General features: G+C 45.5%; 1 protein-coding gene across 1 annotated transcript; it reads left to right on the forward strand.

Annotated features, from left to right (window-relative positions):
* Positions 1 to 236: 236 nt before the first annotated feature.
* On the forward strand, positions 237 to 76,751 carry RTN4R (reticulon 4 receptor). Its single transcript, XM_060785345.2, has 2 exons — positions 237 to 910; positions 74,572 to 76,751. The coding sequence occupies exons 1-2, from the start codon at positions 724 to 726 to the stop codon at positions 76,023 to 76,025; spliced, it is 1,641 nt and encodes a 546-aa protein (XP_060641328.2). The 5' UTR covers positions 237 to 723; the 3' UTR covers positions 76,026 to 76,751.
* Positions 76,752 to 144,179: the final 67,428 nt, after the last annotated feature.

Consider the following 144,179-nt stretch of genomic DNA (forward strand, 5'->3'; position numbering starts at 1 on the left):
GGGCTGCCTTGCTCCTCCCCCCGAGGGACCCCCGGGCTGGGGCAGAGGGGCTCCTGGGCCACAGAGCCCTCTCCAAAGAAGGTCCCCCGCTCCCTCTCCAAAGGCGCACAGCGAGAGGGCTGGGTGCGCTCTGCTGGCGAAGGCGCACAGGCGACCACTCCTCCCTCCCTCCTTCCTTCCCTCCCCTCCCTCGCTCTTCTTCCTTGCCTCCTCTCTCTCTCTCTCTCTCTCTCTCTCACCCATCCTCCCTCCCTCCTTCCCTCCCTCCTTCTCTCTCTCTCTCTCTCTCTCTCCTCCAGCCGGTAAATCCGATCTAGGCCGATTCCTCTCACGTCAAACCACATGATCCCATAAAACATTCATCAACCTTTCCAGCTCCCAGCCGCCGAAAGCCGCTCGGTCCGCCGGAGCCTCTCCTCTTGGCGATTTGGGATTTGCCTTCCCCTCTTCCTCCTTCTCTCGCTCTCCTTCCCCTTAGCCTTACAACTCTGAGGATCGGGGCCTCTTTGGCCGGAAAGGAAGCAAGGATTCGGCAAAGGAAGGAAAGAAGGAAGGAAAGAAGGGAGGAGAAAGAGCTCTCGCCTCCGGAGCTGAGCCGAGGCGGCGGCCAGGATCGGGGCCTGCCGAGAGCTGCAAAGGAAGGGGGAAAACGGGTCCGCCGTGGGGTGCCCCTCGCCTGGATGCGGGCTGGTCGCCCCATGAGCCAGGCGGGAAGTTTTGTGCATGAAGCGGCTGCCTCTTCCTCTTCTTCCTCCTCCTCCTCTTCCTCCTCCTCCTTCTCCTCCTCCTCCTCCGCCGGCGCCCTTTTGGGAACGGATTGCCCGCCGCCGCCGCCTCGCCGCCTCCCTGTTGCCCCCCAAGAGGTGCCTTCCCCGAGCCCCTAAAATGAAGAGGGTGATCCTGGAAGAAGGTAAGGATTCGGGAAGGGAGGGAGGGAGTGGGAGAAGGCGAGGCGGACCCCAAGGAGAGAGGAGAAGTTCGGGGCCCGGTTCCTCCTGTCCGGAGGGAGAGAGACCCACGTCCGCCCCGTTGGGCAGTGCGGAGCCCCTCTTCTCATCCAAGAGGTGGCTGTGGCACCCTTTGGGTTGGGCAGCTTGGCAGAGGTGGCTCTTCTCCTTGGAAAAGGGGAGCGAGAGGAAAGGGAGAAGTTCCGGGAGGGCTTGGCTGCCTCGGTGCCTCACCCGGGCCCAGCCCTGCCCCACTGAACTCTCGGGAACCCTCCTGCCTTCGGAGAGGCCGATTGTGGCCACCCTTGATGCCGGGGAGGTTGGGAGAGCGTTGCCCTCTCTTCTTCCAAGGAGAGAAAAGAGTGGAGAGACGACCCCTCCCCATACACACCACCAGCAGCTCTTTCCCCCAAAGACCCCCCTCTGGATAGCGCAGGATCCCGCCCTGCTGGCTCGGGAAGGGAGGTTGCAGCTGCCCCTTGGAGAAGCTGTGGAACAGACGGAGACTTGAACCTGGCTTTCTTTGCCTTGCCACCTTGTGTTGTTGGTTTTTTTTATTTTTTTGACGCAGGTGGGGATGGGCCAGCCTCAAGGTGGACGAGGGGCTTCATGTCGGAGAGCAGAGCCCCGAGGTAGAGGTTTCCTGAGGGGAGAGAGGTTCTCTCTCTTTCTCCAGGTGTGATTTTTTTGTGTGTGCAAAGGAATGCCTTTGCCGCACTGTCTTTTGGGAGACTTTGCCAGCTTTCCTTCCCTTTCGATGCCTAGGTTTGGCTGAGGCGAGGGAAGAGGGGGCCAAGGCGGGCCCCTCTTTCGTTCTCTAGCTGGGATGGGCTTTGCACGTGGAGGGAAGCGGACCCCCTTTACACTGGGGTCCCTCAAGAGCGCCCCCTGGAGCCTGCATCTGTGCTGCTCACCTGGACAGCAGTGAGCTAGGGGGTGCCTTCCCATTTTCGATGCACCCCTCTTTTGGAAGCACATCTTTCCCTTTCCCCACTCCATTTCCTTCCACTGAGGGTCCCCTATGATCGGGGGGGAGGGGAGGGGAGGGGGAAAGTGGGGCTCAGCCCTGGCCCCATCTCTTCTTTTGGTTCTCCAGGTGAGAGGGAAAGGGGAGCAACGGGACCAGGGCTGTCCTGCTCCTAGCCCCCTTTCCCCTTCTCAAATTTGGCTCTCAATGTTGGCAGGTGATTGGACCTTCCTTTCTTTTGAGGTGTCCTTTCCATGGCTAAAAGGGAGGAAGAAAGTGAGGTGCAGTCTTCCCCCCAACCTTTTTATTCTGTTATCCAGATGGGAGGGAAGCTTAGCAAGGAGGTCAGGTTTGTCCTGACCACTAGCCCCCTTTCCCAAATCCTCTCAGCTCTCAACCCTTGGAGTTGAGCCATGATATCACTTCCTAAGGAAACCGAGACAGCCATCAAGAGTTGATGGCACTAAGATGTCAGACAGGAGAGCTCAGGAAGGGAGTGCATGGTGCAGTTGGGTATTTGTGTCTGGAAAGAACCAGGGCACATGCATTCAGTCTTTTAGCAATATCACCCCTATCCAAACCCCAAATGGTGCCCCACAGACTTGGCCAAAAGTTTCCTGGGGTGTGGAAGCTGACTCTGCAAAGGTCTTGTTTGACAGTTGGCTACCCGACCAATTGGGTTCCAGGGAGCCATGGCAAAGAAAAGGGGAGCAAAGGAAATGCTTCACGGCTAGGATGTTTGATGCCCCCTCTGCCCGCCAGAGGAACTCTGCTGCTGATGGTGATTTGTTGGGTAGCGGTGATAAGGTTGGACCCGCTGCCTGCTTCTTCTGGGGAGTATGGAGTCCATGGTACTCTTTGGAGGCTCCAGGTATGAAGGCTCTCGGGTGGGATTCAAAAGGGAAGGGCAGGGGAGAGAAGAGATTGACCCCAACCATGCCAACCTGCTTTCAGTGGGAGTTGCAAGGAGAAGGAACTAAGCTGGAGTTGGATGGGACAGCATGAGAAGGGACTCTGGAAGGCTCCTTGAAGGTGTAGGGCTGGTCCAAAGCATGGTCATTTCTCCCAGCATCTCAGGGAGACTTGGGATCTGTTCAAGGCACCAAACTGAGTTGAAGCTAGGGGCGAGTGGGGATTGCCTGCCAAGGGAGCAGACTGTTGTGTAAGTTTGTCTTCACTTTCATTTTGATGAGTTAGAAGGTAGTTGGCTTTGCGATGCGAACTTGGTGGGGTTGTGTTGTTCTCCAGGTGCATTAGTTGAAGACAGAATTGTGCTTTGGTCGGGGAGTGGAGCCAGGTAGTGCCAAGGACGTGAGTGGAGCTGGCCAGCTCCAGTGGTGGGTTTCGGGTATTGCTTCAAGTGATAGAGTGAGATGCTCGACGGCTCCACAATCTGCTCAGCTCTAGTTCTGAGATCGGAAGGATAGGATAGTCTCCCTGGATGTCGGCTTCACTTTTAAGGATGCAATCTCTGATGCCAAACCTATTTTATGAGCCCTTTCAAGAGTGCCTGGGATGGACTGGCTGTTCCCTTGGCATTGTGGTCACCAATCTGCATAGGACCTGGGTGTAGGGTTTTCAATGAGAGATCATCAAATGGCATCCCAGATTGGGTCTGCAGAGGACCATAGGATCTACTTTAGACATTTCCACCTGAATCTCCTTGGATGGTGATGATTGAGATGGTCTTTGTGCCGTTTCCCGGTTTATGAAATCAGCACAGAAGAGAGATGGCAGATCTAGACTAATCTAAGGAAGGGGTTCACATTCACTAGCCAGAAACCTTTATGGGTTATTCCTTTCAAGTTGGAGTACGGACCCTATTTGTGGATTGGGAAGGCAGGAGACACATTCTGGCTTTAAGGCAGAAACCATAGACTCTCCAACTTCATTGTTCCTACTGGTGGCAGCAGTTTGCATAGACCTCAGTTTGCATAGACCTCAGTTTGCATCAACCAATGGACACTATACATTGCCCTTGGACCGCAGACCTGTGGAAAGGTGTACTTTGGATGTCTCACATAGATAAGCAGCTTTCTTGTGTGTGCATTTGTGTGGTAGGATGGGGGGCGGTTTAGTGTTTTTGTAGGGGGTTTTTTTGTCATCCTGGATTCCTTAACCCAAACATGAGAGAGAGATAAGAGCAGCGATCATCAAAGCTGCTGATAACCGATGTACCGATTATTGCAGGTGTTGCTTGCTCTTCCACGGCAATCGAACGCCTGGCTCCGCCTTAGAGATGGGAAACAACGATTAAAGCAGCACTAGCAGTTCAAAAAAAAAGTGTGTGTGTGTGGGGAGGGGGGGGGGAGAGGAATATTTGCAAACCCCAAAGAGTCGAGGATAATCAAACCATCAAACGAGTTTTCAGACTGTGAGGAGAAGTCACGAGGGAGGCAGGCAGATCATTATTTCGCGGAGGTGGAGGGCAAGGGAGTCCCCCAGCCCTCAATGAAGAGTTTGCTCACGCAATTGGGATTCATTCTGCCGTCTGCATTTTGGATTTTATCTTCCTCTCTTGGTTAGGTTTGCAAAGATGGAAAGGGGATCTGATCACTGTTTTGGGTGGGTTTGAGAAGATAACCAAAACCAGGCAGGATAAATAACTCAGTTGCGCAGAGAGCAGAACCGGGAATGTGCCTCTGAGGGCGGAATGCCTCAATAGAATGAAATCAAGTAGGTGATAGACCACACTCTCAAGTTTCTAGCCCACATGGGAGTAAAGGCACACCTCCTGATCCATAGTGAAAGCTCATTGAGTTGTGGAAACGACATAACTTGCACAAAAGAGCACTGCAGAAAAGAGTATAAGGCCAAAAACCGAGGAGATAAACCAGGCATATGTGCTTACATGCGCTCCCTTGAAAGGGCCACAGAAGTGAGCCGGCGTTGGTGCAGAATTAATACACACAGAGTCCACCCCACCCCCCTGATGCATTTATCTCATGCAGAATTCATCAGGTGTCGCTGCCATTCAGTGCAACCAAGTATTTGAAGAAAATGCTCTCTCTCCCTTTCTCTCTCTTTCGCTGCTCCCATTGCAATGAGAACGTGGTCCCCCTTAAACATTTCAGCCGGCCCTCGGCTGCAGTTTCAATGGACAAGACACGCACAGAGTCAATGGGGGAAAGAAAGGGAATCGACCACAATTCTGTTGTCATTGGCAGCGAGGCTGAGACCTATCTAATCAATGGGAATGCAACATTGTTGCAATGCCCTTTGATTTGGTAGGTTTGTTCTAACCGAAACCAACAAATAAGGGCTGCAAATATGGTACTGTGCAACTGTTATGTACCTCCATAAAGTTATGTTGCCTCTTCTTGCTGTAGGCTGTTGGCCAATGCTTCAAAATCCCTTTTTTCAAAAATTGAAAAGCATTTTGAAAGAGAGTCTTAAGCATTTTGAAAGAGAGTCTTAAAAAGCCGTGGCCAAAATCCAATGGATGCTCCCAACTTGAGTCATTGCATCGATTGCTGAATGGCATGTTGATGCTTTGATAAATCCCATTGAGTCCAGGGGTCTACTCGTGTTGGGAGCGCCATTGGATCTGGGCCAGTGGTAACTGGGGACTCCTGTATTAGTGGGATAGTCAATCCAGTCAAGGTCTTAGCTTGACTATTAAGGAAGTGCTGAATTGAGCTGACTTCAAGTGTTCAGCACCACAGAGAGCGCCTTCAAATTGGACCTACTCCCCATTGCAATCTCTGCTCCATTAATGTGGGTGAGGATGGTTTCCATCCCATCTCATTGATTTTCTCCTTCTTGAAGAACTCCAATTCCCAGGATCCTTTGCAAAGTAAATAAGTTCTAAGCCCACGATGCCCTACAGTAGATCTCTCCACTGAGATTTCCAGGGTGTTTTTGTTTTTTCCTGGAGTCGAATCCTCCTAGTTTTCTGCAAAATGCGCTTTGGAATCCAATGGGGTAGAACTTTGCTGTCAACCCATGCCTGTCATTTCATGCATACCTCCCATAAACCATTGACATTGCGTGCTCTGCAATCAACCAGCCCCAGTAGCTGTAGTGGATAAATATCATAAATCAAACCATGGATGAATACCTAGGAACTTTTAATTGTCTCAGTGGCAATGCTGAGGCTTCAAGAACTGTCTCTCCGGAGAGAGCTGTCTGCCTCGTGTCTGCTTTGAGAGCTTTCTGCTGTGAGGTTAAAGCTTTTTCTTTCTCAAAAGCTTTCAGTGGGTCAGAGTTATTGCAATTGGCCTTCCTTTGGCTCCGCCTGGTGTCGCACCAAGGTTTCTATGCTCAGGATAGAGCTTCATAGTGATGCCAACTGAGGGTGTTCTTCCGAATCACATGTGTAAATTTGCTTTTGTATGAACATTAAAGTCCTTGCTACCTTAGTTTGCTTTTATTTTTTTAAAAAACATGCTTGTATCTTTGATTACCCTTTCACTAGCAGCTTCCAGATATGTGCAAACCCCATCATTTCCAACCATCGCCCATGATGCAGGTAGCTACTCTTGAGCAAATATATGGGTCTGGATTCTAGGGGTAACTCTAACTAGAGCAGATCCATGGAATCACATACGTGTCGACACATCTTTTGACTGTTCATTCAATGGATCTACTCTAGTTGAGACCAAATGATAAGATTCAGGACATGACAACTCTTTAGGCCAGCTCCTCAAACCAGAGGCAACTGATTCTTCTAGGACAGTGGTTCCCAACCCTTTTTTGACCAGGGACCACTTTGACCAGGGATCACTTTAACCAGGGATCACTCTCCAACATTAGTACCAAAAGGGTTACGAATCCGTTTTTGTTAAACTTTGGATTTGCTTTGGTCATTTGGGGTGCTGATTCAGAAAACTGAAATGCATAGACCACATCAGCTCTAGTTTCTGATATAGACTATATCCCATCCAGTAGTCACCATCTGCTCACCCACAGAAAACCATATTTAATAAGCCCTGGCACTATAAGAGAGTTTCACGAGACCGGTTGCTCTTGTTGCAACGTTGTAGTAATGGTGAGGCCACAGACCATATTTTAATTCTTGCGGACCATGGTTCTAGGATGTGAAACTAAAACCTTATGGACTTCTAGGACTTTGTATCCACCAGCAAGCCTGGTTGGGTATGATTGGCATTATGGTCATAAATATATATAGTAGTCAGAATATGCATAGAAAGTTCTGTTTTCTGTGAACTGCTAAACGAATTTTGCATAGAATAACCATAGCACTGTGAAAAGGACTTGCTTTGCATATGAAAGCTCCCAACTTCAATGCCCAGCAATAGGGTCGGGAAAGAATCTCTGTCCAAACTCCCAGGCCATTGCTATTGGTGGCTTTACATCCTGTGTTGGCTTCCTGGGAAACTATTCTCTCCAAAGCCGTATCTGGTTTGGATTCTGTTGCAGGTGTTTCATGCAACGCCTCCGCTAATGCATTGAGCGTTGACGTGCGTATCGCGGCATGTTTTCTGTAATTTGATCTGCCTTATAATAGAGTCGAGTCAATAGAACGACAGCATGTTACAGGTGTCTTGCCGACTGTGTTACTATCTATTGTTATAAATGTTACTCTGGTTCAACATTTCTCATTTCTCCGTTCCAAGAGAACAAGGGTAGGATGAAGTGGTTCAGCTACCAGGTGGGGAGTAGGGTTAGGGTGATGGGAAGGTAAGGGAAATATTTGGGTAAGGCTTAAGGTTAGAGTAAGAATAACGGTAAGGGTTATGGTTATGATAGGCGCAATGATTAAGGTTACAGTTTGGGCTCAACTATTGGGCTGTGGTGTTAGGATTAGGGCTGGAGCAAGGTAAGGTTAATGGCAAAGCCTTGGGTTAGGGTTAAGGTGAGATTTAGGGTTAGGGTAAGGATAAGAACATGGTTAGGGTAAGGGTAACAGCATGGGAAAGTTTAAAAGTAAGGGTAAGAGTTAAAGTTACCCTTTGAGTCACGTTTAAGAGAGGAAAGCAAGATATAAATATTATTAATATCATCACCATCATCATCATAGTTAGTGTTAGAGTAAGGATAAGGGTAAAGGATAAGGTTAGGATCAGGATAAGGGTTAGGGTTAGGGTAAGGGTTAAGATTCAAGATAGGGATAGGATAAGGGTTCGAATAAGAGTAAGGGTTAGACTATTTCTCCTGCCAAAAAAAGCTTACTCCCTAATAAAATTTCCCTCTAGTCCCCACATTTCTTCTACCATAGTCACTGAAAGCTGTAGCTGAGTCTTTAGAAAGAAAGTTGAGGCACTCCAAGGAAAGGGACAGGCAAAGTGACTCAGAGAGGTTAAACACCACAGATCAGAGAACCCTAGACATGCAGAGTTTCTTGGTGCCTCACTCTCTGGCCTTAATGTGCATCGTTGGGGGTCCTTTGTAGGTTCGGATTGTGATACAGCCATTGTGTTGTGCTTATTTCTGCCTTTGTCTCCCTGGAAGGGCTGCCGAGGGGGTGTTGCACGCTCCCTGCCTAAGCTCCTGTTGTCGGAGCACGATCTAATGCTGGTTTATCTTACAGGGCTGTCGGGTGGATTAGGGAAAGAATATGCGCCACGTGCTTGGAACACTTGAAATGCACTTTGTCGCTGCTAAGTCGAGCTGAAAGCATCCGCCCCACCCACTAAAATTCTGCCTTGCGCACGTTGAAGCCAAATATTGTCTGGATTTCAGATATTTGACATTCAGCAACTGTTTGACATTCTGATCTCAGCGTCCCATATATGACAGTTTTGCAATTCCTGTACAACAGTGTCAGATGTTGGGTGTATTGGATGGATGATATGCAATGGTATATAGTAGGACAGGCAAACTAACATTCATCTTGAAATGAAATTGCCAATGTGTGTATTTCCTTGTGTTCTTGTACACCGAGGAAGTTGTCTCACAGTGCTTGAATTGCCCTGGCTCAAAGTTAAAGAATCCCAGGAGTTGTCAACATTTTATAAAGTCTTCCGTCTTCTCTGCCAAAGACCGCTGGTGCCTCACCAAACGACAACTCCTAGGATTCCATAGTATTCAGCCATGGCAGTGAAACTGTCGATGTCAAACTGCATTCATTCAACAGTGCAGATGTGCCCGGAATTATCTTAGAGAATCCCCACTTATTCCAACTGGAAGCAATTTGTGTATTTTGCGGTAGTTTTCCATACACTTTGGGTCAAATCATGTGAAATTTCACATGCAGAGTATGAAGCATAAAGTTGGAGAATTTGGGCCATAATTACACACACATTTATGTCTTTGAAAGATACACTCTAAGGACCAATCCATGTCACAGACCAGTTAAGCTGTATCAGGCATGAGCAAACTTGGGCCTTCCAGGTGTTTTTGACTTCAACTCCCACAATCCCTAACAACCTCAGGCCCTTTCCTTTCCCCCATCAGCCACTTAGGAAAGGAAAAAAAGGAAGAGTGCTGAGTTTGTTAGGAATTGTGGGAGTTAAAATCAAAAAAACACCTGGAGGGCCCAAGCTTGCCCATGCCTGAGCTATACTGACTAGTAGCCCCTGATAGCTCTTCTGTTGGGAATTTATCCCAGCTCTGTTCAAGTTCAGACTAAATCCCAGAATGGATGCACTGCATTGGGGAAGAAAATGATTGAAATCCATTATCGTTTTGTGTAAGAATGATGTTGGCCAAGATTTACATTCCCTTGTGACCTTTTCAATAGCCACGGCTGTTTTATAACCATTCACTTTGAATCACAGTGCTGAAAAGTCATGGTGTGATCTATGTTGCCCCAAATCAGCGGCCAACGTGGAATCAGGATGTAATTCTTCACTAATTCTTGAAAGAAGCCATAAGTAATTGTAGCCATTTTCATCCTGAAGTTTTTGAAAAAAAACCAAGCCTCTTCAGAACTGATCACATACAAAAGTAACACATGGTTGTTTCTCATTGAAAAGTGCAGCCAAAACAGTATTTTTGGTCAAAAATATGATTTTTGCTGGGACAGAAAAGCTTTTTCAGTGGCAAAACAACCAGGTGCAAAATAGTGCACAGAATCTGAATTATGACCATTTTCAAGTGTTGGGCAAGTGTTGGGCCTGTGCAACTCACCTTCCAAAGTAAGGTCATGCCTCAGAATAGGGACAAATTGGGACAAATTAATGTGTGGCTGTCAAGCTCTGCCATAGACAACAACACATGTATGGCCCACCTTCCTGACTAACTTGGCTTCACCTCCGCATTACCGAGAGCAGAAGGCAGGAGAGGAGGGTCATTCCAGCTGGTGGTAAGCAGCTATATCCTCTCCCTGCATCTGCCACTAATCTCCCTGACAATAGTGTGAGAATAAATAATTGTAATTACATCGCCTGGGCACACAGCGCATGATGGATTGTGGGAAACCGCAGAGAGGAACTGCTTGCAAATGAGGAAACAAATATGGAGAGGGCCTATTAGGGGCCGATCCCATCCATCATTGCTGACAAGGCCCAGCTGAGGCCTGGCGAAGAGAGGGCCTCTCTTGCCCTGCTGAACTGTTGTGCACCATCTGGAGGTGCCTCACAGATAGGCTGAGTCTTAACTTAGTCCAGATTTTTGGGGACAACTTGTTGAAGTCTTGTGGTGCTGGTCCAGGGGGAGCAGGGCATAGGAAGACCAAGGGGTAAGCAACATTGTCAAGACTGAGTAGAACTTTATCGCACGGTGCAACACTTCTGCAACATCGCCCCATTGGTGAATTGTGGCATGGCACAATGGAATGCTCAACCCCAATTCATACAAGGTCCATGCACATCCCTGCATGCAGCAAACAATGCCCATGTGTAATGGTGGACAATGGCGCCCTCTGTGGAATGCCACTGATGACAATCCCAGAGTTTGTCAAGCAAGGCTGTGCATGGAGATGTTCCTCATTGGACGAAAAGGTCCCATCTCTTCCATGCACATCTACACCTGCGTAAACCATGGCATGTATGAGTGGTTTTGCTTCTGCTAATGTGAACCAAATGCCAATCTTCTGCCACAGTTAAAAACACCAGACATTTCTGTAGTGCATCGTCTGCATGTGTAATACACCAACTGGGTGCCAGATGTGATGTTGCAGGTCTCAAGACATTTGGTTAAGGTTCTGGGCAAAGAACCATAGCATAACTCTACACCCTCAGTTATGCTATGCTGGAGTTATTACACTGTTATGAGTGGATTTAAAAAACATATTTAAGGCTCAAAAGGTATTCCTGACAACTCGATGCTGTGAGAGTGCTGTTATTCCACTTTGGCTGCTATGGCTCTCTCCTGTGGCATCCCAGGAGTGGAGTTTAGGGAGTGGGGGCCCTTCCACACAGTCCTATATCCCATAATATCAAGGCAGAAAATCCCACATTATCTGAGTGTGGATTCAGGTAACCCAGGGCCCTTCCACACAGCCGTATATCCCAGAATATCAAGGCAGAAAATCCCACATTATCTGAGTGTGGACTCAGATAACCCAGTTCAAAGCAGATATTGTGGGATTTTCTGCCTTGATATTCTGGGATATAGGGCTATGTGGAAAGGTCCTGGGCTTCACAATTCTCAGCCAGAGAAGTCCTGGATCTTACCACAAGATTTTGGCACTGCAGTTAAAGTGGAATAGCAGCACTTTAGCTGTGTCTTCACCTTCTCATTGCAGAATTATGACCCCACACGCCGAAATGTTAATTGGATGTCGAGGTGCAGTGCATAACCATGTGCAGCCATGCATTTGATGCAAAATAATGCACTAGTTGCCTCATCCCTCATATTTTTCGCTTTAGCCCAGCTCCTCTGGCAGAACAGTCTGGATGTGTTCTGATCCAAATGACATCCTCTCCCCACCCCATAATTGAAAGCTCAGTGGAGGACATAGCCTGCTGCAACTTAATAATTCATTGCTCCCTGATTTTTGTGTCCTTGTAAAATCTCCATTAGGCCCGTGTTTGTGGCAAGGCCCATAATATTTGTTGGAAGAGTTGTTCTTCTTTTTCTCTTTTGCAAAGGGCAGGAGGGGATCCATCAGCAAGGCTGTGGGATCTGGTGCCCCCATCCCTGCACAGCCTATCTTGGTGAGAGGGACCTTTGCATTGGTACAGAGATGGGACTTTATGCCCCACCAATGATTCAGAAACCTTGACAGGTGTCTTAATGAATGTCTTACTATGCCAAGTCTTGTTTTGTCCCTTTCTTTGACCTTTGGGGGGCTGGTGAAATAGAGAGGCAGGCAAATGGCAAACGTCAACAATGCGTCCTGATTTCATTGCGCAGATTTAATACTTTCCCTCTTGCCGGCAGCTGTAGCTCAGCTCAGTTGGGTCCCTCCTGTTTACACAGTCCGAGCGGCTCTCCTTGGCAGTGTGTGATTTCCTCCTTGCTGTTGGGCAAATGCGAACCCTGAAGTGATCGTCTTACTCAGAAACTCTGGAGAAGCTGAAATACCCATATCATTACCACAGCTTACTAATGGTGATTCGCCATGCTGAAAAGCTGGTGTCCTCTTTGGTCTCTCTTCTCCCCTGCATTTGGCTCAGCTGCTTCTCTGTTTTCCACGTAGTTGCTGAAATGTCCCATTGCTGAAACATACATGTCTTGAATCCCACTGGTGACTTATGCATGTGTCAATCCGCCTAAGGAAGCAGGTGGGCATATTCTTGTCCAATGTGGCACAACTAGACTCATGTCCAGGTTTCCAAAGTTGAGTTGCATATTTGGCACTATTGCGCATGGGGTTCCCGGTCCACATTTCACATGGAGGACATTATGTACTATGTATGTTTAACACTGCATCTGTTAACAAGATGCCACTGTAGAATGGCATACTGCATCTCCTAAATGGAGGATTCCAGTCTCTGCATTTATAATAATAATAATAATAATAATAATAATAATAATAATTATTATTATTATTATATTTGTTTATACCCCACTTTTTCTCTTCACAAACGAGACTCAAAGATGACACCACTTGAACTGCCCTGGCTCAATGGAATGGGATTTTGAGAGTTGTAGTTTTACAAAGTTTTGAGCCTTCTCCACCAAAGAGGGCTGGTGCCTCACCAAACAACAAATGCTAGCATTCCATAACACTGAACCATGGAGGTTAAACTGCATTATATTAATGGTGTAGACGCACACTTTGTGAGTGCATTTCAGATGGCAGCCTATCCCTCCTTAGAGTTGCTTGATGTGGATATACACACATCTCTATAATACCCACAGCACCATAAAATCATGATGCCCATAGAGAGTAGGACATAGAGGAATAGATTAGGAAGAACTAAACCTTAGGAAAGGAGCCCCCGGTGGCGCAGTGGATTAAAGCGCTGAGCTACTAAACTTGTTGACCGAAAGGTCGCAGGTTCGAATTTGGAGAGTGGTGTGAGCTTCCGCTGTTAGCCCCAGTTTCTGCCAACCTAGCAGTTCAAAAACATGCAAATGTGAGTAGAGCAATAGGTACCGCTTGAGTGGGAAGGTAACTGCTCTCCATGCAGTCATGCTGGCCACATGACCTTGGAGATGTCTACGAACAATGCTGGCTCTTCGGCTTAGAAATGGAGATGAGCACCAACCCCCAGAGTTAGACACGATTGGACTTAATGTCAGGGCTTTACCTTAAACCTTAGGAAGGAGGTTTAATAATGGAACCCACTGTCACTAGGGAGTCAAATGGAGTCTCCTCCTGAATTGTAAACAGAGGCTGGATTGCCATCTGTTGGGAGAGCTTGGATGGTGTCTTGCTGCCTAGTAGAAAGCTTTCTACGATGCAAAGAAATCCCCCAGCGCTTGCTCTTAACCAACAGGTGCGCTCTCGCCGACGCCTGACCTCTCCGCCTGCCCTCCGTGAAAAATCATGTACCTGTCACCGGGAAAGGAGCCGCCAGACTCGCGCGATTGCCTTACTTATCAAAATGCCCTGGGAATTATGCAGAAAGTAACCTTTTAGTTTATTGCTCCTGTTTCCATCTCAGAAATGTCCTTCAAAATGCCACGCCGGAGTGCGTCTCTCCAGCCCCCTCTTCCCCACCTTGGTTTTCCTCTGTGATGGATTTTTTTTATATTTTATGTAGATATAGATGGCAATCTTAAGCATACTTACCTTGAAGTAATTCTCCCTAAGCATTCTTTCATTGGATTCCACATTAGAAGATGCCAACATCATTTACTGGATGTAAGGTTCCAATTTTCCCCCTTTCTGGGTCACCCAATAACCAAGTTCTCAGGATGGCTTAAGCGAGGAATAAGAACTATATTAATATTCAGCAGCACGGCTACATAACCAGGAAAATGTTAATATCGACGGGCGAAATCCAATTTGAGTCCTAATTCAAATCTGCCCATTGAAATGAATTGGGCTCCCACCAATCGTGACTAACTAGTCCCATTCATCTCCCTGGGTCTTCCGTAGCTGGGAGTCACATTGGATTTAGCTCTATGCTCTTTGGCTTTCGTTTCAATAAAAAAAGGCTTCCCATTGTGGGAACACCTTGCCATAGTGTGCCTTCCGTCTCTTGGTTTTGAAATTGCATTATGTTCGATAGGCAATGTTTTAGAATCAGTTTGTTTCTTGATGGATGCAATGATTCTTAGCCATCCGAATTAGGCTGGTGTGAAGAAATGCAGTTTTATGTCATCCATCTTTTCCCGTGTAGCCAATGTAAAACAGTTATATCATCCATGGAGGCTTCCAAAGGACCCTAGAGGACCTCAGCTGAAGATACCATCATTTTTTACCTGGATATAGGGACATAGCCAGGGACGTTTCCAAATTCCAATATCTACCAGCCATGGAATGGCTAGAAAGGATGCAGACATGCAATGGTAAGCCCAAGGAGTTGTTCAATGCAGGATTCTGGTTTTGTCACCTTGTAAAGGGCAAAGTTGAAGGTGAGATGGACAGTAGACTTGAGCCCAAATCAGTTTTGTAATATTTGGTGGTCTGTCTAATATAATCTCTGGAAACAGACCGGGTAGGAGGGAAAAGCTCGGCAAAATGGATGGAAAGAGCCAGATTTTATCGTCTACTGCAGAGGATAGAGTTTTTTTTCATGTCAGGAGTGACTTGAGAAACTGCAAGTCGCTTCTGGTGTGAGAGAATTTGCCGTCTGCAAGGACGTTGCCCAGGGGGTGGCCGGATGATTGGATGTTTTACCATCCTTGTGGGAGGCTTCTCTCATGTCCCCGCATGGGGAGCTGGAGCTGACAGAGGGAGCTCATCCATGCTCTCACCGGATTTGAACCTATGGCCTGTCAGTCTTCAGTCTTGCCAGCACAAGTGTTTAACCCATTGCACCACCGGGGACTCCAGGATAGAGTTAAGTGCAATATACCTGAGGCAGGGGTCTGGCGGGGCTCCTGGAGAAGATGGGATTATTGCAGACCATCATCTTTTTCTCCCTCCCCAGCAACAGCAGCATCACTCCTTCAGAGAGGGTCCTGGTGGGAACTCACTTTCCCAGCAGAACTTGCATGGGGAGGGCATTGAAAAGTCTCATGAGTTCCTCTCGGAGCATGATGGGAGTTGAAGTTTCTCTCTCTTTCTCAGCCAGTAAAAAGCCTGGTTGTGTCCATGCTCTGATTGGCTGAGAATGGACTCAACAGGTGGCAACAATTCCCAGAACCCTCTCTTGCAGTTTGTCTTATTTTTTAAAAAATGTTATGATTAAAACTTAAAATAATTCTAAAAAATCAGTAGATTGGTGAATTGTTTTGAAACTTGGCAGACCCGCAGTTGTAAATGGGGTCTAAAACTGAGGTAGGTTTCATGCAGATAGGCCTGAGGATTGAGCCTTTTAATTTTTCCATTGTAGCCAATGGGCTGAATCTTTGCCAAATGAAAACAGCAACACCTCTCCCCTTTTGAGTAACTTCCCAGTAAATAGAATGAAGGGTCAGCTGACAATGGGCCCCAAAATGGGATGCCTTTTGGCCAAATTGCAATCCTAATGAACAGCATCCCATGGTCACATCCTCCGAAGGTTGTAACTACAATATTGTAAAGTTTCAACTCTTTGGATGAGTCTACACTGATTGGCCAATCCATGGTCACATGCACCCTGACAGCCCACTGTGATGACAGGTTGGTGTCCACAAGTCCATCTAAGACAAGAACACATCAGCCCAACTGGACTATGTTGAAATGAGATCATAGCCTGGACAGACCATCATGTCACCTTCCATGCCAATATTCCCAGCTAACCAGAGAGCTACATATGAGCTTCTGGCCATTGTGGACACCCCATTCTGAAATCAGCCAAAGCACCCACATGACCAGAAGAAGGAAGGGATGGAAGAGGTGCCCATGATAGAAGCTCTCGTGAAGCTCTGTGCCTGGCTGGTGGGCACATAGGCACGGTGGGCGCACAGGCACTGTTGAATCCAGGGGAAAGGAGATGGTGATGGTGTCCTGTGTTGACAGTGAACCGGTCCGAACTGGACCCGATCCAGCTGTCCACAGTACCCCAAAACTGCAGGATCCTCCAGAGTTTGCCTGAAACTCTGGAGCCTCCCCTGACTTTGCCTGATGTGAGGCAGAGCTGGTTTAATCAAGGATAACCCTCAAAACGGAACATTGTGAGGACAACCAGGTGTAAAATCTGTCTAGTCTCTGATGCAGGATCTCAGCCTGGGTTCCTTTTAATGTCGGTTTCTATAGGCGATGATACCGTGAGCCACTTCGCAATGCTCCTCATGTCCCGGGGGGGGGGGGGGGGTGTCAAAGAAGGGCAGCCCAAGAGCTCTTTGCCAGATGGAGTGCTTCCCATTGGAGGCCAATTAAGGCTCTGTTTAAGGCAGCTGTAATCTCTTGCCACTCCTCCTTGATGGCGGATGAGGTCTATTAGAAAGCTATCCAAAACCGCAGTCACAATCACCTTAATTAATAAGCACTTGGGGCAGCAAGAGGCCTCTTTCTGATTGCTGGGTGGCAAACCAGATGATGCAGCAGACAGCATGTGACGTCTGTCATTGGGAACCCCTGAGCCAGGACGACAGATCTCTTCAAGGTAATGGAAGAGATCATTCAATATATTTTTTTTTGGGGGGGGGGGGGGGGAGGGGTGGCTCTTTGCCTGAAAGTGTGCTTAGTTTACCCATGTTCAACTCTGCCCCGTTCCCTGCACTGACCTCCATGGTACCAGCACCTTTGCCCAAGATGCCATCAAGTGTCTCTGCTGCAAGCTTCCAGGAAAGCAGTCTTAAAATGCAGCTTTACTACTCATGTTAACTGACTGTGAGGAGCACTCACAAATAGGCAGCGTTGCTGTTTACTTGTGTGTTTCTGGGCACAGTTCAAAGCATTGGTGTTGACCTATAAAGCCCTATGCAGTTAAGGTCCAGCAACTGAAAACCTTTCTTTCCCTAGCATGCTGTTGAGAATGGATTTTTAAAAAGTGGAAATGGACCTTGGACAATGTATTCAGATGTATATACATGGGAGAAAAATGAGGCACAAAATAATTAATTAAATAACTAGGGTTGTGACGTATTGGCCGTCTTAGCTCAAATTCATTTGGATTTGGGGAAATGAGGGAGCTTTAGTGGAAGCAATTCTGCAAGGCCTGAAGTTCTTTTTTCCATCCCTCCATCCCAGATCCTTTTCAACCAGAGAGGACAAAACCGGGTGCCTTCTCCATGCTGTACTGTGGAGTGGTGGTCTCACACCGGATTTTGAGAGAGCTCATTATTTTCAAATCGAGGGAGGGGGCCGTTTTCAAATCCTCAGCCTCTTCTCCAACAGTAAAGGTATCGCATCATGGTGAGGCATCTGCCTTTGTGAAGCCATTGTGCTCCTTGCCTGGCGGGATGAGGAACGTCAATGCGAGTGTCTGCCACTCTGGAGACTTCTCGTTTGTTCGGCTCCCTCCACCCCAGAAAAAAAGTGACACCTTGGACAGTTGTCGGAACATGTCTTGTCGATGCTCCCTTTCATTTGCTCCAGTCTGGCTCCAATTTGTGTCAGTTAAAGGGTGAGGTGAATGACAAGTGCTGGTCCCTGCCTCTCGCAAATTGGCCGAGTTTGGGGAGGGGAGCGCTGAGGAGATGGAGAGGAGGATGGGACCAATTTATTATTTGGATCTTTTCTCAAAGGCCCAGAAGATAGAGAAGTCATAACCTTCCTGTCTGCCTTTCCAAAACCAGTGCACTAGACCGGTCTGTTCACCATTTGCGAAAACAGACACCTCACCAAGCGATCACCCACTAATAACTGATTTCCTCTTGTTGAGCTGATGACAGGGCTTGTCTCCCTCTCAGTTGCCTTATGCTCGAGTGCCGTCGCCTTCAAATGGGTCTCCGGGGGGCCTTGGGGAGAACTCTGCTTTTTTTGTTATTCGCAAAGCTCTCTTCTTTTGGAGTACCTGGTGAAAAGCCAAGGTTCAATTACCCGTTGAATGCCCCATTTGTAAGTGGCACTGAGGCATCTCCTATTGCCCAAGAGATGGGCCGCAAAGCTATTCAGGCCCAAGCAATCAAATAGACATGGTGCCGGGTTTCTGGTCCAATCCTGTTGGCCTCTGATATGGATAACATGGCAAACCTCCTCTTTCCCATGCTGAGTCTTTCAGCTCCCTAGGTTCCTTTTATCTCGCATTTTATGATCATCCATAAGACCCAGGATAAGGTTCATTTGGTGTCCAAAGTCACCTTCTTTTCTCTTCAAAGGGATGAAATCTGGGTAGAGAACAATGGGGTTGATGGAACTGTCCAACACATAACCTCTCTTCCTCAAGAGATTGGCAAGAATTGAAATGCCCTATTCATCTTCTGCTTTCAACCTTTCAACCTGGAAACTTCCTTGCATGTCATGACTCAGGGTGAGCCCCTGGTGGCGCAGTGGGTTAAACCCCTGTGCCGGCAGGACTGAAGACCGACAGGTCGCAGGTTCGAATCCGGGGAGAGGTGGATGAGCTCCCTCTATCAGCTCCAGCTCCTCATGCAGGGACATGAGAGAAACCTCCCACAAGGATGATAAAACATCAAATCATCCGGGCGTCCCCTGGGCAACGTCCTTGCAGACAGCCAATTCTCTCACACCCGAAGCGACTTGCAGTTTCTCAGGTCGCTCCTGACCCGACAAAAAAAATGATTCAAGGTGCATTTACACTGAATGAATGCAGTTTGATGCCACTTGAATTGCCATGGTTCAAAGCAATGAGATCCTGGTAGTTGCAGTTTGGTGAGGCCCCAGCCCTCTTGGGCAAAGAAGCCAAAAGGATTGCAAAACTACGTGCTATTTCCATTGGTGTCCTGGAGCCCCAACATTTCCCAGTGCATCTCACTCCCTTACTTGTGATGGGGCAGAAAAACTTGACCTCTTTCTTTCTTTCTTGGAACGATGGCCTTCCTTGTTTGGAAACCAAGAGGAAAAAATAATATTTGAAAAGCAACTGCAGGCCGCTGTGGGAATAGCCAATCAAAATTCCACACACACACATGTATAATTTTTTGGGGGAAAAAAGAAAGAAATTCCTCCGAGATCTCATTTCTGAGGTGAGCGAGAGAATGGGGGCGTTTTAATGAATGCCCGACTTCACACTTAATGAACAGAGCTCGCCCTTTGCGGTGCTTCGTGCGGGAATCAAAGGCGGTCCAAATTCCTTTGGCACAAACGTTTCTGTTGCAAGGTGAGGCCTGCCACAAAAGAGGACTTTTGCTTGAGAGAGAAAAGGGTTCCTTGGAGATTTCCCCCCTCCCTAATCTTGTAGTGGATCCAGTCTGGTGTGCCATTTCCTCATTCGCTTTGCCAATTTCTCCAAACAAGAAAAGGTCTTATTCCATTCATGAATTGTAGGGTTGTCAGTCTTTTGGCTCATTTCACCAATGGGCTGAACCCCGCTATATTCTTTGTCTTGCTCCAAATGAAGCCAATGGATCCCATTTCTCCTTCTAAGCATCCCTGGGAGCCTCATCTCATCCTGAACCTTCCTTCTGATAGTATCTATCCAGTTCCAGGCTATTCTTCTATCCCCATCCTTGGTGATCTATCACTCTTTCCATCTGTTATCCATGTCCTTTTAGAGCCTCCATTTTTCAGAGAACTCCCAATGCAGTTCACAATTGCTTTTTCAACGCTGGCTAATTCTCCCTCCTTGCTTGCCGAAATGGGTTGTGATTGTGCCTTTGGTATTTCTGTTTGGAGAGCATTGTTTCCAAGTCGGCTGCAAATGCTACAATGCAATATTTATACAAAGAAAATGGCTTACTGCAAACTCTCTTGGTACATGGCTCTGAACAACAGAGGCTGTCTGATGTGGCAGTTACGATTCGGTTTTGTTCCTAATTATTCATTGGCAGGATTGTTTAGACTTGGGGCCTGTTTTTTTTTTATCTGAGTTGAAAAATGGTGGGTGTCTTTGTAGCCAGAAGCAGAAGATATGCTGGATAAAAGGAGGGGCGGAGGGGTGTGTGTGTGTGAAGTGAATATATGTATTTGCGGGTTCTCAAGACTTCTGGGGGTGCGATTCATTCATTCAGACTGAACATGGTGAATGAATCACATGGAACCACCTTTAGCCTGCTAACAATATAGCAATATATGGACTTGTTGGTCCATCTGCTCCAAACATTGGTTTGAAGGTACTCAGTTATGCTCAGGTATAAGTCTAAAATTTTTAGCCAAAAAAAATCAACCTCAAAAACCTGGCTCAACTTATCCATGGCTCAATGTGAGTACTATACCATAATGCTTGAAAAACAGGGAATCATTTCTGAGTAATGGTGAAAGGCAAGAGCTTAGTTCATCCAGGGAGAACCTAAATGAAGCATCAAACTCCTGTATTCTCTCCACCATGGTGTTGCTTTGGGCCCTTTTGAGTGCCTGGGCAGGAAATAGCAGCCAAGGGTGGTATGTCCCCTGGTGTTTCTCCCTCCCCATAGGATAACTCATACTCTGGCATGTCTTGATAGCCTGACTTGCGCCATTGAGCTATAGTCTCTCCGTGATAAATAAGGATCTGGAAAAAGGTGTCCATGAGCAGAATGCGATCAGGCAAAATACTACCACGTTTTGGGAACGTTATGGATTTATCCATAGGTCATGGAAAAATCCATAACGTTCCCAAAATCTGCTCTTGACTTGTACATGAAGTTGACTTATATATTAAATCGACTTATACATCAGACATACTTATACATGCGGTCAACTTATATGTCATATAGACTTATACATGAGATCAACTTATACTGCATATAGACTTATACATGAGGTTGACTTATACATGAGACCGACTTATATGTCATAAAGACTTATACGCGAGACCGACTTATATAGCATATAGACTTATACATGAAGTTGACTTATACCTGAGTTTGACCTATACATGAGTAAATATGATTTGTTTGGAAGTTGTAAACAGGAATCATGGGATCTGCATGGCTCTTTCTTGATCCAAGGAGCTTCTAAAGTTATGTACACTCTGATCTTTGACGTGAATAGAGAATGGGAAACTCTTGGGATAGGGTTCTGCTAGCAGAATTACTTTTTTGTCCACAGAAGGACACAATACCTCCTTATGCAACAATTTGGTCAGGTTGAGCAGGACAGCCAAGCTTGACCTTTCCAGTGTCTGTAGCCGTTTACCGGAGAGGGTCATAGGCCCCGAAACATGAAAATCAGAAATCTCAGCAGGGGCTACAGCGGGCTAGCCTTGATGCCGGAGGAGTTGAAAGTTCCACGGTTCTAAAATATTTATTAACGCCAAGCTGTAGTTAGCACTTAAGCTGAGGGCAATCCAGTCGGAAAGGCTCTTGGTCGAAATGGAAGTTAGCGAGGCTGAAAAGCCATTACGCTGTAAATATAAACTATATTAAGTGCTGGGTCGAAGCCTTAAATGTCCCAGCGTCCGTCGGCGAGGCCCGGCGTCTGCATGAAGGATTACTCGACTCGATCAATCGGCTTCCAACGTCACTTTTGGGGAAGCGACAATGCAAGGCAGGGAGAGGTGAGAGCTGCAGAGGGGAAGCAAAGTTCAGGGACTGAATTCCCAGGTTGTGAGTAGGTGACATGCAAATGAGGGAGAGCAGAGCATGCTGTGGGAATCTTTCCCTATCTGTTCTGACATTAAGAGCGGGTTCAATGAGTAGGGAAAGAAAACATGGTGTATGATCCACCGAGACCCCCATTTTTGTGATCCCTGAAACCTATGAAAATTATGTCATCATAGTTTGTGGGCAATTTTTCTTCAAAATCATCTGGAAATCCCTGGAAACATGTGAAAACAAGTCAACTCCCCCACCCTCCCAAAGTACTCTCAACCCTCATACTTCTTATGAGCAGAGAAAACTCCAAGATTCCATAGCATTGCACCATGACAATTCAAGTGATGTCAAACTGCTTTCAATCTACAGTATAGATATCCCCTTGGGCTGGATGATGGACTCAAAAAGGATTTCCCTTCAGCGGGGAATCACTGCAAAGGTTTTGGTTCGCATTCTTCTCTTTGTCTTTTTCAAGCCGGCTCTGGACAGATCTCCAAACGGCTCCGAAAGAGGAGACCTGATCCCTTTGGCTCCCTTTCCACTCCCCGGCCCCTGGCCACTTTAAACAAAAATCATTCTCCCACCCAATATTGCCATATAACTGTGAGGACTTCAGACAGACTTCCAAATGCGCTTGCTGTTGAATAAATTATGAACAGACTTCCTCTAATAGAAGGAGCCTTTCAGGCAGCAGATCAAAAAGCAAATTAAGTCCTCTTTGGTGTAATTTCCAGGAGAGTGGTCTGGTTCAGTTTGAAGATCATGGCTTCGTTCTCTTCTCCCCCACCCCCTTCTTTTTTCCTGGTATGTCTGCTTTATGTCTTTCTTTACGGTGTTTAGTGTAAAAGCTTTGGTTAAAGCCTTTGACTTCAGAAGGAGGCACTCTGTTTCTAGGCCTTCTTGGAAAGCTATCAATGACAAAACAATTGATGTCTCAAGCAGACTAGATCCACACAATCAATGGGTTATATGGAAGAGTTGACATCTCATTCAATAGTCAATTTCATGGGGCTACGTAAGTTGGGACTGGCCAATAAGATTCAAGGTATTAACTCCCATAACTTCAGGGTTATATCTATCCACATCTGAAAAAAATGTCCTCTCTAGGAATTTGCTAGGTCTTCCAGCAGATTCTATGGTATGTTTTGGAAGTGACGATAGAGTTGCATTGTAAGACCAAGAGTATTTCTAGAGAGGACATCTTTCTAGAATTTTGATCGGTCCTCCAACACAACTCTGTGATAACTTCCAGCAGAAGTCATTCATTTCAGTAGGGTTTGCTACTATCCACATTTTCCTATTTCCATGGTAAGTTCAGGTATGTAGCTTCTGCAGATATGGGGATCATACCATATTCAACAGTTTCCCCCAAATCAAACATAGCAGTATTGATATGCTATTTTTTGCCTCTGGAATTGATTTCACTATGAACATGGTATTCATATGGAATAGAAAGAATATTTGAAAAATTGTCGGAAAAATATGTTGAGAAAGCCTAATCCGAAGAACCTTGGATTGAGGAGAATATTCGCAATTTGGGCCTACTTCTGCACAAAATTTGCACAGGATTGTTTTGTGGAGAAGGTAGCATTTTCTAGACATTATCTGTGCAGGTAATACTATTCCTTGACATTATTTGTACAGAAAATAATATTTCTAAGCAAGAATATTGTTCGCAGTGATTGTTGGTAGGATGCCGTTGCTCTATCGTTTCTCCAAATGATCCCATCACCGCGTTCTGTCCTATATGGCAACTTGGCTGGGCACAGGGAAATGCAGTCCTGGGGAAGTTAGGCTGCTAATCTGATTTGCGCCACAAAATGGGATCAGGGAGGGCAAATGAAGTCAATTGAAAGGGCGGGCAGCAGAGGACAATTTAAACAAAGAACCTCCGAAGAAGTGATGTTGAATAATAGTCCCCAAGGGGAGGCCATTTTCAGCACAGGAGCAGCTGTTCGCTAAAGCAAAAGAGTGTTTTTTGGCTAACGGCTTATCTGTATTTATACCACCTGGGCTACGGAGGTGGCTGAACAGGTGGTTGGTAGACATTCCTCATGACATTTCATGGGTTGAATGCCAAGGTTAGTCAAGTTTCAGACGTGTCATCAGCTGAAGTTGTGGAGAGGTAAGTGAAAGCATTGGCCTAACAGGCCAAGAAGTTGGCCATCCCAATACACCATCTTAATCCTCCTTGTACAAAGTTCTTCCATTCCCCCCACTACAATTGGTGTAATGCCCCTAGAATGCATGTCAGGGAGTTGGGCTTGACAACTCCTTTGATCTCTTCCAACTATGCTTCTAAGAAGGTTCTCCATCTCTGCAATGGTTGGGAAGGGAAGGGGCCTCCTTCTGTCTGGGATGGGGTGCCCTTTGGCTTTGGACTCCTGCGGTTGCCCCTTCAAGCCCGTCTGTCTCTTGCGATCAATGGCCTAAGTGGATTAAGGCTCCTGTTAAGCATAGAGAGCGGAGCATCCGCTTATCTTTGCATTCCAGCAAACCAACGTCTTAGTGGTTCAACCACACCGCTAATGCAGCTGAGGGATGCTAATGCTCTTAGCGTGTCTTACTGCAGCGTTTGCTTAACTTGCGGTGATGGTGGTGGGGAGCTGGACGCCAGGCCCCTCTACCAAGCAGGCCACTGGGTTGGAGTGAGAGCTTTTTGTGGGGCTAGTTGATAAGACTAGAGAAAAGCTGAAGTCTTGCATCTACCGTGTTTAAAACTGATTTTTTAAACAGCATATCTCAACTGGAGGTTATGTGAACCTCTCATTTAATCTCAGATAATTTTACCATACATTTCTCTGTATCCTTTCCAACATCTCAAGGAGCATCCCAAAGATTGCTTTGGGTTTGACTTTGTGGCAGCTCTTGTTTAGATATAGACCAGTGGTGTCCAACCATTGGTCCTCCAGTGGAATCCCTCTCCCAGAAGTCCTGGCCATCTTGTTCAATGGTCAGGCATTCTGGGAGCTAAAGTCCAAAACAATTGGACAACCAAAGGTTGGCTATACCACTGCTGTTGACAGTCCCTGACCAAACACATGCCCAAATGGATAAGCTAATGCTGGTTCTTCATGCCCATCTTCAGTTCTCTCTCCTAGCTGGCCCATTCCGTAAACATCACAATCACTTCATATGTTTTGCACACACAATGAGTTTTGTGCAGAAAAACCAGGACTGATCCTGTATCAAGGAGATGGAGAGGAATTTATGAAGGTACACAATGGTTGCCTAATGTTATCTAGTGAATTGGGACATTGACTAAGGAGAGATGTCTCCTGCCTTCTCCATTCAGTCATCACGACAACTCTGTGGAGGGATGATGAAGGACCCAAAGGCTTTTCCTGAATTTCCAAGGACTTGATCTCATTCTTCTTGACCCTTATCCAACATTTTGAAATAATAATAATAATAATAATAATAATAATAATAATAATAATAATAGATTACTTGCCTCTCCTTGCAGATTGTAATAACCTGAAATATATATTTTACGTGTGGCTGAGATCCTAGTGTTGATTCCACCAATTGTAGCATACCATACCAAGCATACCAAGTCTACAAATCCCAAGATTGCATCACATTGAGCCATGGCAGTTCAAGTGGTATCAGACAGCATCCGTTCAACAGTGTTGATACCTCCTGACTCTGTAGGCTCATCTTACCACATCAGAGGCTGTTCCTCACCAAATGTTAGGGAGGATAGACAGTGGAGAGCAAATCCATTTTGAATTGACTAGCGACTTCTCTGCCCAGTCGAGCCTGTAGGAAAAAGAGTCTCGACGCCACTCTCTTCCGCCACAGCCGATGCCGCCGCCAATACTGGGTACTGTCATGCTGAAATTTCTCCATCAGGTTGCATAAAGCACTGGGCACAATTGATGGCGCTGAACACTCCGAACGCCACTGTCTCTCCACTTCCTTTGGCTCCCTGCCCATCAGCAAGGTTCACTTTCCTTCGGCTCGGTCTGCCGGAGCATTTTGTCTCTCTCTTATCACCAGCTTGGTGCCACATGGGGTGGGAAACGGTGGGGAAAGGAAGCACTCGAGGAAATTTGGTAAGCCTTTAAATGACTGTGGGATGCTGGATCCGACCATGTGAACCATACGAGGAATTGATTGGGGTTGAATCTGCAATGGTGATAATGACGAGTGTTTCCCAATGGGATCGGTTGACCTTTATGTGCCGTGTTTCTCTCCAAGGTGGGCCTAGGAGATAACCAAAGGGGTTGAAAGGAGGGGCGAAAAGCTCATGGTGTGCAAGAATTCATCTATAAAGCTGCAGGCCTTCTGCTCTCCTGAATGCTGTTTGCTGGCTCTCCTGGAACATTTCTTTTTTACAGCGGGATAAATTCCTTTTTGCGGCTTATGCAGACCTAGGGAACCATGGCTCACGTTTTACAAGGGAATGACAGGCCAGATTGGGAAAGAGTGATGGCATGGCAGCCCGACTTCACCTCAATGACTTTATTAGATTCCCGCCCCGAGGACTAATATTGGAGTCAATCTCGGGGCTTTCAAAAATTTGGCAGTTGAAGGGAGGAAAATAAGGACTCGGAATTGTAGGTGACCCACTTGGATTTGCAGTCGGGCTGAGTTTCAAAACTAGCTAAAATGTGCGGTTTTCAAAGAACGGTCCCATTCTCAGGGTTATTCTGTGTGATATTGGCATATACTTTCTTCTGGGTCTTTTGTCCTTGAGTCCCCTGAAGGTGAGGGGGAGAAAGGTGGGGTATAAATAAATAAGTAAATAAATAATCCCCCCTCTCCCGATACAAGAAACTGTCATTTCCAGAGCAATTTCAGGAAGTCTTGTTGTGTGCCTTCAAATTGATGCTAGTTGTGCTAAACCTATCACAGTGTTCTATGAAGCTGAGAGTGTGTGACTCACCTTGAATTACCTAGTATATTAACATGGCCGAGTGGGGATTTGAACCCAGGTCTCCAGAGTTGTAGTTCAACCATTATATAATGCCATGCTAGGAATGTATCATTTTAAGCTACCCAATTCAGTAGCCAATTTATGGCAGTGAATGCCGTAGTAGATACATTTCATATATGTGCATGTGCATGTGTGTGTGTGTGATGGGCATGGGCATAGCATACCCTCCAACTGTCCCAGTTTGGTGGGGACAGTCATGGTTCATTCTCTGCCATCCCATTTTTTCAGCCACTTCTAAAATGTCCTGGTTTCTCTCTCCTCCCACTTTTTCATTTTGCACTCAGTGTATTTCAATTGCTCCAAGACACATTCCAAAAGGATTTTACACCCAGTGAACTTAGCAGAAAGTGGGAGATGTTCCTCCTGGCCCTTCCCAAAAGCTAACAGGGATCGCCTCCCTAAGCTCCTACCTTGGGCCATCTTCACCACATTGCTTGTCCGCTTCTCTCTCGAGTTTCATTTGCGAAATGTTGGCAGGTATGGCATATATGGTTTCTGTCCTGTTCGACAATCCCCCAGCGGATGCGTTTCCAAGAGTAAACTCGCCCTGTAAACAACATTAGATACCGGCTGTGAAATACCATCAGATGTCGCAAACAAATACAGCCGGATATCAAATACATATATCGAGCCTCCGGGGAGTATGTGGGTTGTATCAGAGTGCTTGGAATGCCTCCAGGGAATATTCAAGATCTGCAGAGCAAAACATGGGATTTTTTTCCTTCCCTTCGGTATTCAAGGAATTCATCTCAGCTGCTGCATACGGTCTGTAATTTAGGAAATGAAAGAACCAGCCCAATAATATTACGGGATCAAGGAAGGCCTCTCTTGGAGATCATTCTTCAAATAGTATAGGCCTGAAGCTTTAAAATTTGGACTAAACCCAGGAGCAGATGTACTGATCTGGGATCCACCAGCCACTACTATGCAAATACTAAAAAGTTTGAAATAGAGCTGGATGGATAGTCTCCCTCTGCACCTCTTGCCTCCCCCCCCCCCTTGCTTTTGTGTCAGCAGTACTGAAAGAAGATTCAGACCCCAACCTGGCTTTTGGAAATAGGATCCAGGAATGAGGGCAAGAAAGGGACTGTCTTGGCCTTTGCCTCTGGCAACAGAACCCTTAGAAAGGCCTCTTCAAAGATGGACCATAAAAAACTGCTGATCAAACCAAAAGGGGAAATATTCATTTGCATTGCCAGCCTCCAACGTGGACTCTGCGAAGAAGCTGTGAAATGCAAATCCCCCTGGTGAATATTCATGACAGCTCTGGAAGGAACTCGTAAATAATTTCCCAAGAGAGTGGAGGGGAGGGGGAGTGCAATCCTTGACTCAGATGCCTTCCATTGAGAGAGAATACAAGGGCCATCTAGTCCAACCTCTTGCCATTCAGGAAGGCACCACTCAAGCTCTTCCTAAAGATCACCATCCTATTTGGGGTTTCAAACCTCCAAAGAAGAAGAGTCTTCCAGCTTGTGAAGAAGTTCATCTCACTGTTAGACATCTCTTGCTGTTAGGAAGTTCTACCCAAGAATGAGGCTGAGCTTCTTTTCTTGCCATTCAAAGCCATTGCTTTGAGTTCTAGATCCTGGAGCAGTGAGAAATTGTACAATGAAAACATACTTTAAGATTTTGAAAGATGGCTCTATCATATCAGGTCTTACCCTACTCTTCTCCAAGAGAAACATCTCCATCTCCCTAAGCCGCTCCTCATAGGTTTCTGGACCTTGGGACATTTTGGTTGCTTTCCTCTGGACATAGTCCAGTTTCTCCTGACCTTTCTTGAAATCTGGTGCCCAGAAATGAACACTGGATTCCAAAGTAAGGTCTAGAGATCTTGAAATCCACAGCTCTCAAAATCCACCATAGTGGCATAGTGACAAACAGAGCCCAGTGGGCGCCTTCCTTTAGTTGATATTGGGACGATGACTTCACTCCAGAAACAATAATATTTTACCATTCTGTAGTGCTCTCTCTCTCTACACACACACACACACACACACACACATATTTACATATATTTATGTATATACATATGTGTATGTGTGTATACACACACACACACATGCATATATGCATATATATACATATATCTAGCGAAAACTCTTTCTTTAGATGATTATAAACAGAGGCTGGGTGACCATCTGTCAGGGGTGGTTTGATTGTGCTTTTTCTGCATGGCAAGTGGTGGGGCTAGATGGCCCAGTATGAACAACAACCTTCATGAACCTTTTACATATACTGAATTGGAAATAGCTCTCAATAAATGTAAAAATGGCAAATTGCTGGCCTGGATGATCTAAGGATGGAACAAATTAAGAACATTGGCCCCAAAACAAGGTGCTGGCTGCTGAAGCTGATGAACAACTGCATTGCATCCTGTCCGATCCCCGAAATCTGGAGGAAAACAAGAGTCATAGCCATTTTGAAACCAGGCAAAGACCATAATGATCCAAAAAGCTATAGACCAATCTCCTTGTTGCGCCATCTTTACAAAGTTCTGCAGAGACTTATTTTGAATAGAATTATGGAACAAATAGACCCATGTATGAGTCCACAGCAAGCTGGTTTCAGGAAAGGCAAAAGCTGCACATCACAAGTGCTGAACCTGATTCAGCACATAGAAAATGGTTTTGAAAGGCAGTAGATTACATGAACTGTCTTCATAGACCTGTCAGTAGCCCATGACACTGTAAATCATCACTTTCTCCTGAGAAAAATTTATAATATCACAAAGGACTAGCACCTCACCCGCTTCATAGGAAATCTGCTACAAAACAAAACAGGGTCAGAGAAGCAGATATTGAAGACAGAAGAACGGCATGCCTCAGGGGAGCGTGCTCTCTCCATCACAAATGACCAGCCACACAAATGACCAGCCACTGCCAGAAGGGACAGAGAGTTTCATCTGTGCTGACAATCATGCCATCACTGCTCAAGCAGGGAGCTTTGAAATGGTTGAACAGAAGCTCCCTGAAGCTGTAGGTGCTCTTACTGCCTATTACAGGGAAAACTGATTCCTAATCCATCTAAAATACAGACATGTGCTTTTCATCTTAAGGATCCTCGAGCTCTGAGGATCACCTGGGAAGGAATCCCACTGGAGCATTGCAGCACACCAAAATACCTGGGAGTCACTCTGGATCATGCTCTGACTTATAAGAAGCACTGCTTGAATATCAAGCAAAAAGTGGATGCTAGAAATATATCGATGAAAGCTGACTGGCACAATCTGGGGATCACAACCAGACACAATGAAGACATCTGCCCTTGCGCTTTGCTACTCTGCTGCTGAGTACGCATTCCCAATGTGGAAACATCTCACCACGTTAAAACAGTGGATGTGGCTCTTAAGGAGACATGCTGCATTATCACAGGATGTCTACACCCCACACCACTGGAGAAATTACACTGCTTAGCCGGTATTGCACCACCTGACATCTGCCGGGAAGTAGCAGCCAGAAATGAAAGGGCCAAGGCATTGACATCTTTGGCCCATCCTCTGTTCGGATATCAGCCAGCATACCAACACCTTAAATCAAGAAACAGCTTCCAAAGATCTACATAGATACTCGCAGGAATACATCAGCAAGCAAGAGTCCAAAAGTGGCAGGCTAAAAATCCAACATCTCAATCAGTGTCTGAGACCAGATGAGAAACTCCCTCCTGGGCACACAGAAGAGTGGGCGACCTGGAAGGCGCTGAACAGGTTCCGCTCTGGAACCACAAGATGAAGAGCTAGCCTTAAGAAATGGGGTTACAAAATGGAGTCCATGACATGCAAGTGCAAAGAAGAGCAAACCACAGATCACCTATTACAATGCAGCCTGAGTCCTGCCAAATGCACAAAGAAGGACCTTCTTATAGCGACACCAGAGGCACTCCAAGTGGCCAGCTTCTGGTCAAAGGACATTTAGCATAAGACCAAGTTTTTCTAACAACATTGTGTTTTTAAATGCCTTTTAACTGTACCCTCAACTTGCTTCTGACATGATATAAATATAGTGCTTCCAAGTCATTTCTTACCTATGGCAATCCTATGATAGGGATTCACTTGACCAGATTTGTCCTGTTTCCTGAGGCTGAGAGAGTGTGACTTGGCCAAGGTTATCCAGTGGGTTTCCATGACCCAGCAGGGTTCCAAACCTTGTTCTCCAGTCATAATCCAAAGCTTAAACCACCTTGGCTCATATATATAGACAAATATATTCCTGGAAAGAATAAAATGAGCTATTGTTTCTCTTTTCCCATCTTTTCCAACTTGCAGCCCTCCTTACTTTGCATACTAACTGTTCAATAATTAACAGCCCTGTATTTATTGTGACAAGCAGATGTGAGGCATCAGCTCACTTTGGCAGACACCAGGGAGAGGGGAAGAAAGATGCCTGGATAAGAATATGGTTCTGTTTTATTCTCCCTTTTTTCTCCCCCCGAACAAGAAGTTCTCCGAACACACACATAAAGGGAGTGGAAAGAATGGGAGATTACAGAAGCATCCAAATGTCATGGAAAGCAAGGCGAAACTGACAGATCTTTCTGCTGAGCCTTTGAGTCGTTTGCTCTTTAGAAATCCCACATTTCAATCCTTACATCTCCCGGCTGGGATCTTGACTGTACCATGCGGTGTGTTGGGATGAATATTTGTATAAAGCAGCAAGGTTGTACTATGAAACCAAGACATTGGTGCAGCTGGATGAGCATAGGCAGCACTCCAATGCACAAGGTACATGTAATGCAACATGTCATAGCTGTTTCGGCACAGAGATGCTTTTCTCTGCAAAACCATCCTATTTCTTCATAAGAATACTTCTGCACAGAAAATGCTGTTCCTTGTCTAGAACAAGCTATTTCCTGGGCAAAACAACTGCGTTCAATTTTGGCACAAACCAAATCCCAGATTGCAAATAACGTTAAAAAAGTGCTGGGTTTCCAAAGACTTCCAAAAAGGAAAAACACTGAAGTTCTGAAGTTCATTGCAGAGTTTCAAGAAACTGTCCAAAGTGCTGAAGCTTTTCAGTACCTTGGATAGCTCCTTGAATGATGGAACCGAAACCCTCCATGGATTCCCTTCACCTTTGATACCGATTTCTCTGATACTGTTGGGTTACTGGATTCATGGATCCAGTTGTTGAATAATGAGTAGTGCTGATAAATTCCAATGATTCAATGGGATAGGATTTAGACTGATGTGTTTTTCTGGCTCTTAAAAATCCAGTGTATACTTCTATACAATTCCCTCATTTGTGGCTTACCCTGCAAAATCTTGAGGTGGTAACATGCCTCTAATTCCAGCCAGAATCGATTTTAGAGGTTAGAGGTTGAAAATAGGCTTTCTTCTCCTTGGAAGAGAAGAAAGTCCGATTACTTCACCTCTTAGCCATGGCAAGGAGGGTATTACTGCAGGTCACATGGAGGCGGACCACAGGCACTGGCATGGAACGGCTTTCCGGCATCTCATGTCACAGCGTGCGCTCAGGAGGACTGGTTTCCCAGCCCTGCTGAGCCATGCCGCTGCGACTCAGCTGCGATGCTTGGCCGGACGTCGGCTTTTCTAATAAGCAATTACTGGTGTGAAACTTCCACCGGTGGCAAAGGGAGGGATGCCAGAGGAATGGGATCAGGGGGCTGATGAAATGGAAAATGGATTTTTCCCTCCCGTTAAAACTGATTGACCTCGTGCCAGTGGAGCGGTTGTCAGCCTTGTCCTCGGCCTTGTTGCAGCATGGTGACCTTGACCCCTTCCTAGGCTTGTTTTTACTAGGATCACTCAAGTGTGTGACTCTGTTGGCTCATTTCAACCCTGCTATGCTTATCGTAGCTTTGCTCATACCCCCACCAATGTCGGTTTTTGGCTTTCCATTGCAAGCTTGCCCTCTGAACGGGTTGTGTTAGCAGATGTGCATGGTTCCACACTGATTGTAGCAATGGAAAGAATATTGAAAAAAAATCCCTCCCCTCCCAAAGGGGTTGAAACACGTGTTTTCTGCATGTTGAGACACTATAACAAGAAGAATCCTGAACTGATGAGAATTGTCACAAAATTGGCACATGGTTGTTTTGCCAAGGAAACGACACTGGAAACTGAATTTTCTGTGGGGAGCTTTTCTGCATGAAATGTATTTGCTGTTGTTTAGAAAGCATCATATTCTCTCTAGGAACCAGCTTTTTCTGCACTCAAAATATTGCTGTATGGAATATTTGTTTCTTCACAGAAAATGCCATCCACTGCATAGTAAATTCCATTTTCTGGGTGTAACACCTTCCTGGATTTTTTTTGCAAATGTGATTCAAAAAGACATGATATCCCATAAATCGTACTCTGACATTATTTCTTTTGACAGGCAAGCAGTGAACATAGTCTTGTTCTATGTGTTTAGGCCCATCTTCCTTCTCTTCCTCTTTCCTTCTCTTCCTTCCTTCCTTCCTTCCTTCCTTCCTTCTTTCCTTCTTCTCTCCCTCTCCCTTTACCATCTACAGAGAGCTTCAACCAGTCCTGGCTCTTGGATAAATTTACAGTTCAGGTATTTCCAAACATGGAGATTACAACTAAATATTAGAAAGTACTTCTGCACAGTAAGATATTCCTCCCAGTAAGCTGTTTGGAATAATATATTACCTTCTTCATTGGTGGTTTTAAAGCACAAACCTATTTGAGAAGCTTTAGCTGTGCATAGGGATGTAATTCTTTGCTATTTTCCCTCTCTTGAAGGAGGATTTTAACACGTTTCTTCCTTCTGGGATAAAGTCTTCGGAAGCCACACTTAATGAAAACGAGTTGCAATTTGGGATGCACACAAATCAAATGTGGTTGTTTTGCACAGAAAATAGCACTTTTGTCTTCTGGAAGTAATTATTTTATGCATAAAAATACTATTTCTGGGCAGAAATTGTGGCTTTCTGTGCAAGGCAACCATGTGAGAATTTTGTGCAAAGAAGTCCCAAATTGTGAAAGTTCTCATGAGTCAACATTGCAGAATGATAGCAGTTTGATGCCACTTTAACTCAAGAAACACTGAGATTTGTAGTTTGTTGTGACACCACAGCTCCCTGACAGAGAAAGGTTAACATCTGACCAAACCACAACTCCCAGAATTCCATAGTGTCAAAGTGCTACTATCCTGCTGTGTGGATACAACCCAGAATTAATCTCATCCGAGTTTCTTTCTTACCCATTTTCAGAATATTTTCAGATATTCTTTCCATCCCAACTGTGGATGGAAAGAAAATTTGAACCGTGAAAATGTTCAACTACAATTGTAAGGTACCTTAAGATGAACTCTTAGGTGCCTTCCAATTGTATACAGTGCCCTCATTTGCGGCTTACCCTGCAAAATTCAAGGTGTGAAATGTCCCCCTTTCCACCCTTACGATTTCAAGAAGGGGAGAAAGAACAATGCTTTGAAAATCCACAGCTCTCCATCCCAGCGCTCCTAGTTCTTTCATCTCCAGGATGACTGGCACCAGCAAGATCAATTTCAATCGTCGGGTCATTTCGGCAGCCGATTTCCTTGCCCTGTTTGCTTATTTGAGCGTCAGTGCCAGCCACACAAGAAGCAAAGCTTGTCAGAAATGGGGACAGAGACCCAGTTTATCAATGCCGAGCCCTTGATCCATCCAGGCCATCCCTGGGTTGGCTGAATGATTGCCACGTAGATCGATTTGTACCAAGAAATTACTGGTTGTCTCTTTCAAGGGATTGTCAAGGGACTGCAGAATTGACAGGCTCAAGAAATGAGGTGTAATGACAATCGTTGGAATCCTATGGTGGTCTTGTCATGGTGGGAAGTCCCTTATGGAAGCAGTTGGGCATTTGTCCCTGATACCAAATGGCCCCATTCAGTTCAAGGTTGGAGAAGTGGAGTGTTGCACACAAATTCGGTGGTACTTCTGGTTGGATCCTTGCTGTCTTGGTTCAGTTGCCATGAAAACACATCGGCCACATGGCACATTTTATGCATAGGGTTATATATGTTAAAAATAGGGTTGAAGAAAAGCAAAAGCCTTGACATGTATTTCCATAGTAGCCAAGAGGTATTCCGGACACAAAAAACCTTGTTGATGTCTAAAGCACACCGGAGTACTCTAATGGAAGTAGGTGGACAGTTTGGCTTGATGTGGAACCGCTGTATTCAGTTCCAGGACACAGAAGTGGAGTTGTTTGTTGCTGCGCAACCCTAAAAATATCTAAGCATCTTTTTATTGGATGAAATGTAAGGTCCATTGGGTCTACCATTCTGGCCCCAAATGTGGTCTCTAGGAGGCGTTGGAAGCTCTCAAGTAGGGCATGAAAATGATGGCCAGCTGCCATCTGGTTCAGTACATCTGATGTATATCCCCGGGAACATGGATGTTCCATTTAGCTCACATGAATGATTCATAGAGGCTGGTAGACATATCCATGAATGGACCTCATTCATCTTTAAAGCCAAAAAAGTACTCACTTCGGTTCCTTTATCTCCGGCAAATGGTATCTCATGGGAAGGGGCAATCTACAAGGATCTTGAGTCCCCCAACCCTCTCCCTCCCAAATTTTCCACTCTGGGCTATTTTAGGTCAGGGTGAGAACCTGTTTCAAAGCAGGGAAGTCCACTTCATGTAAGATATTGATGGTTTGTCCTAAGCTATAGTGAGATTGATGGACAAAGGTAAACACCTAGGGATGGGCTCACCCTCCATTTTCCTTGATCAGCTCCTGGAGTAGCATTAGGCCTGGAGAATCTCCGTTTGGGCAACGCATCCACCGGCTGCCATTCTCCTTCCCCATTCTCTACAGCAGTGTTTCTCAAACTCTGCTCCTTCGGGTCTTTTGAATTTCAGCTCCCACAATTCTTAATAGCTGGTAAGCTGGCTAGAATTTCTTGGAACCGAAGTCCAAAACACCTGGAGGAGCAGAGTTTGAGAAACACTATAGGATTTCTCCGGCCCATCTAAATGCCAACAGCACTAATCTTCTGGTACTGGTAACCTATGCAGATCCCTTTCTCTCCATTATCTTAGTTCAGGTGCTGAGCAGAACTGTAAGTTGCATTTTCGTATGATAATACTGTATTCGAATTTTGTAGCACTCATGGCTGGTGGCGTCCATGATTTTAGACCGGCGAACCGACTGTAAGTTGGAAGCTGTTTTTCTTCTCATCTGTGTATTTTTCAAACTGATACTTAGAAACCTCTAGTGCTGTAGCTTGAGGGAACCCACTGGAACTCTTTAAAAGACAATTCTAATCCCCTCCCTAAAGCTACAAATCCCACGATCCTATATGACGAATCCATGGAGGCCTCCCAGCATTGTAACCATGCAATGTGTATATCCTGAGCTACCAGGTGTCCTAAATATCAAAAGAGCAAGTTTCCGCAACTCGTAGAACAGGAAAGAAAGCCTGGCAGCACTCCCAGCTGGAGGTGGAAGGAACAAAAGGTGGAAACTGAGACTCATTTGCATGTGTTAATTCAGTGAAATATATGCGGCAAGGGAAGCCACGATGGACGACCAACTAAGTGTGTAGGTGAATTGCCCCTCTCTCTGTTTCTCTGGATTCTTTAGGCTGTGCAGCATGATTTCTCCTTCCGCTGACTCAGAGATGTGTGTGTGTCTGTATTTTTTACAAAGTGCCTGGGTGTGTTTCTTCTTAATGGGTAAATTTGCAGAAATATACCAAAAGGAGAGGAGTCCAAATGAAAGATCAGCATTTTCATGGGGCTCTGGAGAGCTGGGGATGACAGACTATGGACCGGCATTATTAATAGAGGTCTTGCTCCCCTCTTTCCCGGGGTGAGAAGGCAGGCTGTCTCCTCTCCGAGGCAAATTTCTGCTGACTAGCCTCACCTCAAGTGTCTGCTTGGATTGTTCCCGGGTTGCCATGTCATCGGAAGGCAAAGCCTGTCAGCTGGAAACAGCATAGAGAAGGGATGCATCTGAACTGGGAGTCGTTCGAGCTTGGGATGCTAAATGAGCTGTCAGGCCCAGGGGCAGCTGGTGGCTTCCATGACCATCTCTCTCTCTCTCTCTCTGTGACTCCACTTGGCAGCTATCCCCTGATAGCTGGATAATACGGCTACATGCATTTTGGACTTCAGCTCCCAGCATCCCTAACTGCTGGCCAAGCTAAGGCTTGACAAAATAACAAATATATATCAGCACAGTGGGTTAAACTGCTAAACTGCAGAACTTCCTGACAGGAAGATCGAAGGTTCGAATCCGCGGGATGGGATGAGCTCCCATTTTTCGACCCAGTTTCTACCAACCTAGCAGTTTGACAACATGTAAATGTGAGTAGATCAATAGGTACTGCTTCAGTGGGAAGTTAAACAGTCCATGCAGTCATGCTGGCCACATGACCTAGGAGGCATCTACGAACAGTGCCGGCTCTTCAGCTTAGAAATGGAGATGAGCACCACCTCCCAGAGTCGGACTCAACTAGACTTAATCTCAAGACAAAACCTTTGCCATATGTGTGTGTGTGTGTGCGCGCGCGCATGCGCATGCACACACGCACATATATATGCACGCACACCTTGGCAGCAACAAAAATAGAGGTGCTTGCTTGTAGCGCAGGCAGACAACACCATATATGTTAGAAGACTCAAAAAGTAAATGAGCATAGAGTTTAGCTTTCTAGGCCATATACACTAATCTTGTGTGTGTGTGTGTATGTATGTGTATATATATATATATATATATATATATATATATATATATATATATATATCTGTTGATACACCGCACAAAAATTCTATTGGCAGTTCTTTCGGCATCACCCCTTCTGGTGGTGAGGTTTGCACTCTTGCACCCTCCTCTGGATAATACATTTTGCCAAGAAAATCCTAGGAGAAAGAAATAGAAACAACAAAACAATACACTACGTAGGTCTCTCTGCTAGTTAGGACATTTGCATGCAGATATACATCATAGCGAAAGTCTTTGATGCAGTTGGAGGCCAATCTCACCCATGGAAAGGCAACCCACTAGAGGTGGTTTGGTGGTGGTCTTCATGGAGGATTTGCTGACCATGACTGGTGGATGATTCCTAGAGCTGTTGCCCGAAAAGTCACTTTTCCAAACCACACATAACTCATGGGCAGCCTGAAGGGGGTTTTTTTTGGGGGGGGGGGGGAATACCAAGGTGTAATTCCTTCCATTTTTGGCTTGCATTGTAGGATCTGGCCAGATTTGACAAGATTGCAAGAGCACCTTGGGCACAAAAAATGTTACCATGGTAAGAAAATTATACTTATTGATGTTAAGTATGATTCATCTTATCCAGGATGAACATTGTAAAGTGGATTTATCCTTTTCCTTGTGCAAACTGGGTAAGCCTTGACCTGTTTTGTGTCCTGGCTTTCGGTGGAGACCCTGATCCATTTTTGGGAGCCTCCCGAAATTGGGAGGACATATATCTATTTTTGCTCTGGGGTGCCAAAAGATCCGTTTTCTATCAGCCCATGATGCGAGGGGGGGGGGGTGTCCCCAGACTCCCCTTCCTGTCATTTTAGGCATTGAAGCTGTTTCTACTCTAGAGGAGAGGTGCTCAGCAGGCAAGCACATTTTCTGGGCCTGCATGCCATACATGCACTCTTTCCAAGGCAAGGAGGCAAATTCTGTTTTAGAGGAGGTGCTCGGCTGCAGACAGGTGTGCACTTTCTGTGCCTGCACGCCACAAACACTCTTTCCAAGGCAAGGAGGCTGCTCATGAAAAGCAGGCAAGCAGCTGGGATCGGCTTCCACTTGCTTTCGTGTCGAGCTGATTTTCGTACCGGGGGGGGGGGGGGGCTTCCCGTTACATGCTCCCGAAGGTAATGAAAGTAACGAATGAATGGATTTAATGAAGGAAAATGGAGCCAAGCACAACTCTAATATATGTTCCATGGAGGATAGTGCAGTGATTATTTAGGGCTTGTGCAGTGATGAACACAGAACCACCATAGTTATATAGGTGTGATGGCTATGGCATTCTGGGAGTTGTTGTTCCCCCAAGAGGGACTTTGCCATGCTCCCAGACTCTCCCTGAATTGGATCCTGAGCATTCACCAACTGGACAAAAATCATTTTGTAACAGAAGGAGAGCTTTCTGACTGGGTCAAGCCATCAATACGACAATGAGGGCAGCGACGCCAGAGATTTTCCGATATGACATTCAGAACAAGGCCAAAGCTCTGGGAGGAACATGGTTGTTCTGAAAGTACCCTCCCAACACAGCAGCCAGCCTTGCTCTCCAGAGGAACGAAAAGGAAGCCTTCTCCAAGCTATTTAAAGGTTCAGTGAAATAGCCGAGGATTATTTGGTGTACGTTTTTGGATGTTATATTATGTGTCTCCAAACGACTGAGTAAGAAACACAGATGCCTTCTACACATTGTATTTTGTCACACGATGTTGTGTGATTCCTTCTTTTTGGTAACAAGTTCTGGAGGGTGTGAGGATACAGATATCTTGGAGGGTGTGAAGATACAAATACCAGGTACACTCGCAAAATAGTATCCCAAAGCACTGAGACATCCCACGGATACAAATGGCCAAGCTGAGGTTGTTGTCGATGCTGGTGAGGCATTCGGGATCCTTTTCTGGAGAAAATATGGATGAAGGCCAACATTTCCAACAAAAAGCAGTCTGCTTCATCCAGAAATCTAGTGCGTTGTCCATAAAATACATTGCATTTCAGTCACATCTTTTGCAAATACAAATTTTGTAACACGGTTTGAGCATTGGCTCTGGTAGCCAGAGTTCAAATCCCTCTTTCCTTGGCCATGGAATCCCAATGGGCAACTTTAGGTAAGTCTCACTCTCTCAGCCTCAGAGGGAAGGCAAAGCCAAACCCCCTCTGAAGAAATCTTGCCAAGAAAACCACAAAATAGTTTCAGCTTGCAGTGGCCATTATTGGAAATGAATTGAAGCCCCCCAAAGGAACAAATCCCTTTATTGTTATTCCCCTAAATGACAATATGTGTAAATGACAAGCTGTGAGCCACTGCAAATTTAATGCCATTGCTAGTGGACATCCTGGAATTCCATGTTTTAACCCTGGAATCTCAGGATCAGGAATGATTTTGAAGTGGAGACTCCACACGATTGCAATGGGTCTCACAGTTTTGACCCTAAAATCTCAGTTCTTGAGGGAGCCTTGGCAAGGCAACCCCAAACAGTGGAGTAGGAAAAGCAAGAATGAGAATCTCTGGCATTTGTCGGATGAGCTGCTGCTTCTTGATATGAAGTGTAAACCACAGAGCTTGGCCCCAGATACTTCATATATTCTTTCTCCTTCTGTATGAATTTAATCAGCCATCCTTTGCTTTGGGGAACAGAGGCGTTCAGTGTTAGCGAGCCCCTCCGACGCTCTTGACGGACCACTCCATGCTCTCCTTTCCCTGTAATTGAAAGCCGCAGCCGTAGATCAGGTTAAGTCATCTTTCGTATCCGACACCAGCCGGCTGGGCGATGCGGCTTTGTAAATGAGTTAGCCTGACAAACTATTCTCTCCCCTCCCCTCCTTTGGCAGACTCTGGGGAAATGAGCACAAAAGAAACAGAGAATATTAATAGCAACCGGGAGGTGGGAAGCGTTGTTTACTCGGGCTTTAGTTAATAAAACCCGTTTCTTTTCCTGATCCCAACCTGAAATTAAAAAGCCTCTGTTTGTATTGAGAATTGCGCCGCGGTTCCTCCAGATAAAACATGTTGGGCGTCGGACTAATTGAATCAGTGGGAGAGGGTGAAGGAAGGCCAGTTTTTGCCATCGAGAAAGAGGCACATTTTCCACCGGAGGAGGGTTTTCTTGCGCTGCCACGAGCTGGAAGCGCAGGCCTTTGTGTTTAAATAAAACATCATCCTGCCAAAGTTTAAAGCGTCCGCCCCCACACGCTACTGGAACATTGTGGTCTTTGAAGGCCTCCACGTTCCTCCTCGGTGGTAGCTGCTCGCAAAGGGAAGAGAGAGCTGTCACCGGTGCCATCCGCCCCCATGAAATACAACATTGGGTGAGGTTGGTTGGTACAGGTGGGATCTCCCGTCTCCGAAATGCTTCAGATGTTTGGGATGTCGGGTTTTGGAAAACCCATCTCTTCATCAACACGCATCAATAGAGATGGGACCCAAGTCTTCAAAAGTCATTGACGTTCCCTAGATTCTATAATGTTTTATAGACACCTGTGATGATTCATAGGTGTCTAGCAGACATCAATGACATAAAAGTAATTGATGTTTAATAAACACCTTATTCTTGTCATAATTTTGTTCATGTTGGTGCCCCTTGACCCGCCAGAAAGTTAAGGTGTCCCTATCTTAGTCAATTTTGGAGTAGTTTGGATTTGGGGATTCTGGGTAAGGGATGGTCAACTGTACCTCAATCAGGCTTACTTACAAGCCAATGTTCTGATAGCAGAATTCCCTCATCCAGTGCCCTCCAGAAATTGAAGAACTGGATGGTGTTGTCCATAAAAGGGTGGACTGCTTCGCCTGGAGGGCTCTGCACTTCTTATAGGCCTTCAAGTTGACTCTTGTTTACGACAACCCTTCTTGAGGTGTTCTTGGCCAGATTTCTTCAGAGGAGGTTCAACCCCTGATCTTCCACAGTTCTAATCCAACATTGTCTCCTAGTGTTTTCTTGGTGAGATTTCTTCTGAGGAGGTTTGCCTGGGTATCCTCTGATGGTGAGAAAATGGGACCCATTGGGTTGACCTGATCCATTGGGTTGACCCATTGGGTTGGCAGGGCTTTTAGGCTAACACACCTCTCCTAGAGTTTTCTTGGCAAGGTTCACCCCAAGGTTTTCCATTGAGACCGAGGGAATGTGATTTATCCAAGATCACCCAGTGACTTTTCATGGCTGAGCAGGGATCTGAATCTGCTTTCATGGGGTCCAATACTCAAACCATCACACCATGTTGACATTTCAGATTCATTCTAAAGTGGTTTGCTTTCCAGAGCCTTCCTCTGAGGCTCTGAGAGGTTAAGTCACCCAAAGTCACCCAACAGGTTTCCAGGGCTGTGCCAGGATTTGAACTCAGAGTCCCACTCTGGCACTTTATGAACTGCATTGATGCGATTGCTGAGAAACTGCATTCATTTGCACCAGCGTTTTATGCTTACATGACATTGTATCAAACTTCCATCCCAAATGCCTCTTTATTTCTGTGCAAGGCCAACGTTCTGGAGCAGCGTTCCTTCCTTGGGGGCTCGCAAAATGAAGTTCTCCACCAGTTCATTGTCGGCTCTATAAATTACCAGATTTCAAATGTGAGAGATTCATAAATAACACCCGATTGCTTACTTTCCTTGAGCACCTGTGTATACAACCATGATATCTCATCACCGTATTTTATTGGAATTAGTCAAATGGCCATGTCAAAGCCATTTAACAGAAATCCAAAAATCCATTAAAACGTATCTTTAAATGTGACTGAAGACAGATAGTTACCCCTTGAAAAATGGTGTTTCAACTTTTGAACTTTGCCCACCAGGCTCAATAAAAAAACTAATCACACGGATCAAAGGGGAATCCTGACTTAGGGAATTTGTCCATGTCACTGCATCAGCTACAATAGTAATAATAATATATAATAAGACTTTATTTATATTCCGTCCTATCTTCCCAAGGGGACTCAGGGCAGATTCCAACAGATAAAAAGGCAAACATACACTAACTTAATCTATATAAATAAAAATGTAATGTCCGTTTGTGGGATTAACAGAACTCAAAAACCACTGGGGGAATTGACACCAAATTTGGACACAATACACCTAACAATCCAATGTATGTCCTTCACTCAAAATTGATTTTGTCATTTGGGAGTTGTAGTTGATGGGATTTATAGTTCACCTACAATCAAAGAGCATTCTGAACCCCACCAACTATGGAATTGAACCAAACTTGGCACACAGTTCTCCCATGACCAACAGAAAATACTGGAAGGGTTTGGTGGGCAGTGTCCTTTGGTTTTGGCGTTGTAGTTCACCTACATTCAGAGAGCACTGTGGATTCAAACAATGATGTATCTGGACCAAACTCTACACGAATACTCAATATGTCCAAATGTGAACACTGGTGGAGTTTGGGGGAAATAGAATCTTGACATTTGGGAGTTGTAGTTGCTGGGATTTATAGTTCACCTACAATCACAGAGCATTCTGAACCCCACCAATGATAGAATTTGGCCAAACCTCCCACACAGAACCCCCAGGTGGGCCACAGCAGCGCATGGCAGGGGACAGCTAGTAGAACAATAAATTCAGATATGATGACGCAAAATAACCCAATATGTAAAAGCAAATTATAACATGACAACTGGAATTAAATAACATAACCTATGAAGTAAAATTATATCCAACATAAAACATAACATATGAAACATCAATATCAGTATCAGCATCAATTTACAGGAGCGACCTAAGTAAAGACGACCATCCAGCAAGCCGAACTTCCTTTTTTAAAAATGGAGTCTGTTCTGATCTCAAAACAACTCTTCAACTAATATATGAAAGAATGGCCTGGTCTTATAGAATGGAGTTCTGTAAGACCACGCCATGGATGGACCTCATGGTCTTTTCCAACTCTATGCTCCTATGGAGCAAAGGTCCATTCTTTTTCAACAAGGAGGATCCTGAAAACAATGGTGCCCACTGCCATCACTCCTTGGCATTTGATATTCGACTTCCCCACATGCTTATTCCATCCATGGCCAGAGCATGGATAGTTCATTTCTTGAAGATCAGCTCCCCAAACAACCAGACACAGTGAAGACATCTGCCCTTGTGCTTCGCTACTCTGCTGCTGAATACGCATGCCCAGTGTGGAATACATCTCACCATGTTAAAGCAGTGGATGTGGCTCTTAATGAGATATGCTGCATTATCACAGAATTTCTACGCCCAACACCACTGGAGAAATGATACAGTTTAGCCAGTATTGCACCACCTGACATCTGCTGGGAAGCAGTGGCCAGCAGTGAAAGGACCAAGGCATTGACATCTCCGCCCATCCTCTGTTTGGAAATCAGCCAGAATGCCAATGCCTTAAATCAAGAAACAGCTTCTTAATATCTACAGATGTACTTGCAGGAACACCTCAACAAGTGAGAGTCCAAAAGTGGCAGGCAAAAACCTAGAACCTCAGTCAGTAGCTGAGACCAAATGAGAAATTCCCGCCTGAGCATACAGAAGACTGGGCAACTTGAGAGGCACAGAACAGACTGCGCTCTGGCACCACAAGGTGCAGAGCTAACCTTAAGAAATGGGGCCACAAAGTGGACTCCATGACAAGTGAGTGTGGAGAAGAGCAAACCACAGACCACTTCCTACAATGCGGTCTGAGCCCTGCCACATGCACAATGGAGGACCTTCTTACAGCCACACCAGAGGCACTCCAAGTGGCCAGCTTCTGGTCAAAGGAAATTTAATATAATGCAAGGGAGTCAAACTCCAGGAGAAGAGGTTCTGACGAAACATTAGGAAGAACTTCCTGATGGTAAGAACTGTTTGACCATGGAATAGGTTGCCTTGGAGTCCAGTGGAGTCTCCTTCTCTGGAGCCTTTTAAGCAGAGAATGGATGCCCAACTGTTAAGAGTGCTTGGATTATGTGTTCCTGCATGGCCGGGGGTTGGATTGTATGATCCTTGTAGTCTCTTCCTATTGTAGAATTCTATGTCCTTGTGGACAAACTGGCATCCAACGTGGGCTCTTGAAGAAACAACCATGGCATCCAATGGAGGGGGAGAAAGGGCCCTGAACCTAGGATGCTACCAAACAATAAGAGTCCGAGATCATCTGGGTACACCTGAAATCCCAAATGTGGGGTTTGCAAGAGAGACTAAATTCTTCCACCTTAGCCTCAGGTTGGGTCTACCACCTGTACCCCCAAAAGGATATCCCCTCTGTCAGCAATCAATCTGTCCACAGTTTACTGTCAAGAAGAAAGAAGCGGATTCGAGCCATTCTCAACTCCTCTGAGTCTCATTTCCAGCCTTATAAATAATACAACAGTTGCTGCCACAGCCGTGATAACCAGCACTTCAAAGCGGAGGGGGATTTGGGTCTCCATCGCTTTGTGGAGAACCCCTTGCTGCCCCCCCACTCCCCCCCCCATTGGCACCGAACCGTTTCTCACATCATCTGATTAAATTGGCATGTTCTAAGGATAGGTGTTGAAGATGAATGCTTTGCCACGGCAGGTGAGATGGCACTTTTTGATGAGAGAGAGAGAGCCCAGGGCCTCCTAGGGAATGAAAGTGCCAGATCCTTCCCTCAAATAAACAATCTCTTCTGCTCAAAAACGTCACTCTCAAACCAGGGGCTTGGGATTGAAAATTGAGTGTCCCCAAAATAGATACCGCTGTCAAGGGATTTGTTGTTCTTGCTTCCCATCTTTCTATTGTCTTAAAAAAGCCTCCTGTGGATGATGATTATTTGTTGAAACAATTTCAGGCCAAGATCCTACATCAGGTGATGGGTAAATATATTCACATGTGAACGATATGAGCCTTGGGTTGAATGGTGACATGGAGCGAATGAACTGAGCCATCCAAAGGGGCATCTGTGGGCAGTGTTGAATGGGCACCCATGCACAACAGCAATTGTGCGCAACTCTGCTTCAGCAATGGTTCAGTTGAATGTGGTTGCTCTGCTGCTTCCATAAGGGAACTGACATATATGCAAGACACCCACTGGGTTATGGTTTTGCTGTCCTCTGTCAATGAAAAATATATTTCAAGTGGCAGGCATTCTTGGCATCACGTTGGCTGGGATTCAGGATAAGACATATTCCTATGCTGCTGAGAAATGTAATTGTGTTGTTGCAATAATGTCCACATTCAGGAAGAAATTGTTATAATGTTATTATGTAATGGAGCCAGCCAAGGGACTGTTGTATATTGGGACGGATGCCCATTGAGGTGCCAGCTAGGGAGTGCCAAAGTATGATGGTAGAACCCAAGGGACACTTGCTGATGTTGTGTTAGATATCTTGACAATTTACTTGAAAGGCTGTATAGCACCTCTGCTACTCATTCTCAATGTGATGCAATGTTGACCACAATGTGGCATCAGAGGGCATGTCAGAGGGCATTCAGCCCACCAAATTAGTCAACTTTCGGCCAGTTTCCAATCTGGGAAAAGTCATGGAATATGTGGTGGCCTTGCAACTCCAGGGGTTCTTGGAAGACACTGATTATCTAGATCCAGCACAGTCTGGCTTTAGGCTGGAACATGGAACTGAAACAGCCTTGGTTGTCTTAGTAGTTGATCTGCGCTGGGGAACTGGACAGGGGGAGTGTGTCCCTGTTGGTTCTCCTGGACCTCTAAGCGGCCTTCGATACTATAGTCCATGGTATCCTTCTGGGATGCCTTGGGGGTATGGGTCTCGGAGGTACTGTTCTGCAGTAGCTCCGATTCTTCCTGAAGGGTTGTTCCCAGAAGGTTGGGAGACACCTGCTCAGCCCCGCAACCATTGTCTTGTGAGGTCCCACAGGGTTCTGTACTGTCCCCCATGTTGTTTAACATCTACATGAAGCCGCTGGGAGAGATCATCCGGAGTTTCGGAATACAATGTCACCTGTACGCAGATGATGTTCATATCTGTCACTCCTTCCCACCTGTCACCAAGGAGGCTGTTCAGGTCCTGAACCAGTGCTTAGCTATTATATCGGACTGTATAAGGGCTAACAAATTGATATTGAATCCAGACAAGACAGAGGTCCTCCTGGTCAGTTGAAAGGCTTAACAGGGCATAGGGTTACAACCTGTGCTGCCCCTGAAGATGCAGGTTTGCAGCTTGGGAGGTATCCTAGATTCATCACTGACCCTGGAACCTCAGGTTTCAGCGGTGGCCAGGGGAGCTTTTGCACAATTAAAACTTGTGCACCAGCTGTGCCTGTACCTTGGGAAGTCTGACTTAGCCATGGTGGTCCATGCTCTTGTTACATCCCATTTAGATTACTGCAATGTGCTCTATGTGGGGCTGCCTTTGAGGACTGTTTGGAAGCTTCAACTAGTCCAATGGTCGTCAGCCAGATTGCTCACTGGAGCTGGGTACAGGGATCATACCATCCCCCCGTTACGTCAGCTCCATTGGCTGCCAATTTGCTACCAAGCGCAATTCAAAGTGCTGGTCTTGGCCTATAAAGCCCTAAACCAGTGGTTCTCAAACTTGTCACGGCCCCTTAATACAGTTCCTCATGTTGTGGGGACCCCCAAACATAATGTTATTCTTATTGATACTTCATAGCTACTGTTATGAATTGTAATATAAATATCTGATATGCAGGATGTATTTTCATACACTGGACCAAGTTTGGCACAAATTCCCAAAACGCCCAAATGTGAATACTGGTGGGGTTGAGGAATTCACCTACAATCAAAGAACATTCTGAACTCCACCAATGATGGAACTGAACCAAACTTGTCACACAGAACTCCCATGACAAACAGAAAATACTGGAAGGGTTTGGTGGGCAGTGACCTTGAGTTTTGGAGTTGTAGTTCACCTACATCCAGAGAGCACTGTGGACTCAAATAATGATGGATCTGGACAAAACATGGCACAAATACTAAATATGCCCAAATGTGAACTGGTGGAGTTTGGGGAAAATAGACATTTGACATTTGGGAGTTGTAGTTGCTGAGCTTTATAGTTCACCTACAACCCAAGAGAATTCTGAACCCCACCAACAACAGAATTGGGCCAAACTTCCCACACAGAACCCCCATGACCAACAGCAAATACTGTGCTTTCTGGTGGTCTTTGCCAAACCCTTTGACACCCCCTCGTGACCCTCCCCCTAGGGTCCTCACCCCCGGGCTGAGAAACACTCCCCTAAGCGGTTCCGTCCCAGCTTACTTGTCCATACATATCTCCCTATATGTCCCACCTCAGAGATTAAGATCATCGGGAGAGGCCCTGCTCTTGATCCCACCACCTTCAGAAGCATGGCTGGTGGAGATGAGAGACAGGGCCTTTTCGGTGGTGCCCCCCCAGCTGTGGAACTCCCTTCCTAATGAAATCAGATCAGGCCCCCTCCCTCCTATCCTTTAGGAAAAAAACTTAAAACTTGGTTGTGGGACCAAGCATTCAAGCAGCAGAAGGAGCGTTAACAATGAGAACGACTTATTGGACTGACAATGGACTAACCTGGATTACGACTTGAATTTGCGTAATTTTAATTGTATGTTTTATATGTGATATTTTAATGATTGTTTTAAATGTAAGCTGCTTTTATAATTGTCTTGTTCGGGCATCTAATGGTTGCCGATTGTGAAACCGCCCTGAGGACACCCCCCCCCCCCCGGCCTTGAGAAGGATAGGATATAAATGTACTAAATAAATAAATAAATAAATGTGTTCCTGATTTTGTTTGGTGATGCATCTCATGATCCTGGTTAGGACATATGGCCATACAGTGTTGACCAGTGTATTTCAACCTGGGGATTGGAACACCAAAAACCATCAGAAAACATATATTTCCGATGGTCTTAGGAACCCCTTTGGGAGAGAAGGCTGAAGATCTCGCTGCCTGTCCTTCCTTTATGGAAACAGGCTGTGAATCCTCCCACCAAAAGCCCTCCTCCTGCTGTGATTGGCTGGCCTCTCAGCCAAGAGGAGGGCTGTTTCTGAGACTCCAAGCAGGGAGGGGAGAGCAGGTGTGCTTGGTGCATGGCAGTGTGGTTCAGATGTGTGAGCAAGGGAGAACATGTGAAGCTGGAGGGAGGCTCCCGCCAGTGAGACCCTTCAAAGCAGGGGGGTTTTGTGTGGGAAGTTTGGCCCAATTCTATCATTGGTGGGGTTGAGAATGCCCTTTGTTTGTAGGTGAACTATAAATCCCAGCAACTACAGTTCCCAAATATCAAGATCTATTTTCCCCAAACTCCACCAGTGTTCACATTTGGGCATATCAAGGATTCGTGCCAAGTTTGGTCCAGTTCCAACATTGTTTGAGTCCACCATGTTCTCTGGATTTATTTATTATTTATTTACAGTATTTATATTCCGCCCTTATCACCCCGCAGGGGACTCAGGGCAGATTACAATGTACATATTCATGGCAAACATTCAATGCCATAGGCATACAACATATATAGACAGACACTCAGAGGCTGTTTAACAATCCAGCTTTGTCATTAGGGTATTCTGGCCACCAGGGGAGCTGTCGCTTTACTGTCCATTTTTGACACTGATGAAGTACTTCCTCATTCTTTGCATGCTTGCTGGAGAGTTTTATGGCCTTGTAAATTAGTTAAATTAGCCTCCCCACATAAGTGGTACCTAAATTTCCTACTTCACAGATGCAACTGTCTTTCGGGCTGCAAAGGATGACAACAAGCTACACAAATTGGTCAGAAGCTCACTCCGACCAGGGCTGGCTTCAAACTCATGACCTTTCGGTCAGTAGTGAACTTAATGCAGCTGACTCCCAGCCAGCTGTGCCACAGTCCCGGTGGATGTAGGTGAATTACAACTCCAAAACTCCAGGTCAATGCCCACCAAACCCTTCCAGTATTTTCTGTTGGTCATTGGAGTTCTGTGTGCCAAGTTGGTTCAATTCCATCATTGGTAGAGTAAAGAATGCTCTTTGATTGTAGGTGAACTATAAATCCCAGCAACTACAACTCCCAAATGTCACGGTCTATTTTCCCCAAACTCCACCAGTGTTCACATTTGAGCATATTGAGTATTCATGCCAAGTTTGGTCCAGTGAATGGAAATACATCCTGCATATCTGATGTCTACATTACGATTCATAACAGTAGCAAAATTACAGTTATGAAGTAGCAACGGAAATAATGTTATGGTTGGGGGTCACCACAACATGAAGAACTGTATTAAGGGGTCACCACATTAGGAAGGTTGAGAAACACTGGTGTAGACCATGATATGGAAGCAGAAGGTATTCTTCCATTAAAGCTGTTCCTTTCTAGAGAAGGTTGCTGGTTTAGTTTGGTGATGTTCCTCGTGATCCTGTTTAGGATGTGGGCCCATGCTAAATGCTCTGCTTCTGGGAAATAGCTTGGCACAACATGCCAATACTTGGTTGGTTGGAGGGGCAACCTGGCCTTTTTACTTTCCCTGTGGCAGCCCTTTGCTTTTATTTTTTGGCAGACGCTGAGGAATGAAAGATGATTAAAGGTGAGCTTCCCAAGTTGTTTGCTGAATGCATCGGGAGAAAGTGCATTCAAATGAGCTTTGCTCATTTGTCTGTGTCCTCATTGGTATGCATTTACCCAGAATGACCTTCAGGAAGCTCCGAGGGGGGAAGGCAGAGGCTGGATGCTGAGTGACAGGGTGAAGGGAGGACCCATTATTCTCTGTCTCGTTGTGGGAGACAAACATTAGCAGGCACCTTTAAAAAGAAGAAATCCCTCATCAATCATTGATTAGATTTCAGCAGCCTCGCTGAAAGCTTGTGCTACGTTTCCTCTCCGTTTACCGCATCTCGACTGTTGGTAAATGCTAGGCACCAAGAAAAAAAAGGGGGAGGAACGGGGCCTGATTTGGGTCTTATTTTTGGTAGGTTCTAGATCATCTGCATGGAGCGTCATTGCTTTCCCGCCGGAGCATTACATATTGATCTACTCACATTTGCATGTTTTCAAACTGCTAGGTTGGCAGAAGCTGGGGCTAACAGCGGGAGCTCATGCTGCTCCCCGGATTCGAACCTGCAACCTTTTGGTTAGCAAGTTCAACAGCTCAATGCTTTAACCCACTGCGTCACTGGGGGCTCCATGCAGTCATGCCAGCCACATGACCTTGGAGGTGTCTACGGACACTTGGTGCCTGCTCTTCGGCTTAGGAATGGAGATGAGCATCAACCCCCAGAGTCAGACACAACTAGACTTAATGCCAGGGGAAAACCTTTACCTTTACATAGATCATCTACGTAGTTAAGCACCGTGAACCAAGGAGTATCACCTGGCCTGACCTCTAAGGTAGCAGCAGCACTGAGCAACAGGGATCTGTTCTCCTCCTGAGCAGACAGATATTTCCAATCCTTCTCAACTGTGATCACTGGTGTGACAACTGGAAACATCTTCCCTCTCTCAGTTCCTCCTTGCATTAGAGATTGCTGGTGGAAACATTAGTCTACTATATTCCAAACAGCAGGAGAACAGACCTCCATCGCTTGCAGTGGCTGATGCCTAGTAAGGCCAGATTGAGGGACTTTTACAATCCTTATGGATTTCCTAGGCAATTGCTATGATTGTGATCCTGAATATGGATGTGTAACTCCAAATTATATATTTGTAGGTGTGATCATTAATTCCATTAATTAATGTTTGACTCTGAAAGTGAGCTTCTTCCATTCCATCTTTTCCTTCTTTTCCCTTCCTTCCTTTTAGAATTTATTTCAATCATCGGCTGTCTTGGATACGCTGCTTCTCTTATCCCAGGCCAATGCCAGTTCCAGTCCTAGTGCTAGGACTAAGAACCAAATAATGTCCTTGAAAACTGTTGCAAAAAGCCCTTCCTTCTCCTGGTTTCTTCTGAGACTGGTCTCAAGCCAGGGATCAGACAACACTGTGTCAGACTTCATCTGGGGAAAAGATGATTGCCATTCCCCCATGCGGCTACCAATTTCCAGCTGGTGTGTGCCTCTACCTTCCATTGTTAGGTTTCGCAATAAAGCTGGGATGCATTTCATTATTATTAGCAAATGGCTCCCCAAGCCTGGAGACCATTGTTATGAGTTAGGGGTCGTTTACTCCCTAATTAAGGTTGTAATTCTTCCCATGTTCCCAGTGTAGCTCTTGAACAAATGAGTTGGAAAGTAATTAATTTCAGAAGCACCCTCCTCTGCTTGCCTGCATTCCTTGAATAATTGCAATGTGTGCACAAACAGAGAGGGGAAATGATAGAAATGGGGCGTGAAATCGTTCCTCTCCCCAAGATTGGAAGATGAAGTACACTCCAAATCATACGGTGGGTGCTCTTCTGGACCCCCCAAATGAGGAGTGCCTCCAAAGTGCTAGAATGAAGGGTGACTTCTAAACCACAAAGTTCTCCTGAAGGGGAGTTCGAGAACTACCATGGACTACCAACAAGTACATTCATGGGTCCAAGGGCAAATCAAACCCGAATGATCCATGGAAACTAAAATGCTGTTATGGAGTCTCTCATACTTTGGACATATCATGAGACTCAATAGAAATAGTTCATGGTAACGTGGAAGGCAGTAGGAAAAGAGGAAAACCACATCACCAGTAGATTGACTCAACCAAGCAAGCCATGACCTTGAGTTTTGACAATCTGAACAGGACAGTTGCAGGTGAAAGCTCTTAGTGTCATATGGGGAAATACGGATCTATTTCATTCATAGGGTCAGCATGCATTGAAGTCAATCTGACAGCCATTGACAACAACAACAACAACAACAACAATAATAATAATAATAATAATACTTTATTTATACCCCGCTGCCATCTCCTAAGGGACTCGGTGCGGCTTACATGAGGCTGAGCCCACAATACATCAGCAAAAAACCAAAAACAACAGTAATACAAACAATAAAATAAAACTCATAACAAAAAATAATCAATAAACATTAACAGTAACACAACGACGTTTAAAAAACCTATGGCTGGGCCAAATGTAATAATTAAAATATTAAATATAATGCTGAGCATGAACAGGTGGAAGAAGAAGAAGAAGAAGAAGAAGAGAATCATAGAATCATAGAGTTGGAAGAGACCTCATGGGCCATCCAGTCCAACCCTTTGCCAAGAAGCAGGAAAATCACATTCAAAGCACCCCCAACAGATGGCCATCCAGCCTCTGTTTCAAAGCTTCCAAAGAAGGAGCCTCCACCACACTCTTGGGCAGAGAGTTCCACTGCTGAACAGCTCTCACAGTCAGGAAGTTCTTCCTAATGTTCAGATGGAGTCTCCTTTCTTGTAGAAGAAGAAGAAGCCATTAGAACAAATGCCATCCAATGCCAAAATTGAAAAGTTAATGAGAGATCCCAAGCGTAGACTCTGCAAGGAAGCAGATGAAACAATAGATCACATCCTCAGCTGCTGCAAGAAGATTGCGTAGACAGACTACAAGCAGAGGTATAACCCCAGAGCTCAGGTGATTCATTGGAACTTGTGCCACAAATACCATCTGCTTTCAACAAAGAACTGGTGGGATCACAAGCCTTTAAAAGTTACAGAAAATGAACGTGTCAAACTACTCTGGGTCTTCTGAATTCCGACTGGCAAGAGCTTTGGAGCACAATACTCCTGATCTCACGATCGTGTTAAAAAACCAAGTATGGATCATCAATGTTGCAATCCCAGGCAACAGTAGGGTGCAGTACCTAAAGACCTTGGCCTGCACTTGAACACAATTGGCACTGACAAAATTACCATCTGCCAGCTGCTAAAGGCCACCTTACTGGGATCTGCATACATTATTCACCGATACATCACATAGTCCCAGACACTTGGGAAGTATCCGATGTGTGATCCAGTACAACAACCAGCATAGTGATCTTGTCTGCTGTGGACTCATCTTGTTGTGTTTCTAATAATAATAATAATAATAATAATAATAATAATAATAATAATCTTTTTGAAATGATTGGAACGCTTCTTCTACTTCAGACCTCAATTTCCTTAATCTTTCATTTTCTCTTTTATTTATTCCCTTCTCGATTGTTATACACTTTCCTCTAATTACTGCCTTGAAAGCATCCCAAACTATGTTTTCTTTCATTCCAGGGGTTCTGTTTAAGTTAAAATACTGAATAATTTGTTCATTTATCTCTTTCCTGTCTGACTCTTTATAAGCAACTTTTGGGTTAAATCTCCATTTTTTCACTTTTTTTATGGTATAATTTCCTAATTTTAAGTAGAGAGGTGCATGGTCTCCTGGCCAATAATTGCCCACCAAAAGTTCTTTTATTGGCATTGTGTTGTTGATACCCACCAGGAAATAGTCTATGGTAGAGAATGTTGAGTGCCTATGTGAGTAGTGTGTTGGGGTATCTGCTCTTTCCCCTATTCTATTGTTGGCCTCTATTAAGTTCCACTTACTGAAATTTATCTTACAATTTGTACCTGAATTTCCAGTTCTATTACTCTTCGTTTTTTTGTACAATTGTGAATTTAGGTCCCCACCGACTATTATATCTCCTATTGCATGCTTTTCTATTTTTGAGCAAGTTTTGTTTATAAATTTTACTTGTTTCTGATTTGGGGCATAGACACTTGCTATTGATACCTGAGTATTGTTAATTTTACCTATTATCATTATGAATCTACCTTCAGTATCTTTAATGACCTTTTCCAACACAAAGTTTAGATTATCCTTTATTAGTATGGCAACTCCTCTGGCTTTGTTTGAGCCCCTCGATTCATACTGTGTATCCCAATTTTTATTGTTGAGCAATTTGGTTTTGTCCCCCATTTTTTTGTGTGATTCCTGAATTAATGCAATATGTACTTGTTTTTCCTTTAACAGTTTAGATAATTTGTGCCTCTTAACCAGTGTCGAAAGCCCGTTCGTGTTTACCGACATAATATTGATACCATCATCCATCATGATTGGTTTGTTCTTTTGTCACTTTCCACAAACTTTTAAAGGTCCGTGTTGCTATTCTGTTTTTAACTGTTCCTTTTGTTCCCTTCCCTATAGCCCTACCCGCCCTTACCCCCTTTACCCCCCTCCCCCATCTGACCTCTGATTCCCACCCCTGAAGTAAGGGAGGAATGGCTGAGAATAATATCCTCGCCATCAGCCAGAGTTTCATGAGGGCAGAGTCCCCTGCTGCAACTTCCCCTCTTCCGTGCATTGACCTTTAACCTATGAACCACCCACTAATTCTATATAATATAGATTCTGCTGTTCCTTCCAATAAATAACAATATAATTTCTGAATTCATTTTGTAATCATTATTGTGAGAGCCACTTAACATTAATCCCTTAAGGTAAATCCACTATTGCTTTACCTGAAATCTAATCTAAACTCTTTTGGGGGATATTCCAGAGCTGGGGGCCACCACAAAGAAGGCCCTCTCTCTCGTGCCCACCAAATAACAACCAATAGCATTCCTCTAAGACCAAGTACCCATTCTCAATAGTTCTAAGAACTTAGGAAGACCCTTCCTAGGTCAGACCAATTTTTATCTAGACTACCTTTACACTTCCATTGTGGCCAACTAGATATCTATGTTCTTCTTATGGTAGGAAATTCCATAGTCTGCTGTGGGTTGCAACACGAGAAATAAACTGACCTGAATTTCTTGGGTAACTACCTGGGCACAGGTCCTTTCCTTTTTAAAATTACACAGAACTGGCTTAGCCTTGGACCATCAGAGTCCTCCCCTTTCCCCGCTCTTATTTTTAGCCTTCATGTTCTAGGACAAATCTTGAAAAAATGAACAGCTGGGAAGAAAGTTTCAGCCTCCTTTATCAGACTTTCAGTTGAGGTTGAGTGCCCTTGTGAGCAGGCGAAAAAGTTATTTATTCCTCCATTCATCCATTTATTAATTCATTCATTTGTTCAGTTAATATCCCACTATTCTCCTGCCATGGAACACAGAGCTGTTGACTACTGTCATGATCACTCACTCATGCCATGCAACTATCAGCCCTGACATAGAGCACTGTGGCCCTTGGCCAAAAAGGAGGACACAATGCTGCCAGGACATATGAACCAGCCATAAAAGTCAGTTGCCCTGAGGTGGGAAGGGTGAGCTCTGGTATGTGGGAAAGGGCAGGCACCAGGTGCCAGGGCTTTTGGGTGATTTATGACATTGTAGCTAAGACCCTATATACGGGCAGTAGTGCTAGACGCTTGTGTTCCAAACAATAAAGTTGTATGGTATCTTTAATCCCTGTGAGTCTTGCTATATTCTTTCTCAGAGAAGACTAAACCCATAGCAACACAGTTGGAGCAAAGAACCCTTACTATATACTGTAAATGATAATAAGATCCAGCGTTAAGTTCATGATACATAATGCATTGTGTAATTTGATTCAATGTGTCCAAACAACTCTATGGCAGTGGTTCTCAACCTTCCTGATGTTGTGACCCCTTAATACAGTTAATCATGTTGTGGTGGCCCCAACCATAACATTATTTTCGTTGCTACTACATAACTGTAATTTTGCTACTGTTATGAATCAGAGCTAGTGATCCAGTTGAATCCCTGGTGGATCTCTATAACATCGAGATAGCCAGGGCATTAGACGCAATCGCCCCTGAACATCCCCTCTTGCTGCGCAGAGTCAATCCAACTCCTTGGTTCTCCAAGGAGCTGGCATTGATGAAGCACTTGAGACAGAGTCTAGAGTGCATTTGGCTGAAATCTCGAAGTGTCCCTGACAAAACATGGGCTAGAGCCTCTATTAAGGCCTACTCCGCGGTGTTGGAGGCAGCCAAGAAATCCTTCTTGACTGCCCACATCGCATCTGCAAAAAATAAACCGGCTGAGTTGTTTCGGGTTGTTGGGGAGCTCCTTCACCCTCTTAGGATGGAGGAGCCGCTCAACAATCCAATCACTCGAGGCAGCAAGTTTGCACATCATTTTGCAGATAAAGTTGCTTGGATACGCTCCGATTTGGATGCCAACTTTCTTACAGTGTCAGATGAGGTAACCAAGGCATCTGTCAGTTCGATCTTGCTGGATTAATTTCAACTGGTGCAGCCTGATGACATGGACAGGATCCTTGGAGCGGTGAGGGTGACCACATGCGTGCTAGACCCTTGCCCATCGTGGCTTATAAAACTTTCTGGAGAAGGGCTGGCTGATTGGTTGTCAAAGATAATAAATGCTTCATTGGAACAAGGACAAATTCCATCATGTCTAAAACAGCCAGTTGTGAGACCACTCTTAAAAAAGGCTTCTCTTGATTTGTCAATACTGAACAACTATCGGCCAATCTCAAATCTCCCTTTTTTGGGCAAGGTTCTGGAGCGAGTGGTTGCCTCTTAGATCTAGGGATTCCTGGACGAAACTGATTTTCTGGACCCATCACAGTCTGGTTTCAGGCCTGGTCATGGTACCGAGACGGCTTTGGTCGCCTTGGTGGATGACCTCCACAGAGAACTTGACAAGGGGAGTGTGACCTTGTTGGTTCTCTTGGACGTCTCAGCGGCTTTCGATACCATCGATCATGGTATCCTTCTGGGAAGGCTCTCCGGAATGGGATTTGGGGGTACTGCATTACAGTGGCTCCATTCCTTTCTGGAGGGCCGCACCCAGTTGGTGAAGCTGCGGGATACCTGCTTGGACCCCTGGCCTTTGACCTGTGGGGTCCCGCAAGGTTCTATTCTTTCCCCCATGCTTTTTAATATCTACATGAAACCACTGGGTGAGGTCATCTGGAGTTTTGGAGTTCGTTGTCATCTCTATGCAGATGACATGCAACTCTCCTACTCCTTTCCACCAAAATCCAAGGAAGCCCCTCAGGCCTGGACCAGTGCCTGGCCACTGTGATGGGCTGGATGAGGGCCAACAGGTTGAAACTGAATCCTGATAAGACAGAGGTCCTTCAGGTCAGTTGCTCGGCCGAACGGGGTATAGGGTGGCAACCTGTGTTTCACGGGGTTACACTCCTCTTGAAGACACAGGTCCACAGTCTGGGGGTCCTCCTGGACTCAGCGCTGATGCTTGATGCTCAGGTGTCGGCGGTGGCCAGGAGGGCCTTTGCAAAGTTAAAACTTATGCACCAACTGTGACCATACCTCGAGAAGTTTTACTTGACCATGGTGGTCCATGGCTTAGTTACCTCAAAACTGGACTACTGTAATGAACTCTACATAGGGCTGCCCTTGAAGACGGTTCGGAAACTAAAGCTGGTGCAAAGGTTGGCAGCCAGATTGTTAACTGGAGCAAGTTACAGGGAGCGGTAACCCCCCTGTTTAAACAGCTCTACTGGCTGCCGACAAGTTTCCGGTCCCAATTCAAGGTGCGGGTTATTACCTATAAATCTCTTAACGAGTCAGTACCTGCCTATCTGTGTGACCGCCTCCTCCCCCACGAATCCACACGATCCTTAAGATCTTCCGAGGAGGCTCTTCTCTCGCTCCCGCCCCCGTCTCAGGCATGGTTGGTGGGGACAAGGGAAAGGGCATTCTCGGTGGTGGCCCCCCGTCTCTGGAACTCCCTTCCTAGGGAGATTAGGCTGGCACCCTCCCTATCCACATTCCATAAGGAATTAAAGACCTGGATGTTTCGTTATGCTTTTTCTGACCGATGACTCCTATGACAAATGATCTGTATCATGACCAGAATCATGATCTGAATCTGAACTCCTATATTACATCATTATATATTCTTAAGTTTAAGTTGATCTAATCCTGTTAAACTGCTCTGTTTGCCATGCCATTTCCTATGCTATCATATGTTTTTATCCACCTTATTGAACCCCCATTCTTTAATCAGTTCGCATAGTGGTCCCTTTCCCTCCCTCCATAATTAGCTTGTTGTTGCTTGATGCTTGCTTATGATTGTTATGTTGTTTTATGCTATTTTAATTTGCTATTGTTTTAGCTCTTAATTATATTTTGCTTGGGCTTGGCCCCATGTAAGCTGCCCTGAGTCCCTTCGGGAAGATGGAGGTGGGGTAGAAAAATAAAGTTCCTCTTCTTCTTCTTCTTCTTCTTCTTCTTCTTCTTCTTCTTCTTCTTCTTCTTCCTCCTCCTCCTCCTCCTCCTCCTCTTCTTCTTCTAATGTAAATATCTAATATGCAGAATGTACTTTCATTCACTGGACGAAATCTGGCACAAATATCCAATACGTCCAAATGTGAATACTGGTGGGATGGGGGTGGGGAGATTGTTTTTGTCATTTGGGAGTTGTAGTTGCAGGGATTTATAGTTCACCTATAATCAAAGAGCATTCTGAACTCCACCAATGATGAAATTGAACCAAATGAACCAAATGAACCAAACTTGACACAAAGAACTTCCATGACCAACAGAAATTACTGGAAAGGTTTGGTGGGCATTGACCTTGAGTTTTGGAGTTGTAGTTCACCTACATCCAGAGTGGACCGTGGACTCGAACAATGATGGATTTGAATCAAAGTTGGCACGAATACACAATATGCCCAAATGTGAACATTGGTGGAGTTTGGGGAAAATAGATCTTGACATTTGGGAGTTGTATTTGCTGGGATTTATAGCTCACCTACAATCAAAGAGAATTCCCCACAAATGATAGAATTGGGTTAAACTTCCCAATGACCAACAGAAAATATTGTTGGTCATTGGGAACACCCCCTTGCAACCCCCCCAGGGATCCCGACCCCCAGGCTGAGAAACCCTGATTTATGGTGTAACTACTGCATATCTTCATTGCCTCCTAACTGCAAAACAGTCGATTTTCAGTATATTTTTGATGAGGGAGGTTGGGACAAGATGTGCCAAGCTCCTTTGCCCAAGCAGTCCCTGCGTTATCATTTCACTTCAAGGCAAGATTCTATTTTTTTAAAAAAAGAAAGTAATGAGGATTTGGGCCCATGTAGATTTGATATTTGTATGTCAAGCCGATTGAAGCTCCGGCTGCTTTGAGGAAGTCTCATGTGTGAACAAACGCCTTGGTTTTTATGCGGAACTGCATCTGCACAAAGCCAAAATCTCTCTTTCTCTTGAGTTCTTAAGCAGCAGAGAACAAATGGTTTGGACAGCGGAGGCAAAGCAGAGCTTCTGTTCTTCCCAGAGCCTTCATCGATTGTTGCAGGATTCCAGCGGGTCCTGGAAGAAACCTGAATCCAAAGCCTTGGTTCTGTTTCTCTTGTTCTCAATTGTTGCCTTTTCCTGCCAGAGAGGGGCTCAAGACAGTTTGCAGAAGCAACAAAATACAAGTTAAACCACCTATCAATAAGAAAACAAATGAAATGTTAATTGAAAAGCATAGGCTAGCATCCTGTTGGGAAGCCATGTCATGGCAAAGTGACTTATGATTGCATAGAGCAGAATTTCAGAATTGCACACTTTTTTGCATTGCATGGAAGGGAGCAGAAACATAGCTGTGCCATTGGGAGCATGGGATAATAATCTCAATGTGCGGAGTATCCCATTGTGTGAAATGCTGCTGATGCAGAAGACCTTGTGAAACTACAACTCTCATGATTCCATAACATTGAGCCATAGCAGTTAAAGTAGTGTCAAACTGCATTCATTCTGCAGTGGAGATAAACCCAGTGTTGCCGTTGGACAGAAGCATTGCATAACCTAATCAATGTGCAATTCCACACAAAGCGATTTATGCGATGCAACTCCAGTGTATGATCTTTGCCAATGTATCGTGCCAGGTTAGAGAATAACCCTTCTGCTTTTCATTAGAATGGGCAGGATGTTGCCCTTGCTAGAACTGCCTTCTTGAATTGTATTTGTTACCAGCGCAAAGGAATTGTTGTACGCTCATTGTTTGCCTGGAAAATGGCTGCATCGGGTTGAGGATTCTCTTGAAATCCCCCTGTGAGGGTTTTCATTTCCAATCATCTCCTCATCTCCTGCAAACATGTTGATATTGGAAGGCGGCATTGAATGGTGTTTTAGCGTCGATGAATAATAGTGTTCTAATATTTGACAGTGTTTGAGAGCAGATAACGCAGCGGCATTTTGCCTTGGCAGCTGACGGGATCGCGGCGTTGATGCCTGCCAAGAGCGAGGAGGGCCGGGATGCCAACGAGCCTAAAAGCCGTCCAATTATGAAGGTTTTCACTTCCCGTTCAATTTGGAAATTAGGATTCTGAATCCATGGCGAGGCGGTCGGATCTGAGTGGCAGACGTGGACATTTGGCTGGCATCCTGTTAGTGACATGCAGAGGTGGATGCCATGCTATGCATGCAAAGGGAATATTGTTGAGTTGTTTTGGATAACGCACAATGGTCATTTCCAGTTGACTGTAATGGAAGCAGTGTTCCGTCTGTGGAAGCATCACACATGGAGAGGAGCATCAAATGTCACTGAGGATGTGTATTGCTTAATGCTGTTGTGCTCCATTGCTCTTTAGTCTATGGACTGGATAGTGAAAGTGTAACATAAGTTTGACCCAACGTTGGGGGTTGAGTGAAGATGGTCCAGCCTTTTCCAATCCATAGTTATGTGTCCCAGTGCTGGATCCAAGCTGGTGGTTTCTGCTCTTGGATCCAACACAGAGTTATGCTAGTGTAATGCTACGTACAAAAGGATTCGGGTTTTCTTTTCAAGAATGGAGGGTGGCCATTGGGTGGAAATGGCCCCTAAGTAATAACAATGGTTTGGAATTCTGGGGATTCTGGGGGCTGATGTTCAAAACACCTCGAGAACCTGAGTTTGAAAACTAGGCCTATTATTAAATTGACAAGATGCACCAATTGGTTGGCACAACAATGAATTCAGTGGGTCAACTGTAGTCAGGATTGGCAAACAAGATTCAGATCCATAGGTTTTGAGGCTTTCTGTAGGTTTTTGGAAGCAACCCATTCTTCCCCACTGCTTTGATGGTACCATTGCATTCACGATCAATTAACTCATCCATTGTGCGTCATCCCACTCCCTCAATCTGCCAAGCCTTGTGGGATGGGCATTGCCATTAAATGGGAAGGGTGGCGAGGAGATGGGTGGAAGGCAACCTAAGAGCATGAAATGCCTCTGGTGCCATTTGTAGTTCTCCAAGGAGAGAGGGCGAGTTGTCCTGTAGCAGACCTGAGCCATCCCCAAACAGTGACTCTTCTCTGCTGATCTTCTGTAAACCCTGCTAGAGAAGGTAAAAACGCTCAGACTCCCTTCATAATACACCTGTATAAATGTCAAGAAAGCTCTGCCACTTGTTGAAGCTCAAATGTAGTATTAGTACTCGTTGGCCTTTCTTAAGGCTCATCCCTTCTTGTGAGCTCCGCAAACAGAGGAGGAAAACGAGAGCACGGGCAGCGGGTCTAAACATAGGATGAATCCAAGACGTTCCTCTAGTTGAGTTCCAGGATGCTTTTAGTGCCTCTGAATGACAGCTTTGTCTTCTTACTCGTGTTCTGTCAAGGGGAGGATGGTGACTGTGTGCAAAGATGCCCTGACTCTCTGCTGCCGTGATTTAAAAGCATTTCCAGGTTCTCTTTGCGCTCGGCGTGTTGTGTTAACATCACAGGGGGAAAAGACCCAGCACAACTGGAATGGAGTGCCAGGTTCTTCCTCAGGGACATTTTGGCTTTCTTGGACACCATCAGGAATAACCCTGTAGTGTTGTCACTCGTGTCCTAAGTCCATGGATTTATGAACGTGACCCATGGTGACTTGGATTGCTCACTGTTAGTAGAAAACCAGCTAGATCCTCCTCCTCTCCCTTGTTGTCCTTTTCTTCCCCCTGAGGTCACAACATAAAAGGAAGGAGGTCTGTCAAACACTACTCAGAACATGGTCCAGGAGGTCAGCAATATGTTACTTTCCCAGAGTACGATTAAATGAATCTGGCAGTGTCCATTCTGCTCAGATTTCTTTCTTGTTTAAGAATTCCCCACTCAGCTTCATTTTGTTCCTTTTTCTTATCAGTGTGCATTTTGGCATGCATTGCTCTGATCCAATGTGTATGTGTACACCATTTTTGGAGGACAATGTCTCATGTGTGGCTTTCCCCCAAAGGTAGGCCTTAGGGTTTCCCCTTGGATGCATCCATTGTCCACTTCATGTCATTGTGAGCTGTGCCATGGAATTGGGTGAAATAGAAATTGAGGTGGTTTCCATCCAAAGGCAAACTCCTCAATTCCAAGTCTAATTGCGTTCAGGTGGACAACCTCAGAAGGTTCAGGCTGAGCTCTTACTTGGGCATTGCAGGGCATCATGCAGTCTTTTGCTCTGAAAGGTAACATTGAACACTGAAACATGGACTCAAATCTGCTACTAAATACACATGCCCATGTGCAAGTGTCACCACATCCACAAGAGCTCCAGTTTGGCATCTGCAACCTCAAACTGAATGCAGATGTTCTCCCATAGTTCTGCCAACAATTTCTGGAGAGGACCTCAAGCATGGGTAAGACATCTTAAATATCTTACAGGTACCAGGTCCCCTCTGATCTCAGATGCTGAGCAGTTTCAGATCTGGTTACTGTTAGAATGGGAGACCACTAAGAGATATCAGGCCAATGCTACTCAAAGAGGTGGACTCTTGAGCAATGCCAGTCTATGAGTTATTGGCTGTCAGTCATGTGGCTTCTAGGAAAGTAAGAAATGATTGTAGTCAAAGGGTACAAATGTAGTGCCACATGGAGAAGGAAACCATGGTAGTCCCCATATTTCATCTCTTCAAGATTCAGAGGGTCAGGGAAGTCACTAATGGAATGCCAGCTCTACCTTTCAGCCAGTGGTTTCATGACCGTGCCTTTCCTTTTCCTTGTACTATTTCTCCAAACGTCAGTTGCCGATCCATTCTGTTGGGTTCAATTGTTTTACAATCGCAGTGTTTGAGGATGATGAATCTGGCTATTACCGTAATCCCATTTGGGTAGTTTGTTCAGGATTTAAACAATCAGGCTCAGTCAACTCCTCCTTCAACCTCATTAAAAGCAATAATCCACTCAAACAATTTCCTTCTGTGTTAGGGGGGAAACCGCCAGGAATGGGGTATGTATATGGGGAGCATGTTCTGACTAAAACAAGGCTTCAAATTAAACAACGCTCCTCCCCCCCCCCCCTTGCCTGGTGCTTTATGGAGAACAAGAGGACTGTTCTCTGCCCCAAGAGGTTTACAAGCAAAAACACACAATATGCATAAAAATATATTATATGTTGGATATGGAGCTTATCAGGTTGCTCTCTAAAGCCATCCCAGCTCTCTTTAGAAACAAGTCCTCCATCAAAGGATGTTCAACTTCTTTCAACCAAAGGGCCAGTTCTGGGCAACCTGTTGCCATGTTAAATCTCCAGCGAATGCCACCTTGGCGTGCTATATTAAAGTTTGTGTGATCAAGCAACTTAGGTTATTATGGTGGATCATTTTGGGAGGATGCCAAGCTGGTGGGAAGTTTACCGCCTTCATTGCCAGGTGGGCAGGCATTTGATGCCTTGGAGTTCCAGTTTGCTCCGTTTGCCCAACCCCATCAGGTGAGGATGAATGCAAGTGGTAAGTGAGAGTCAAAGGAGAGAAAAAACAGTGGAGACTGTTTGAGATCCCAAAAAGCAGTATTGTGCTGGATTTTGGCTGGATTTTTTGGGGGATGGAAAGTGGGTTCAAAATTACGGTAGGCACGTTGGCACTTGGAGGCTTCTGCTATGCTTATGGGTGTCCTTTTTGGGACTCTGTAGGGAGGAATCATATCCAAACCCCACTTAGACCTATGGTTAAGCCACTGTGTACAACTCTTCCATGTTTATGGGCTTTGAGAAACTCCTGGCTACAGCCCTATACAGATAGTCCTCGAGTTACAAACATCTGACTTGCAAACGACTCATAGTTAAGAATGGGGCTGAGACAACAGGAAGTGAGAGAAATCTCCCCATTGGAAGGAAAATTTGCTCCTGGAGGAGCTATTATCATGGGGGAAAGGGGTTTCCACTGCAGCGTTATCACCAATCCTTGTTTCCACAACAAGCATTTTTTTTTTCAAAATCCAATTATCCCTGGGACAGAACGTGAGGTGACATCTTCCAAACAGAGACACAGACAGCTAAACAAATACCACAGGGGTGTTAACTCTTCCCTAGGCTATCCCTATGTTTATATTTGGCTAGAGTTACACTTTAAAATGTACCTGTTCCAACTTCCATACAAATTCAGCTTAAGAACCTGTCCTGTTTGCAGCTTAGAGATTGCCTGTATCCAGGAATGAAATGGCCAACAATGGGCACATGTCTGGAAACGCTGAGTCCCTACAAGGGGTGGCTGAAGGAACTGGATATATTTGGCCTGGGGAAGAAAAGATGAACAGAGGACACGAGAGCCATGTTGAAATATTTGGAAGGAATTGGTATTGAAAAGGAAGTCGGCTTGTTTTCCGGAGGGCATCTCTCAAGTGGCTGTGCCAGGGCTGGGGGGCAGAGTGGGAGGAGATGAGAGACAAGAGAGCAAGATGAAGAAGAGAGCACGGGATAAAGAGGGTCAACTTTCTAGGTTTTCCCTAGTAAATGGGCACCACATTTAAGTGGGGGACTGTCCATGATTGCAGAATGGTGGCACTGCCATTTCCAAACCAGCACTGTCTTGATATAAGATTCATCCTCCAGGGCAGTGGTTCTCAATCTTCCTAATGTCGCAACCCCTTAATACAGTTCCTCATGTTGTGGTGACCCCCAACCATAAAATTATTTTCATTGCTAGTTCATTACTGTAATTTTGCTAATGTTATGACTTTTAATGTAAATATCTGATATGCAGGATGTGTTTTCATTTACTGGACTAAATTTGGCACAAATACTCCATACGCCCAAATTTGAATACTGGTGGGGTTGGTGGGGATTGATTGTGTCATTTGGGAGTTGTAGTTGCTGGGATTTATAGTTAACCTAAAATCATAGAGCATTCTGAACTTAACCAATGATGGAATTGAACCAAACGTGGCACACAGAACTTCCATGACCAACAGAAAATACCCTTGAGTTTTGGAGTTGTAGTTCACCTACATCCAGAGTGCACTGTGGACTCAAACAATGATGGATCTGGACCAAACTTGGCACTAATACTCAATATGCACAAATGTGAACACTGGTGGAGTTTGGGGGAAAATAGACCTTGATATCTGGGAGTTGTCGTTGTTGGGATTTATAGTTCATGTGCAATCAAAGAGCATTTTGAACCCCACCAATGATAGAATTGGGCCAAACTTCCCACATAGAACCCCCATGCCTTAAAGGTTTTTAATATTTATTTATTTATTTATTTACTGTATTTGTATACCGCCTTTCTCAGCCTATCGGCGACTCAAGGCGGTTTCCAACAAAACAGTATACATAGTATCATAATACAATTTAAAACATTAAAATTACATAAATTACACAACAATAAAAACAACATCATTGGCGTCTCCTTATTGTCAAGCATTGTCCAGTTCCATCGTCAGTCATCAGTTCCTATATCAGTTATCTGTATCCGTTACTCTGTGTTTGTGAACGCTTGCTCAAACAGCCACGTTTTGAGTTGCTTCCGAAATGTTAAGAGGGAGGGAGCAGATCTAATCTCTCTGGGGAGGGCGTTCCATAGCCGGGGGGCCACCGCTGAGAAGGCCCTGTCTCTCGTCCCCGCCAAATGTACCTGGGACGAAGGCGGGACCGAGAGCAGAGCCTCTCCGGATGATCTCACGGTCCTAGATGGTTCATAATACTGTGTTTTCTCATGGCCTTTTCTGACCCCTCTGACACCCCCTTGTGATCCCCCCGCTCCGAGGTCCTGAACCCCAGGTTAAGTAACTCTGCTTCAGGGGAATTTGGTTGAGCATTTTATTTTTGGCTGTGGCACCACTGCTGCCACCGAGAGGGCATCCTAAGAGATGCCCACCTTGCATGGAGAACGGAGACAGGTTTCTCCTCCGCCCCTCCCTGCCACCCTCCCTCCTTTCTTTCATCAGCTGCTCCTGCAAGTAGCCCAGTTTATTAAATGTCGGTAGGCGTATAATGGCCCTGAGCATTGGAGGCAGGGCTGTAAATCCTCAACTATTTCATCCTCCCGAGGATGAGTAATTAAGGTAGTTTTCTCCCTACTGCTGGAGAAAATGAATCCATCCCTCTGCAATATCCTCTCCGTTTTTGAATGTCCCAAAGTGTTGTGGCGGGAACCCAACTGTGCAGGGGGGAAGGAATCTATATGAACTCTTTTGCACAAGATGCAGGTTTGCTGTCCAGAAAACAGGTTTGCTACTTAAGAAACAGCAGCTGAGATCCCAGATCAGTGACTTAGCTAAGTATTCTCACTAAGCATACTTAACTAATAGAATTAATGCAGTTTGACACCACTTGAACTGCCATGACTCAATGCAATAGAATCCTGGGAGTTGTAGTCTGGTGGACCCTGAACACACTTTGGCAGATAAGGCTGAAGAAGATCTTGCCCACAATGGAAAAGGTTATAATAATTAAGAGGATGTGGGAACCAGTTAAGAATCACTTAGAGAATGTGTTAGATGTGGAGTGGAAAAATTAAGGTTGAGATTGATGTTTCAAATGTAACTTCTGTAGTTTGCAGTATACATTGTATGTACAAGGAGGGGAAGGTGGGAGTGGGATAAAACAATAAAACAACTCTTAATTTTTTTTAAATAAAGAAAATCTTGCCAAACTACAACTCACAGGATTCCGTAGCATGCAGCCAATCATGCAATGTCGAACTGCATTCATTCTACAGTGTAGATGCAGGCCAAGTATACAGTCGTGCTAGGGCAGTGTTTCTCAACCTTCCTAATGCTGTGATCCCTTAACACAGTTCCTCATGTTGTGGTGACCCCCACCCATAACATTATTTTCGTTGCTACTTCAAAACTGGAATTTTGCTACTGTTATGAATTGTAATATAAATATCTTATATGCAGGATGGATTTTCATTCACTGGACCAAATTGTGCACAAATACTCCATACGCTCAAATTTGAATACTCGTGGGGTTGGGGGGATTGATTTTGTCATTTGGAAGTTGTAGTTACAGGGATTTATAGTTCACCTACAATCAAAGAGCATTCTGAACTCCACCAACGATGGAATTGATGCAAACTTGGCACACATAACTACCATGACTAACAGAAAAGATTTGAAGGGTTTGGTGGGTATTGACCTTGAGCTTTGGAGTTGTAGTTCACCTGCATCCAGAGAACACTGTGGACTCAAACAATGATGGATCTTGACCAAACTTGGCACAGATACTCAATATGCCCAAATGTGAACACTGGTGGAGTTTGTGGAAAATAGACCTTGACATTTGGGAGTTATAGTTGCTGGGATTTATACTTTACCTACAATCAAAGAGCATTCTGAATTCCACCAACGACAGAATTGGGCCAAATTAACCACACAGAACCCCCATGACCAATAGAAAATACTGTTTTCTGATGATCTTTGGTGACCCTCTGACACCCCCTTGCAATCCCCCCAAGGGTCCCGACCCCCAGGTTGAGAAACACTGCTCTAAGGCTATCCCTCCAAATAGGTTCAGCACCTTGGATAGCATCTTTACATTTTAGACTGAACCCCACAATGGATTTACTGCCCCACTGCTATGCGACTGGGGAGCCACAACTGAATTGTTCCAAAACATCTCAATGCGACGGGACAATCTGTTTAGCCTGCCACTGACCCTTGGAAAAAAATCATGTCAAGTTTGATGTGGAAGTTAATCAATAAGGAATTAAATACGGGGCTGACACTTATTACTCGACAAGAGAGATCCATGCAAAGCGAGGCTGTCAGCTCTGCTTGCAAATGAAGCTCACCAAAGTTGGGGCTGAGTCCAGCAGGGCAAATTGATCACTTTCGGCGTGTTTTTTTTTTTAAATTATAGTGTAAAGATGGGGGAGAGCTTAGCATGGTACATTTGTGATCCCAAAGTTCGTGGATCTGCACATTCTTTGAGATCTTATCATCTCCCCCCCCCCCCCCCCAAATACCCCGGAGTGCTTGAAAAAGAGACTGAGGATGTAAAATCGGTAGTCTCATGCACCGACTTACAGCACCAAAGGCAAAATTTGGCACCCAATTTAGTTAGGTTGGTAGATGTTGGTGATGCTCACTTCTGGAGGGCCAGGAGGCTGGGTCCAAACTTTAACAAAGCTCTCTTCCTAGGGACTAAGGACCCATCTACACAATCAACAAATGGCAATGCTGATCTGGAGTGGGGTACTCTAGACTCCATGGTCTGCATGGCCAACTGCTAAACTGGCTCTGGGGCTGGCAGCTGTTCATACTGCATGCCCTCAAGCTGTCCTGCCATCTTGATGTCTCATTGGGGCAGATAGGACTCAATGTCTTGAGGTTTCACTGGGGCATATGAGATTCAACATCTTGAGGTTTCACTGGGACAGATGAGACTCAACATCTTGAGATCTCATTGGGGCAGATGGGACTCAAAGTCTTGAGGTTTCACTGGGGCAGATGAGACTCAACAGTTTGTGGTCCCTTTGGGGCAGATGGGACTCAACATCTTATGGTCTCTTTGGGGCAGATGGGACACGACGTCTTGAGGTTTCACTGGGGCAGATGAGACTCAACATCTTGAGAACTCATTGAGGCAGATGAGCCCCAACTTCCTGAGGTTTCATTGGGGCAGATGGGACTCAACATCTTGAGGTCTCATTGGGACAGATGAGAATCAACATCTTGAGGTCTAATTGGGGCAGATGGGACTCAACGTCTTGAGGTCTGTTTGGGGCGGGTTGGACTCGACATCCCAAGGTCTTTTGGGGGCAAATGGGGCTCTGTGCCCCGGAAAGTTTCTTTCATGTGCCTCTTTGGGGACCATAGCGTTTTGCTTCTTGCATCCTTCCTCTGCCCCATAGCTTCAGAGCAAGCAACACGCCAAAAACTGCAGGCTGCCAGCCTTTCAAAGAGCAACGGCCTGGCTTTTTATTCCTCCCCACAGAGACAAAGGCACGCCAATGCTGTTTGACTCAGCAAAAGGCTTTGAGCTGCGTCTCCGCTCCTTTATGTCCAGGCAGGGGAGAATTCTAATGATTATTGACCCTTCTCTAAAGGAAAGCTGCATTATCATATCTCCAAATCAATAGAACCAAGAGGCAAGCTTCAGGGGGAGGAAAGGCCAGGCCTTGGCAAACAGCAGAAAATTGCATTTTGCTTGGGCCTCTGGATTTCAGGAGAAGGGGAAGGAAAGTGTGCGGAGGGCCTATTAGTGGTCCCTGGAGCCTTTTCCTTCTAATTGCTATGTCTGACAATGCCATCGTGCTGGGACCAGCGGAAAGGTTGATAACGGAGCTGCTCTAATTGCTTCCCAGTTCTCTGAGTCATCCGACACTTTGGAGATGGCAAAGGGGAAGCCGGGCTGGTGGACGGGAGGAGGAAATGGGCTTTTAAGAAAAGCTGGGGAAGAACAAACGAACCATTCAAAGCCAAGCTCTGGGAGGGAATTGACAGCTCCAAGAAGTGGAGCATTCATGTTGACTTCGCCCAATGGAAGAGGTGCTTATTGACCTCAGAGAGAGCTTGTCAAGTTTTGAGAGTTGGGGGAAAAAAACTTGGGAAGAAAGGATGCCTTTCAAGAAAGATACAAACAAGGAGGACAATAATAAGTCAAGTTCTAGCTTGGTCCAGAACCCATTGTTTTTAGTGCCTCCAATATTTCAACTGTAGCATCATAGCTCCCATTATCATGCCTGGAAGCGATTCACGGTCATCAATTGGGGTGTTGGGAGGTGGCCTTAACATTTTGGAGGTAGCCCTCTTCCTATAACAGTGTGTTATAGGAGTTTTAAATGCTTTTTTCTTTCACTGATTTGTATTTGCCAGGAGAAAAAAAGTGTAGTATTGAGTTCTCAGTGCTTCTGCTGTGGTCCACATACAATCCTTACAAGTCCCATCTCTGTTCTAGAGTCAAAAGTCTAGATCCAAGAGGTCAGAGAGCCATGTTTGGCTCTTTTGGACCTTGGATTGAAACCCAGGTGGGGTATTGTGTGGGAAAGATTGTCTTGCCAGTGTTGTTGTTGTCATTAATGGTGATCCTAAGTCAAACATCTCACGGTGTTTTCTGGATTGGAGATTGTATAACTCACCCAATGGGTTTCCATGGTGGAATGACGAATCGGATCATGGTCTCCAGTCTTTGTTTTCCCCCCATCATCCTTCAGTTATCATCATCATCATCATCATCATCATCATCATCATCACAAGTAACCCACATGTCATATTTTCCCAACTCTTGGAAAGAGCAGAAGTCAAGCCCAGACTGTGGTGTCCTCATTCCTTATACTGGAGGGGGAAGAGGCAAGCAATGGCCCATTCAACATCATCTCTTTGCGTCCGCAAAGAACCGTCCAGCGGAGCTGTTTCGAGTGGTCAAAGGTCTGTTAAATCCCACTGTTCCAGATGGGAACCCTGACAACTCGATGGCTCACTGTGAAGCATTTGCTCAGTTCTTTGTGGACAAAGTCGCTTTGATCCATTCTGACCTGGACACCATGTTAACGGCAGTCTCTGCGATGTAACACGAGCACCTGCTTGTCCGATTTTAATGGATTCATTTCAATTGGTGAAACCCGAGGATGTGGACAAGATACTTGGAGGAATGAGGCTGACCACATGCACCCTAGATCCCTGCCCATCCTGGCTTCTAAAGGAGGCCAGAGGGGGATTGGCCAAGTGGGTGAAGGTGGTGGTTAATGCCTCCCTTCGGGAAGGCAGTATTCCAGCGAGCTTAAAACAAGCTATAATAAAACCGCTGTTGAAGAAACCATCACTGGATCCCACTCAATTCATCAACTATCAGCCTTTTTCCAATCTTCCCTTTTTGGGCAAAGTCCTGGAACATGTGGTGGCCTCACAACTCCAGGTATTCTTGGAGGACACTGATTATCTGGATCCGGCACAGTCTGGCTTTAAACTGGGACATGGAACCGAGACAGCCTTGGTCGCCTTAGTTGATGATCTACGCCGGGAGCTAGACAGGGGGAGTGTGTCCCTGTTGGTTTTGCTGGACCTCTCAGTGGCCTTTGATACCGTTGACCATGGTATCCTTCTGGGACGACTTGCTGGAATGGGCCTGGAGGCACTGTTCTACAGTGGCTCCAGTCCTTTCTGGAAGGTCGCACCCAGATGGTGTCACTGGGGGACACCCGTTCAACCCCACAACCATTGTCTTGTGGGGTTCCTCAGGGCTCAATACTGTCCCCCATGCTGTTTAACATATAAATGAAGCTGCTGGGGGAGATCATCCGGAGTTTCGGGTTGCGGTGTCATCTGTACACAGATGACGTCCAACTCTGTCACTCCTTCCCACCTGCTACTAATGAGGCTGTTCAGGTCCTGAACCGGTGCTTGGCTGCTGTGTCGGACTGGATGAGGGCTAACAAATTGAGACTGAATCCAGACAAGACAGAAGCACTCCTGGTCAGTCATATGGCCAAACAGGGCATAGGGTTACAGCCTGTGTTGGACGGGGTTACACTCCCCCTGAAGACGCAGGTTCGCAGATGGGTGTAATCCTGGATTCATCGCTGAGCCTGGAACCCCAGGTTTCAGCGGTGACCAGGGGAGCACTTGCACAGTTAAAAGTTGTGTGCCAGCTGCGCCCGTATCTTGGGAAGCCTGACTTGGCCATGGTAGTCCACGCTCTGGTTACATCCCGCATAGACTACTGCAACGCACTCTATGTGGGGTTGCTTTTGAAGACGGTCCGGAAGCTTCAACTAGTCCAACGAACGGCAGCCAGGTTGCTAACAGGAGCGGCCCTCAGGGAGCATAGAACCCCCTTGTTGCACCAGCTCCACTGGCTGCCGGTTTGCTACCGGGCCCAATTCAAAATGTTGGCTTTGGCCTTTAAAGCCCTAAACAGTTCCGGCCTAACTTACTTGTCCGAACGCATCTCCTCCTACGAACCACCGAGGACCCTGAGATCATCTGGGGAGGCCCTGCTCTTGGTCTCGCCCTCGACACAAGTACGTCTGGCGGGAACATGGTTGTTTGAGCAAGCGTTCACAAATACAGAGTAAACGACATAGGAAACTGAATGACTTGACGATGGAACTGGACAATGCTTGATAATAAGGAGATGCTAATGTTGTTGTTCTTATTACTGTTGTTTTAATGTTTTAACTTGTTTTATGAAATTATGTACTGTTTTGTTGGAAACCGCCTTGAGTCGCCGATTGGCTGAGAAAGGCGGTATCCAAATACAGTAAATAAATAATAAATAATAAATCTCTATCCCCTCAATATTGCAGTCATCACCAAGCCACCTTTCCCCCTCTTGTCTGCATTGTCCTCCAGTGTTTTTTGGGTATGGATCAGGTCCATGATGGAGGCGGGTGCCATCACTCCCCCCTCCCGAGAGCTCCTCCTGAAGCCAGATCAGAAACATGTGTCGGTCTTGGATTTGCAGTGTTATTAACTGCCCTGCCTGAGTTATGATGACAAGATTGCAGCTCTGGTTGAGATTTCCAGCTTTTGATTACTCCAAAGAGAGATCTTCTTCTGTCTTATTGTTCCCTTGGTACCATTCTCATTGCCCCAGCAAAACATTCAAGCCATATCTATATTATTGACAGAGCAAATGATAATAATTTATGGATGGGGAGATTTATCGCTTGGGCTTTGCCTCTTCTCCTCTGTGTTCAGTTGAAACACTTCTGCGGAAACACAATTCTCCTTCTCACAGCTATGCGCAATTGGTGAAGAGATGAGGTGGAATAGCGTCTGATGTGAGAGTAAGAAGGATCCAGGTTCAAATCCTTGGTGAGCCGTAATGTACCCAAGGTGACCTTGAGCTATCTATGAAAAATAGAAGGACACCATAGATTTTTCTCCTTTATTCCTTTTGGGGGTAAAATAGTACTCAGAACCACATAGGCCTAAATTCTCTTGTTTTCTAGATTAGCATAGACCTATTTACTAACATTTTGGCTTGCCATTTCACAATTGATTGAATAGGCTTTTGTTAGTTGGGAATAACCAACAGGATGTGAGCCATTTCTTGAAGGCTGAGATGCTCAGATGGGAAGAATCTAGGACTAATACGAATATTCGGAATGGAGAACTTACTTTGCACAAAATTTGCACATGGTGGTTTTGCACCAAAAGCAGAATTCTCTGCACAAACAAAATCCTTGTTTCTAAGAATGATTCCATCCCTGATATATTGGCTCTTTCTCTCCCAAGTTAGCGGGGAGAGGGGAGAGAGAGATTCCAGTCTCTGTTTTCCATGCACTTTTGCCATGGACATGTATACCTGTGCAAGCATGCACCGTGCATGATGGAAAGGTGATCTTCTTTGCGAGGCCAGTAATGTTGTTCATGCATTTTAATGCCTCATTATGCTTTAATGCGCAGCGGCAGTGGGATGGCCAAGTTTGGAGCGTCAGGTCGGGTAAGGTGATAACAGGGAGCCAGACAAATTGGACAAGTGCTCAGAGACATGGGTCACCCCTGGCCAAGGTGAAAGGCCTGCCTCCTGGAGAAGGCTAGGATCCTGGGGTGCTTTCTGCACGCTCAAATGCTCCTATTGAAATGTTTGGGCTGTCTTGTTCAGTGCAGAACAGCTGTATTCGGTTTGAGGTTGCGCACAAAATGGTACATGGTTTCAACGTCCAAGAAACAGTATGGGCTCTGAGCAATATTCACAATCACTGTATGAGGGTGCAAGAAATTGATGCTTTAGACCACAGCCAAGTATAAATTCCGGTGCATACATTGGAGGCATATTCGGTGGTGCAATGTCCACAACCATAGAAACTTGGGCCCCGAAGGAACATATCAATGGGGGGATTTTTATTGGGGGGGGGGGAACATCGATGCCATGGACTGCTAAAAGGCAAATGAAATGAGCCTTAGAACAAATCGAGCCCGATCTGTCACTAGAAGCAGAGATGACTAAACTGAGACTATTGTACTTTGGGCATATCATGGAATGATCCAATTTCTTATGTCTTTCCAATAGAGTCAGTGTGGAAAAAGTGGCCCATGGGCCAGAGTTTGAAAGAATACTTTTACAACTCCCAGAATTCCCATGACTTTGCCAGCTGGAGGATTCTGGGAATGATACTCCTCTTTCCACTCCCTGGATGTCCCAAGATTTGGCCATTTCTACAACATGGCTATGGATCCATCAAGTTACATGACATAGTTTGTGATGTAGGAACTCAGCCTTTGCTTGATGTCCATGTTTTCCTCTATTTGTGAAAGTATGGAGATTAATGATTTTGCTATGCTGCCTCTCTGAAGAGCCTAATATGTGTATTCTTTTTCTCTCTTCCTCCCCACCCCCCCCCCCCACTTTTGCCTGCCTTTTAGGAACCAAACTGCTGATTGTGGCACTTTGTCTGAACTTCCTGGCGGAAGTGAGACCTTGCCCTGGGGCTTGTGTCTGTTACAGCGAGCCCAAGATCACCATAAGCTGCCAGCTGCAAGGACTCGCAGCCATCCCCACTGAGATTCCCGTTCAGACTCAGCGAGTCTTTCTCCACAGCAACAAAATAGCCACAATCGGGTCCACCAGCTTCACCTCCTGCCGCAACATGTCCATCCTGTGGATCCATTCCAACAACATTAGTGTAATTGAAGCTGGGGCATTCTATGGACTGGATAAGCTGGAGGAGCTAGACCTGAGCGACAACATGAACCTGAAGTCCATTGCCCCATCCACCTTCCGAGGCCTTGTCCGGCTCCATACATTACACCTCGCTCGCTGCGGACTCTTGGAGCTCTCTACGCAGCTCTTCCGAGGGCTTTTCTCCTTGCAGTATCTCTACCTGCAGGACAACAACTTGCAGAACCTCCAGGATGACACCTTTGTGGATCTGGCCAACCTCACCTATCTGTTTTTGCATGGGAACAAAATTAAGACCTTGTCTGAGAATGTCTTTCGAGGGCTGACCAATCTGGACCGGCTGCTCTTGCATCAGAACCGGGTGAGCGTGGTCCACCGTCGGGCTTTCCATGATCTGGGGAAAGTGTTGACCTTGTACCTATTTAACAATAACCTGACAGTGCTCACGGGAGAGACGATGACACCATTGGTGTCCCTACAGTATCTGCGTTTGAATGGGAACCAGTGGTTGTGTGACTGCCAAGCCCGGTCCCTCTGGGATTGGTTTCAACAGTTTAAGGGATCCTCTTCAGAGCTGGAGTGCCATCTGCCTGCCCACCTGGCAGGACGGGATCTCAAACGATTGGAGAGCTCTGACCTGGAAGGCTGCCTCGACTCCTTCAACCAGGTCCGAACCAGCGTCTTCAGCACCAAGACCCGATCTGGCAAGTTGCCGACAGCTGGCCCTCCTCTCCTCCCACCTGAAAGCTCCCGCAAATGCTGCCAGTCAGAAATGGATAAATCTTTTATTTACGAAGCCAAAGCCAAGGCGGGCCCCTCTTCGCACAGTAGCCGGGCCTCCCCGAACAACCCGCTCAAGGATAAGGAGAATATGGCCAAAACCAAGTACCCAGGGGAGATGGACCCCATCAAAAATGGGAGCAACAAGCAGATCAATGACTCCCCCTTTGGGACTTTCCCCAGCGTGGTGGACCCCCCCTTGACCAATTTGAAACCTGAGTTCCTAGGCCCCATCCAGCCCTCCACAGTCCCGACCAAAAAGAGGCAAGGGTGTTCCAAAAAGAACAAGTCGAGGTCGCAGTGCCGCATGTCCCAGCCCGCACCAAACTCCACCTCTCCGCTCATCCCGAGCATATTGATCCCGCCTTTGGTGTGGACCCTGATTTTGTTTGTGCTCAAAAACGAGTCGTTCCCTTGAGCTGCGATGCTCTCGAACCCCAGACTTTTGCTTTAAAAAAAGAAAATCAACCAAGAAATGGGAAACTGACCATAATTTGTGCCACCGCCACCACACCCTGGACGCCGTGATCGATCGGAGAAAACTTTGCGACGCAAACCGTTAACTGGATGCCTTTCTTGACCTAAAACAAAGGAAAAAGACTCTCCCCCTACCGCCCACCGACACACACACACAAACCAACAAAAAAATTGTACATAATTTATTTGTCCCTCCTCCTGAACTCTATGTGTTTGATTTGTTGTTTTTGGTCCTTGGAACAACAGCGCTTCTCTTCTGGTCGTTCTCCCCAAAGCAGAGGGTTCAAACCGGAAAAGGGGAGGAAAAGTGAAATAAAACAGGAAACAAACGATGAGGTGCGAAAAGTTCACTATCACAATGTGTTGTTTTTTTTAAAAAGATATTGAAATGAAAAAAAAAAGCAGAGAAGCGTGGCGTGTAATTAGAAACTGTTCTTAAATGATGTTTGCCAGTTTTGCCGCCATTGTTTTTCCCTCCCACAATGCCATGTTTACGGAAGGGGGGCATTTGTTCAAGAATGCTTCCTCATCATTCACTCAAGGCTGCGGTGTGTATGTGTATATATATACACACACACATAGATAGATATGTATTTTATTTTACATGTGTACAAGTGCAACAGAAAGAGAAAGAGATGCAAAATAAAGATTTCCTCATTTTTTTCCCCGTTACGGTGTCATCGCCTACACACAAGCTTGCACCAATTGAGGCCATGAGAGTGGAAAATCCCCAAAGTGAATAACTCAAACAATATAATGGTTGGAATCCTCCATCTGGGGATGTATCTCTGGGAAGTAGCTATATTTCCATAGTTTCCTGTCTTTTGGTTCTACCCCCCCCCCCCAATCAAAAAACCCCTTAACTTTAACATGCTTCAGGCCCCCAACATGGCCAGTTCTGTGGCATTGGAGTGTGTGGATTTTGGGTCACTCATTTTCCCTTTTCTCAGGAATGGCCTCATGTAACCCCTGGACCCCCATCAACAATCTGCCCAACCTACACATTTTAAATCTCTCCCCAGATCTCTATATTATCCTCACACACCTCTGTTTTCCTCTGTAGTCTTTCTCAAAATGGTGACAGGAAGGGATGCATTGTCACTTCCTGTAGACATTTTGTGAGGAACTGTAAAAGAAAATGGAGGTACTGGGGCTTGTTTTGGGGTGGTTGCAGACTAGAAGGTCTATGGCCTAACCTGGGTGCTATTGCCCGACCTTACAGTGCCAGATATCCTGCAACCGACCTTCACAATGACCTTCAGGGTTTCTACAAAAGTTCCTGCAGACTTGGGGAGTCTACCACGATAATTCACCACCATGATTCTAACCATAGGATACAGGTTGAGCCTCCCTTCTCTGGAAATATGGGTATTCTAAAATCCGAAATACTTCGGGTCCCAAGCATTTTGAATAAGTAAAACTCAACCTGTCACATACGAACCAGATGTGGAACATCATACCCAATGGGATACCTTTAAGGGCAACTACAAAAAGCCAATGATGCTATTATGATAGTCCAATACAAGCAAACAAAGGTCAACCATCACAGAATGTTAGACCTGTGTTGAATGCAATTGAACCATAGCACTGATGGTAAGTGCCGGCGAACAAGAACTTGATCTGCTCATGATATCTGGAGAATCGGCATAAACTCAGGTCCACATAGAGGGTTAAGCTGGCAAAATGTCCAATGGGAACCTGACAACCATTCATTAGGAACTCCTGAAGCTGTTTCCAAGGTCTTGTGATGGTGTCCCCCAAGCTTGCAACAAACATGGTCTGATAGTATGTTCCTTTCATAGACACACGCAAGACACACTCATGTTGGGAAATATCCATCTCAGGTAATTTGGATCCTGTTTGGAGCTCTTACAAAGTCCACCTGGATTGGGCAAAAGGTAATGAATAAGTCATGTACAGAGCATCAGCATCAACAAAGATTTCCTTTGCACATTCACAGAATCTTAGAGTTAGAAGGGCAATCTAGTTCACCCCCTCCTATGTAGGTAAGGTAAAGGTTTTTCCCTGACATTAAGTCCAGTCATGTCCGACTCTGGGGATTTTGTGCTCATCTCCATTTCTAAGCCAAAGAGCCAGCATTGTCCATTGACACCTCCAAGGTCATGTGGCTGGCATGACTTATGGAGCGCCGTTGCCTTCCCATCAGAGCGGTACCTATTGATCTCACATTTGCATGTTTTCGAACTTCTAGATTGGCAGAAGCTAGGGCTAACAGCGGGAGCTTGCCCCACTCACCAGATTTGAACCTGTGACCTTTTGGTCAGCAGGTTCAGCAGCTCAGCACTTTAACCCACTGCGCCACTGGGGGCATGTACAAATACACAACCAAAGTACACATAAAAGTTGACCATCCAACCTGTTTGAAGTCCTACAAAGAAGGATAGTCCGCCACCTTTCAGAATTCAAACATAAAAGAGTGGATGCAAAGAGAATCCCTAATGCCTTAGCATTACCTAGAAAAGTAGGTCGTGTAATCAGAACCATAGATGTTTGGGAGATATTTGGTTGAGGCCAACATGAGAAGTTCCTCCGATATCTATTAGCAGAAAGAACGCAGCTACTAAATCATATATTATGATGTGTCCCAGATTATTCTCTTGTCCATTTGATATCTATTCCCATAAAAGGAGGTTTGTGTCCATTATAAACCAGCAAGCCCAAAGGTGACTACTCCCAGCATATGTTCATCACACTGGTGACATGAACTCCTGGTGTTTGGGCCACCTGGTCCCCATCTGGATGAGCCATCCGGTTGATTCACTGCAATCAGGCAGTAGTTAGGTCACCATCAAAAGAGGGATTGAGCTACAATTAAGGGATTGGAACTCAAACTCTAGGTGACATAATGGAGATGGGTGATGTTTCATCCACGATTTCTTCACTCCAGGTCATACCTCTGGTCAGGATTCTTAAAACCTCATGCTCACATCTTTTAGTGTAGTCCTAACCTTGATCTTGTGGGTGCAAATGAGAGTAATTTAACTAAAAGTTTTGGCTAGATGGCTGCACAAATGCAATAAAGACCTTTGTCTGGGCTCGTTGTGGCAGAGTCACCTTATCCAGGAGGAAGATAACATAGGTCAGGTGATGCCAGCTGGCAAAATGCAGAGCAGCTTCCAAACTCTGCAACGCTTTAAGAGAAGCATAAGTGTCAGGTGTCAGCTTGGATCAACAATGCCCATGCCACTTGGTGAGGAGCCCAAAGGAGGTGCCACAGCTGTTCCCTGAAATGGATCTTGGCCACATCATGCTAACCACTGTGATGCCAGGGAATTAGTCATAGCTTGGCATCAATCACTGAGCAGAAGGACCCGCTCATTTGGCAACCAGGCCAGAAGAAGTCTCTCATCACTGATGCAGCATATCAATCTATGAATGACCTAATCCTCCAACCACTACTGTCATGTTGGACAATAAAGCCCATCACTGTTCATTGGATGGGGCAAACAGTTCCAGATTGAGGAAAAGCTGCTTCAGAGAGAAATGATAAAGTTGGCCTCTATACTTTCAGAAGAGCTCATGGATCAATGTACAACATGGTGAAATATTTGGGAGAATGGGGAAAAATGCTTCTTCATTAAACACATGGTGAATTTGCACTTCCAACTCACTGATTTTCAGCCAATGGATTCGTCTCTCCTTAACTTCTCTTCTCTCTTCTCTCCGTCTCTGGTGTCTTCCATCCAATGGATTTATTCATCCTCAACTCAGTGTCTTCTATCTCTGGTGGCTTCCATCCAATGTATTCATCCATCCTCAATCCAGTGTCTTCTCTCCATCTCTAGTGGCTTCCATCCAATGTATTCATCCATTAATGACTTAGATGAGAGTTAGAAGGCATGATCATCAAGTTTGCAGATGACACCAAATTGGGAGGGGTAGCTAATACTCCAGAAAACAGTAGCAGAATTCAAAACGATCTTAACAGATTAGAGCAGTGTTTCTCAACCTTCCTAATGCCATGACCCCTTAATACAGTTCCTCATGTTGTGGTGACCCCCAACCATAAATTATTTTGGTTGCAACTTCATAACTGCAAATTTGTTACTGTTCTGAATCGTAATGTAAATATCTGATATGCAGAATGTATTTTCATTCACTGGATCAAATTTAGCACAAATTTACACCCAAATTTGAATACTGGTGAGGTTGGGGAAGATTGATTTTGTCATTTGGGAGTTGTAGTTGCTGGGAGTTATAGTTTACCTACAATCAAAGAGCATTCTGAACTCCACCAATGATAGACCAACAGAAAATACTGGAGGGCATTGACCTTGAGTTTTGGAGTTGTAGTTCACTTATGTCCAGAGATCACTGTGGACTCAAACAACGATGGATCTGGACCAAAGTTGGCATGAATCCTCAAATTCATGCACACTGTGCTTAAATTCATGCATACACATATGCCCAAATGTGAACACTGATGGAGTTTGGGGGAAATAGACCTTGACATTTGGGAGTTGTAGTTGCTGGGATTTATATTTCACCTACAATCATAGAGCACTCTAAACACTACCAGCGATAGAATTGGGCCAAACTTCCCACACAGAACCCCATGCGTTGAAGGGCTGGTGCAAGGTTCTCTCCAGCCTCGCACGCTCTCCCTTGCCCGCACGTGTGCACCACGCTGCCATGTGCCAAGCACACCTGATCTCCTCACTTGGAGTCTCAGAAACAGTCCTCCTCTTGGCTGAGAGGCCAGCCAATCACAGTGGAGGAGGGCTTTTGGTGGGAGGATTCGCTGTCTGTTTCCATAAAGGAAGAGAAGGACAGGCAGAGTGATATTTAGCCTTTTCTGCCAAAGGGTTTCCTAAGACCATCAGAAATATATGTTTTCTGATGGTCTTTGGTGACCCCTCTGAAACCTCCTCGTGCCCCCCCCCCCCAGGGGTCCTGACCCCCAGGTTGAGAAATGCTAGATTAGATAGATGGGCCAAAATGAACAAAATGAAGTTCAACAGAGCCAAATGCAAGATACTCCACTTAGGCAGAAAAAATGAAATGCAAAGATACAGAATGGGAGACGCCTGGCATGACAGCAGAACACGTGAAAAGGACCTTGGAGTCCCCATAGACAACAAGTTAAACATGAGCCAACAATGCCATGCGGCAGCTAAAAAAGCCAATGGGATTTTGGCCTACATCAATAGGAGTCTAGTGCCGAGATCCAGGGAAGTCATGTTATCCCTCTATTCTGCCTGGGTCAGACCACATCTGGAATCACACTGTGCCCACATCTGGGCATCGCAATTGAAGAGAGATGTCTCTAAGCTGGAATGTGTCCTGAGGAGGGTGACTAAAAGAATCAAGGGTCTGGAGAATAAGCTCTATGAGGAATGGCTGAAAGAGCTGGGCATGTGATGAGGGCCATAAAGATGTGAGGGGAAGTCATAAGGAAGTGGAAGCAAGCTTGCTTTCTGCTGCTCTGAAGACTAGGATGCGGAAAAATAACTTCAAACTACAAGAAAGGAGATTCCACTTGAACATTAGGAAAAACTTCCTAACAGTGAGACAGAGGTGTTCAGCAGTGGAACCCTGCCCCAGAGTGTAGTGGAGGCTCCTTCTTTGGAGGCTTTTAAGCAGAGGAGAGATGGCCATCTGTCAGGGGTGCTTTGAATGTAATTTTTCTGCTTCTTGCAGGGGATTGGACTGGATGGTCCACAAGGTCTCTTCCAACTCTATGATTCTATGATTCATCCATCCTCAACCTAGTGTCTTCTCTCCATCTCTGGTGTTTTCCATCAATCGTATTCATCCATCCTTAACCCAGTGTCTTCTGTCCATCTCTGGTGACTTCCATCCAATGGATTCATCCAACCTCAACCCAGTGTCTTCTCTCAATTTCTGGTGTCTTCCATCCATTGTATTCATCCATCCTCAACCCAGTGTTTTCTGTCCATCTATGGTGGCTTCCATTCAATGGATTCATCCATCTTCAACCCAGTGTCTTCTCTCAATTTCTGGTGTCTTCCATCCATTGTATTCATCCATCCTCAACCCAGTGTTTTCTGTCCATCTATGGTGGCTTCCATTCAATGGATTCATCCATCTTCAACTCAGTGTCTTCTCTCCATTTCTGGTGGCTTCCATCCAATGTATTCAACCATCCTCAACCCAGTGTCTTCTGGCCATCTTTGGTGGCTTCCATCCAATGGATTCATCCATCTTCAACTCAGTGTCTTCTCTCCATTTCTGGTGGCTTCCATCCAATGTATTCAACCATCCTCAACCCAGTGTCTTCTGTCCATCTCCGGTGGCTTCCATCCAATGGATTCATCCATCTTCAACTCAGTGTCTTCTCTCCATCTCTGGTGGCTTCCATCCAATATATTTAACCATACTTAACCCAGTATCTTCTCCCCATCTCTGGTGTCTTCCATTCAATGGATTCATCCATCTTCAACTCAGTGTCTTCTCTCTATCACAGGTGGTTTTTGCCTAATGGATTCCTCATCTTAGCGGAAGCATGTGGCTTCATCCATCCCCAGCGTATGCACTTCGGAATGGAAACAGGTCAGGATGGTGCATCCTCATATTCTTTGTCTCCCTGTGAGTTGCTGTGTGCACCACAGACCTGCGGGTGATCTGCAGTGGGTACCATTTTGCCCGAATGAGGGGATGTAGCTCCTGATCCTATGCGACTCCCTTAGCAGCGGAGGCAGTTGCTCTCCTTTTCCTCCCCAGTTCCTGATGTCCCTGCCTCTTCCCTCCAAAGGCAACAGCACCCCCACCCTCCTGCTCTCCCATGGAATATTTATAAGTTGTTTGCAGAAATGTCAGGAGGAGCCAGTGCTTATATTAACACACTTGAAACAGCAAACCTGGGAAGCAATCTGATGTGATTTTTAGTCAAAGTGCTTTTATGTAATGGTTACAATTGCTTACAAATCCCCGTGACATTTTTGTTGTTTCTTGACAAACAGCCGCTCAGCTGGCTGACAAGGAAAACGGCATCCATCATTTTTACTAGTTCATTAGAGCCTCTCTCCGTCTCACCCCTCCTTTCTGTTCTTTCCCCCATCATTACGTCTTGGAATTAACACCAGATTACCTGGAAGGCAAGCTCTTGCTATGCATAACAATGAGGACATACTTTTGAAGTTAGGTTTCAAGGAGGGGGCAGGTGAGAGAAGATGACAAATAGCTCTCCACTCCATTTTTCCAAACGTTTACATGAATTTTAAGAGGCTGGAACAAAACATTTGCCATGACATTGGGCTGGGATTTATTGATGTATATTTTGCATTGCAACAAGGTCCATATTAGATGGGATGGCCCAAGGCAAAGTCACACATTTACCCATCCCTCCTGGTCAAGGTACATAAGCACCCAAGTCCGATGATGTGGCACCAAACGTAGGAGAGTGTGTATGGTCTTGGTCCTCCAACTAGATTGGACTTATGTGAGTTGTCAACCATAGTCCATTATATGGATGGTCTTGTTCTTCCAACTAGACTGGATTAATGTGGGTTGTCAACCACAGTCTGTTGTGTGGACCGTCTTGATCCTACAACTAGATTGGCAGCTAGAGTCAATGCAACATTGCATCATAGTCCACCACCTTGATTGGACTCACATGGGTTTCTCACCAAAGTCAACTGCGTATTTCACCTTGGTCTTCCAACGAGACTGGACTTCAGGAATCCCAGTAGCCAAAGTTGATGACTGCTCAGCAAAAGATGCCAAGGAAGGGGCTAATTGGGCAATATGATGTTAGCTGGGACAGATGAACTTAACCACATTCAACGTACATGCATTGGGCTACATTTGAGTGTTGTTGTTCATTCGTTCAGTCGTTTCCAACTCTTCGTGACCTCATGGACCAGCCCACACCAGAGTTCCCTGTCGGTCATCACCACCCTCCTTCAAGGTCAATCCAGTCACTTCAAGGATCCCATCCGTCCATCTTGCGTAGTCATATATTTGAGTCATATATAAACTGGATATTCTGGCAGATAAATCCTGGAAGCAAAGGTAACAAGCACTTGCATTTTCTGCCTGGCATGTAAATCTTGACATCAGGGAGAGAATTGTGGACTTTATGGGTAACATGACCTGTCAAAAATTGCCCTCTAATGCAGATCCTTTTGGAAAATATTCAAGAGGGTTGAGGAGCTTTGGGGAGCTGGTAGAGAATTTCTGGGACCACAAAAATAGGTTCCAGAGGTGGCAGGAATCTCACCTATGCCTTAGAGTTTGCCCATCCCCTCTCTGAACCATTGGCATTAAAATGCACATCAGATACAAGGGTAAAACATTATAAAACCATTTAAAAATGATAAATACCACGGTGCAGAAAAAACCAATATAGAGCCAGAGCTCTCTTAAGTGCTCCTTGGGAGACAGAAATCGAGCAAGGGTAGTGATGCGGAGGAAGACATTAGGGCTGACATGGTAGTTGTTAATGGCATCCCCGGAAGCCCGACCGACGGGAAAGTGGCCAAGCTCTCCCCCTCAGATGGAATCCATGTGGGTTGGCATATGGCTGAAAAACCTTCCCTCTGGATTCCCTTTTTGCACTAGGCCTTCTCTACCGGGCACTGTCACAGCGCAATCTTCATTAAAAATATATTGTGCGGTTTCTCTAGCTTGGAAGGGAGGCCAAATCAGGTCACCATAGCCCAGTCCCTCTGCCTCTTCAGATATTGCAAATGGCAAGCGAAGCAGATCCCATTCAGGGATTGGTTTCATTCCTCTGAAATATCCCACTGTGAAATCAGAGGAACTAGGGCTCCTTGGCATTTTTGCTCTCCTTGAAAAATGGACCAAGGGAAGGGTCAGCCCAAGGCACATTGCTGCCTGAGACTGAGTAGCATATGACAAATACCAAAGCATGTGTGTGTGTGAATATATATATATTCTGCTCAGTATTTATGAGATCGTAAGCCAGACTTGGTTGCGTTGTTGATGCCACCTTTGATTGATGGTGACTCCATAAATAAGATACTTACATGAATGAAAGGCCTTCAACTCATCCTATTCTCAGCCCTGCTCTGTAGGTCTTGCAATCCCAGTGGCTTTCTTGAGGGCATCTCTCCATCTGGAATGAGTAAATCCGCTCCACATTTTAGTACAAATATGAAAGCCACCATCAAAAGTGCTTGACGTGATCTGGGTTCCAGCAGTTTGGACAGCACCTTCGAAGTCTGTACTCAAACCCATCATGTATCAACTTCCCTTTAACATATCGACTTATTTCAACATAAATTACATTCCCAACAATGATAATGCCTCAACCTTCGCTTTGCTGTCTTTTGTGATTCAATTCCTAATTGCAAGTAGAAGAGAAAGTACACATCTCCTAATACATATATTAGAGAAAATGTCAATGGTAGTGAAAAGAGCATGGAGGGGGGGGGATACATTATATCATGGGAAACAGCTTGCTAAAAAGCTTCACGTTCAAGGAAATCGATAACCAAAAGGCACAAACGAAAAGCAAAGTTTGAATGTTTTAACAGGGACTGTGGGCCACGGAATCCGCTCTTGGTTTTTGTTTGGGGGTTAAAAGAGCTTTCCAAAGGGTGGAACCTATTTTGGGGAAAGAATTCAGGACCTTGGAGAGCTCTTTCCAAAAGGGAGGATATCTTCACCAGCTCACTGACATGGGCCACGTCTACACTGTAAAACGAATTCTATATGAAGCCACTTGAACTGCTCCATGCTATGGGATCCTGGGAGTTGTAGTTTGGGGAAGTCCTAGCCCTCTTGGGCACATGAGGCTTTATTAAACTAAAACTCCCAAGATCCTGTAACATTGAGCTATGGCTGTTCAAGGGTTGTCAAACGGCATCCATTCAAGGGTGTCAATTCACCCTTGGACATTTATTTATTTTATTTAGATCCCACTTTCCTCCCAATATGAGCCCTGAAGTGGGTATTCAAAAATGCATATCATAAAACATATTGAAAAGATATGTTCTCTGTTACTTGTTTTCATTATGTTCTCCTTTCACAAACAATTGTCTTCATTGTCTCACATTTGCTGGACAGCATTCTTTCATTTGCTTTTTGGCTGTCCAGCTGCACCCTTGTTAAACCATGACAGCTGCAACGCTTCCTAGCATTCCCTTCCCCTCCTTCTTGGGTGCTCTGCCATTGATTTCCGCTCTGAGAAATTAGCCTTTTAAAAGCCCGGAGTATATATGTTCCTCGCTTGGAGGACTGTCCTGAGCTTGCACAAAATGAATGTGTTCGCGTCAAGATTACTGGCAACCCGGCAATCACTAATGATTCACAGATCAATTCATCTTTGTCTGTCAGGTCGAAAATAGAATTACACTTCACAGGAAAGAAAGGATGTGGATGAAGGGAAGGGGGGAGCCGCTTACAAGTCTTTGAAATTCCAGAGCCGCTGACCATGCTTTGCTTGCAGTGGCACTTCAAGTGGCATCAATGCCACAAAGGCGAGATCCCTAAGGAATATAATAAGCCTGCTTAGATCAAGATGAATCAGTGGTCAGTTGTGCTTAAGCCAAGATTGAGGAGCCATGCAACACTTTAGACATTGCTGCATTTTCACTGACCTCAGTCCAAGCCAGTGTCCCTGAAGGTGGGAATGATAGGCGTTGCAGTCCATAACATGGGATATGTTGTCTAAAACAAATGTTTCTGCTCTCCAACCAGTGCAATGGATGGTTTCTATGTCAAGAGCTATCTGTGGTGCTGAAAGCTGCTTCCAAATCAGATTGGAAGAGGTCCATAAAGCACCACGGAATTTCATGTAATCTGGAAAGAGCTGTTGGACCCATCAAAACTCAGACTCAAATCCAGAACAGATCCTATCCCCCATGGATACAAACATCTACAACTTTTTTCCAAGTTTTAGACCGGCTTCTTAAATGAAGATTCTGGGACTCGAAACCACAATCTTCAACTTCAGAGATAGTGTCCAACTTACAGCAACCCTAAGGTAGATCCATCATGAAGTTTTCTCAACAAGTTTTCTTCTGACGATGTCCAGACCATTGCCTTCCTTAGAAACTGGGAGTTGCCCAGGGTCACCATGAGTTCCTAGGGCTGAGTGTAAATTTGAACCCTGGTCTCCATAGTCCAATGTTTAAAGCACTATACATTATAACAGTTCATTGCTGACAGGCTGTGGTGTGCCTTGATGTTGTTTCTGACTGAAGGCAACCGTAAGAGGATTTTCTTGGGAAGACTGTGGGAAGCTGAGACAGTATGGTTCATCCAAGGCCAGGCTTACAGTCTAAGTAAGGCAAGACATGCAAGGGAAGGGAAAGGTAGTCAGGGAAAGACTACGGCCCAGGCAGTCAGAAATGCATTGAAGTCCTTGAAGTGCAGTAGATGCTGGCTGTTCTTCCATCTCAAAGTCCAAAGAAATGGCAGTTCAAATCCAGAGCCTGTTGTTGTTCATTCGTTCAATCACTTCCAACTCTTCGTGACCTCATGAACCATCCCACGCCAGAGTGCCCTGTTGGCCGTCACCTCTTCCAGCTCCTTCAGAGTCAAGCCAGTCACTTCAAGGATACCATCCAGAGCCTAGCCACCAGATAAAGGTCCAATGGAGTAGCATCTCCCATGATCATCTTTCTTCCAGAAGCCAGGGCAATGGGAGTTGGGCTACAGAGGAAGAGCTTTCCTCTATCACTGGTCCTGCCATGATGGAGCACTGTCCGGCTGCTCTTCTCTCCCTCAGGAGGAACACAAGTACAAAGCAATGGAGGTGGCTTAGTGGTCATCCCAATCAAGAGATGAAAGTGGGATATAAATAAATGTCAAAATGATACTATAATAAGGAGTGTAGATGCAGGGAATTCTGTGGATGTAGAGTGCTTGGATTTCAGTAAGACCTTTGACAAAGTCCCCCATGACCTTCTGGTAACCAAACTAGTCAAATGTGGGCTAGGCAAAACTATGGTTAGGTGGATCTATAACTGGTTAAGTGAACGAACCCAGAGGGTGATTCTCACCTCTTCATCCTGGAAAGAAGTGACAAGTGGAGTGCCATCAGCAGGGCTCCATCCTGGTCCTGGTCCTGTTCAACATCTTTATTAATGAGTTAGATGAGAGGTTAGAAAGCACGACCATCAAGTTTTCAGACAACACCACATTGGGAGGGATAGCCAATACGCCAGAAGACAGAAGCAGAATTTAAAACTATCTTAACAGATTGCAGAGATGATGGGCCAAAACGAACAAAATGAAGTTCAATGGGGACAAACACAAGATACTCCACGTAGGCAGAAAAAATGAAATGCAAAGATACAGAATGGGGGACTCCTGGCGAGACAGCAGTACATGTGAAAAAGATTTTGGAGTCCTTGTGGACAACAAGTTAAACATGAGCCAACAATGTGATGCTGCAGCTAAAAAAGCCAATGGGATTTTTGCCTGCATCAATAGGAGTCTAATGCCTAGATCCAGGGAAGTCATGCTACCCCTCTATTCTGCCTTGGTTAGACCACACCTGGAATACTGTGTCCAGTTCTGGGCACCACAACTGAAGAGAGATATTGACTCTAAGCTAGAGGAGGGTGACTAAAATGATCAAGGGTCTGGAGAACAAGCCCTATGAGGAGCAGCTTAAAGAGCTGGGCATGTTTAGCCAGCAGAAGAGAAGACTGAGAGGAGACATGATAGCCATGTATAAATAGAGGAAGTCATGGGGAGGAGGGAGCAAGCTTGCTTTCTTGTCCCCTGGAGACTAGGATGCAGAGCAATGGTTTCAAACTACAGCAAAGGAGATTCCACCTGAACATTGGGAAGAACTTTCTGACCGTTAGAGCTGTTCAGCAGTAGAACTCTCTGCCCCGGAGTGTGGTGGAGGCTCCTTCTTTGGAGGCTTTTAAACAGAGGCTGGATGGCCATCTGTTGGGGGTGCTTTGAACGCAATTGCCCTGCTTCTTGGCAAGGGGTTGGACTGGATGGCCCATGAGGTCTCTTCCAACTCCATGATTCTATGATACTGCAAGCATAAGAGTCCTCCATGCCCAGAGTCACTGATGCCACGCTCACCTGGACCTTAACCATGGAAATATTTCCATGTCCGTAGTAATGCATGCGCCAGGATATGTCACTACCAGGATGTGAATCTTTGCTTCTGAGAAACAGGAAAGTCAAGAGTTATGACACAAGAACCCTTTTCAGTCTAGGAATATCTGGCTCTAACTCAGGACTTTGTAATAAGTGATTGTTGCAGCTTTGCACCTGCCTTTCTCCACTTCCCAAAGTGTTCCCAGCCTTCTCTTTCAAGGTGTTTGTGTTCCCCCCCCCCCTTTCCTGTTCGACACCACTTCTCGAAGCCTCTCACACAGCACTACTCGATTTCTTCCACCCAGGCTGCCACAATGGAATTTACATTGAAACCGAGACGGTTATAAACGAGAGCTTGTCACAACATCGGCAGGAGGAGATCTGTACCGATGCTGCGCGGCTTGTTTCTAAAAGTCATCCCGTGTTTCCCGAGAAACAAGAAAAGCCTCCAACCGAGTTTGTCTGCCAATGAGCAGTGATTAATCTAATACCTGCTGAAATCACTTCCTCGCTAATGCGGGGCCGCGGCGGATGGATTGCACACGGCGCAGAAATCTATCACCGCGCAGATAAAACCATACAGGAGGCGGAGAGGGTTATGGATAGATAGTACCCCTCTCCTGGCTCGATGGTAACGGTTTTATCTCTGCCTCCAAAATGAATCCTAGCTGTTAATGGGGTCTTTGGGAGGCTCCTTGATTTGCTTTATTGGGATCAAGGACTTACTGTGCAACATCAATTACTCTGAGAATTAGAGACTCTTGTGTTTGGGGGGCAGAGGTGGAGCAACGGTTGGATTAAATTACCCTAATGTCTTTTCTGTCCAAAACGTGGCGGAGATAGATGTGCAATGCTACACTTTGGAAGATTAGTGAACTTTGCACATTTCCTCCCTGAATATAGAGAACCGAGGCTTGGTGGAGGGACTTGGTGGGCAGTGGCACTTCCGGAGAAGTGCTGAGTGCCACACACATTAAAAAATAAAAATAAAGCCATGCTATTTTGCTGTAGCATCATTTCCCAAATCACACCCATAATCCACAATAACATGACTTGGAATGCAGGAGGAGTTAGCATGCTGTTAAGACAGGGAATACTAATATATAAAGCATTGAGAAGACTATCTCTGCACTCAAGTGATGGGTTCATCTCACCAGAGCAGTGGCCATATGTGATGAAGATCTGCCCAAATGAGGGGGACATTTGCTGTGAAGTGGTTGCTGGGAATGACATTGGACAGAGTCCTGTGGCACAAAATTAAGGAAGGAAGGAGGAAACAAATGTGACTGCATCTTCAAGTCACCCATTGGTTTATGGTGACACCAAGCATTTCCAAGGGTCTTCTTTGGCAAGGAATCCTCAGAGATGGTTTTGCCTTTGAAATACCATCAACAGCACTTGGGATTTGTTGCTGGTATTCCATCCAAGTACTAACTAGAGCTTACCCTGCTTAGCTTCCAAGATCAGACAGGAACTGGTGCCTTTAGAACACTGAGTTGGTGACAAGCACGTGTGCATTGGGTTGTTGTAGGTTTTTCAGGCTGTATGGACATGTTCTAGATGCATTCTCTCCTGACGTTTCACCTGCATCAGTGGCAGGCATCCTCAGAGATTGTGAGGTCTGTTGGAAACTAGGAAAATTGGGTTTATATATCTGTGGAAATCCAGACTGGGAGAAAGAACTCTTGTCTGTTGGAGCTAGGTGTGAATGCTTCAATTGGCCACCTTGATTAGCATTTGACGGCCTGACAGCTTTTAGGTGTGACTTGTTACTGCCTGGGAGAATCTTTTGTTGGGAGGTGATTAGGTGTTCCTGGTTGTTTCTTGTCTGGAGTTCCCCTGTGTTTGAGTTTAGTTCTTTATTTACTGTTATAATTTTAGTTTTTTTTTTAATATTGTTACCCAGATATTGTTCATTTTCATGGTTTCTTCCTTTCTGTTGAAACTGTCCACATGCTTGTGGATTTCAATGTCTTCTCTGTGTAGCCTGACATGGTAGTTGTTAGAGTGGTCCAGCATTTCTGTGTTCTCAGATAATATGCTATGTCCAGGTTGGTTCATCAGGTGCTCTGCTATGGCTGACTTCAACAATACACATGTGCATTATCTGTCTTCTTTTATGTTCATTATCCACCCCATCATGGACCTTGTTCACAGCTACTTGAGGACCCCATATGGACATGTAATGGTCAGGGAAAGAACTAAGCCTAGTTCTTTGGTTCTTCGGGCAGCAGACCATTTCCTGGTCCTCCTAGGGGGTCCTCCAGCTCCATTCTCTCCTGATGTTTTGCCTGCATCTATGGCAAGCATCCTCAGAGGTAGTGAGGTAATGACCATGCTTGCAATAGATATAGGCGAAACGTCAGGAGAGAATGGCTGTAGAACATGGCCATATAGCCTGAAAAAACCTACAACAACCCAGTGATTCCAGCCATGAAAGCCTTCGACAATACATCTACGAAAATGTCATCTTTGTGCATCCATAGCTCGAGAAGGCATGACCACTACCTGTTTTCTGGCCACTAAATGGTCACGGAATTGCTGAAGTGTGACAGAGGAAGATGGCACATGTAGAGAGGGAGCTTTGCTACACCCAGTGAGCATTACACAATTCCAGTTTGATCAAGAATCTTGGTTGTTGTTTTCTCTTCCCACTGCTCCCTCTGCTTTGCTTAGCAAGCTGCCCCCCTCTCCCGCCCTACCAACAGACACACACACACACACACACACTTTGGTTCAAGAGCTCCATGTCATCCGCTGCAGGGCCTCTAAGCAGGTAACCTCCGAGGCCCCGACTTGCTGACTCGCTTTTCTCAGAGGGTCTTCAAAACCCTTTGCCCATGGCTTCTCCACCTCGGAGAGCCATTATCCCTGCCATGCTGACTTGGCAGCGCATGGGCTTTTTATGCTTTGTCAACGGCTTTAATTACGGTGTGCTAATTTAGTAGCAAGAGCCGCCGCGATTGCAAATGCGCCGTTGGCCCCCAGCGCCACTGTTCAGAGATAATTAAGTTACACTTGCCCAGAGGTCTCAGGGAAATCATAAACATCAAATGATCAACAGCTTCTGGTCAGGTTCGGATCTGATTAGACCAGCCTTATAATCAGCCTAATTGAGAATTGGCCCCAATAAGCAATGGGGTTTTTCCACTAGTGCCTACTTGGTCACACTGCCTGCAATTTGTGAAAATGTGAAGTGGCCTTGGACACCACTCCTCAGTCTCCTCTGAAGCAAACAGATGCTTTTGTGAATCTTCTAAAACAGCAGTCTCCTCTTAGGGCCTTGTTGTTAGGTCATGGGAACAATGGAGGGGCTCCATCCTATTGCATTTCAAACTAGGCTGCCCCCCAAAAATGTTCCACCTGAATCAAAAAATTTTCTCACCTTTGTTCCATCTACAGTCTGGTTGTTGAACATCTGTTAGTGTTGGGACCTAGTTCTGGTTGGTTTTAAGGACAGGTTAATACACAGAATCATAGAGTTGGAAGGGATCCTAAGAGCATCTAGTCCAACCCCAGACCATGCAGGAATTGGTTCTCCAACTGTAGTTATGAAGCAACAGTTGCCATAATTTTTGCCTTCCATCTGCCTTATTCATAGGTTCACCAAGTGATGGATTTGGATCGCCTCCTCATGCCATGCAATGAAAAGAGGACGCAATCACAGCAACATTGAAGACTTTCAAGGAGATTTCCAAGTTGCCAAACCTATACCTGGGCTGGAATTCAGCACCTTGAAAAGCTCCTTGAATGTCCAGGCTGAAACCAGGTGCCAGTTCACAACCTTGATATCATAGAGGTTCCCAAGCGCTTTTGCACCCAACTCTTGCCAGGGTGTCAGTCAAACTGAGAACTCCAATGGTCTTAGTCCAGCAGGTGAAAAAAAAACACGAAGAGAGTCAGAAATGGCGCAGAGCTTCCCCAAGAGTCAGCAAAGGCCGGCGTCCTCATGCTTCGGTGGAGTGCTGATAAAATATTAAATGACAGCGCGGGTTAGCTGGCGTGGTGGCGAGAGCTTTTAGCATGACTAAGTAGACAAGCAGGAACGAACAGCTCCATTTAGCGCCTTCTCCAGTGCAACTTTCCCGGCCCGTAGCGAACCAATTTGTTTAAGTAGGATTAGCTTAATTAAAGGCAGGGCGGGCAATGGGAGAGATTACTTCCGAAATGCAGGCCAGCTGTTTAGTAAATACGAGTCCTGAGCTCCAGCATCAGGTTAACCCAACCAGAGCTGAGGGGAGGGCCATGCAAGACAAATCAAAGCGTGCCCAAGCCCAACATCATTCCTGCTTCACCAAGTCTTCTCTTGGCGGCTTGGAGAGGATATTTTTTATTGCTAGTTGAATGATTAAATGTAGACTTAAATTTATAGTGCGTGTGTAATGGGGAGTGAAGTTAATCCTGCCCTGAGAACCTTTGCTTTGGCAAGCCTGGGGCTGCTACGGAGAACCAATCCATCACTTGAGGATCTCTTGCTGAAGAAGTACTTGCTGTGCTTTCCAATGCTGCTCATGCAAAGATATTGGCAGATCCAATTGTGAACCCCAACCAGAGTAGATCCGTTGCACCATTGGTATTTACTGATGCCTTAACTTGATTTGACATAACCTTCACATTGACTCATTGCCTTCCCCACTGAAAGTCACCCTGAAGGTTAAACCCGGTTCTTCTGAGGTTCTAGTCCAACACTCAAAACATAACACCATGCTGGTGAATTTTGCACAGAACAAGTCTCTAACAGCGAGTAATCTCTGACAACACTTCCCTTTCTTAAAAAAAAAAAAGTGAGGGGCCATCTTGGCCATGACAAGCCTTCACCTCCTAGCATGGGCTAGCTGAGGCTGAGATTGGCTTTCTAATATTACCTTAACTCTACCTCTGTTCATCATTCTGGCTTTGTGTCTGGTCTCTCTCGATTGCCCATCTTAGCAACAGCAAGCGCTTTTGCCTCTCCCCTCGCACGGGCCAGCAGGCAGAAATTGTCTCTGTGCAATGTGCTGCAGATTGATTTTTGTGCTCATAAAGAGATGGAGACGCCTGCCCTAATACGCTTTATTAATGGGCCCAGGCGTGATGTGCTGGGCAACAGTGTGATACTGCCATATGACATGGGCAGCTGTCACCCTGGGAGATGGAGCACCGTGGAGCAAATTGTTCTCTCCATGCCACTGAAAAAAAAAATCAACCTGTACATGGTGTACATCTTGTACATTTGTTGTACATTCGTTAGGTTTGGATGATGGAGATGGCCAATGGAGCCAAGACCTCTGAATGTGCAACTGAATGTGTAACTGAATGTGCGACCAAATGCACAAACAAATCCAAAGTCTGTGCACAAGACATAATGCATTTCATGCATCTGCAATTAGTCGTGCAAACGTTGTGTTGAATGGCAGCATTGGGCAACCAAGACTCCGAACATGTTGCCAAATGCACACCAAAATGTCCTGGCAACAGTAATGTATCTATAATGCCATTGACATAGCCCTCAGCTGATATCCTGCACCTCAACATTTCTATATAAATATGTGTGAGAAACCAACCCAATTCCAGACATTGTGACTTTGTCATCCAGAGTCTCCAAAACTCATTTCACATCTTCTATGGTGGAGCATGCATGCTTTCAGTAAGCTGGTCTTCTGATTAATTTTCCAGATGTTAAGGAATGTTTTGGTATCAAAACTAGAATGGATAGGGGGCCAGTTGGGCCTCTCATGGGTGGGAGCCCCATACCATTCTCCTTTTGGCCTTCTATTTTTAAAAATTAAAACCTCAAATATTTATTATCAGAAACTGGTACCTCTTCTGCATGAGCTTGGGCCCTGAAAAGTTGCTTTTCCAGAATCCCAGAATCCTCTTCTGCAGTGGACAATTGTCGGAGCAGTGGTCCCAAGCTATCCATGTCTTCATGACTAGCTGGCTTTCAGTGGGACCTTTTGCACCGTTATTGGACTACACTAGCAGTGGCGTCGCCAGGACAGAAGGCAAGGAGGCTCCGCCAGTTGACTCAATTAGCACTCAGCATGTGCACAGGAGCCATGCCGAGAAAACCCAACGAGAGTTTTCACACCATAGCTGCAACCCCTCAAAAGATGCACACACCACTCCAGCTCCCTTTTCCAAGTGTGTCAAGACCGAATTCCCTTTGCCGCAGTTTCCAAAGAAGCTGGCAAGGCAGAAAACGGGGGCGGACAGCCCAATCCTGGAGGCGTCCGATTGCCTCCTTTCCCCAGGCCTTTCGGGGCTTTGATTGTGAGGGTTGCAGGAACGGGGTGGTCCTTCTCTTTCTCTTGCCTCTCCCCCCACCCCTTCAATCCTGCTTTCCTTTTTTTGCCTGCTTTTCTGTGAGTGGGAAGAGAATTCCCCAAGGGCAGAGAGCAGCTGAATTACAATTTCTGATGCACTGCCTGCAGTCAACGCAGCAGCATCCTGCTGCTTGTTAGGGAGAGAAAACTCCTGCCTAGGTCTGTTCTCTCGGGAGTGGCGGGCCCTGCAGTTTTGGGGTAAAAAAAAGCATGCCAAAAACACACAGGAACACATTTGGGGGGGGGGGGGGTAAGTCCATATAATCAAGGGGGTGTGCTGAGCTGGAAACTGGAGCAGGGTCAATGCCTTGTCAATGTGACAGGTCCTTGATAGGGTGACTCCATCGAGCTATGAGTCAGAACCTCAATAGCCCACAGGCACCAGCTCCTGCTTGATGTTAGATGCTAAGCAGGATCAGGCCTGGTTAAGACTCGGATGGAAAGCCACCCTATGGAATATCATGCGGCGTAGGCTCCTTTGGCAAAAACATCTGATGATTCGTTGCTTGAAAAAGCCCTTAAGTTGGTCATAATTCAGTGGCTAACTTAAAGGCACACATCCATACCAAACAACTGAAACACCTGGTTGCTGTGAGTCTTTTGGGCTGTATGGCCATGTTACAGAAGCATTCTCTCCTGATGTTTTGCCTGCATCTATGGCAGGCATCCTCAGAGGCTGTGAGGTCTAGACATTCGCAAACCAGATCAACAATTGGGTCATACAGCTTACAGAAAACATACACACACTGATAGATACCTTCATAAAAACTCCAACCATCACCCAAGTAAAAAAAGAAGCATGATTAAAGCCCTAGAAGGCCGTGCAAAAAGAATTTGCAAAGCCCAGCTGCTCTAAGACAAACTGAACCACCTAAACTTGGCTTTACAGGCCAATGGATACTCCACCACAGACATCAGAAGAGCCGCAAGGCCGAGAACAAGCCACAAGAGTAAAGACAAAGATACACCCAGAGGAAACGTGTTCTTGCCATACATCAAGGGAACCACTGATCATAGAGGGAAGCTGATGAAGAAACAGAACCTACACACCCACTAAGAAAATCCAACGAATACCATGTTCAGCAAAGGACAAGAGGGATCCTCTCACCTCTGCAGGAGTCTACCGGATGCCATGTAGATGTGGACAAGGGACCACCAAACACAGCATTGTTCAGGCACGAATCAGGGAACATGAAAGACACTGCAGACTAATTCAACCAGAGTAGTCAGTCATAGCAAAGCACTTGATGAACCAACCTGGACACAGCATATGATTGGGGAACACAGAAATGCTGGACAACTCTAACAGCCACCATATCAGACTACACAGAGAAGCCATTGAAATCCACAAGCATGCGGACAATTTCAACAGAAAGGAAGAAACCATGAAAATGAACAAAATCTGGCTACCAGTATTTAAAAAAAACCTCTAAAATCAGGACAGTAAATAAAGAACAACACTCAAAAACAGGGGAACTCCAGACAAGAAACAATCAGGGACAGCTAATCACCTCTCAACAAAGGATTTCCCCCAGGCAGTAAGAAGCCAGACCTTGAAACTACTGGGCCATTAAATATTAATCAAGGTGGCCGATTGAAACATTCACACCTACCTCAAACAGACAAGACTTCTTACTCCCACCTTGGACATTCCACAGATATATAAATCCCATTTTCCTAGTTTCCAACAGACCTCACAACCTCTGAGGATGCCTGCCATACATGCAGGCGAAATGTCAGGAGAGAATGCCTCTGGAACATGGCCACACAGCATGAAAAAACTCACAACAACCCATGAAAGCCTTCAACAATAAACTGAAACACCCTAAAGGCACTGGATCCCATCTAATCTTGGAAGCTGAGAAGGGTCGGGCCTGGTTAGAGTGTGGATGGGAAACTACCCCGGAAAAACAGGTGATAATCTAAGAAAACCTCATTCAATCCATAAGGTCACTCACCATAAGTTGACAAGTCATTTGACGGCACACAGACATACATGCAATGCCCCAAAGCAGTGCACTTTTCAAAGACTTAATCACAATGGAACAAACATTGCTGTCATAACTTGCCGCTTCCTTTGAGGATGAAGCTCGCAAAGAATGGCATTCCAGATCTAGATCCACCATGGTTTGCCCCTGATTTTAAGGCCGTAGCATTTCCCAGCAGCTCTTCTGCTATAGAACATGACTCTATCTATGCTCCATAGATCCCCCTGAACCGGTGTCATTTGCAACCCTGATATCAGCATAATTTTACCTCTGTAACTTTGAAAGAAGGGATGATGAGGCCACTTGATGAGATCTCCGTTCTCCCAGGTATTTAATTGACTCGTGATGGCAAAGAGCATCCATCACCTGCTCACTATCGCGGAATCCACTATAAACTAATTTGGAACTTGAAAGCCTCCATATCTTTTCTGCCTGGTTAATTTACTGTTAACCATAATGCTTCTGTCTGTATGCTCAAATGTATCTCCCCCGTCACCTCCTGGTAGGAGGAGATGGAAGGCGAGGAGGAGAGAGCCCGGGGATTGCAAAAATATTTCACCTCTTTTTGGCACACTGACTGTCGATGCCTTCAACTCCCACACATGTGGTTGTCCTCTTTCCGGCTTGTCAAAGCATCGGTTTTGCTAAGTCACTGACAGCACGCGTTCCCATTTTGGGGAGTTATACTGACCTGTTTTCGTCACATTTCTCCCCTCTGTTCCAGATTTTAGATCCCTGATTTGCGACATATACCGTATGCCTCCCATATTCAAGTGGATACATCGCAGGGCTTTGCATGGAGATGCAAAACCGTGGGTACTGGTGAGCCCCTATTAAAGGAACAACTTCCATAGAAAGCATACCATAAAGCACATGTGCCAAACTCAGGGCTCACGGGCTGAATCCAGCCTGCTATGTCATTTTCTATGGCCCTCCAGATGCTGAACTCCAACTTCGTAGTAGTTGTTTACTCATTACACATCATGACTAGAACTGATGGGAGTTGTGTTACATTCACCTCTGCAGTTTGTTCTTGAGATGGACTTTGAATTGAGATGTGCTCGCCAATGCTTCCTCTTCATCCTGGAAAGAAGTGACGAGTGGAGTGCCCCAGGGTTCCATCCTGGGCCCGATTCTGTTCAACATCTTTATTAATTACTAGCTGCCCCCCTGCCACGCGTTGCTGTGGCCCAGTCCGGTGATCTGGAAAATAAAGTAACAACAAAGTGTTGGTTTCTAAAATATGTAATTTCTTTATGCTTATGGGTAAACAGTATTCCTTGTTGTCTCTTTGTCAATGTTGATGTGAAGATTGTCTGGTTTTCCTGCTCTGGAACATGCAACATAGAATTGTCCTACTTTAGGGGTCCCTTTCAAATCTATGATACTATAACTCTCTGTGTGTGAATCATATCGATCTATATATCTGGCTGGATGGTTCTTTGTCAGGAGGGCTTTGATTACATTTTCTTGCCCTGGTGAAGGGAGTTGGACTGGATGGCCTTAAGTACTTTCTGTTGGACATGGGGGTTGTGTGTGGGAAGTTTGCCCCAATTGTGTTGTTGGTGGGGTTCAGAATGCTCTTTGATTGTAGGTGAACTATAAATCCCAGTCACTACAACTCTCAAATGTCAAGGTCTCTCCCCCCCACCCCCAACTCCATCTGTTTTCACATTTGAGCATATGGAATATTCACAGAATCATAGAATCATAGAGTTGGAAGAGACCTCATGGGCCATCCAGTCCAACCCCCTGCCAAGAAGCAGGAATATTGCATTCAAAGCACCTCTGACAGATGTCCATCCAGCCTCTGTTTAAAAACCTCCAAATAAGGAGCCTCCACCACACTCCGGGGCAGAGAGTTCCACTGCTGAACAGCTCTCAGTCAGGAAGTTCTTCCTCATGTTCAGATGGAATCTCCTTTCTTGTAGTTTGAAGCCATTGTTTCACGTCCTAGTCTCCAGGGAAGCAGAAAACAAGCTTGCTCCCTCTTCCCTGTGGCTTCCTCTCACATATTTATACATGGCTATCATGTCTCCTCTCAGCCTTCTCTTCTTCAGGCTAAGCATGCCCAGCTCTTTAAGCCGCTCTTCATAGGGCTTGTTCTCCAGACCCTTGATCATTTTAGTCGCCCTCCTCTGGACACATTCCAGTTTGTCAATATCTCTCTTCAATTGTGGTGCCCAGAATTGGACACAATATTCCAGTTGTGGTCTAACCAAACTTGGCACAAATACTCCATATGCTCTCTGGATGTAGGTGAACTACAATTCCCAAATATAAGGTCAATGCCCATCAATGCCCATGTTGGTCATGGGAGTCCTGTGCGCCAAGTTTTGTTCAATTTCATTGTTGGTGGAGTACAGAATGCTCTTTGATTGTAGGTGAACTATAAATCCCAGCAACTACAACTCCCAAATGACAAAATCATTTTTTGAGTGATGGTCACTCCTTGGGTTAGTAGGTGTATTGTGTCCAAATGTGGTGGCAATTCCTCCAGTGGTTTTTGAGTTATGTTAAGCCCACAAACGAACATTACATTTTTATTTATATAGACTTCGATGAAGGGTTAGAAGGCATGATCATCAAGTTTGCAGATGACACCAAATTGGGAGGGATTGCCAGTACCCCAGAAGACAGGAGCAAAATTCAAAATGATCTGAATACATTAGAGAGATGATTGGCCAAAACTAACAAAATGAAGCTCAACAGGGACAAATTCAAAATACTCCATTTAGGGAGAAAAAATGAAATACAAAGATAGTGAATGGAGGACGCCTGGCTTGAGAGCAGTACGTGGGGAAAAGATCTTGGAATTGTCATGGACAACATGTTAAACCTGAGCCAACAATGTCATGTACCAGCAAAAGAAGCCAATGGGATTTTAGCCTGCATAAATAGGAGTCTAGTGTCCAGATCCAGGGACGACATGCTACCCCTCTGTTCTGCCTTGGTCAGACCACAACTGGAGTACTGTGTCCAATTTTGAGCACCACAATTGAAGAGAGATATTGACTCTAAGCTGGAATGTGTCCAGAGGAGGGCAACCAAAATCATCAAGGGTCTGGAGAACAAGCCCTGTGAGGAGCGGCTTAAAGAGCTGGGCATGTTTAGCCTTCAGAAGAGAAGGCTGAGACATGATGAGAGACATGTATAAATATTTGAGGGGAAGGCATAGGGAGGAAGGAGCAAGCTTGTGTTCTGCTGCCCTGGAGACTAGGACGTGAAACAATGGCTTCAAACTACAGCAAAGGAGATTCTATCTGAACATGAGGAAGAACTTCCTGACTGTGAGAGCTGTTCAGCAGTGGAACTCTCTGCACTGGAGTGTGGTGGAAGTTCTTTCCTTGGAGGCTTTTAAACCAAGGCTGGATGGCCATCTGTCGGGGTTGCTTTGAATACGATTGTCCTGCTTCTTGGCAGGGGGTTGGACTGGATGGCCCATGAGGTCTCTTCCAACTCAATGATTCTATAATTCTAGGAGATGCAAGGCTTATTATTCAAACAGGCTTTTAAAGAAGAAAGTTATCTATTGATTTATTAATATCACACTTTTCCCCCATGAGTGGGACACAAAGTGGCGAACAATGATTAAAACAACAGAAATTACATGACACAAAGGCAAGATAAAACTGATGAACAAATGACACAGTTACATACACCATAGACAACAAAGTTAATAAATACAACATATTCCACTAAAATTCCCTGGACCATTGAGGTCGTCCATTAGAAATTATATTAAGAATCCTAAAGCTCTGTATGTTTACATCGTGTATCTGTTGCCAGGCCTGAGACACCTTTCGTTGATATGCCTTACCCGTCACAGCCGGATCATTTCCTATTGTGGGTTATCGGGAAAGGCCTGCTTCCATAGGAAGGTTTTAACCTGTGCACAGAAGGCCAGTTGAGAGGGGGTCGATTGCATCTCTTTGGGAAAAGGGTTCCAGAGCTGCGGAGCCACCACTGAGAAGGCCCTCTGTCTTGTTCCCACCAAACATGCTTGTGACGGCAATGGGACTGAGAGAAGGGCCACTCCTCATGATTTCAGGGCTCATGCGGGCTGGTAGGAGGAGATGCAGTCCCTTAAGTAGGCTGGGCCCAAACCGTTTAAGACTTTGAAGATCCAGTCAGGGGGTGCCACAGTTTTTAGCTTTGAATACGTTTTAATGGAGTTTAACTGTGAATTTTTAATACTGTTATGTTTCTTTCTGTTTTAATGTTTAATTAATTAATGTTTTAATGTTAGCATATTTGTATATTTTAAATTGTGTTGTCATACTTTAAATGCGGTTGGCGCAATGGGTTAAACCCTTGTGCTGCTGACCTGCTGACCTGAAGGCTGGCAGTTCAAAGCAGCAGGTTGGGGTGAGCTCCTGCTGTTAGCCCTAGCTCCTGCCAACCTAGCAGTTCAAAAAACATGCAAATTGGTATCGCGGTAGATCAATTGGTATCGCTTTGGCGGGAAGGTAATAAAGGTGCCCATGCTGCCATGCTGACAAAATATGACCAAGAGGGTCTATGGATGACAGGTTCCTTGGCATGGAAAGTGGAACAAGAGCAGCTCCCCATGGCCAGAGTTGAGCATCACATCCAGATAGCTGTGTACCTGTATGTCATTGTTCTGTGTACCTGTATGTCATTGTTATTTCACTGTACTAAAGGCATGTTTGCCTATCTGTGTATGTTGTAATCTACTTTGAGTCCCCTCAGGGAGATAGAGTGGAATATAAATAGTGTGTTGTTGTTGTTGTTATTGTAAGCTGCTTTGAGTCTCCTTCAGGAGAGATAAAGCAGGGTACAAATAAACCTAATAATAATAATAATAATAATAATAATAATAATAATAGATTTCCAAGTGCTAATATTTTGCATTCCTATGTATAGCAAACCTATACAATGGGTTAACTGGGTCCTAAAGGTGGCTCAGTCTAAATGTCAACTGCCTACTTTAGAAGTGGTCAGCAATATCCTTTATTTCAATAAAATAAATTTAAAGTAGAATAATAATAATAATAATAATAATAATAATAATAATCCAGCATATATATCTCGTTTACTGTGACACAGTGTGTAATAATAATAATAATAATAATAATAATAATAATAATGTGGATATAATGTCTGACTTTAAATTGTCCTTTAAACTTTCCCCAACCTCAGAGCCACAAGTGCAATTGGGATGCAATTCCCACTATCTCCAGTCTGCATGTGAATCATCAAAAGCGATAGGTATTCACAATGGCTTTCCTCTTTGCCTTCTTCATCCTAGCAGCCCTTCTCATGAAGTAGCATCCCAGAATATCACAGGCTCTTCATTTAAACCAAACAGATTGCCAACATAAAAGAGGACTCCTCCATTGGCCAAAACTTGGACTAGACAGCCTTTGGGTGCCTTTCAAGCTCAATGACTCTGTGGCAGCCAATCTGGATTTCAAGTTCAGACTTGCATCCAGAGAAAATCCACAACTGCTGCTTTGTCCCATCCCTTTGAAATGTTGCACGCAGGTGCCCTGGGAGACCGATAGAACAAGTGGAAGCATCACACTGTCGAGATGGAGTCGAAACACAAAATCCCAGACAGAGAAGCCGGTTCGCTTTGCCTTCCAGGGCACTCACTGGAAGAATGAAAATGACGCGGAAATGAAGCCAAAGGCAATGAGACTGAAGCGAGTGCAAGAGGAAGTCAATTAAAATGAAGGTCAAACGACATGAAGGTGGCTTCAGAAATGGAAATGAAAAATGAAACTTTCCCACCCAATCCATAACTTTAACAAGAAGTCAAGATGGAGAGCAGCTTTGGAACTTCCGCCATGAAATAAAGGGACCAGACACAAGAAAATGGATCTAAAGGGCCAGTCCCTGACCTGTTTATTGAAAGAACTCATAACAACCTGTAGAGGGAAAATCTGTAAAATGCAAATGTAACTCATGGGTGAATGGCCACCTAGTGAGCATCCTCCCTCTGACCACCTCCAAGGACATGCGTGCACCAAGGATCCCGAAGGACAACCAAAATTCTTTGGCTCCACCTCTTGGCTGATCATAGTTGGAAGGTGCTCTCTCCCAAATCACAGAGTTTTTCAAGAGTGAGAACCCTCAATCTAGCCCCAGGGGTAGATCCCATTTTATGAAAATTTATGGGAATTTTTGTTAGAGTCCACCCTTCACCCCCTAAGACAGAGGTGCTATGGTGTCTACCATAATTATTTAACCTTTAATATGCCACTAAAAGGGACAGGCATTGGCCTAGTCTCTTTTTCCCACCAGACTGGCCAACATGTTCTTTATTCCCTCTTCCAATTCGCTCACAAACAAAACATTCCTCTTGTCCGAGATGTGAACTCCACTGGCCCTGAACAAATGCTGGCCGTTTGAACACAATTTCTCTGTGCGGCACCAACCAGCCCTCATTCTGCCTCATGGCATTTCTCATTTCCTAACTGACTTTCCTTCTGGCCAAATCGAATTTCTTGGGATCACAATTCCTTAGCCACTATAACTGTGGCAACAGTCCCGACCAGGCAATCAGAACTCTAGGCCAACATTGCCTGATGAGATTGAAATAGTTTTGGGCTTGAAGAATTAGTGAATTTCCCTTTGAAAGTCCCAAATCATTGCCCCAAATATGCAATTAACATGTCAGGAAGAGGCTCCCACCTTTCCGTGAATAACATTGGTAGAAGGCCCCTCCCCCACTGAGTCCCTTCTAACCACCATTCAACTCTAACCTGTCACTCAAACCCAACTGGGTCCCAAGGTGACTTTGATGGGCATGTCTCTCTGCCCAGAACACCAAACTGAGGCAACAGATGAGAACAAGCCTGCGAAGTGATCTGCATCTGTAAATTAAATCATAGAAGAGGGGGTCAATTACTGAGTTGTTGTCAGGAATGATCACACATAACACTAATACATGTTTGAGCACCATCGCCCAATGTGCTGAACATCTTGGTCTTTAAATCTCATGGCCACCGCCATAGAGGCTGCCCTGATCCAAAAGGAATGAGTTCAGAAATTGACCCTACCCAAGGCCAAAACCTGTGGGGCCTTTGAGGTAACCCTCCAAAGCTAATATTTTGTAAGTGGGAGGGAGTCTACATGCCTAAAAAGGAGGCCAGGATCTCTTCCCCTTACCTCCATGTATCAATGCAGGGCTCTCACTGGGCACAAGGTCTCTTCCGCACAGGTAAGTAACTGCACTTTAGTTCCCTTACCTTTTTCGTCTATTTTGGAATAGCAAATATGCAAGATCACCTGTTCTGGCCATAACTCCAAGTCCTGCATTGTCAGTGCCCGGCCAGAGCCACCTCTGCTTTGCTTACTTGCAGGGCCCCAAAGAAAGCAGTCAGGGTTGTAGCATGGAAAAGCAGGACCTCAAAGTGAGAATGACAAATCCCAGACCAAACGTTTGCCAAACCCTTCAAGGTGGCTGGCCCCAGTGGGACACAAGTATCTTTTGCTGTGCTACACTCCCGGGACCACCCAACAAACATCTTATGAACCCTGAAAGCCTTGGTTGGGTTTGGGTACCCCTGTGCTTGGGAGGCAAATGCTAATGCAGACAATTTATTCCTAATTGCTGCTGGGGCCAAACTGTTGCTGTGCAAGAAAACACAGAAATGGAGTGTGATCTACCAGAATAGGCCAAGGATTGCCAAGGCTATGTGTAGACCTGAAGGACTCATATTCCTCTACAGACTTACAGTAACCTGCTCTAATGCTGTTAGCTAGAGTGATTCCAATGGCCCAATTAAACTCACCCTGCCAAGACTCCATAGGCTGCGAGGCATCTCTGTGGGGGAGACTGATGCTTGTGGAGCAAGCTCCCTGAAGCAATCCATCTGTTGGCGGGAGAGAGCATCAGCTATACCATTATCTACTACCACAACATGATGGGCAAAACACACAATATTGTATCAGAGGCACTGCAAAACAAATGCCCGAACCAAATACATTGTCCTTGCTCACCATGATGTCATTGAATTAATGACCTGAACTGTGGTTGCGTTGTCACACCAGAAGTGATGTTGGCGAAGTCAGCGGCCCATAGACAAACAGCCACCAATATAGAGAAGAACTCCAAAAAGGTTAAATCAGATAACACTCCTGCAGAGGACCAACACTCTGTACACCACTGGCCATTAAAGTAAACTCCAAAACCAACAGACCCAGAAGCATTCTGATGTGTGTACATTTAAGCAGAACTGTCTTTCCCAGTGGCTGCCATGACATTGGCACATGAAGGCATCCTCTGTGCAGAGACAGAACCTAATCCCTCCTGGATAACAGCTGTGGATCAAAGAAAGAGGAGGCAGAAGAACTTCAACCTGTTGATTTATAGAAATTGAAGTGTTGGAAGCAAATGGCCAGGAAAGGCTCAGGTATACTTGAATATGGGATGCTGAGCTAATGAGGCCAGTGGGGCTGATGAAATGCTGGCTATAAATTAGTATGGATGCACATTCATGTTGATCATTCATATGAAATTTTACATATCTTTGCAATTCCCTAAGATCAACTCATTGCATTTCTGCAAAGCAGTCACAGATTTGTAAAGCTACCAAACGTGGACTATGAGGCTGGATCTTGACCTCAGTTTCCAGAAACCTTCCTAAATGCTCAGACCTCAGCTATAGAGAAGAAGAGGCACAGCATACCGTTGGTGGCTCTTGAAATATCTGTCCTCCTGCACCACTCCCCCCCCCCCCCCCACACATGTTCTCCTTTTCCTACCAGTTTCCCTTCTTTCCCTATATTTACCTCTCTGGTTTCCTCTTTTAATCTGTGTGGGTGACAAATCTTAGCTTTCCCCCTGGCTTTTCGTGATGCTCTATATCCCCTCTGTTTTCCCTTTCGGCGCCGCTGCCTTGCTTTTTCTTTCCCTTCCTCGCCGGGGGGGTTTGCTGTAAATTGGCATTTTTGACTGAGCTGTGCTTTCAACAACCTACTTACGCAAAGCAAATGACACATTATTAGACAGCGGGATTTAAAGCACAAGCAACGAAAGCGGTCAGTGTCACCGTAGTTCCAAATGCAACTTTCCTTTATGTTTCACTTTGTGAGCTGATATATTTTGGAATATGGATGGACAGATACAGTTTTATGTATGTATGTGCATGCGTGTGTACACATGCGCACACACATACACACACTAGTGTGTGGGGACTTCTGCTCACCTAGTTTCTCCCCTTTCCCCTCTCCTTTCTCTCCTTCCCTTCTGTCCTTCTCTTCTTTTTTTTTCTTCCCCCCTCCCTCTCTTCCTTCCATTTTCTTCCTTTCCTTCCCTTCTTTTTTCTCTGGATTGCTTTCCCTCCTTACTTCCTCTTTCCCCCTCATACACATCTCACCTTTTCCCCCCAGTGACATCAACAGAGGGCCACTTCACCTAGCAACAGCCAATTCCATGACATCACAGAGGGCCACTTCACCTAACAACAGCCTTTGTGGTACAAACAGACACCCCTACACACTTTTACATATACATACTGTTGGGTGTCTCAGTATTCTTCTAAAGGCATTATTTAAACAGGAGCATGAGAACAAGGGGTGCATTAGAGTTAATGCATTTCAACACAGCTTTAACTGTCATGTCTCAATGCTATGGGATCCTGGGATTTGTAGTTTGGTGCCTGGATTTGCAAGAAGCATTGGTCCCATTTCCATTTTAATCCCAGCTTTGCAAGCCTTTGATCGATTGCCCCATTTAATGCCTCCTTCCTAAACCAATATGTGAACCGAAACAGGGTTATCCTTCAGTACTTACATTTCCAGCATTGCAAAGCAGTCCTTTAATCAAACAAGATGTTCCCCCAAATGCCTATATTAAGGGGAAATGTGCCCCTGAATGCATGCATTCATGAAAATAATTCACCAAAATGAATTATACGGGAGGAAATTGCTGGCGGCGATGGAGTGTATTAAGGAAAACGGTGTACAAAAATCAGTACATTAAGAGGAATGTCCATGAAAAGGCACATGAATTTCCATGGTTCCTTTTTTAAAAATGTGTTATTAAAAAAAACCAAAATCACCATCTGATGAGGAAACAAGGTGAAGCAAGCTTAACACTGGAAAAATGAGCAAGGCTGAGAAGAAAGCTCCTGCATTTACAGCTGGATCAATTGCTTAAAAAATAGAGCGTTGAACCTCATCTGTCTGCCTTTGAAAGTGAAAAATCCCATTCAACTCGAAATATGATATGCCCCCGAAATAACTTCAGACCTCAGAAGTCTTGCAAGCGACCGATGAATTATACAGACAATTGTCAATTGAGGTGTTTATATCGCTCCTTCTCCGGAATGCAGAGGAGAAAAAGAGATTTTCATTCCTGGTTCCTTCAAAGCAGTCAAAAGAGAATAAACCGAGGGGAGAATAAAAAAATATAAAGGGGATGGCCCTGGATTCAGAACTCAACATTTCAGGTTTTTATAAATGGAAAGCTTCGGGAAACTCTCTAAATCGGAATTCCTCAAGTGGCACAGGAGCAGAATAGGCACGAGCCAATAGTGTGATGCGGCAGCTCAAAAAGTCAATATGATTCCAAGTTGCGCCAATAGAAGAGTATAGTATATAGATCAAGGGACCACTTTAACCAGGGACCACTCTCCAACATTAGTACCAAAAGGGTTTCGAATCAGTTTTTGGTCAGCTTTAAATTTGGTTTGGTTATTTGAGGTGCTGATTCCGAAATTTGCATTGTATAGACCACATCAGCTCAAGTTTCTGATACAGAACATATGCCATCCAGTAGTCACCATCTGTTCACCCACAGAAAACCAAATTTATTAAGCCTTGGCACTATAAGAGGGTTTTGTGAGACCAGTCACTTTCGTTGCAACAGTGTAGTGACAGTGAGGCCATGGACCATATGTTAGTTCTTGCAGATCACTGATGGTCCATGGACCACAGGTTGGGAACCACTGATATAGATCAAGGGAAGTCATAGTTTAACTCTGTTAAAAGGTAGAGTTGTGTGCGGAATTTGTTTCTCCTGTTTCCTTCATTTCTTTTCGTACTTCAGGAGCATGAAACAGGAAGCCCCCTCCCAGCACGAAAATCAGCTCAACGTGAAAGCAAGCTGGAGCCAATTCCAGCTCCAAGCCTGCTTTTTGGCATCTCAGTTTAATCTTTTTTATTAATCCCCCAGCAAACAAAAAGTAAACCCTCACTCCCTGAAAGCTACTCTCTTCTTCCAGGAGGTCATCGCTCTTCCTTACCTGGAAGGGGAAGCCTCCTTAAAATGCCTTGGAGAGTGTGCAGCTGGCTAGCGTGGTATAGCCCAGGAGAGAAAGCGCTTGCGCCTGCAGGCAAACACCTCCCGAAACTTGCCTCCTTGCCCTGGAAAGAATGTGTGCATGTGCAGAAAGTGCACTCTCCTGCACAGGCCCGTAGCCAGGATTTTGTTTCGGGGGGGGGGGGGGGGGCTAATTTTTTTCAGGGTTTTTTTTGGGGGGGGGCTGAGTTTCAGGGGGGGCTGAGTCTGAGTGAAAGAGGGTCTAGCCTAGCAAACCTTTTGTATCATTACCCCAATACCCCCATGCATATGGGATATATTAACTATGGTGATCAGATAATGATGTGAATAAACATAACAGTTTAAATAATGCACCAGTAAGGCCTTTTCGCGAACCACCATGAGAATTTCGGGGGGGGGGGGCTGAAGCCCCTCAAGCCCCCCCCCCCCCCCGGCTACATGCCTGCTCCTGCAGCTGAGCACCTCTTAGTCTAGAGCACCGTTTCTCAACCTAGGAGTCAGGACCGCTGGGGGTTGTGACGGGGTTTCAAAGGGGTTACATATTTCTGATGGTCTTAGGAACCCCTTTGGCAGAGAAGGCTGAAGATCTCGCCGCCTGTCCTTCTCTTCCTTTTTGGAAATAGACAACAAATCTTCCCACCAAACGCCCTCCTTTACTCTGATTGGCTGGCTCTTCAGCCAGCCTCTCAGCCAAGGGGAGGGCTGTTTCTGAGACTCAAGAAACAGGAGAGCAGTCATTCTTGGCGCATGGCAGCATGGTGCGCATGTGTCGGCAAGGGAGAGTGTGCGAAGCAGGAGGAAGGCTCACGCCAGTGAGTCCTTTCAAGGCATGGGGGTTCTGTGTGGGAAGTTTGGCCCAATTCTATCGTTGGTGGGGTTCAGAATGCTCTTTGACTGTAAGTGAACTATACATCCCAGAAGCAACAACTCTCAAATGTCAATGTCTATTTCCCCCAAACTCCACCAGTGTTCACATTTGGGTATATTGAGTATTCATGCCAAGTTTGGTCCAGATCTATTATTGTTTGAGTTCACAATGCTGTCTGGATTCAAGTGAACTACAACTCCAAAACTCAAGGTCAATGACCACCAAACCTTTCCAGTATTTTCTACTGGTCATGGAAGTTCTGTGTGCCAAGTTTAGTTTAATTCCATCGTTGATGGAGTTCATAATGCTTTGTGGTTGTAGGTCAACTATAAATCCCAGCAACTACAACTCCCAAATGACAAAATCAATCCCCCCCCCCCAAACCCACCAGTATTCAAATTTGAGTGTATGGGGTATTTGTGCCAAATTTGGTCCAGTAAATGAAAATATCAGATATTTACATTATGATTCATAACAGCAACAAAATTGCAGTTATGAAGTAGCAACCAAAATAATGTTAGCCTGGGTGGGAAGCGCCCCTCCCCCTTAATGGTCTGATAGAAAATGGATCTTTTGGGGCCCCAGAGAGAAAACAGATACCTGCCCTCCCAATTTCGGGAGGCTCCCAAAAATGGATTGGGGCCCCCACCAAAAGCTAGGACGTGAAATAGGTCAAGGTTTACCCCAAATGCATAACCCTATCAAAAGGGACGTGAGAGACATGTTTAAATATTTGAAATGTTGCCATATAAATAATGGAGCCAGTTGTTCCCGACAGTCTAGAATCATGTTGGCTTTTTAAACTGCTGTATCACACTGTTGGCTCATGGCAATACCATCCCCATCCCATTTCAGGAGCTACTGCTCTGGAGACTAGGACACAATGGAACAATAGCTTCAAACTATAGGAGAAGGTTTGCCACCTAATGAATAGGAAGAACCTCCTGATGGTAAAGTGAAAGAGAATTCTTTCCGTCAGGTTTTCTCTGCCAATCATTTTCCAGCTATGCCTTTCCGTCCTTAGCAAAAGGATGAATCATTGGAGAGGTTTTCTTTCCAAAATGGGCTGGAAAAAAAGTTCAGCTGGCATGACTATACATGAGGTTACTCACTTTCCCAAACCCGGCCCTGTCTATATTTAGTAATAATTACCGAGCATCAAGACAGCCGCCGCAATGTTCCTAAAACACAGACCGCTGGTGCTGGCAGTTTTTGTATGTGATCTAAAAGCAGAGTCCCTTGGATTTGCATAATATGCAGATTTGGAAAGGTAGAAAAGGTTGGCTCAAAAGAGCAACAAAGACGATGCTGGCAGGGCTCTTTCTGGCTGAGGAGAGGAGCAAGGGTGGGAAGAGGTTTTGCAATGCCTTGGAGACAGGGATCAAACTGCAAGGAAGGCATCACTCCTTGCGGTCACAGCAATATGGAAGCCGGGGGGGACGGGGGGGGGGGGGGGACGGGGACGGACGACTTTTCCAATTTCCTTCCACACTAGGGGGTTTCTTACCCCTGAGATATGCTTCTTCCTCTCCTTTCCAGTGACCAACTTATGCAAATGGAAGTTTTCTTCCATTACATTTCCAAAGTGGATCCCAGAGTTGGACATTTCATGGACTGCAGGGCACTTTGATGGCATTTGTTTCAGTGGCTTGTTCTTGGGCTGCCAGAATCAGGCCCTCCATCTTCTTTTTCAAAGTTACATTTGTGAGCCACATCCATGTTTTTTCTTTGTCAATTTGGCTCTCAATTTTTCCTTGAAACAGTTCTTTTGCCAGTTTTCTCTTCTGCTCTGTATTGTGTTTTTATGGTATTCACTCTTTGTCTTTTGCACTTTAAGCAGTTTCCTACTATTGACTTCCCTCAATGTTGGTTCTTGACTGCCTTTCACATAATCTGCCAGGGCATGTTTCTCTTCTTCTTCCATTTGTTTCCCTTGCAGAAGCCCTCTCTCTGCCTCCTGATTTTCTGGGCAGGTCAAGTCTGTCGACATCACTATGCGGGTATAATGAGTACTGGATTGTCATCGGTTTTCTTGTTTGTCTGTCCAGATCATCCAGCTCTGCTTGTGTCCAGTTCACAAATCCAGCAGTGTATCTAATGACGGGGATGGCCCAGGTGTTGATAGCCTTGATTGTACTTCCGCCATTTAATTACTCTTCAAAACCTTTCTGACTCTTTGGATATATTCTTTGCTGACCACATTTTTACATGCCCATGCTTGATATTGTCCAACTGTAGTATGCCCAGATATTTATAGGCTTCAGGCTGATTGCATTTCATGGTTTGTCCATTTGACATCTCTATTATTATTATTATTATTATTATTATTATTATTATTATTATTACAAATGCCATGATTCCACAGCACTGAGCCATGGTGGATGCTAAAGTGGTGCCCAGTGGCATTCATTCTAGTGTTGATGTACTTCTTCTGCCCACAGGAACCCACTTTCACCATGAGGTTCAGAACTTGGATAGCTCCACTCAGACAGCAATCACCCAGAGCTATTGCCAGCATCCCTCAAATCTCTAATACAGTGGTTCTCAACCTGTGGGTCCCCAGATGTTTTGGCCTTCAACTCCCAGAGATCCTAACAGCTAGTAAACTGGCTGGGATTTCTGGGAATTGAAGGCCAAAACACCTGGGGATGCACAGGTTGAGAATCACCGCTCTAAGAGAAAGCAGAGAGAGTCGCTACCTGGCAACACTCAATTTGCACAACTCTAAAGTCTTTTAGCCAGAAGCACCAGGGCCAACTGATTCATCTGTCTGAAAAAATGTCTTTCCAACGGTGCATTTCCTTGCCTTGCCTTAAACAGTGTAACATACTGTTCCATGACTGCTGAGCCTTCTCTATGTGAAGCATTTTTGTTCCAACCAAAAAAGCCTCCCAGAGATATTTACCAATGCTTAACTGATCAGCCCGTGCCCTCAGGCTGACAATCTAAATGAGACAAGGAACCAGGAGGAAAGAGAGGAGAAAACTAAGTTCAGCACTGCCTAAGTGCTTGCACAATGAACCCTAGAGTTGGAGGAGATCACAAGGATCATCCTGTCTAATCCTATTTTGCCCTGGAAGGGCAAGCAATCCCATTCCTCCCAACCAATGGCCGTCCTCTGTTGAAAAACCTCCAGAGAAGGGAGACTTCACTGGACTCCGAGGCAGCAACATATTCCACCATTGAACCATCAAGAAGTTCTTCCTCATGTTTAGGTGGTGATTGAATCCATGGTTCCATTGGTCTCTGGTCTCTGGAGTGGCAGAAACCAAGCCAGCTCTGTCTTAAAGATAGCATCCTTTCCAATGTTTCAAAATGACAAGTACATCCCATCTTCACCTTCTCTTCTCCAAGTTGAACAGCTCCAGCTCCTAAAACTGATTCTCAGGGAGATTCATGGTTCCAGACCTTGGGTCATTTTGGCTGCCCTTCCCTGGAGACCTGGTCCATGTCCTTCTTGAGGTGCATTGCCCAGAACCAGACACAGTTCTGGAAGTGCCTGCAACAGAAAATGGCCTATCACCTTGAAGGACCCTTGCGGTGGCAGCTTGGGTTTGCCTTGTCTCCAGCAAACTCCAGCCTTTGGGGGTCAGCCTATGCGGAAATGGCTCCTGTTTAATTAGAAGACAGCTTAGCGCTACCTTGTGATGCATATTTAATCATGCTCGCTCCCATCTGCTGTGGCTGCTGAGCTCAGGGTTTTCAAAGAGCGGGAGGCTGGGAAGTCCCCCTTTGATGTGGGTTGGTGCATGCACGTGGGTGCATGCGTGTGTGCATGCGCGTGCAGTTTCTTTTTTTTTTTTTAGGAGCTTCAAGGGGCAGCAAGGTATGCAGGAGAGACTCTACAAACAGTATCAATTGAGAAGACATTTGCACAGTGCCCACACACTGCCCAGTGTATAATTAGAGACTGGCATTATTGGATATGCAAGGTCCAAGAATGGTTATTAGGCTTCTTCCCCCCATTTCTATTATTTTTTATGCGAGCTGCGCCAAATGGTCTCCAATGCCCACACTAGTGATTTCAGTGGTGTATAAGAACATCTCCAGCACTATCTTGGCTGTATAAATATATTCCCCATTTCTCCATAGTCTTGTTTAGTGCCCCTGGCTTCTTGTCTTTCCTGGATAGGTCACCTAAGCGGCGCCAGCCAATTATGGGGCACATAAAGAAACGAGAGAAGACAATGAGGCTATGTAGCCAATTAGGCCAGGCTAAACGGTGCCAAGCAAATGCCAGTGGACGATGCAGTCTAAATGAATGTGTTACTATTTGCCAGCTTCATCTTATGAACGAGAGAACTCCGCGAGTCACAGCCTTCAACAGTCCTTCTCAGGTTTCCAAAGGGAAACAGCCGTGGTTTTCTTTAATACATACATCTATAATACATACACAGCCTTTCTGTTTCTTGACTGCACTCCACTTTATCTTGTTGAATGAGCCTATGTGTTGTCGACCCCCCACCTCACCCCAGGTCAAAATATTACATTAGTGAACTCAGTGCCGCAGTGGAGAGTTCACAGGTACTGGGAGCCTGGAGTTTCATACATTGGCTTGCGGATGTCCAGAGGTATGGCAAAGCCCCAGCAGCAGCTACCAGTACCTGGGATACTTTTTGAAATATGTTTTCCTTTTTTTAGTTATATTGATGCCTAAATGTGCACTTCGGTGCATTATCCACTATATCTGCTTCTTTGTATCCTCTCTCATCTCTCTGGATCCTTTTCCTTTTCTCTCACCTGCCACGGCTGCCCTTGGTGGCCACTAGGCCACATGGCCCTCATGGCCCCATGGCCCTCAGAACGGGCCTTATTCTCTCCCCCACAATAACCATCCCTTTGTCTCCTTGAACCCCTTCACCATCCCCCATTCCCCATGGGTACCTCAGTTCTCTTGGTGAGAGCCCCCAGTATCCACGGATCCTTATTTTTCCCATTCAATGCGTATATTTTATTTTTCTATGTATGAAAACATCTTTGGAGAAGTATGCCACTGACCAAGACCTTTTGGTGACCTTTTGTCAGTGCCTCTTGACCTGGGAAATTCCTGCAAGTGTTTTCCTGGGTTTCATCTTAAGAAACAAAGGACTCAATCACCCATCATCTTTGGGCCAATTCCTCTCTACTGGCCCCATACTCAGCTGCACCTAGGACAACAGGATCCGGAGTTGGGCCGCACATCATTTGTGCAGCCACTTCGACATATCAATGAACTTTTATCACCTGGCATTCTCTTCCCTGATGTTGGGATGCCTTGTCCCACTTTCAACAATGCTATTTCCCCTTTTTCTTGAACAGACTCTTAATCCTATCTTCATGGACAATATGCTGTCTTTGAAACACAATGGACACTGGTGAAGAGTCACCAGACCTGCGTGGTCAAGGCTCAATAAAGACAATTATCACAACAATAAAACACATGAGACCTGCTGGTCCTTCATTGTTCATCCCAGAGTTGGGACAATGTAATCCAATCATAAAACTATCTCTTCCTTGTCTAAAGTTTCCATCCTGCCCCCTGTCAGTCATTGGAGAGTGGAAATCTGCATTGAAAGTGGGGAATGCTCTCTTGTTGGCTGGCGGGTGCCAGAGTCCTGCCTCGCCAGGGAATCCTGCCCAGATGACGTTAATGGGGCTTAGTCAATCATGGCAAAGCTGGCTCCAGCTGGGGTAGGAGATGGAATTACAAAGAACTGTACTCTATAAGAATGTCTGTTTTTCACTATTATTGATATCGGGGGTGGCCCCCCACCCCCAGGACTCTGTAAAAGATGGTTCAAAACCAAGGAATTCATAGCTTTACCAAGGACACCAAGCTGGATCCCATAATCCCCTATCTCTCCCCCATATGGGAACCTAAGGCTCTTTCCATGGCCCCACATGGCAATGCCCCTGTAACCCACACTTTATGGCCTTTCTATGAACTTTTAGAAACCTTTAATCAACTTCTCATGGACCATCTAAGAGATATGGCCCACAAACAATTCAGTTACCTCTCACAAAAGGTAACATCTTGCCTGCGAAGGATTTAGGTATCACAGCCTCTTTCTTTGTCTCCATGCCCCCGGCCGATACCAGTTTCAGATACCAACAACCGGTCCCATATCCAGAACCCAAGGACAACAAAGGGACTGATGTCCTAATCAGTCAAGGAAATATTTCCAGGAACCAGAGACAATAGCAAAGCCAGCTCGAAAGCTTAGGAAAAGCTAGCGCCAGCAATTATACAAACATTAGTCATTTAATCCATTCACCTTTTTCTCCCGGTTCATTGTTTCCCGCCCGGACTGCCTCCTTCCTTCCCATTGGCCGAGAGGCCGAAGCGCCGCTGGCTCCCTGATTGGCTGAGGTGCTACTAAGCTGGCTGCACCTCCCAGCCAGTTGATGACTCCAACCAATCAGCGCAAAGCTGGAAAGGGGGGTGGGAGTGGGACATTTGAATTTGACAGTTCTGTATTTCCTATAAAAACTGTAATGTTTCCCTTTGCAAAACATGTCGGCTTGGGCAAATGGTTGCAGTTTGACATCTGCTCCAGCTGGAACGAAATAAACATCTCAGTGGCTTCTGCTTCAACTTGGTGAGATTTATTCTGGAATAATGGTTTCTCTTTTCTCACCAGGCAACCCACAATGGCTTGGGCCTAATCCACATCCATTCTAAATTGCTTGACAACATTATGGCATCTCAGTTCCCTTTGGCGGATTACCGCAAGCTGGCATCACTTCATCTAATTTGAATAAATACCTTGGTGGCTCCTTCTTCAACTTGGTGAGATTTATTTGGGAACATTGGAATAGCTTCTTCGTCTTGCCAGGCACCTGGATCCATAAGTGGCCTGGGGCCGGTACCGGTATCCACTTACTGGGACTCAGTATCCTCGCTTCAGATTTTGCTGTCCACTGCCCGGATCTCACTATCTGTGGTTGCTTCAAATTGCTCTGTTTCATATGCTAGAACATTCTGGAATCTGCTGGATTCCTTTTGCCAAAAGAGCCAGGAAATCCCATTTGTTTCTTTGTGCCTACAAGGGAAACTTGGACTGGCTCTACGTTCTAGGATGAATGCAGTTTGATGCCAGATTAGGTGCCATGGCTCAATGCTATGGAAGCCTGGGAGTTGTAGCCTTCACTCTTTGACAGAGAAGGCTAAAAACCTTGTCAAACTACAACTTCCAGGATTCTAGAAGACAGAGCTAAGGCTTTTAAGCTGGTGTCCAACTGCATTCATTCTACATGGGGTACAATGACACAAGGTGGTTTTTCTTTAATTTTAAGAAATGAATTGTTGCATTTCAAACCTAATTTGAAAATGCTGTTCTCTTGTTCTGGGTGGAAAATGCTTCTCAACATTTGAACACTGAATTTCCTAAACTGGGGGTCTCCCTGGGGCCTGCCATCGATTGGGGATGTTTTCAAGAGTGTCGCCATCTCTCCCCTTCAAAGCCTTTGCTGGACTGCAGAAGCTGCGGCTCATTGACATTCCAACGGAAACACTGGAGGCTTTGAAAAAGTGCCAGAGTTTATGAAGAGCTATTCCTTTTTAAAAAGAAAGGCAGGAAGAACTCAAGTCGGTGAGCCAGAGCTGGGGGTTATGAGTCAATAACATCTCCTCCAAATAAGCAATGCTAACCAGTTGGGAAACAAGGGATGTTTCCATTACAACCTCCACCAAGATTCTCAAGAACTTTCTAAGGACTCTTCCAATTGTCTCCCTAGACTTTACATCACAAAGTACCTGTTTGTGAAGAGACTGGATGGTCATCTTCCAGGAGTTGTTTAGTTGTGTCTTCCTGCTTAGAGGAGGGTTGGACTAGTTGGACCTTGGGTTGTCTTCCAGTTCTAAGATGCAATGATTCTATCTCATGACAATAAGATATCTTTGAAGAGATGTGTCAAGCAAGGATGAACCAAGTTTCTACTGCTGTAGAAAGCCACTGCTTTCAATGGGATGCTTTCAGGTCCAGTTTTTTGCTCTATAACACACGGACAGCCATGGCTTCCAAAGGACTCTTTTCAACCCCCTGGAAAATCATCTTGGGAAAGGACCAACAACTGCAAAGTTGCGATTGCAGCATTGTGTGGCCCATTGACCTCATCTATCCAAGTTGGACACCTTTGGAAAGGATTGCCTGAAGCTCATAAGAAAAAAAAAGGAACAACACAGAGATGGATTAATGCAACATCTGGCAAAGCTTTCAGTGGAGGTGTGCTGAGGGGAGATAAGGAGCCAATCTGCCATAATCGAGCATCAAACACAACAGGAGCCCCGTCACAAAGCCTCACCTAAGACTGTTGTAAGCTTAAGTCTCCATTTTGATCCTTTTGGCAGGTCAGCGGAGATGCTTTTTCAAGACCCCGTTCATTTGTCGCCAGAAGCTTGCATTGGTTGTTGGCTTGTGTTAATTGGACAAATGCCTCCAAGAGGTGAACATTTCTCCGTTTCTTCCCCGTATCTCAAAGACTGCAGAAATGAGACCTTTTGGGTATGATTGGTCAAATGGCCAAGCACTCACTCGTTCTGTTCTCGACGGAGTGAGGAGCAGCCATGCCTTATGGTGAAGATATTAACAGAGTCTACGGTTCCACATCGCAGTGGTCTATTCTGCTGCTAAAAGTTTTGTGTGTGTGTGTGTGTGTGTTTGTTAAATAGGAGGCACTCCATTAACAAAGCTATCTGAGCCACGCTTGCTCTGTGTTCAATGGGATGTGAAGGGGGAGCGGAAAAGAAGCACCCGGGGAGATGATACAAAAATGAATGAAGTCTTCAAGATGTGCCTGATCAGATCCGACACCGCCTTCCTTTTTCATTCACACCAAACGTGAAGCATCTGGTGAAAGGGGCATCCGGGAGTCCTCTGCAATCCAGGCGAGCCGAGCTCACCTGACTCATCACGGATGCAGCCTCATTCATTCAAGGCAGGAGACAGATGGCTGCTCGTGCCAAAGATGGCTGTTCCATATCCAGGAGCAAGAGAGGCAAATAGGAGCCTCCCTCGGGCCATTTCAGGAACCAGGAAGCCCTCCAAACATCTCCAAACAATGGGAATGGGCTACCCATTTCAATTAGCAGGACTGCTCATGATACATGTGGTCTGGTTGAGGGATAGCTATCCAGTTGCCCCTCCATATCTATGGATTCTGCATCCATGGATTTCATGCCATTCATGCCTTGAAAATATTGCGTGTGCAAGTGCAATACCCCTCCCACCACCAACCCAAGAAGTACACTCACACAAGATGTGGGATGAACAATGGCCACAACTCATTTATTGATAAGAGGAACAAGGGTTGGCAGCCAAGCATGGGTCCTGGTTCATGATCGAGCAGCCCAATAATGCCCGATCCCATACACACCAGGGTGCCGCTGGCACAATACCGGGAAAACGCAACTCGGCACCCCTGGGACCACTGGGCGTCCCCCCTTACCGCTAGGGGGGATACCGAACCAGATCCAGGGCCCATGCCCCACGCTAACAAGGAGTTGTGACAAGGAGCATAAAACAAACAAGTAACTGTTAACAGGTAACCATGACAAGATAAACAGCAACAAAAATTAATTGCCAATGAAAACATAAACTGCATGCAGGGTGGGTGGGATGGATCAGTTGTTGCAGGCCGAATGCCTGCTGGGGAGCCTGCGGCAGCCTTATGAAGGCTGCCCACAAGGAGGGAGAGGCCAGCTCAGGCCTCACCTGCGGTGGGCGTGGTCAGTTGGCCATTGGCCCCTTGACCCGCCGTCGGGAAACCTTCCCGCTGTCAGAGGGGGCTTCTGGGAGAAAGACCCCTCCCCCCCGAGGCAAGAATGGCGGCGGGGGACGCCCTGCCCCGCAACTTCTTTGGCCCGGTAAGTCGGGCCATGCCTTTCCCCCAAAGCATGCCATTTTATATACACAGGATGACATTTTGGCATCCATGGGGGATCTTGAAACCAAACCACAGGGGATATTGAAGGCTCACTGTACACTGTATTGTCAAAGGCTTTCTTGGCTGGAATCACTGGGTTGCTGTAAGTTTTTTTGGCTGTATGGCCATGTTCCAGAAGCATTATCTCCTGATGTTTTGCCTGCATCCTTTTTCAGGGTGTATGACCTCACATACATGGCCAAGTCAGACTTCCCAAGGTACGGGTGCAGCTGGCGCACAAGTTTTAACTGTGCAAATGCTCCCCTGGTCACCACCGAAACCTGGGGTTCCAGGCTCAGCGATGAATCCAGGAGAACACCCAAGCTGTGAACCTGCGTTTTCAGGGGGAGTGTCCAACACATCCAACACAGGCTGTAATCCTATGCTCTGTTCGGCCTTATGGCTGACCAGGAGTACCTCTGTCTTGTCTGGATTCAGTTTCAATTTATTTGCCCTCATCCAGATCGTCACAGCGGCCAAGCATTGTTTCAGGACCTGAACAACTTCCTTAGTAGAGGGTGGGAAGGAGTGACAGAGTTGATGTCATCTGTGTATTATCCAACACAGTCGGCCTCCCGCCCGGATCCACAACTGTTTCAATAGATTGCAATGTTTTGGTGCTAAATTCATAGCTACAGTAATTACTGCATGACATTACCGTGCATTGAACTGCTTTTTCTGTCAATTTATTGTAAAACATGATGTTTTGGTGCTTAATTTGTAAAATCATAACGCAATTTGACGTTTAATAGGCTTTTCCTTAATCCCGCCTTATTATCCAACATTTTCACTTATCCAACATTCTGCCAGCCCGTTTATGTTGGAGCTTGAAAACGTGGATGTTCCAGTGTGCCTTCCCAGAATAAGGAATCCTAAGCAATATGTCCTAAATGCACTTTATGAGAGACTTAGAACTGTCTGCACGTCCACCTATCCCTAAATATCCATCCTATTTCCCTTGGACATGCCCAGCATTTTTAAATTTTAATCCTTACATTTGGCCCTGCCACAGGTTTTTAAAATGTGTCGCGTCATTATTGTATTGTTTGCTTTGTTATGAGTTATTTATTGTTGTTTGTTGTTTTTATGTTTTATGATGTATTTGGGCTCGGCCTCTTGTAAGCCGCACTGAGTCCTGCGGGAGATGGTAGCGGGGTATAAATAAAGGATTATTATTATTATTATTATTATTATTATTATTATTATTATTAGCGAGACTACTGTCGTCAGCTAATGTTTACATATATTGTTTTAATGTTTTTTTTAATTGTTGTTTAATTGCTTTTAATTGTTGTTGTTTGGGCATGGAATGATGCTAATTATGTAAGCCGCCCTGAGTCCCCTTCGGAGTGAGAAGGGCAGGACATAAACAAACAACCTCTGAGGATGCCTGCCACAGATGCAGGCGAAACGTCAGGAGAGAATGCTTCTGGAACATGGCCATACAGTCCAAAAAACTTGCAGCAACTCACTGTACACTGCTTATTGGCAACAATCTCTCTCTTGATGTCTAGAGAATCATATATGCAAATAACGAAATCCATGGAAATCAAACCCGCGAAAGCAGAGGGTTGACTGCAGTATTCCTGGGCTGCTCCCAGGAGGAGTTCTGACTGCCAGCTTCCACCCCTTTTGGGACTGAAGGCTACCATCCTATGTCTGCCAATTTAGAAACTACAGGCGTCTGGCGTTACACCGGAGTAAATGCCGATGTGCATTCTCTGCAGCTCTCTGCCATGACCCAATGACTAATTTGTCTGGGTTTCAGAAGCCAGCGGGGAGGAGAGATTGCTGCAGAGTTAATGATCACAGCAGACAAAAAGAAAAAGAAGCAGCAGTAGCACAAAAAAACACCTCTTCGGTGAGGTGCAATTGGGTGAAGAGAGTCTCAGGCAGTGATCCGTAATGTGAGAATTGGCGTGCTCCCTATTTTGATCTGGAAATGTCAGAGGGCGTGGAATAGCTGCAGGCAGAAAGCTAAACAAAGACCTGGTGCTTCAGTACTCCAGAGAGAGAGACAGGGGCGGAGGGGGGAGAAGCTGAGTTGCAAGACTGTAGGTTTGCTTTTCTTTTTCAGAACAGGCTGAAGCATTAATCTCCCAGCCCAGATCTCTTCTCACACCCTACCTTGGCTCTGCCTTCCAAGGAAAGGAGAAAAAGTGAGCATCCGTCCCCAATGCCAATGGTGTTGCTCCAACATGGAGCCGCGGTATCGATTTGAAGCCTAATCAGATCAAGTTTTATTTGGGCCTTCAGCTATTTGCTCTCCAAGAGCCCTATCACCCACACTGTCTCAAAGGCGAGAGCAGAGGAAAAACACACAAGGAACGCCGCCAAGGTTTATTCAGTGTGCTTTCCTGGGCAGGCGAGGTGTTTGCCCCATTTTGCTGGGAGCAAATGTAAAAGGGGGGACACTACAGGCCTGATGGCTAAAAAGAACCTCCAGGGAGGGAAGGGATTGAATCATAGAGACTTCATGGGCCATCCAGTCCAACCCCGTTCTGCCAAGAAGCAGGAAAATCACATTCAAAGCATCCCAACAGATAATGATCATCATCATCATCATCATCATCTTTATTTATACCTCGCCACCATCTCCCCAAAGGGGACTCGGGACGGCTTACATGAGGCCAACCCTGGTTAAACATAACAGCAAAAATACAGAACAACAAAAAATATCATCACAATAAAATAAATAGAACATAGAAGTGAATAAACAGTACAAAATAATAAGGTGAAAAATCAATCACAGTGGACAGGCCAAATGTACGTAAAATGATAAAACATTGGATGAGATAGGAATGACCAAAATATAAGAGCATGTAGGGGATGGAACAGTGGAGACAGGCCTTCTGAAAAAAATGGTGTGTGTGTGTGTGCGCAAAATGAGGACATATTATGGGAGAGACAACAGGAAAGAAATATATAATCACTCTCCAAAAACACATCGGAAGAGCCAGGGTTTTAAATTCTTGAAGGCTGCTAGGGTAGGGGCTTGCCTGATCTCACCAGGAAACGAGTTCCACAGCCTGGGGGCCACAGGGGAGAAGGCTCTCTCCCTTGTTCCCACAAGTCACGTCTGTGATGGCGGAAGGGGCGAAAGGAGGGCCTCCCCCGAGGAACGATCATGCAGGTTTATGGTAGGAGATGCGGTACCGAAGTTAAGTGGGTCCCAAACCGTTTGGGGCTTTATAAGTGATGACTTCTACCTTGAATTGGGACCGGAAAATAAATGGCAGCCAACTGAGCTCCTTAAACATGGGGGTTGACTGCTCCCTATAATTTGCCCCAGTTATTAATCTGGCTGCCGAACGTTGGGCCAATTGAAGTTTCCGAGCCGTCTTCAAGGAAAGCCCCATGTAGAGTACATTGCAATAGTCCAGTCTAGAGGTAACTCTGTTTAAAAGCCTCCAAAGAAGGAGCTTCCACCACACTCTGGGGCAGAGAGTTCCACTGCTGAACAGCTTTCACAGTCAGGAAGTTCTTCCTAATATTCAGATGGAATCTCCTTTCTTGCAGTTTGAAGCCATTGCTCCACGTCCTAGTTTCCTGGGCAGCAGAAAATAAGCTTGCTCCCTCCTCCCTATGACTTCCTCTCACATATTTACACATGGCTATCATGTCTCCTCTCAGCCTTCTCTTCTGCAGGCTAAACATGCCCAGCTCTTTAAACTGCTCTTCATAGGGCTTGTTCTCCAGACCCTTGATCATTTTAGTTGCCCTCCTCTGGACACATTCCAGCTTAGAGTCAATATCTCTCTTCAATTGTGGTGCCCGGAATTGGACACAGTATTTCAGTTGTGGTCTGACCAAGGGAGAATAGAGGGGTAGCATGACTTCCCTGGACCATGACACTATACTCCTATTGATGCAGGCCAAAATCCTGTTGCCTTTTTTTTACCACTGCATCACATTGTTGGCTCATGTTTAACTTGTTGTCCATGAAGACTCCAAGATCTTTTTCACACTTACTGCTCTTGAGTCACGCGTCCCCCATTCTGTATCTTTGCATTTCATTTTTTTCTGCCTAGGTGGAGAGCTCTGTTTGATTGCAAGACAATCAAAGGGCATCCTCTCCAACATTTTGCCTCTCACCACTGAGAAGCAGCCTCAAACTTTGGGACTCCCTCCCTGGAAAGGAACACTTGGCTCCCTTCTTGCCCTCCTTCCATTTGTTGCATCAGACTTTTAGACATTGGTTTTGGTGGGTTTCTACCAGTGTTGGTTTTATATGACTTCACAGATGACTTCATTTTTTAAATATATTTGTACCCTTTTTATTGATATTTTGGAACATTCTTTAGTCTTGGATGCTAAGCAGGGTCGGCCCTGGCTGGTCCTTGGATGAGAGACCACCAAGTGTCATAGGCAATATTTCAGAGGAAGGACCTGGGTATCCCGTACCTAAGAAAACCCTGTGAAATTCAGCAGTCACTTGACTGGAGATACACACACACACATACATGAATAGGAAGGGCATAGGTATGTGAAACGCACCAGATCCCACCTGATCTTTATTCATTTGCAGTATTTATACCCCGCAAAGGGGACTCAGAGTGGCTTTACGGAACACACATACGGCAAACATTCAATGCCGATTGTACAATTAACAAGGACAGACAACACAAACAGAGGTTAAGGCCGTTTTTCCCATCTTATTTCTGGCATCTTGGAGACTGTGCTCGACTCCGGCCACGGGGAAGTTTTGTTGCTCCATCTTCCATGCCAAGGAACTTTTCCTCTGGTTGATGTCCTTAAGGGCACCTTTATTACCACCCCACTAAAAGCTCGACTCTGTCCACAGGGAAGTACTGTCGCTCCATCTTCTCTGCCGAGGAACTTTTCCTCTGATTGATGTCCTTAAGGGTACCTATTTAAGCAGTACCTATTTTATCTACTTGCATTTCTGCTTTCGACCTGCTAAGTGGGCAGATGAGCTGGGGCTAATGGTGGGTGCTCACTCTGCCCAGGCTCAAACTGCTGACCTTTAGTTTAGCCTGCTGTGCTAAGCTTGGCCCATGGAAATTAAGCAAGCTGAGTCATGGTACTTGGATGGGATGGGAGACCACCAAGGTGTCCTGAGTTGCCCTCCAAAACACAACCTTTAGACAATGTTGAAAGTAAAATAAAAATGCTTTACTTCAGCAAACACAAAGGATCAGCAAATGCAATTGAAAAGTGCAAAAGAAAACAAGGAAGTCTTAATCCAGACACAAATCAAAGTCTCTTACAAAGTCCCAAAAGAAACACCAGTCTTCCATCAGACAGCAGGCAATGAACTAAGTCCTTAGCAGCAGGCACAAAGCAGATTCCATTGGAGTGAAAACATCAGTATCAGAATCTTTGTTACCACTGAAAGCTGACTGCTCCTGCCTCTGATTTATAGCCCTGAATTCCCCATGCAGGAGGTGCTAGGGAGTCTCCCGATTAGCTCAGCATTTTTAGCAGCTATCCTAGCTGAACGCTGTCTGTGCTCTGTTTCTTTTCATCTTTATAGAAATGTGGGCACTTTCAAACCCTCCTCATCTGATTCTTCTTCTCCCCCAGTTCCTGAGCACTTCCCTGCTCCCCTTCCTCTTCCGAAGATGAGGAATCCCTAACACAAGGAATCTCAGGTACTGTAGGCTCTTTTACAGAGGAAGGACCTGGCAAAACCACCTTTGAGTCTTCCTTGCCTAAGAAAACCTGATGAAATTCATGGGGTCATCATAAGTCAACAGGCACTTGAAGGTTATCCTGGCAACCAGGTGGTCTCAGAGCCATGACCATATAGGAAAGGGGGGCTGGCTTTGGAACCATCTGTGCATTATTGGCAGGAAACTTCTCCATATACCCATTCCATAATACTTCCCATGAGCTAGACCTTGAAGAAACAGGCTGCTCCAGATGGAAGTGATGGTTGGGTGAACCAGTGCATCAGCCCCAACAGAACAGAGCTGGCTCTTGGCCACTGTGTGCAACCTGAAAAATGCTTAGGGAAATTGCACATGTCTGAACAAAAATAGACCCACCAGAGTCCATGTTGGCATATTACACTATTGTGTGTTGGTAGGAAACAGCTGATCATGGCCTTTTCAAGGTTGCACATATGGGGCATCGCCAATAGTTGCACCCTGGACATGGATGTGCCAGCACACCCAACAAGAATGCACAACAGGCATGATTTTGCACACATGCATTTGCTTTACAATTCACAATGGTTGCGCAACTACACAAATGTCATGTTGCACTCTTCTCCTTGATGCAAGATCTCAAACTATATCCTGTTTGGGCTGGGGGAGCGGGGAGGATGGACAGAAATGGTCACAGTCCTCCACAGATGTAACTTGATGGAAACCAGATGCTGGGGACAAGCAATAGGTCAAGGCAGATGTTTCCGTGTCCTCCTCAGGAACATTGGCAGACATCTGGCTGGGATTCGGTGAGAGAAAAACAATTAGTTCGGGCAAGAAGGTTGCCTTGCTCTTACCATCCAGAGAAATGCAGAGAGAAGTTGAAGCAATTTGGAATTTAGCATAACTCCCTGGAGGGATTTCACACATATCTGCACCTCTCCACTCCAGTGCAAGTGGGAAAAAATCCCACAGTCGAGTACATTACCGTCGCAGTGAGACAGACGGCTTTATGACAAAGGCGCCTCAAGGTAAGTAAACGGGCCTTCTGTTCCCGCCGTTCCTGGGCGAGCTCCATGCACCTACTTGAGCATAATATACATATTACATAATCGCTCTTATGGACTGCCTCTCTGAATCGGTTCTTTTATGGGCTCTTTTAAATCCTACAGCCCCCGAGGGGATGTAATGAAATGGCTGGGTCATATAATCCTGTGGTTTTGCTTTGGCTAGCAGACTCCGCTGGTGTTTACCTTGCTCCAGTTTTTTAAAATTAGAACTCTTCTTGCAATCTGGGGTCTTGTTAGGCCAGAATGCCTCCAGGAAAAGGAGCTTGGCAGCGTCTAGGGAATTCACCAGCAAAGAAAGGCTCATAACTTATTGACCGAAAGCATGTCTCGCATGCAGACAGACCCACGTCCACGGCAGTCCAAAAAAGTAACACCTTTAAGACCCTCTTTTCTCTGCATCTACTCTTGACTGCATGGAGACTCCGTCTAGTTGATGACCTCTATCAATGTCCAATCACAGAATCATGGAGTTGAAAGAGATCACAAAGACCACCTGGCCATCTCTCCACATTTGTGGTTCAGGTGTTTGCAGATTTGATTGAAGTCTTCCCTAGGTGTCTTTAGGTCCTCCATGGTCAACTTCCTCAAGTCATAGTGAAAGACCTAGAGATCTCTAGAGAGAATGCCTCTTTGGGTATCTCTAATGCGAATCTATGGTCAAGTTGCCCATGGAGTCATGTTGGATGATCCCAACACTCCCTGAGATGTGTTCCTTTGGATAAAAATACCAGCAATTTATTTGTGGGTTTTCAATTTTGAGTCCTGTCATTTAGGGCAGGCATCTAGGAGGAGGAGGACCACTGGCTTGTTGACTTCTTTTTAAGGCTGCTTAAAAGCCTGCATCGCTCCTGATTTTAATGATGCCATTCCTTTAATCTTGGATGAGAGAATTTGACTGTTGTGCTGGCTGCTTTTGACTGCCTCCATTAGATGGAGAAAGTGGGCGAGCCACAACATGGATCAACCATTTCTCCCTTCAACCCTTTCCAACTTTGATCGCTGACTTGCTTTCCCCTTTATCACTGTGCCTAATAACAGCGTCCATACAGGGCCCAAAAGAATGTGTGATTGTGAGTCAGGCAAGGGAGGCTGTTCTGAAGCAGTGGATCAGTAGGGAAATCCTCAAGGAAGGAGGCATGAAATGGAAGATAGAGGAGCTGAAAAAAGACAGGAGAGCAATTGGTTCCATGCACGCATTGAGAAAACAACAACTAGCATCCCATTGGCTCTATGAAATGAACTCCTTGGAGTTTGAGTTTAGGGCAGCACCAACATTCTTGGACCAAAAAGGTGAAAGACTTCATAAAATGACAGCTCCGATGATTCCGTAGCACCGCAGTGGCTGTTAATGTGGGGTCAAACTGCATTAATTCAGCAGTGTAGTTGCACCCCAAATTGAGTTGGGTAACATTGCCATTCAACAATTGTGTAGCACAGTTCAGCTGCAATCCTGTGTAGTCTAGTGTACTGCATGTAGAACAAATCAGAGATGCCATGGCCAGTTGTGAAATGATTATGTGACATAGAGACATCCCGTTATGAGTCCTCTGAAGAAGATACTCATTCCATGTTTGGACACAGTCGGAGATTAAACAGGATCCTCTTTCTACATCTCATTGATGTTTTTGGTTACTCCATAGATACTCTCGGCTACTGAGTTTTTCTCCAAAGAATGAAGAGCTTGCATTGGTGTACATTTTACTCCACTTTCCATTGGGAAAAGTTGGAAGAGGTTGAGGGAAAAATGTGGATGGAGAACAAATCTAGACCATTGGCTATTTGTTCCGTGTTTCACTTGAACTTAGGCAATGAAGGACTTCCAGATCGCATTGAACTGCACCTCCTAGCATCCTTCACTATGCTGCCAGGGGATGCTGGGAGGAGGAGTCCAACACCATTTTGGGGGCTGGCAAAACCTCCATCTTCTTGTATCATTTCTTTCTTTCTTTTTCTTGCAACAGAATGGCACAAAGTGATATTGTCTACAGGGGAAGAAAAATCTATCAGTCGCTCGCCTTGTCTCAACCGTTGGAAGGTCAACTCAACAGACGGCGATAGTTCCCCCAACAAAGGCAACCGCATCCGTAAGGATATATGCTTTTTATAACGTACAAATTGACAGCGTAATTATAGTTGACAGCTTAAATCACAGATTCTCCTCTCGCCGACCTAAATTGGTGATTTCAATGAAAGCAAATTAAAATGGGCTATTGGATAAGCACTCCACAGCTGCTGGGTTCGACTTTGCGGGGGCTTTCCTTCATTTCTTTAAACCACAAAAGGGGACGGGGGGGGGGGGGGGGACTCCAGAGGCCCATGGATGGATATGAAGAGGTTGCCATGTGCCTGTCCCCAAAATAACAATAACAACAACAATAAATAATTATTATAAATAAATAATAATAATTAAGAATCATATATATTTGGTCAGACACTCAATCATTTTTCCTGGACGAATGCCTCTGTGATTTTATCATGTTCTCACTTTGACCTATTTGAGAATTTGTGGGTGTTTTTTTTCCCAATTGACTTTGACATGAGGCTCTTTGCGAAAGCCAAGGTAAGGAGTAATTGATCGAAAGCTGGGCAGGAAAACATTGGAAGCTCAGCATATGATACCCTCGGCTTCCAAGGATTCGATGCAACAAAATCAATATAATGAATTTGTGAAAAGATTGAAAGGGACGAGAAGGAGGAAATGTCTCTGAGGATGAAGCTGCCTGAACTGATGGCCTGTTGGAAGTCATGCAATTAAGACAGAGCCAAAATGACCCTGATGGGTAAAATGGAGAGCAACTTGAAAGAAATGGCTCCTTGGTTTCCATTTCTATTATTGTTGATGTTGTTGTTGATTATGATTATGTTATTTGCTGCTGCTGCTGTTGTTGTTGCTATTATTATTTAATCTATAGTTATACCCCAACTTTATTTTTTTAAATAATCATAATCATAATAATTGAAAACCTCACTTATTATATTTATTATTATTTATTACGCAACAGGATCCTGAGAGATGTAGCTTGCACTCTTTGGCAGAGAAGACTGAAGACCTTGTCAAACTTATTTACTTACTTAGGCGATCCCTCGTAGCTCAAAGATGATGGTACTCCAAGGTGATGGTCCTCTTGGCGGATGGGTCCGTGGGTGGCTGTGAAGCCCTATTCTTGATCTGCATGTTCTCCCACAGTAAGGACATCGGTTTTTAAGTGGAAGGCGGTCCCGGTCAGTGTTGGTTTGACGCACCTTCCTCTTGGCATGTTTCTCCCTTTCGCCCTCCATTTGTGCCTCTTCAAATTCTGCAGCACTTCTGGTCACAGCTGACCACAAGTTAGAGTGCTCAAGGGCCAGGGCTTCCCAGTTCTCAGTGTCTATGCTACAGTTTTTGAGGTTGGCTTTAAACCCATCTTTGAATTTCTTTTCCTGTCCACCAACATTACGTTTCCCATTCTTGAGTTGGGAGTATAGTAACTGCTTTGGGAGATGGTGATCAGGCATTCGTACAACATGGCCAGTCCAGCAGAGTTGATGGCGTAGGAGCATTACTTCAGTGCTGGTGGTCTTTGCTTCTTCCAACATGGTGACATTTGTCCGCCTGTGTTCCCAAGAGATTTACAGGCTTTTTTTGAAGGCAACACTGATGGAATCATTCCAGCAGTTGATTGTGAGTCCACGTTTCGCAGGCATAAAACAAGTTTGGGAGGACAACAGCTTCTTCTGAATGAGTACAGATGACCTTATCATCAGCATACTGGAGTTCTATAACTGATGTTGTTGTGACCTTGCTTGTGGCTTTCATCCTGCTGAGGTTAAATAGCTTGCCAACTATCCAATAGAATATTCCCATTCAGGTGGGAAGCTTCCCATCAACAAGATGAAGTATCATAGTGATGAAGATGGAAAATAAAGTTGGGGCAATAACACATCCCTGTTTGACACCTGAATCCACCTTAAATGGGTGACTTTGGGAGCCATTGCTGTCCAAGACCGTTTCCATCATGTCATCATGGAGGAGCCGCAGGATGTTCACAAATGTTTCAGGGCACCCGATTTTTTGGAAGATGGTCCAGAGAGCGCTGCGATTCATTGTGTCAAATGCCTTTGCAAGGTCAGTGAATGCCATGTACAGAGGTTAATTTTGTTTCTTGCATATTTCTTGGAGCTGTCGTGCAGTGAAGATCATGTCCACTGTTCCTCTAGAAGGGCAGAAGCCGCTCTGGGATTCTGGGAGGGTGTCTTCTGAGACAGGTAGAAGGCGGTTTGCAAGAATTCTTGTGAGGATTTTCCCAGCAGATGTTAGAAGGGAGATACTTGTCAAACTTCCAGGACTCCATAGCATGAAGTCAGGGCATTTCAACTGGTGTCAAACTGCATTAACTCTATACCCTGCATTAGCTATGCCATCTGTCCTAATCCAGGGAGAGAACTAAGACTTCCATCATCCTGGTAACTATTTGCCAAGCTGTTTGGACAACACCAAGCGGAGGGCAACCATGTTAAGGATGCAACGTTGCCCATTCCCAGCTCCTCTTCATCCTGCCTCCCACTCTTGCAGCTGCCTGGGAAGGATCAATGAGAAATCATAATCCGAGGTGCTGCAAATGATTCTATCGATTCCGCAGGAAGAGTCAGACGCTACAAATCCTCCAAATGCCAGCGCAGAATAATGATTACATAAACAACAGCCATCAAAGTTTCTAAAGAGACCAGAGTTAGAAACGGCCTTGTTGAAAGTCCATAGTGGGAACCGCAAGGTCAAGGTGGAAGCCTGACACCAAGATTTGAAAGGTCTAGACTGAATCAATGGTAAAGCAGGGAAATCCCATTGGCTTCAACTGCTTTTATTACAAGAAAATGCGTACTTTGCCATGTACATTTCCATATCATAGGGTGCATCTATACTGTCGAGTTAATGCCGTTCTGGCAACACTTGAGCTTCTAGGGTTCAATGCTAGGGATCATGGGAGTAATAGTTTCACAAGATCTTCAGCATTCATTCTACAGTGTAGATACACCCATGGTTAAGGAGACTTTTCCACCCATGCAGGATGGGAAACCACTAAGATACTATTGGACCCCAATTCCCATCAGCCCCATCGAACAGCCTGGAAATGCTACTTTATGGGCACTACAACTCCCAGAATCTAGGCATTTTCTAGGTCCTCCTGTGCAACTCTGTGGCCTACTTGGGCCAGAAATCTTTCCTTCCAATGGGCTATGCTATTATCCATTGTTTTGGGTATCCACACCAAGTTCAGCAACAAACCTATGAAACTTTCAATTGCATTTGAGTCACAGCTGGATGAAAGATGGAAGGTCTCCATCATGTTTAGCCTGGAGACAAATGGAACCTGCGAAACAGAACAATGGCACATGACAACATCTTTCAAATATATAGAAAAGAGGGCCATAAACTCGACAGGAGCATTTCATCTCTTGGAATGGCATCTGAGTCTCTGGGTTTGATTGATCTCCTGCCCCATCCAAAGGTATTGAGTTGAAGACCTTCTCAGGGCTCAGAATGCTTCACAGAGTTCTAGTCATTTTCCTTAGCTATGTTCAAATGGACCTTACTTAAAAAATACCCCTCGTACATTGGAAAGCAAATTGGGAATGACTCAAGAGAGCTGGGACAGAGCAGGCCCAAGGCCTATCTGTTACAACATGCCATTCTTAGAGTGTTCAACCCAATCATATCGTCCAATTTTTAACAGAGGAAAAGCGGGATTCGTGACATCCAGAGCAACCAAAATGGCAGAAGGTATGGATGAGGAAGAACACAGAAGCTAAGAGAGGCTGCAGCAGTTTGCTTTTTCCCGAACCGACCGGGAAGGGTGAGATTCTGCCACTGCCTTGCAGAATTAACTTCTCCAGTTTGAGCTCAACTTTCAACAATGGAAGTAAGCAAGAGATGAAGTGGGATGTGGAGAGGGAAAAACAGGACTTTCCAAAAGTGGAGCAATAGAGGATTCAGTGAGACCGTCCCTGCTAAACTGGAACATTGGGAAGGCACGCTGCTATGTCTTGGCGGCTGAATTGGCACGCCTGATCTGTAAGGACCTCAACTGGGCCACCATGTTGCTCAGAAAAACTGTCAGTGTCACTTCTGCTCGAGTTTTCTAGAAAAATGTAGGGTTTTTCTGCCCCTAACCTTCCCCAATTAATTCAGCTCTGAACCGGTGTCAGCATGGTTGGCTTATTCCCGGTCCCTTTCCACCTCTGCAGCCCAATGAAGGCAACGGCACGCTGGCAAGCTCCTCCGGTGCCAGGGCAAGAAGACATCCTGTCAGCTGCTGCCTGCCTCACCGAGATCCTGCGCCTGCCAGGAAGAACTGGGATCAATAACACGGAGGGATGATCTTTGTGTAATGTTAAATAAATCCGCTCGAGATGGCGGGGTTGTTGGCTTAGCCGAGGCCTGCAGGGAGCTGGGGTCATCTCTGCTTGCTCCGTTTTTTAACGGGTTTTTATTTCTGAGCAGTATCGACGCGCTTTCCCTGAATCATGAGCTGGCCTGGTTGGCCTTTCACTGAACTGCGGTCGGGCTTCCAGTCTCCATTGTTCAGGCAGGAGGCAAAAGAAGCTGTGGGGAATTGCAGAACTGGAGCTGTCCACCCAAGAATTGTGTCCCATGTTGTGCTCTGAAAATGTCCATTTGGGAGATTTTTTTCATGGAAGGCGTTGAACGTTGGCTAACCTGACTGGAAATCCAAGATGGGGAACCCAAAACCTTGGGGCTGAACCCAACCCTCTTAACGTATTTATTTATTTATTTATTTATTTATTTATTTATTTATTTATGTTTTTACTTCATTTATATCCCGCCCTTCTCAAAGGGGGCTCAGAGAGATGTTACAAATTAGGCAGCAATTCGATGTCAAAATGTAAACATACAATACAATAAACGTTTACATTAAAACCAAACATTAAAACAATGCAATTGAAAACCAGTTATTAAAAGCACGCCAACCAGAATTATAATTCGAAGCTGTTCCATCAGTCCATTCACTGTTCATCTTGTTGCACTAAAAAAACGTGCTATCCAAAAGCTTGGTCGCATAACCATGATTTTACTTTCTTCCTGAAGGTCAGAAAAGAGGGGGCTGCTGTAATTTCACTAGGGAGGGAGTGCCACAGCCGAGGGGCCACCACTGAAAAGGCACTGTCTCACTGAGAAGGTCCCACCAGTCATAATTGAGAAGGGGGTGGGACAGAGAGCAGGGTTCCCCCCAGAAGATCTTAATCTCCAAGGTGGACCATAGAGGGAGATACGTTTGGACAGGTAAGCTGGGCTGGAACCGCTTAGGGCTTTATAGGCTACAGCCAGCATTTTGGATTGTGCGCAGTAGCAGACTGGCAGCCAGTGGAGCTGACGTAACAGGGGGCTTGTGTGCTCCCTGTACACTGCCCTAGTGAGAAATCTGGCTGCCACCCATTGGACTACCTGAAGCTTCCAAACAGTCTTTAAAGGCAACCCCACATAGAGCTCATTGCAGTAATCTATCCTAGATGTAACAAGAGCATGGACCACTGTGGCCAAGTCTGACTTCCCAAGGTACAGGTACAACTGATGTACAAGTTTTAATTGTGCAAAAGGTCCTCTGGCCACCACTGAAACCTGGGGTTCCAGGCTCAACAATGAATCCAGGATCACTCTCAAGCTGCGAACCTGTGTCTTCAGGGGAGTGTAACCCTATCCAGCGCAGACTGTAACCCTATGCCTTGTTCGGCCTTTCGACTGACCAGGAGGACCTCTGTCTTGTCTAGATTCAATTTCAATTTTTTTGCCCTCATTCAGACCGTCACAGCAGCCAAGCATCAGTTCAGAAACTGAACAGCCTCCTCAGTAGCAAGTGGAAAGGAATGATAGAATTGAACGTCATCTGCATACAGATGTCATCGAACTTCAAAACTCCGGATGATCTCTCCCAGTGGCTTCATGTAGATGTTAAACAACATGGGGGACAGTATTGAGTCTTGCGGGACCCTACAAGACAAAGGTTGTGGGGCCGAGCAGATGTTCCCCAACAACACCTTCGGGGTACAGTCCTCCAAGAATGATCGGAGCCACTGCAAGACAGTGCCCCCAAGCCCCATTTCCACAAGGTGTCCCAGAAGGATACCATGGTCAACGAGATCAAAGGCCACTGAGAGGGCTAGGAGAACAAACAGGGACACACACCCCCTGTCTAGTTCCTGATGCAGATCATCCACTAAGGTGACCAAGGCTGTTACAGTTCCCTGTCCTGCACCGGATCCAGATAATCAGTTTTCCCCAATGTCCCAATATGGCCTATGGCAACCCCCTCGTCCAGTGGCATCACTTTTGGGTGGTTTTCTAGTTTTCCTAGTTTTCTCCCCGTATGACCAAAGGTTGAAATGCCTCTTTTTGACCATAGTGCATGGCAACCAGAGCTTGAAGCTCATACAGGCTGATAAATTTGCCCCTTTTGCATTTGGCCATGCTCTCCATATGAATGTGGTCTCCTCAGGGACTTCCCTGAAATGAACGGTAACCTTCAATAAGGTTCCCTATCCATGATGGAAGCCAACAATCACTGATAAGGTTGAACACAGGGGTTCAAATCCTTCAAGGATGGGCAATTATGGAGGGGATGGGAACCATTATTCCCTCCTAGCAAGTTACACTTGCCTAAATGTCAGGCAGAACTAAAACTACTTATGAGTTCCAGTTTTAAGTCTGGAGAACTTTGGGCCTCAGTTGTGGAGGAGACATTCTGATCAAATCCAAGAGTGACCAATTTCAGGTGATTGTGATTCAGTTTGGGAAGAGGAATCATCGGAGTTGCCATCTTTTTATTCTGAGGAGTACATCACATTTCATAGCTATAGGGCAGATGAATATGGGGTCCATTGGGCAATGCAAAAGAGGGACAGAACTGAGGTTTTTTTTCATCCCTTCTGTCAGAATGGGCTAACATCTTCAGGTTGCACATTTGGGATGGAAGGAAACTGTGGTCTTAAAAACATTCACATGTGGGACTGACAGACGTTCTCGTTGCTACTGTCTTGTGTTATTTAGCCTGGCATGCTACGCCTGTGACAACCTGATCAAACAATAGCATAGTCGACACTCATCCAGGAGACACTCGTTCGTCTCCTGAACTAACACATTATGATAATACTTGTAATTAAATATTTACTTCTTCCTTGGGAAAAAGATCTCACCGCCAGCCTCTAGCAGGGGAAACCATAGTCCCCAGTCTGGGCATTTAAGTCTTGGATACAAAAGTTCAGGTCTCTTGTTACGCGGCCAAGAAAATCCATTCCATTCCCGACAGTGAAAATTGTATTCGCTTGCAGGGACACCCCATTATTCAGCCTCTGTTTACCCTCCAAACTGGCATATTAGCAAATCTGAGAAAGCCTATTTGCAAGACGGGATATTTCAATTTTCTGAAGCAGTGGCAGCAAAAGGGCAGGATGGGCCTGGGTGCACTTTCAGAAGGAAACACTGAGCTAACTAGGCTGGCTGTGCAGATTTACAGTTGGCTATAAAGTCAGTTTCATGCTTCAGTTCTGGTGCTTTCATCATCTAATTTCTGGCCTCCTTCTTGGACAATCCTCTTCCTGCTTTGGGCAGCTATGGGTTACCTTGAGCACCCTTCCATTCTTCTACATTTAGCCCCATTCTGGCTTGGGTTCACCAGCGCTTGCTCTCTTGAATCATATGGTACACTCTCCATTTACTACCTTGAAGCAGGGTGGCAAAACTGCAAGAGCTTTTGGAAGCCCTACCTAGTATTTTATACCTATAATGGGCTGTTTGTACATGGAGTGCCAGCTCAGTGACCTAGCAAAAAACAAGCATTCGTGCAGCCGCTTCCACGGAAAGCAAGCTGGCATTTGCACTCTGTCTCTCACCCAGGTGAGATGTACCTGTGAGGCTTACCGGGTTAAAGCTAATCAACCTCACATTTGTTGCCACAACGGCACATTTTGCCTTGAACAACCCTGAAACGCACACAGAAGCCTTTAGTGCCTGCGCAGATGGCAGTGGCAGCTGTGCTCTGCCAATGGATAAAAAATCACTGGCAGAATGGGAATGTGAGGATAGCGTCGAATAAATGGAGTTGAATACCAAAATAAATAACCCAAAGGCTGCTGCATTGATTGGATTAATCACTCTCTTCCCTCTTACCCAACTGAAACACCCCTCTCTCATAGAATTCTGGAATTGAAAGAAACCTCAAGCCTGACTCATTTCTGTCATGTAGGAAGACATGATCCAAACCCTCCTGACAGATGGCCATCCATCCTGCTTTTAAAAACCTCCGGAGAAGGAGACTCCACCAGACTCGGGGGGGGGGGGGGGGGATAAAGTGGATGATTCCACAGTCAAGAGATTTTTAGGAATTCACAGTGCTCTGTTCAGCTTTCCAGTCTGAGAAGATAACATCTCCAAGCAGAAGGACGTGCCAGCTTGCAGGGTTATCTTTACTCTCCTCCTTCTCCTCTCTTTTCAAGATGTGTTCACTATGTACTGCACCAGATTTCAAGGTTTTTCAGTCAGTTGTCAACCCTGTTCGTGAGTTCTGTGGTGCTCAAAGTGAAAAGGGATAAAGGGAGTGAAACACACACCTCTGATTGCAAACACCAATTTTCAAGAGCAACAAATCCATGCTCAGGTGTGCGATGTGGGTATTCAGGAAGGTGGTGCAGCACACCTGCCACTTCTAAATATCCTAAAGGCACAAGATCCCATTGGATCTTGATACTTGAATGAACAACCAACAATAGATGCTCGGCCATAATTCAGAGGAAGGCAGTGACCCCCAAAAAATCTCCAAGTCCTTTGTGCCCAAGAAAACCCTTAGACAACCATGAGTCAACAGACAGCTACATACACACACATGCCTAAACATCCTAAAATACCCTATGTGATGGAAGCTAAGCAAGGTCAAGCCTGGTTACGTCTTGGAATACCAGGAAAGAACTGGCAGAACTACTTCTGAGCATTCCCAGCCTAGGAAAACTTTGGAAAAATATGGGGCTGTTGTAAGTCAATGGGTGGCTTGAAAGCCATGCATCACTCCACCTCTTGGTCTTCCCTTCTCCAAGTTAAGCAACCCCACTTCTCTAGGTTATTTCTGATCAGGTTTATTTTCATTAACATTTAAAAAGTACCGATTTTTCAAAAGGAAATTTCCATTGACATCATGACCCCCTTTCTGGCAGATCCTGGCGTAGACAGCCAGCCTCTCCTAGACTTAAGAGAGCTGGACTTTCCCCAATGCTGCTTTCGGATGGTCCAACACATCCGGCCTTGCCTCCTCCTGCTCTTCCTTCATCCCAGCCAGCTTCTCCAGCAAATCCGGGCCCACTTGGGACAGCCGCCGCCACCACTTTGTCATACAATTGAAAACCGTGTCACTGATTCCCCAAGAGCTGCCTGCGATTGTTTCCTAAACAGGCAAACAAATGAAGAGCGGAGCCTTCATTATCTATTCATCAGGCACCTCGGCTTGCCCCACGCCAGCTACTTTGCCAAGCCCGCTTGCAAGGCATGTTCATTGCAAAATGCCACACTCATTTTGGATTTTAAAAAAAGATTTCTCCTGCCGATTGGGCTTCATTTGTTCCCGCCATGCCTCTCCAATGCGTGGTCATCTCCGGTGCCTTACATCCTGCTCCATTAGCCAAAATGGCTTTGCGGTGTTGTTCAAATGACTTGGACTCTGCTGTTTCTCATGAATACATCCCAGAGCTTGGCAATTGCATGCAATAGATGTGCAGTTCCTCCCAATCTCAAAATGGCAGGCATTGAAACAAGAGCAGAGGGGAACCTAGCATCCTGTGGCAGGGGGTTCCACAGAAGAGTCGATTTCATGCATTTGGACTGGACGTAGTAGCCAGTCCTTTCAATCTGCCCATTTCTGGGTAGATTACTAAGTCCCCCTCCCTGTGATGCATAGGGCCATAAATCTTTCCATTCTTGTGCACAAGGGTGAATATTCTCCATAATATCCCTCAATTGCACACAAAAAATTGAAGATTTCTGTGCCATTCCTATTTGTGTTTTGCAAAGCCTCTTGCGGACTTATTCTGTGCAGAAATGCATATGTATTTTTCTGGGTCAAAAGCATGGTCTGGGAGCAGGAAGCACTGCTATATACAAAGAACACATGGGATGAGATTGTCCATCATGAAGAAGACATGATCCTTGATGGTCATGGAGTTACAGAGTGATGGTACTGTTTTTAGTATTGCAAGCCATTTTGAGTCTCATTTACATAATATAATTATTATATAAACTAGCTGTACCCGGCCACACATTGCTGTGGCCCTCAGAAAACAGAGGATTTGCAGACATGAAGCTATGGAACTGGGCTATGGAACTCCTCCCACCAAAGGTTTCCTGCTGGCTAGTAGAAGCCAGGCTGTTAAGGTGCAAGGTGGAATGGGAAATAAAGTAATGAGAAGCAGCCACTGAAGCTGCAAGGCTTTTCAGTTATATTCATGCTAGCCAAAACACTAAAAAAAAAAGCCTCTTTGCAACAGAGGCTGGGCGGCCATCTGTTGGGGGTGCTTTGAATGTGATTTTCCTGCTTCTTCACAGAATGGGGTTGGCCTGGATGGCCCACCAGGTCTCTCCCAATTCTAGGACTCTGATTCTATATCCTTCTCTTCCCTTCACCAGTTTCCCCCCTTCTTTCTTTGTTCCTTCCCTTCCTCTTCCCTTCCTTTCCTCTCCCATCCCTGCCTCCTTTCCCTTCCTTACTCTTTCTTTCCTTCTACCTTTCCTTCCATTCATAATCTTTTCTTCTCTTCACCAATACTTTTCTTCCTTTCTTCTCTCCTTTCCCTTTCTTTCCCCTCCTTCTTCTGAGACAGTTTGTAAGGGTTTTTTTTAAGGTATGGGTGTGTGTGTGTGAAAGGGGGGATGTGGAGCCCAAGTGGGAGAGTTGCTGGCCTTCTCATGGTTTGCATCCTCACTTCACCCAACCGGAGAGTGGGGGGGGGTGGTGGTGGTGGTGGTGTGTAGTCACTACTGCAGTCAGGCTTGCCTTGCAATCCTCTGGTCTTGGGGAAAGAGTTGCCTGGTAGCCACGTGGGCCTCATGGAGCCGCTGCAATGGCTCCAGCTGCTGCTGGGGCTTGACTCGCCAAGCCCCCACCCCTCTGTTGGGCCAGGCCTTCTCCTTCCTTCCCTCTTTACTTTCCTCAATCCCTCCCCTCCCCAAAAGAAAAAGGACTCTGCCTTCCTGCATGGAAAGGAAATCCATGGCAAGGCTTCTCTTCCCTCACAACGGCAACGCTCTCTATGTGGGGTTGCCTTTGAAGACTGCCCGGAAGCTGCAGCAAGTCCAACGCGTGGCAGCCAGATTACTAACGGGGGCTGGGTACAGGGAGCACACCACTCCGCTGTTACGCCAGCTCCACTGGCAACCAATTTGCTTCCGAGCACAATTCAAAGTGCTGGTGTTGACCTATAAAGCCCTAAACGACTCCGGCCCTGTTTACCTCTCTGAACGTATTCTCCCCTACGTACCATCAAGACTACTAAGATCGTCTGGAGAGGCCCTGCTCTCGGTCCCACCGGCCTCGCAAGCGCGCCTGGTGGGGACGAGGGACAGGGCCTTCTTGGTGGTGGCCCCGCGACTTTGGAACTCTCTCCCTCTGGAGGCCAGAACCGCCCCATCCATCCTAACATCTAGGAAACGGGTGAAGACGTGGCTGTGGAGTCAGGCCTTCGATGAATGAGACAACACCATAGGACCCTGGATGGAAGTTGATGTAGATCCATCTTAATAGGACGACTGACCACTGTAGTTTTATATATAGTGTTTTTAAAGTTGTTTTTGTAATTGTGATATATGATATTTTAATGAGTGTATATGTTTTTTATGGCTGGACCAGGCTGAGTCCCTCAATGAGGTTGAGAAGCTCGGTATAGAAAACTGTGAAATAAATAAATATAAATAAATAAACGGTTGGTGCTTCATTCTTCTCGTGCAATGGGGAGAAGGGTTTTTGCGCATGCTCTGTAAGGCATTTTTCTTTTTGGGGAGTTTTAAGTTATTTACCCTTCATTTTTATAGGGTTTTTTTGTTTGAAAGACATAGATTGGATTAGAATGTGTTTTGCTGCCAAATTTGGTGTCAATTCGTCCAGTGGTTTTTGAGTTCTATTAATCCCACAAACGAACATTACATTTTTATTTATATAGATAAATAAATATAATCATAATTTTCTTTTTTTCTTTTTTTCTTATTGTATGTTGTTGCTGTTGTTGTTATATGGCCCAAACCCCTGCAGAATCAAACGTGCATCCATGCGCAAAGGGTATGCATGTGCAATCACAATAGCCCCACATGCATGACTCTGTTTCTGCAACATTGAAACACATATGGCCCTTTACCAAAATACCCAATTGCTTTCATAAGAGCCAAAGGCTCCATTTGAAACTTTGGTTGGCTCTTTGCTTCCACAAAAGACCACAAAAGCGGCGATGGGAGGTCTGCCAACTTCGTAATGTTTGTTATGTGAAACTGGCCGGGTTCTTCCCCAGCTGGTCTAGGCAATGCAATTATCTTTCCTGAGCAAATAGAGTGGAGCGCTAATATCCACCACCTGGATCCAGACCCAGTAGCCCGGCTTCGGCTTGCTTGGGTCAAGTGACCGAGCCAATCGGAATCCCAGGCCTCATCAAACCAATTAGAAATATTTAAGGAATCAAAGCAGACAGATTAACCGCTTCTTCTCTGTGATGTGAAGAGCTACCATTGCCATTTGGCCCTAAGCGAATCCTAGATCGAATAGGAGCAACCAAATTCCCTTTTCAAGGAAAGTAAAGGAGGAGTTTTGAAACAAGCCGAAAGTCAATGAGAGCTGGTGGATTCCATGGCAGTCTACCCCAGGGTTTGTTCTGGAGCTCTCCAAGGTACTGAATCCCATTTCAGCCCCTAGGAGAGCTCCTTTAAAGTCCAAACAAGGCTGTATTTCAAAGGAAGTTGCTGGCAAAACCACCTCTGAGCATTCCTTATCTAAAACCCTAAGCAATTCATGGGGTCCTCATATGTCAACAAGCAACATGGAGGACATACACATAGCCATCTGATCCTGGAAAAAGGGCATTTGATCCTGGAAAAATGGACTATGAAACCCATCACGTTTCAGGGCATCAGTGGTCTACAGAAGCAATCCTAACCGGTGGCCTGTCCCCTTAAAGGTCTGAGTGGGAGAAACCAAGCTTAGCAATGCAACTCTATCTGATGTTTTTCTTTTTCTTCTTATAGAAGGGCCCAGTGTATCAAAATCCATTTTCGCTGCAGAATTTTAGATCCGGCAGATGAGTCATAGGCTGTCATGTCCAGGGCTGTGCTCAAATTACTCACTGTTTTTTCCCCTTAGCATAGATTTCTATGCATACCAAAATAAAGATGGGGAAAAACACCTTCCATTTTTGGAAATTTTGGGGAAGATATTCCTTGGTTTATAAAGCTCTTGCATCTCCGCAGTCCCCATTGCCCTCATGAAAAAGCCAGAGTGGTCCTTCAGAAATTGATGTAGTCATTTACTTATTCCAGAAACAGGACAGTCCAGCTCCTTGGGTTGAACTGCATCTGGGAAGCAGATCATATTTTGAAAATGTTACTTTGTGGACAAGAAGCTTGGCTGGGGGATGATGGGATTTGCAATGAACAAAGTAAGTCCTCTGAAGCCTGGAGAAGATCCAGTTTTAAATGCATCTCACCCAGCCAGACATGTTAACTGCCCTGGCCCAAGTCATGTTTAGTTTTTGTTCTTTCTGGACTTGATGCTCTTGACCAGATATATATTTTCCCAGTGATTCTCTCTCGGGTTCTTGAGACAGGTGGAAGTTCTTAATCATCTAGTTCATTAGCTGCCCATCCCCAGGAGGTTTGGCGAAAGAGCAAACCTGTATATCTTTGCCTCGCCACACTGACAGCACTTTGCGCCTCGGCTACAAGACCGGCAGCTCCGGCAGCTTTTAAATGTCAATAAATCTGCTCCACTATATCACCACCGCCCTTTGTAGAGAGATAATGTGGAGGGAGCCAACACAAATCTTTGCTTACGAAATGCCGCCTTGGCAGTGGGACGCATTTGTTACATGTTGCTCTATCTTCTTGTTGGTATTTCCACATCACCCCAAGACTGCTGAAACAGCATCCAGCAATGAGAAGATGCCAGGGAGAATCAAAATCTATGATCACTTGGTCTATCATAACCCATCAAAAGCCATATTGACATGAATCATGGCCTCAAACACACTACTGTCCTAGTCTAGGACTGAGACATTTTGGTATAGTGGTCTGAGCACTGAACTATAGAGATCAAGGTTCGATTCCCTGCTCAGCTATGGAAAACCCATGATAAGTCACCGTAAATCAGAGATGCCTTAGGGTCACCTTGGTTGAATCTCAATCCCAGAAAACCCTATGATAGGTCACCATAATTCAGAGATGCCTTAGAGTCACCTTGTGTGGGTCTCAATCACAGAAAATGCCATGATATGTCACCATAATTCAGAGATGCCTTAGGGTCACCCTGGGTGAGTCTCAATCCCAGACTCACCATGCTGCGTCACCATGAGTCACAGATGCCTTAGGGTCACCTTGGGCAAGTTTCAATCCCAGATAACCCCAACTCAATCATTCCTTTCTACCTGCTGCTAAGGAAGCTGTTCAGGTCCTGAATCGGTGCCTGGCAGCTGTGACAGTCTGAATAAGGGCAAGGAAATTGAAACTGAATCGAGACAAGGCAGAGGTCCTCCTGGCAGGCCCGTAACCAGGATTTTGTTTCGGGGTGAGCTGAGTTTGATTCGGCGGGGGGGGGGGGGGGGGGCTAAGTCTGAGTGAAAGAGGGTCTACCTTAGCAAACCTTTTGTATCGTTGCCCCAATACCCCCATGCATATGGGCTATATTGAGCATGGTGATCAGATCATGATATGAATAAACATAACAGTTTAAATAATGTACCAGTAAGGCCTTCTCGCTGACCACAATGAGGGGGCTGAACCCCCCAAGCCCCCCCCCCCCGGCAACATGCCTGCCTCCTGGTAAGGCTGTACAGGGTATAGGGTTACAGCCTGTGCTGGACAGGGTTACGCTCCCCCTGAAGACACAGGTTCGCAGCTTGGGAGTTCTCCTGGACTCATCGCTGAGCCTGGAACCAGGGCTCAGTGGTTGCCAGTTGCACCTGTAACTTGAGAAGCCAGACTTGGCCCCAGTGGTCCATGCTCTTGTTACATCTCGAATAGACTACTGCAACGTGCTCTACGTGGGACTGCCTTTGAAGACTGTTCCGAAGCTTCAAGTAGTCCAATAGGCGTCAGCCAGCTTTCTCACTGGAGTAGCATACAGACAGCATACAGACCCCTTGTTACGTCAGCTCCACTGGCTGCCCATCTGCTACCGAGCACAATTCAAAGTGCCGGCTTTAGCCTATAAAGTTCTAAATGGTTCTGGCCCAGCTTACATGTCTGAACGTATCTCTTTCTATGAACCAACTCAGAGATTAAGGTTGTCTGGGCAGACCCTGCTTTCAGTTCCAACTCTGTCGCAGGTGCGGTTGGTGGGACGAGGGACAGGGCCTTCTCTGTGGTGGCGCCTCAGCTTTGGAACTCCCTCCCCAATGAAATTAGGTCAGCCCTCTTCCTCCTGACCTTCAGAAAGCAAGTAAAAACATGGTGCTGGGACCAAGCCTTAGGCCAAAAATGCAGTACAATAAGTGATTATGGAAAATATGCAATAATGACTGGAATGGCTTTTTTGACTATGATTTTGGATTGCGTGGTTTTAATTATGTGTCTTAATGTTTATATGGCTTTTGAATGTATGTTGTAGTGTATATGTTTATTTTACATTTGTTTGTTGATGTGACATATAATTGTGCCTTTTGTAAGGCTTCTCTGAGTCCCCTTTGGGGTGAGAAGGGTGGGGTATAAATATACTAAAGAAAGAAAGAAAGAAATGATAGATCACCATAAATCAGAAATGTCTTAGAGTCATTTTGGGTGAGCCTTTATCTCAGAAAACTCCATGATAGGTCACCATAAATCAGAGATGCCTTAGAGTCACCTTGGGTGAG

Source organism: Anolis sagrei, chromosome X, assembly GCF_037176765.1.
Source record: "Anolis sagrei isolate rAnoSag1 chromosome X, rAnoSag1.mat, whole genome shotgun sequence".
NCBI lineage: Eukaryota > Metazoa > Chordata > Lepidosauria > Squamata > Dactyloidae > Anolis > Anolis sagrei.

Coding starts and splice junctions, on each gene's coding strand:
- RTN4R (XM_060785345.2), top strand. CDS start 724: ATGAAGCGGCTGCCTCTTCCTCTTCTTCCTCCTCCTCCTCTTCCTCCT. Junction 911..74,571: donor GAGGGTGATCCTGGAAGAAG/GTAAGGATTCGG, acceptor CCTGCCTTTTAG/GAACCAAACTGCTGATTGTG.